Source organism: Strigops habroptila, chromosome 4 (assembly GCF_004027225.2).
Source record: "Strigops habroptila isolate Jane chromosome 4, bStrHab1.2.pri, whole genome shotgun sequence".
Taxonomy (NCBI): domain Eukaryota; kingdom Metazoa; phylum Chordata; class Aves; order Psittaciformes; family Psittacidae; genus Strigops; species Strigops habroptila.
The window spans coordinates 2438549-2580786 of NC_046358.1; the positions used below are offsets into that span (position 1 = coordinate 2438549).

The window sequence follows — 142238 nt, forward strand, 5'->3', positions numbered from 1 at the left end:
ACCTCCATATTTTGTTTTCTTTTTGTTTTTCTCCATTTGTTTTTCCATCTTGTGGCTCTGAAGCTGTCTCCTGGTGCCAGGTGAGCAGTGTCCATAGCATAGAGTGAATGTGCTAGAACCCAGACCTATTTCCAGCTTTGTTCACCTATGTTCTTTGTGTTGCTCAGCAGGGTTTCTTTAGTTTTGTTTTTCCTTTCACCAGCTTTAACAGGATTTGCTGGCCTTTTAAGGAGAAGCCCTGTCAGTCAGGTTGGTGGTTTGGCTAATGATCCATCTGGGGTTTAAATACCAAGTCGCAGAGAGTCTCTCCATCCAGACAGAGATGGAGGGAACAGCCTTCGTGCTGTCCTGGGTCCCATGTTGCTAAGCAGTGATAATGCTTGCAAGCCCAAAGCAATAAGCAGACATTAGAATGAGGGAAGCTGTTCCTGCTCCTTGAGTTCCCTTTGAGAGAGCTCTTTTCCTACACTCAGCTTGCCTCTGCAAGCCCGTGTGGCTTCCCAGTGCTCCCATTACTTCTGCAACTCCCCAAAGACCAGAGTTCTGGGCTTGGAGTGGTCTTTAAAGGGCTGGCATACCCTGTGAGCTCATACTTGGGCTCACCGAATGTAGTCCTGCTGATGGCTGTTTATTCATAGCTTTTTCCAATTCCTTCTTTTCTGTAGCAATCCTTTCCTTACAGAATGGTTCTGCCTCCTGGGTGCCATTGCCACTGTGCTTTGTCATTCAGCTGCTCTCATCATTCCTGCCATGGGCTGAGTGAGCACTTGGTCTGTTTGGTGGTTGTGTCGTGGCTTTCCTGCAGCAGAGCTGCTGCCCTGTCCTGGAGGAAGATGGGATAGAGAGATGCCTGCAGGTTGCTGTCGGAATAAGCCCAGTATGGCTGTGTCAGTCTGGCTGATGGGTGGGAGATGAAAGATCCTTGGAGCAAACCAGCTTCCCTCAGACACTTCTGTAATGTCTGAGCCTTTCTAGCTGCCAAAGCAGATGCTTTGTAATTAGGTTACCTACATAGGAAAAGATACCTTTTGACATGGTATCTCTTCCTCCACTCACCTTTCCTCTTCCTTCTCCTCTTGGACACTTGCTGCAGGTCGACTCCATTTTATTTGCTGAGTTCCAGGCCTGGAAGGAATCTCCAACCTTGGATAAATCCTGCTCCTTCCTGGACAGAATTTATCGAGAAGATGTAGGACCTTGTCTGGACTTCACTAAGCAGGAGGTGAGTGCTAGAAAGGAGGACAAAAACTGCACAATCTGGCAGCATCAAAGTTACACCTTTATGGAGGTGACCTTTGCACATTCCTGTCTGCGTTCTCTTTGCCACAGCTGTCGGAGCTGGTGCGAGTGGCTGTGGAGCAGAATACACTCACCATTGAGCCGGTGGCTTCCCAGACACTGCCTGTGATGAAGGTGTCAGCAGAAGAGTGTGGGGGACCGAAGTAAGGCACTGTGCTTATCCTCTCTTGTCCTCTCCTTGCTACTGATCTTTTTGTACCGTCTAGTGGAGTTTGGCCAGGCTTTGCTCAGTCAGTTTAGATGAACAGTTCAAAGGGCTCAGCTGAGTGTTCTCCTAGCCTATGACCAGTGGTAGTTCAGCTCTACTAGTTCCATGAGAAGGGGAATTAGCTCAGTTGATGTACTGTAGGTGACTGTTTTGGGAGGTAACCTAGTGATGTGTTAGTGACTTTGGCTTGGAAGAGTTGGGGTTTTTTTCCCCTTAAGGTAGCAACTTGTTTAATGTTCTCTGAAGGTGTGTTTGTGCATAACTTAGGGTGAAAAGATTAAGTCAGAGCTGCAGAGCGGTGAGGCACTGGAACAGGCTGCCCAAGGAACCTGTGGCTGCCCCATCCCTGGCAGTGTTCAAGGCTAGGTTGGACACAGGGGCTTGGAGCAACCTGCTCTAGTGGAAGGTGTCCCTGCCCGTGGCAGGGGGTTGGAACTGGATGAGCTTTAAGATCCCTTCCAACCCAAACCCTTCTATGATTATCTCATGGTTTTGCATCTTGTGAGGCTTGAGCTCACCTTGTGCTCCTGACCTTGCTGGTGTACCAGGTGGGTTTGAGCCTAGGTCAGAAGAGATCTTCCCTTGCTGCATACCATCTTCACCACATCATGCTGTCACTTTGCCATCAGAGCCCCCAGAGCCCATAGCAGCTCTGGGGCTATGGGTGCTTCAGAACTTATGTGACTGTATCTGATATGACAGAAAACTTGAGATTGACTCAAAGAGGAGGAGCTTTATGATATTCCAGATGAAGTGACATGAGGAGGACATGTATTCCAGGTGAAGATAGGGGATTCTATTCAGCTATTAAATTTAAGTTCAGTCAGGGCTCTATCTCTTTATTCTTCCCTCCCTTACCTGCAAGCACCTTCTAAGCTAAGGTGTTTCTGTAACAGTAAATGCTGCATGCAGGTTTCCTACCACTCTCCTCTGTGTTTTCTATCATCTTCAGGCAAATTGTTCCATGAGTGTGTGTCAGGCCTGTTCCAAGAACAACCCATCCTGTGTTTATCCTTAGTGGTTTTCTTTGATTTCTTTTTTTATGTCTTCACAGTGGGTTCCGGTCACAAATTGTAACGTAAGTGAAGTATTTATTTTTCAGTCAGTGATCAAAGATCTCTAATCCATTAACAAGTTACTAACTTAGTGCCATTTAGAAGCTTTGAGGCTGGAGCTGAACTAAGCTAACTTTTTAACCCTGTTTAATTCCCACCCAGACACAGGACAGTGAGGAATCTTGCTTTTGGCAATAAAGGACCTGAAAGGAATGTGTTCCCCTTTGTTTCCCAGATGCAAACCACTGATTTTTGTGGCAACTTTGGACATGCTGTGGACCAGCATGAGGATGATAAGGGGGCTGGAGCACCTCCTGTATGAAGACAGGCTGAGAAAGTTGGGGCTGTTCAGCCTGGAGAGGAGAAGCTGCTGGAGACCTCGGAGCAGCTTCCAGTGTCTGAAGGGGGCTACAAGGATGCTGGAGAGGGACTCTTCATCAGGGACTGTAGCGACAGGACAAGGGGTGATGGGTTCAAACTGAAACAGGGGAAGTTCAGGTTGGATATAAGGAAGAAGTTCTTCCCTGTAAGGGTGGTGAGGCACTGGAACAGGTTGCCCAGGGAAGTGGTGAATGCTCCATCCCTGGCAGTGTTCAAGGCCAGGTTGGTCAAAGCCTTGGGTGACATGGTCTGGTGTGAGGTATTCCTGCCCATGGCAGGGGTTTGGAACTAGATCTTAAGGTTCTCTCTAACCCAGACTATTCTGTGATTCTATGACCAGAAAGGAGAAAGTTTGGGTTCCTGCCCAAGCTGGGACCCACCAGACCTACTTTTCTGTACCCTACTGTACTCAGTGCATCAGTTTGAGCAAGTCTAGGCAGGCAGGGACTAAGTTGGCCACTATGTGTCACTGCCTATATAGCATCAGAGCAAAATGCTGGCAAGAAGGTGATGAGGACAACTGGCTTTCATGATGGCATGCCCAGCAAAATGCCATGGGTGTTGTAGAATGCTGAAGGGCAGTGTCCGAATAGTTTAGGTTTATTCTAAAGCTGGTTTAGGTTACTTCTAGCTATGATTGTGATACCTGGGGTTACAGTAAGTAGTATCAACCAAGCCAAGAGTGACCAGCTGGAGTCTCTTTTTCCCTGTATGCTGCAATGCTCAAATTTGGGACCTCTTAAAGGTATCTTGCTTACAAAGGTATCAGTCATCCTGCAACTGCTGTGAATTTGATCCCCTTAAGTTATTATTTGGTCAATGATGACTTCTCTAAAACATTTGCTGCTGTGTGTTGTCCTCTTCCATGGCCCACAGAGCAATTTTTTGCAGCTGGGGAGCAATGTCCCTCTTCTCCCCATAGGACCACTAAGTCTCTGGAGAACATGCTAATGACTGTGCAGCAGAATATTCTGCTTTACTGCTTAAAGTGGTGATGAAGGAAGGACAACTGGCTGGTGCTGGGAACCATTTGACTAGCAAATAAGGGAAGGAAATGGCAAGAAGATAGAGGTGTGCTGCCCCCTTGGTGATTACATCTTTTTGAGGCCTCCCTGGGAGCTGAGCTGTCTGGAAAAGACTCTTTTCTTCACTCAGTCTGAAATCTCCTTACAGTTGTGAAGCCAAACTTCTTCCCTGTCTGCACAAGAAGGGATTGCTTGTTCATAGGAACTACAAGCCTCAACCAAAACCCCCTGAAGTCAATAGAAAGTCACTCCATGTGGCTTCAACTAGAGTAGGTTCGGATCAGGCCCAAATTAATAAAGAGGAGTCTGGCATAAAGCCTGCAGTGTTGCTTTTTTTGAGCTCTCAGCATGTGCAAATTCTGCTCAAATGCTGGATTTACCTGTTTTGGAAGCAGGTTTAGTCCCCAGCCAGCATGTTTGTGTCCCATCAGAAAAGGTGAAGCACCTGAGCAGAACTCCTTCAGCAAAAGCCTTGCCTGGACATAGAGATGTGCAGAGACTGGATGACACTTGTTATGCTCTGCTCCAGCCTCATCTCTTTAATGTTTTCTGTGGTTTTGTCTTGGGCTGTCTGCCAGGGAAAGGGTACAGCCTTTGCTTGGGCAGGGAATAATTCATGATTCCACATATTTAGCCTAAGGTCTCCTAAACTTGCCATTTATGCAATCTTGCTAGGAGCCAAAGGCTTATATCAGCCATGGTTTTTTATTTCTTCAGCTGACTGACACAGGTCTGGCTTCTGAGCTCCCACTTCCACCTCTCGTGGATAGTCTTGAGGTTGTTGAATTGCTGTGCAGTGGATTGGTGAAGGCTGAAGTGTGTGTTTCTTTGCCTGCAGGAAGTGTGCTCTGAGTGGCCTCCCCAGGACCTGCAAGCACCGCATCATGCTGGGGGATTCTGGGAATTACTACTACATTTCACCATCCTGCAGGGCCAGGGTAAGTCCTTTCATATTCCCAGCATGCCTCAGCCTTCCAGAATTGTTCCAAGCCCTGACATGGAGATGCTCTTGAGGGTCAGCCCTAAACTTGCAAAGACCTGTAGGGCTTGAGTTTGTTCCTGAGCCAAGGTGGCTCTTGGTCAATGACAAGGGTGTCATGCTCTGGTGCTCTACCTTATATTCCTTCAGGTAACCTGTCTTCAGTGTGTTCACTTTCCATGGTTTGACTCAATACAGGGCTTTGATTGTTCTGCTTTATTGTTATTTTTTAATTCTCCTTTGTAAAACACAGTAATTTTCTGCTCTTTAAATGCTGGCCCTTGTTACTGTTCCAGTACAGATCAGTGACTCAAATAGTTGTGAGAACAAGCTGTCCTTTCTTTGGAGGGAAGGGAGAAGATGAATGATCTGTTAATGTTACTGCTGAGGCTCTGATTCAATGGAGCGTTTTAGAAGTTTTCTTTCCTGAGTTACATATCAGAGATCCTGCAACATGTGATTATTTCTGAGACAAAAAATTGGGTTTGTGCATGGACTTAAGTTGACTGATTTTTGTCACTTGCATGGAAGTACTCTAATCATAGAATCATAAAATCATGGAATGATTTGGGTTGGAAAGGGTCTTAAAGCTCATACAGTTCCAACCCCCTGCCATGGGCAGGGACACCTTCCACTAGAGCAGGTTGCTCCAAGCCCCATCCAACCTGGCCTTGAACACTGCCAGGTATGGGGCAGCCACAACTTCCTTGGGCAACCTCTTCCAGTGCCTCACATAATGTGTCACAAATGTCCTTATCTCCCTGCACAAACCTTTAATTCCAAAGATTTTCCTTCAGTCAGAGAACAGCGCTCTCTGAAGGAAGATCATGGACTTTGCTGCCACGTTTAGTGATTACTTATGTCTCAAATCTGTAGTAGTTTGAAGTTCTTCCACAGTGTGTCTCATGGATAGTGTAGTATCTTGGCATGGGATTGCAGATGCCCAGAATTTTGATTTTAGTTTGTTTAAAACCAGCTTTCTTCTTATCTCTTTCCATGTGGTGGTATGTAGTACTATTTCTCAGGTGCTCAACACTAAAAGCTCTCCTGCTGGGTGCTGTGCAAGCCTCTTGACAGGTAAATCAGTTCTGTAGCTGACTCTTCTTTCCCTTCTCTCCCTCAGATCACAGCGGTGTGCAACTTCTTCACATACATTCGCTATATCCAGCAGGGCTTGGTGAGGCAAGATGGTAAGAGGGGATAGTAGCTGGCTGTGGTGGGGATGCCTTCTGTGGGCCCTTGGGAGGAGTTAAGAGGTCCTGTTCAGTGTGACAGGAATTGGGGCCAGCTTGGGGTACCCTGAACTCCCTGTGTCTTTAAGAAATGGTTAAATGATAGAAGACAGGCGTGAGCAGGAGGAATAGATGCGCCTATTCCTTGCTCATCAGCTTGCTGGGAGCTTTGCCCTGGAGTGGAGCTGATGAGGGGTGACCTGATGGGTTTGTCCTGCTGAGTGTTTGCCTGCTTCACTCTGGGCATGAGCCTGGCTGGGCTCCAAGCACAGCATAACATGAGCTGGCATCCAGCTGTGCCTTGCTTACTGATGTTTGGTATTGATTTTTCCTTCTCTTCCCCACACCCTTTTTGCTTTGCAGTGGAGCTGATGTACTGGGAGGTCATGCGGCTCCGGAGAGAGATGTCTCTGGCCAAACTTGGGTTTTATCCCAGTGAGATGTAAGCAGAGGCTTGAGCACAGAAGGAAACTGGTCCTGTATGAACAGCTTGTCAAATGTAGTCTGCCAAACAGACGAATGCAGTGCCTCTCCTGCAATGGGCCTTACTTGCTCCCCATTCTTCCTCTGCGTGAAGCTGATCAAGGAGCAAGAAGCACAAGTTCCACCCTCAGCTCTCCCACGTCTCCAGCTGTGACTGGACTGCAGCTGCCAAGCTACCCCCTCAGAGCTAGGCTGGCCCTGACTGCTCTGTGGTGGCCGCCTATAGACTGTCCTCTATGGAGTCTCCTGTATGCAGTGTATATCCATATGTTTTTTTAAAACTTTTGTTTTTATATGCAGTCTGCTTTGGCATAACCTGAGGCCAGCCCTGGGCAAGGCAGGAGTCCTGGACCTTCTTTGTAAGCAAGACTTTCAGGACAGATGCTGGCTGTCTGTCCATCCAATCCACTTATTCTTTGGGGTGGAGGGTGCTGTCCCCAGCCATACACTTAGGTCCTGCTGACCACTTCCCTAATGGCCTTGTAAATGCCAGCAGCACACAATAATCTTATGGAGAGCCATGAACAGCCTGTTTCCAAGTACTTCCTTGTTCCTTTTAAAGGAGCCTGCAAGAGAAGCTTTCTGCCAACTGAATCACAAAGAGGGATTTGTTTCTGGTTTTAGCTTGCGATTTGGCACGGGGTGATCCAGGCTGGGGGAACAGCCAGAGCAGGGGTCAGAGCTGTGCACCTGAGGCCTTCAGCAGAAGAAATGAGCAGGGAAATCCATAACTCTCTGCTGGCTGCAGCTTGGCTGCAGTTGGTTCAGGATGTTTTCTCCTGGTCTAGAACATCTGCAATTGCCCTGTGACAATCCTTGGTGCAGAAGTACCCCCATGGTGCTCTTAGATAAAAACCTCACCCACAAACATGCCTTTGAGGTGTTCCTGCTCTGAGGGAGCTTTGGGCAGTGCTGTTCCCACTGTTCAGATAGGAATCATGGTCCCAGGCTGGGGATGCTCCAGAAGGAGCATGCCTTGAGTCCTGAGGCCTCCCTTATATGACATTGTGCCTAGAAATGCATGTCCACTGGGAATCCCAGCTTCTGCCATTCCCAATGAGGAAATCTGAGACATCTTCGTGTGCACATGAGGGATGTGGCTATGGTTCCTGTCTGCCTCAGAATGTTCTGGGAGGGAATACTAAAGCTGTTGGAATGCAGAGGCCTGCTATAGTTTGAGCTCAGACCCAGGCTTTTATGTACTGGGCTGTGTTAAAGCCATGACAGTGTTTTATAGCCAATTTAGCCTTTTTTTCAGTGACTCTGGAATCTGCTCAGCCACCACCCAATGAAACCCTGGGGTTTTCATCTCGTGGCATTTCTGCACTCTTGACTGGCATGTCACCCTGTCCCTCTGCCATCATCATAACTGTCATCTTAGCAAGTCGGTGTCCAGAACCATATCACCATCCTCAGCTCCATTAAGTTTCATCTTCTCCTGAGAGATGCTACAGTAGGAACTCTTATCTTCAGTGGAAGAAAACTGAGCTGCTGTGTTTCTGTCCAGAGGAGGAAGGAATAAACAGGGAAGGTGAAAGTCATGGTTTGGAATTTGATGTAAGGACAGTTTCACAGCAGAGCTGAGAAAACCTTCCTGTAGGAGACCCCCATGAGCACAATAATCTTTGCAGTCACTGAGCACACTCACAGTATGCTGCTGAGTTGCTTCTCAGGGGACTTCTTTCCTTATAGCTATACTGGCTATATGGAAGGTCTAATAGCCATGTGAAATTTGAATTGACATCCCCAGAGCTGGGAGGACACATTCCTGACAATAGATAGGAGCATTGAATCCACCTCCTTCAGCTCAGAAAGGGCTGACCTCCAAGATTGAGTTCTGAACACCTCAGATCTGCTTTTGCTTGCCATAGCTGAGTGTCTCAACTCATGCTGCTCACCCTAGCTAGATGAGTTTGTTATATCTGCTACTCTTCACCAAAGGAATGTGTCTTAAATGTGAAGTAAAAGCCTGGAAAATACATCTTTGGGTAAGGGTATGGCTGGGTCTTGAGCTAGTGATAAACCTGCATCTCTTGGTAGAGTCTGTGATGATTTAACATCAGCTTTTCCAGAGGAGAAACTAGAAGTATCCTTCCCCAGCTAAAGATTCCAGCTCAGGTAAATCCTACCCCTGGCAGTTTCTCCTTGTATCTGCTCCCCCTGTCATTCTGATCTCTACAGTCCTGTGCCATTCACTGCTACATTGCACAACAGACGTGGCTGCCTTGCAGCACTGGGAATGAGATGATCTTTTTCTGTAGGAGATGTTTTGGTTTGTGGGATATTCCCTCTGCCCCTGGTGTCACTTTGTAAAGCACTTTGAGATGAAAGGAATTGAAGAAAAGCATTGTATAAGGTTGTCTTCCATTTGAAGCAAAAGAGAACAATTTGTAGATTAATATGAAGTCACTCCGTTAACAGCGGGATGGTTGCACCCTGCTCTTTATTACAGGAAAATAAACATTTGCTATTAACCTCTTTAAGAGTCTGGTGCAGTTCTAGGGCTGGGTTGGTTGGGGCATGTGTGTTTGGTGGTAAAAAGAAGAATCGGGTTTGGCTGGTGATGTGTGCTCTGTGCTTCTTATCACTGTGTGTCCTAAGGGACTGGGGTTTTCTTCATCAGTTTGTCTCTCCAGTAGCTGGTTTCTCCCTGACTTCACCTGGGGACTGACAGCATTTTGGTAGCAAGCAGAGTTCTTCCACAGGTATTTCAACACATAATCACAGACTGGTTTGTGTTGGAAGGGATCTTAAAGCTCCTCCAGTTCCAACCCCCTGCCATGGGCAGGGACACCTTCCGCTAGAGCAGGTTGCTCCAAGCCCCTGTGTCCAACCTGGCCTTGAACACTGCCAGGGATGGGGCAGCCAAGTCATCCAGGCATGGAGGAGGAAACCAACTGGTGATTGCAGAGCAGGGGCAGTGCTGGTGGTGTCTGCTCATCCCACCTGTGAGCAGTGGGAAGCTGCCAGGAAAGTCAGGACATATCCCCAGAGGTGGATGGAGGAGACAGGGAGGAGGTAGCAGCCACCAGGACCAGCAGCAGATATGACGGAGTTATTAGAAGGGCTGTCCTCCTGCCACACTCAGAGCTGTGTCTGCACATCCCTGATGGGTCTGGAATGGGCTGCTGCCTGCACTCAGGTAACTGTGAAGTTGCTCTGTGCTTTTTCACACCTGAGCTGTCCTGTGTTAAGCAGCCAGGTTTTGAACTGAGAGCTGTCTCCAGAAAGGGATTTATTTTTATTTTTATTATTTTATTTAGATTATTTTTCTTTTATTACCTTTTTTCTTTTTCTAAATTTTAATTTATTTTTAATTTTTTAATTTTTTACTTTTATCCTGCAGAGACAAAATTTAAAAGTAATACAAGAATCTCCAGGGTAAATTCCCTCACTACTCTGATGAGGAGGAACTGAGGAAAGGTAGGTAACTCCACCTTTGATAGTCATGAATTGATACAGGAGGAGCTATGACGCTTCAAATAGCTGTTGCTGGAGAAACATCCTTCACTGAAAGTAGCGTAGATGCTTAAAGTGCATAAGAAATGATTCATTTGAGGGTGCTGAGGCGCTGGCACGGGGTGCCCAGAGAAGCCGTGGCTGCCCCATCCCTGGCAGTGTCCAAGGCCAGGTTGGACGGGGCTTGGAGCAACGTGGTCCAGTGGAAGGTGTCCCTGCCCGTGGCAGGGGGTTGGAAATGGATGAGCTTTAAGGTCCCTTCCAGCACAAACCATTCTGTGACTCTTCGCAAAGGAGAGCAGCCTCTCCTCTACCTTCGTGTTTGTCCTACCCTGTGCAGCGTGGCCAGGCAGCCACAAGAGGGCACAGGCAGACCACGCAGGGGCCGTTCCTCCCTCCCTATCCACCCTGCTAGAATGGAGCACTACCGTGGTCCTTCCTCGCTTCTGCTGCTGCCTCTGTGGAGGCATCACACTCGCTGACCTGTCTTTTGCAGCCTTCCTCCGCTGCTGGCAATGGGAATTGGTCTTAGATGGGTGCTGTTTTCCTTAGGTAACTGGAGAGTATGTCTGTGATGTGGAAAGGAAGGATTTGGTTTTCTTTAAGGGATTCTTGGATAAGCCAGAGAGACATTGAAAAGCGATAGCCAGGTAACAGACTGTGAACGTTATGCTGTCTGTGTCTTTAGGTGTAATGGCCTCACTGGCGTTAGTAGGGATTGCTGTTGAGAAACTTTCCTGTGGCTGGGAGCTGAACCATGAGGTTGGCTCCTCAGCTTCTATGGTCTGAGCAGACATCACGCTGTCCCATATCCCCATCTGCCCACCTCTTCCACCAGAGCCTTCCTACTGTTTTCCCTCTCAGAAATAAACCATGGTCCAGTTGCCAGACCCTCTCCATGTCCGTTGAACAAAGCCTCTGGGTCCTCTTGTACGTGCTGCTGTATGAACAGCATTTCTCCTTGTGCCTGTTTCCCACACAATGTAGGGCCTGCTAGCCTGTCCTGAGCCAAAAAAGAGCTTCAAAGGGATGGTATTTCAAATATCTTCCTTCACAGATGTGTTTGACTTGCTTGAAAGACAGTAAGCAAAACCATTGGAGAGGATTTTGCTTTCCTTCCCTTCCTAAATTCCTTTTCCCTGCCATAAAGCCTAAAGGTGATTTTACGTCATGTCTGGAGTCCTGTGCCCATAAATCAGCCTTTGTGCAATCCCCCTTGCGTTCTCAGGCTCTGTAAGCAGAAAAGCCTCTGCGTGTGACCTTGACCTCTTCTTGGAGCTGATAAGGGAAAGGGCAAATGGGAGCAGACTGGCTGCTTGTCCTAGAGATGCCCTAGTAACTACTAACTGTAGGACCAGAGAAGGGTGTGCTGTGTAGAACAGTGCTCCTCAGTCATCCCTGTGACAATTCATGCAGAGAGGCTTGACCAACTTGAGAAACGATGGTTTGTAGTAGCATTATAGGTGCACCAGGACAAATGTACATATAGTATATCAATTGTGCCACCAGCATCTTCATCAGCAGCTTCTGCTGCTTGTTAGTATTGTCAGTAACCAAATTTGCAGGATGTGAGGCATTTTGGCTTGGCACCAAAACACAAGTAACCTGGCAGTTATAGCAAAAGGAACCAGCGATCTTCCTGTGGCTTTTTCCTGTGCCAGTTTTAGTGTAGATTATCCTGGTGAGTACCAGTTCAGCTGCCTGTCTTGGCGCTTCAATTCTCCTATCCATTAAACTGGGAGATGACTAGTTTCCACCATGAGATGGATATTTGGGGCCCACCACTTAAGGCAGCTTCTATCTTGAACCTTGAGCTCTAGTAGGACTGATATGGTGTGTGTGTGTACTTGATATATTTGTTCTACCTGTATGTGGGGCTCTGAGCATTTGTGAGTGTATTCATGTCTGTGAGGATAAGGGTCTGCAGGTCCAGGATGAGGCATCTTAACCTGGACTGCAAAGGAGCTTGGGTTTGGAACAGAAAAGGGATGTTTTATATCTCTGATGGAGGTTAGTGTTGCACACAATGAGGTGCTTTTAGTTAATTAGATGCTGATACATGCTTAAGTGGAGAATCTAGGAGAGTTTGAATGGCAACAAGAGAGAAACCACCATAAGGGACCTAAAGATTTGGTTGCTCATGGCAATTCCTGGGTCTGCTGGTCCTGTCCTTTACCCTGCCCTCAAAGTTACTCCAGGTTTGCACAGGGCTGTAAATCAGGCTGTTGTTGCACAGCCAGTCAGGCTGTCCCCACATGCACAGAGAGATGGATGTTTCCAGGAACCAACAAATGAAACATTTCTGTTTGCTTCAGGTGCAGTCAGGGAGAAGGGAGAAAAGAAAAGGTAAGCAGATGGCTTCAAAAGAGTCAGCTATTTCAAAGCTTTCATGATAACTAATAACCTTCGTTTAGGGTGAATCTACCAAACCAGTGAGGATTACTGCAGCTCTGTATCAGCTATGGGGAAATTCCATTCATTTTGGACATTCAGGGAGCATGGCCCTACCAGGAAGAAGTCAGCGTCCTGGCACAGCTTTAAATGTGCACGTGGCACTGAGGGCTGCTCAGCCCTGCCAAAGCAGACATTCCTTATAGGAGCAATCCCTGTGGTGCCACCAGTGCTGGAAGCCAAGAGGTCGGTTTTGCTGTTTATCATGTCAATATGTCCATGTTTGTGCAAGGGTTACGGGGCTAAGATGGAAGGTTGACCTTAGCCAACCTGTTGAGGCAGATGGACTTTGTGCTGGTTTACATAACATCTGCAGGACTGTGAGAAGCCAGAACAGGTCCCCAGTGAGGTAATTCGTATTTGCAAGATAGAAATTGGATAGCAAGATGCCTTCTAGCCCTGCTTGCTCTGGGGCTGAATTTGAACTTGGTTCAGGAGTGTTAGGGGAGAAGCTGCTGCCCAAGCATTCCATTTAGTTCCAGATGTCCCTGCTCATTGCAGGGGGATTGGACTAGATGACCTCTGAAGGTCCCTTCCAACCCAAACTATTCTATGATTCAAGAAAGAAATCCGTGTGTGACTATACTCTTAGGATTTACGAGCCCATCCCTCATGCGTCTTTTTGGCCCAACAGTGATTTTTTGGTCTGGGATCTTCTAACCCCTGCTTGGATTCTTTCTCTGTCTTCATACAGGCAGGCCGTTAACTGTTCTTATCATGTTGAGATGTAGCTTCTGCTGGTGGCTGTAGCCTCCTTATTCTAATTTGTGCTTCTTGTGCGCTAGCTTGTCACCAGAGCATGGGATGCTATAGTCCTAGACCTAGGTTTATCCTAGACCTAAGATAAGCATGACTTAGCAACAACTAAAGCATCAGTGTGTTAACAACATTCTTCTCACACTGAAGACAAAACACAGCACTGCAGCAGCTTATAGGAAAATTACTGTGAAAACTAACTCTATTCCAGCCGAAAGCATGTCTAGGTATAAGTCACAGCTTAGGGCCTAAGGCTTCAGTAAATCTAGCTGCTCATGCTAAGCAAGTAAAGCTGAGCAAACAGCATGTTATACTGTAACTCTAAGTGACACAAACTATTTAAACTTATTTAAGCTAAATAACAACTATCTCTCAACAGACAGTGAAATAGAATCATTTAAGTTGGAAAAGACTTCTAAGAACATCAAGTCCAACCTTAAAGGTAACACTGGCAAGACCATCACTAAACCATGGCCCTAAGTGCCACATCTACATGTCTTTTAAAGACCTCCAGGGACGGTGACTTCACCACTTCCCAGGGCAGCCTGTTACAGTGCTTGACAACCAAGACTACAGTTGCATGCCTGTTGCTGGAGGGACTAGATCAAGCAGAAGGCTTCAGTGTGCCATTATCTACTTTGCGGTGAGGTTAAGCTGACTGGGCTCAGTGGACAGTAAGGTCCCTTCCAGAAGGGCCGATGTGTGCCACAGGGACCTTTGCAGCTGCAAAGCATGTACACCATGGAGCTTGGAAAGCAGCAAAGGATATTCAGCATCCTCTTCACAGCAGGTGTCCAAAGAGATCAACCCCTCCTTACTTGTCAAGTAATAGTATATTCTATGTGTGAAATTATTCCTCTTGTACGTGAAGATACCAGACTGAGCTGCACAGGAAAAGTTGAGTCATTGGTACATGTCTGGTTACTTATGAGTAACTTCAGTTGCTTGTAGGATGTAAAAGTGGTTCACAGCAATTTGTGCAGGAGTAGTAGTAAAACCCTAAAACAGCTCCCTGTGGGACTTCTTCAGGGAGAGGAGCTGTGAAAAGGAAGCTGAAATAGAAGTTGGAGGTGGTCCCTAGAAAGCTTTGCAGTGAAAACTCTAGCACTTGTTCCTGTGCTACTTAGAGAGCTTTTGGTGATCTCCATGTGGGCATGCGGAACCTCATGTACAATACCAGAGACTTTGTTAATCTTCCCTATTTATGTTTCCACTTGAGTTCTGGGCCTGCAGGTTTTCCTCTGGCAGATGTAGACATGGTATTTGCTTAAGGACAGCTCTTTGCCCTTAATTCCCCTGGCTCACTGTGCTAATTCTGCTCTGTTAATCACCTTAGTGGCCATTTGAGGTGCCTCATGCCAACGGACACGTAAGTCAGTCAAGGCTGAAAGACACCTTTGTTCTTTCTGTATCAGAATTGCAGCTAGGGCTGGAAGAGGTGACTTGTCCATTGCCTTTGGTGACCTTCCCGTTTGCCAGGCCATTTGCTAAATGCCAGTGGGTGAAGATGATAAGGAATGAGACATTAATCCAACTTTCAGTGAAACTGATGACGTTGCAGTGAGCTTGACAAATAATGTTTCAGGGGCAATTGAAGCAGTACCTAAATGGTCCCAGGAGCACATGGCAGGAGTGATTTTGGACAGGTAAAGTGTTGAGACTATCCAAAAAGCTTGACAGCTATGGCTTACATTAAGCTTAAAGACTCTTCTACACTAGGAAGACTAACAGAGGGGACATGAGGACCAAATCCTCTTCACCTAGCACTGAAATGATATGCATGGGCCTGAGAGAAGACCTCATGTTTAACCACCTGGTTAGTTCCAGCCCCCTCGTTCTGACCAGACCATTGTATATCCATGGATCTAGTGATACTTTATGCCTGGTTTGCAAAGGAATTCCTGGTGTGACAACTAATTTAGACATATCAGACAATACAACAGGCTCTTTAAATCCTCAGTGACTCTGTGAAGACTTGGAAGTTTTCTTACGGCTCACAGTTCTCCAATTGTTTTGGCTTGGGCTGGTGCTGTTGGGTCCGTGACTGAGTGATGGGATAAAGCTTCCCTCCTTTGCAGCAGACAGTTCTTTCATTTCACATGCAATGCAAACATCACAGGATGTTTGCACAGAGGGAAGAAAACTCTGGAAGTAATTTAGTCCTGCTCGTCGCTGGGTTACATTTGAGTTAGGTCAGGCTGGTCAGTGCTTTATCCAACTGAGGATTAAAAACCTAGGAGTAATTTTGCTGTTGTCAGAAGCAGTGTCACTACCTTCTCTTCATTATGCTCATTTTAAAGGCCTAGCTTTACACATTGAAAATGCACACATATCTTAAACCCTCTTTCTGCAGTATGTGTGCTACCACACTGTGATTTATCTTAACAACACATCTGTGGGAGCCTTTCTGAGGTGCGTTTACAAAATATTTAATAGATACCTTAAAAACTGTTCCTTTCTGTTTAGAGATGGTTCCAGAGGCATTGCAGAAAGGAAATTGCTTCTTAATATCTATCCTCTGTTTTGTGTGTGATTCATTTGTAGATCACAGCGCAGACTGGTGCAACGTCTCTTTGCTTCTTATTTATGGATATTCAGTTATGCAAATGTTCATAGAGCCATAGAATGGTTTGGCTTGGAAGGGTCCTTTAAAGATCATCTAGTTCCTGGCTTGCCCAAGGTGAGAGACAGAATCTCATTCAAGCCCAGACATTTTGTTATTAAGCAAAGTGTTGATTTTTTGCAGGGATGTGGAAGAAGTCATGGAACTGGAATGCTGTGGTGAACACTGGAGCTCTAAAGTCATCCTTGCCCTCTAGTGATGTTGGATTGCATTTCAGTTACACACCATTACCAAATCAGATATTTAATTGTAGCATGTTGTGAGCTTCAGCATTTGTATCATATCTCTCTAATCGTGAGACAAGAATGAGCAAGGGATTGGGATTGGGAGCAGTGCTTTCATTTCTGTTCACGCTTTATTCCCCCATCCCCAGGTGATGGCGAAGAATAGGCTTTGCTGTTTAGGACCATTTGGCATCATGAGTATGGCCTAAAGGTCTGTTGACTTGCAAATAGTGATCATATTAACTCAGAGTGATTTATCTGGAGATGCTTATAGGACCAGGCAGAAGAAACCAACTGAGATGCTGTTGGTTTCTCCAGCTGAGAAACCAATAGCATCTTCTGCAGATTCAGAAAACAAATTTTGAGGTTCATCTTTAAGGCATCTTTAAGCAAGGATTATTATTTTTATATATATAGTTTTCCTAGACTAATTCTAATGGTAATATCAGTCTAATCACTCTGCTAAGCGTGTTTTTCCAGTCTCAGCTGATACTTCTACATCTTCATGAGTAGTGTCTCCCCAGATCACTCACAGGTCTCTTCACTAGAGGTGCTTTCCTGATCTGGGATGATGTTTGGCACAGAAAAGACCTGAAATGATTTCAGAAGCTGCTATATAAGACTTCTGGCAGAACAGCAGTGAAATGGCACAGACAAGGGCAGACATGAAACCCATGGAGACTCCAAGTGAAGTAAATTGATTTGGGCGGGACCCAAGGACTATCAGTCATTCTTTATAATTAGACCCGTGCACATGGGCTCTGGTTTTGTGCTGGTTGCTACAGAAATAAGGGGGGAAAAATCACAGAAGAGAAAGTGCAGTCTGGTTCCTATGTTTTATGTAAAGCGGGTCACTGCTTAATGCAACAAAGCTGAAGATGATTGAAGTGAATTAAATGAATCTGACAAGAAGCCTCACCCATTTCAACTGGGATATGTGCAATCACAAGCAATTACTGAGATTCATCTTCACATTGTCATATACAAATTCAGCACCTGGCCAGAAGTTGCATAGTTGTCTAATTGTGCTAAAGAACTGATGCTTCAGGCAAGGGTGGTTGTTCCATGGGAGGATCCTTCTCACTGACCTTTTCCCACTCATTTCCTGAGAGTCTTGAACTTCTGCTGAGCCTCTTTGGCTTGATCCGAGTAGCCTGTCCTTGACATTCGAACATCAGTTATTAGCAGTGGGTGGAAGAGCTCTGTTACAAAAACCAGCATATTTAGGAAAACAATCATCATTTGCAGCAATAGAGCGCAATTGCAACCAAGCAACTTCCACAGGGGTTAGAAAGCATCTTGAGCACTGGATACCCTCATCTTTTGGTAGCTTAAAGTTAGCCCCAGGCTATAAACCTTCACTTTCCTCCAAACTGACAGGCTAATTCCAATCAAGAAATGCAATAGAAGTTATTGTGAGCTCCTTGCAAGTATTTCTCCAACAAAACTGGGCTTCCCACCAAACAGCTGGAGTCGAGACCATGTTCTAATTCTGCAGCATGATGGATGGTTTGTCTCCCTGGGGTGCTACGAAAGGCATTTTGATAGAGAGAAAAGCTGTAGTCTAGGACTTGTTCAGCAGCTAGAGAAGACTTTGAGTCTAATGCCTGTTTGCCAGTGAGTTCATTCTCTCACAGAGGCTAGAAAAAGCATTGACTGAAGGTAAAAAGTTGGAACATATTACTTTTATGGTTTGATTTTATATAGCTGTCAACACATAGCCCTCATGAAAGTCAATTTACCATTAATAACCCATAACCCACAATCGGTTTACACCATGCTATTTCAGGAAGCAACCTTAACTTTGCATGCATATCACAAGCTGGCCTGCATATCATAGGATAGGATCTCAGATATGAGGCTTTTTCTGCATTTAATCTTGCTGGTCACAGCTGGGTGTTTGTGGTTTGCTTTTGCTGGAATGCATTTTAGGAGCTGTTTCCCTTGCCAACAGGCTTGCTGTCCCTGTTCCCATTGCCAGCAGTTCATTTTACTGCTCAGCACTAGTAGTCCTAACCTTGGTTCTTAGCAAAGGGCTGAATGTTCTTCTGTGTGGAGCTGGAGTGGCTTTATCAAAAGAACTCATTGAAGAAAATGCACTGTTTGATATGAGCTGCTCACAGGCAGATTTATGTTTGTTAATATAATTGATATACCATAGCAATAATAATGGGACTGACACTTTACATTATATTTATAGGGAAAAGAGACATAGATGGTGAATATATTGAAGCTGCTGTTGTGGATCTGTGAACTTTTGGACTGCTATCACTGTATTTACCTACAAACCCCCATCAAAATGGATTTATGCCACTCTCGTGAGACCCATCTTGGAGCACTGTGTGCAGTTCTGGTGTCCTTAACGTAAGAAGGACATGGAGCTGTTGGAGCAAGTCCAGAGGATGCCACGAGGATGATCAGGGGCTGGAGCACCTCCTGTATGAAGACAGGCTGAGAAAGTTGGGGCTGTTCAGCCTGGAGAAGAGAAGCTGCATGGAGACCTCAGAGCAGCTTCCAGTGTCTGAAGGGGGCTACAAGGATGCTGGAGAGGGACTCTTCATCAGGGACTATAGTGACAGGACAAGGGGTGATGGGTTTAAACTGGAACAGGGGAAGTTCAGGTTAGATATAAGGAAGAAGTTCTTCCCTGTGAGGGTGCTAAGGCACTGGAACAGGTTGCCCAGGGAAGTTGTGAATGCTCCATCCCTGGCAGTGTTCAAGGCCAGGCTGGACAGAGCCTTGGGCAACATGGTTTAGCGTGTGCTGTCCCTGACCATGGCAGGGGGGTTGGAACTAGATGATCTTAAGGTCCTTTCCGACCCAAACCATTCTATGATTCTATATCTTTACTCAGGATTACAGAAGACTGGTTTTAGATCAAAACTTTTATATGAATCAGATTGTCAAAGAAACCAGGTGAATTTAGGCAATTCATGGACCAGTCCATAATCTGTGTAGAAAAGATTCCTTTGTAGAAAAGATAAATCCCCTACACTGCAACCTCAGTAGCGTATTTATGCTCAGACTCAGTAGATTTCTCACTCTGAATCAGGAACTAAATGAGTTTATCCTGCAGCTCTCATTGGAGTAATGTTTTTCATGTTGTTTCTAGTCAGTGTTTAGGAAGCAAAGTCCACGCCTGCCCTAATTCTATCAGCAAATGAAATGTGAAAATAATAACTTCTGTCCACAGAAGAGACCTTTTCATAATCAGTCTCCTCCTCCCTGTCTCACTTATCAGCAAAAGGTTGAGCAGCATCATAAACTTCATGCTCTTTGAAAGGCTTCTTACCACCTTTCTGAATAGGCTCTGTAATGTCCTCTCCCTCCCCTTGCTCCCCTCTCTTCTCTTCCTTTTGATAACGGTATAGTCAGAATCCCATAAAACATTCCTCACATGTCTTGTTTGACACTCCTGGCTGAGCTCCTGGCTTTGTGACTCCCTCCAGCTGAATCACTGGATTCTTGTGGTGGGGATGGTGACGCTCCTAAAAAACACACACTTTCAACAGAAAGTGGCTGCAGATTGTCAACCAACTGATGTGTCTGGGGATCATGGAGGATCTTAACATCTTCCTTCCTGGATTTAGACCTTACTATGCTTGAATGGTGAAATTTCCAGGATGCTGGAACTATTGTGCTGTGTTTCTTGCCACCCCTGGGCTATGACAGGAAAATCGTGCCAAATAGATCTGTCCCAGGATAGTGTTAGGGTTGCCCTGGGGGAATGATTCACCTCCTGGCTTGTTTTTGAATTCTGGAATTCTGTATTATTCCCTTTATACTATTTATACCATTGTTTTCAAATAGATGATGATTTTGTGTCTGGATATGTGACTAGAATATTTGCTTTACAAGAGCCTAGCACCTTCACCCCTGCCCTATGCTGTAGAAACTACAGCCAGGAAGGGATAGTAAAACCAGGATGCACTATGGAAATGTTTCTCTATGATATTTGAGGAATTCAGCCTGATTTTTCAAGCTGCTCAACAAAATATATGGTAATAAGAGCACAAATACTGAGCTAAAAACTGAGTTTGCAAGGAGGGAGCTCTGTGATAATGTATTCTTGCACTATCTGGGTAAAAACTGTGTGTGTGATTACCATGAATATGTTTCTTATTACGTTGAGGCCACATACTAGGTGTGCTGTGAAACATACAGTTTCCCAAGACAACTGGAATTGGGCCATTGCAAGGTAAGTAAAACAGATGGAGTTTTTTTAAAGCAGTTTTGCTCACTGATGAAGGCTTCTTTATAGATCTTGCCAATCATAAATCTCTTTTTTTGGCCATTAAGTAGCTTAGAATAAAGTTGGAAATGATGAGCTCAATGCCTGGCATATGAGAATTCAACATAAGAATATTTGGTGTATTTTAAGTTGATTTCATGCCTTAGATTCCTTACCATCTATCCATTTCATGCCTTACATTCCTAGCATCCATGTGCTAATTTCAAGGGAGGGAGGGAATTGAAAAGGCTTAATTTCAACAAGCCCATAGAAAGTTGCTCCTTGCTCCCCTTCAAGCCATGATGACTTGGGATGCTCGGAGATTCTGGGAACAGTTGTACTCCCAGGGAAGGAAGCCAGGCAGTATATTAACTTGTAACAGCTCATTTTTGTATAAGAGCTCTCTGTGTTTGTATTAGGGGAATGTGTTTAGCCTGGAATCAAATGAAAGTCCTCATAACAGGGCAGGGTAGGGTCATTTTCTGCTCTGAGTTCTAAAACTTCTCATTGAGTGCTTTCTGTGCAGGATGAGTTTACTTATGAAGCAATTAATATGTACTCTTGGAAACTGTAGTATTGATTTAAGGTGGCAGACAAGCACAGCCTGGCCTTTCCCTGACTATCATTCTGTGCTTCCTGCTCACAGCCTCACTCCATTGTCGTGTGCTCCCCTGATGATACTGTTCAAATGGGTTTATTTGCAAGAACTAAGAGTCTCCCACTTCTGTTAAAGCCTCTGGGCCGACCTAAAGCCCTCTGGTGTTGTTGACCTAAAGCCCACTGATGCTGTTGACCTGAAGCCAGCTGAAGCATTGGATCAAGTTGTTGGTTAGAAAAGCTGCTGCAAGCTGCTTACCAGACCTCTGGATGAGCCATGAATGGGCAGAAAATTGAGTTTTAGATAAGTTGTAAGAGGTTTCTATGGAAGTTTTCATACCAGTTTTGTTCTCAGTTGCCTCCCCAAATGGCCTGGAGACTGAGTGTGAATGCCCGAGCAGATCTTTCTGCTAGGAAGATCTCCTTTCCTTTGGTGCTTGTTCATGCAAGATAAGGCTAAACAGTGGTATTACTCCCAGACTGTGTGAAGGCTGATGAAGAAATCTATCTATGCTATGAAAGTCAGTGTTATAAAAGTAATATAATTAATTTCGCCCTGTGAAGCGGAAAAAGGACTTTCCACAATCACTAACTAACAGCTCCTCGATAAAAAACCATAGTTAGGAAAACCAAGGGAAGCCATAATCAGCAAGTCTGATCCCAAATCCTTTTCTAGAGATTGCTTCCACAGTGTTCTTATAGTTCTTGGTCTGGGATCTGATTTTGAACTGATAAGAACAGCAACTGTAACACTAAAGCTGAAATTCAGACTTGAATCACCCTTTTTCCCAAATCCTACCCTGATCCTTTAAGAATTCTGAATTTCAACATATTATCTTGATCTCAGAGCCAGATCTGGTGACATTCACACTCTGGAGATGTCCTAGCCAGCTTAGTTGTCTTCTCCTTGCTACCTGCTTGTGGGTTTGTATTGCAGAAGGTGCTCCAAGAAGAAAGTCACTGCAGTGACTCTGGATGTGACTGGAAAAAAACACATAAAGCATTTTTATGGTCAACAAATAGTTATGATTTTATTGAGCAGTAGAATACACAAGAAAAAAAATTGTTCTTTTTGAGTTACTGATTTATTTCCTTTTAAGAATTAAATAATTAGGAGCTGTCCTATAAGGAATGTGGGGTTGATGTTTTAACAACTCATAGAACACATTTGAAAAGTTAGGGCTTTGTTAGGAAGGCTTCCTTAGGAAAGCATCTACTAGAAGAGCCCATGGCTAGGACATTGCAGCTTGTTACAGGAAGAAAACGATGTCTTTGCCCTAATGATGACCTAAAACCCAGTCAGTGTGATCAGCCCTTGTAGCAAGGAGTGATGGTGCCTGGAGATATGTCCTGATGGCTCTGAGCCTCCCAAGCCCTATTTCAGTAAGCAGTTGGGATCTCAGACTCCTCAAATTCATGCATAAAGGAAATAAATCCAGTGCAAGTCCCCTGATTGTCATTGTGCCTCTATCTGGAAACATGGGGCTAGATTTCTAGTTAGTTCACAAAGCTGGCATGGACCCACTGCCGAAAGCCAGGGCCACAGCTTTGACCTACCTCAGTCAGAGTGGAGAAGCACGTGCTTTGCAGAGGACTGAAACACCCTATTGAAGGGCGCTCTGTGTGTTACCCTCATCGAGACTGAGCTCAATGCAAGATCCAGCTCACAACAAGGTGTCTAGTGATGCTGCCAGACTTTGCCAGCTCCTTTGAGCCTGTGCTCTGCCCTTTCTTGCCTTGTCCCTAGCATAAGCGGTTGTCCAGGCAGATACTAGTGATGAATGGGAGTATATGGGACATCTGATTTCAAGTTGCTTTTTCTTCTCTCTCCAACTCCTTGGTATTTTTATTCCCACTCTGTCCTGCATCCCTCCCCAGCCTGTTCCCTTCTGTCATTTCTCCATCTCCGTACTTCTCCCCAAACACATGCTTATTTCTGTGCTTCCCAAAGCTTCTCCTGCCTTTTCTGCACTTGCTTCAGCTAATGCCTTTCTCTTCCAACTCTCTTTGACCATCCCGGTCCTCCAGCTTCTGCTCCAGTCCCCACTAACAAGAAGCAAAGCCAGTTCTTTCCTGCCTATTGTTTTATTATCTATCTGCCCTGAAATAAGCTCTGCGTCTCCAGCTCGTGGCCTCTCTCCATTGCCATGCGCTCCTGTAGCCAATAATGTGGTTAAATAAACCCTGGCAGGCTCCCAGCATGATTTACAGCTTATTAGTTTGTTGTTTGTGTCTCATTACAGTGCAAATGAATGACCTTTATCAAGAGAGAAGGGGTACAAGATTTCACCTCATTATTTTCAGAGAAACTAGTTAGTTATGGTCTTCAGAAAGCTGGGCAAAACTGGACTGAAATAGCTGTGTTTGAACCATTTTGATGGCTAATTGTAACCTGCAAGGGATCCTTGTGTGATGGATTACTGCATATTGCCCAGGTTGGAGACAAAGCCAAGCAAGGTCATGGGAGCTTTATATTCACCTAAGTTTGCAGTTTTACTGACACTTCTGGAACATCTCCTTAAGTCTCATGTCACTTTGGTGCTACTTCAATACAACAAAGCAGATTGTTCCAGACTTCCAGGGCTCTTTGTCAGAGATCTGTTAGTTCTGCTCCAGTTAAAGGATGGAGAACTTGCACATCAAGGCACATAGGAAACAGCTCAAATTCTAAGATAGAGCTGGGATTTCTTGGAGGAAGGGAAGAAACTATCCAAGCCAGAGAGGCTTTGCCTGGAAAAATAACCAGCATCTTCCATTTTCATCAGGCAAACTTTCTGCACATACAAGTTCAATGAGTAAGAAAAACACATGGCTAGTTAAAAAAGGTTGGTGACCTGTTCTTTGCAGAACAGACCTTTTTCCCTTGCAACAGCAAGGACACTGCATGACGCTTGGAAATCAGTTCTGACCATCACATTGCACGCCTTTTATTTCTGGATTTGAGCAACTGAACATTTTTCATGAAAAGGGAATTCTTCAAGACTCTGAAAGAAGCAAATAGCTGGGGAGGAGTTAATATCAAGATCTTTCCTGTCCCCCCTTTCTTCCCTTTAGAACCTTCTGCTACGGTCTTGGGGAAAAAATGCCCATTTAAGAGCTGGTCTTTCCTTCTGCAGATGGTTACTCTCCTTGAAGGTTTCAAGTTCTTCCAGCCATCATCAGTAGCAGTTGCTGTCTTCTTTTGGGCCAGGCTGTTGTGTTGGCGGTTCTTTTGGGTTTATAGCAGAAAACCAGTCCTTCCAGTAGACTGGTCAGTGGCAAGCAGGAAAGTCAAGCTGCTAAAGCAGGACTCTATGCAGGCTGAGCTACTGGTTTCTCTAGGTATTAAAAAACACTTTCTCTTGAAGAAAGGTAAGAGAGAGAAGAGGGGACAGTGCTAAGGAGGAAGAAGCATCTGTATTAAGAAATAAGAACTGGAGGGATGAAAAAGTATGAACTGTCAGAAAAATAAGCTGAATATTTAAAAGATTGCATTGCTGATGCTACTCTGTGCTTGTGGTCATCCTTGCCGGAGCAGAGACAGGGAGATACATTCAAGGAGTCAGAAAGAGATGCACGTATTAAGGCAGTCTTCATGTTAGCCACAATTCCAGGCTAGCTCGTTACTACCTGTCTGGGATATTACAGCATCCAGAAGGATGTTATTGTTTATGCTATTAGAAATCAACTATATAATTTGCTCAAAGTCTGCTTGAGCTTCAGACACCCCAGGGACAGTAGTTTTTCACCCTAAGCATTCCTAGTGACATCCAGGTATTGCCAGCTTGGGGGTGGGTGAGAACACCAGAATAAGCCCTCTACAAACCTTAAGTATTAGTAGCTAGCTTAAGTTGCAGTCCTGCCTATGAATTTCCCATCTATAAGAAAAGATATAATCTCATCTTATCCTCCAAAGAGGGCAGTGGGGAAATCCATTTATTGTTTGAAGTGGCTGGCCCTAGTCCTGTTCAAGAAGCATCTTGCTGATTTTGTGGGACTCAGCATTCAAGGATTTGATAGGGAAGATCCAGTTTCAGAGCTGAGCAAAGCAATGAGGCATGCAAACTCCTAACTTGAGTATCCCTATTGTGTGTTTTGAGTGAGCAATGAGGCAGCTGTTGGAACTGGAGGCTGCTTTTGAAACCATGGCCCTTTATCACACACTAAAGGGTATGTGTCTTCTGTTGTATTACAGCTGAATCTAAAGCCCTTGATTTACTTGGGATCAGGTTGCCTGTTAGAGAAGCACCTGGAAGCTGTTCAACCATATCTCCTGATAAGCCATGAATGAATTTTGGTAATTAGGTGTTGGGCAGAAAATAGAGTTTTAGACAGCGTGTTAGAGGGTTTTCCAGAAGGTTTCATACCACCAGCACAGCCTGCTCAGTTCTGTTTCCAGAAGGGCCATGTCAAAGGGTTGGGCAGCTCCTCCTTTTGAAGGGACAACTCCTTTTATTGGCTGATTGTTCCCAAGAGAGGGGTAAACATGTGCCACTGCTCCTGACCTCTGAGAAGCAGAAACAGGCTTGGTCTGTGCCAGGCATGTGCAGGCAGGCAGAACCATGGGGTTCTGCAGCACGCTGAACTGCTCTGGTGTGAAAAGACCATTTGTGATTACACTGGAGCCATCACCAGCAATTAGTAAGTTTTCCTTACGTGACTTTATGTTGGTCTTTTGTGTAATTTACTGACAACCATAATGCTATGCCAGAGCTGGTGCTCATTAAAGAGACAATGTCTCCTAAAAGAGATATTTTGCTGTTTAAGCCTCAGGATCTTCCACGGACCCTTAGAAATAGGGGCTGGTCATAAAAACACAGTTATATTAACCCCGCTGAGAGGTGGTTAGACATTAGTTTTGCAGGGTCAGTATCACAGCTTTTACTAAAGTGATTAGAGAAAGGAAGGAGGGAGCTGGGCTCTGGGCAGTGCTGGAAGCATTCCTGCAGGCAGGGCTGATGGGCATCACAGCCCACCTGAGCTCCCTGTTGTGATGGTGAGCATGGATCTGGTTATTTTTAACTTGAAAACAAAACGAAACTCTCTGCTGAACAATTCTTATACACAAAAGTGGGAAAGAGGAAAGAGGCAGAAGCTGACTGGGGTGTCCTTGGATTGCAAATGCTCACTGAAGCCCGTCAACTCTTACAAGTGTCTGAATCAGGGGCTTGTGTGGTTTAGGTAGAATTAGAAGGAATCTTATGAACAGAAGGTGAAGGTTGGATATTAATGCCCCTTTTTTAAACACTCTTTCTGTCCATCCTCTCCCAACCTTTCATTTTGTGCAATACTGGCATCGCTTTTCATCCTCTGAAGCATGTTTTTGTTCTGTCTGGATTAAACAGGTTGCCTGAGCCCGTCCCCAGTAGCAGCTGACAAGACAGGAAATTCCCCTCCAACTGTGCAAGTAGATATAGACTGAAATCTGAGAGTAAAAGACACGTGTGTGATTTCCCCCCCGCACACCCCCCATCCCTCCCGGTCACTCACACCTCCCCATTAAGATTCATGTTCATTTGTGGAGGTAAGCATCCAGCCATAGATCTCCAGATTTCTTTAGGGACCTGTGGAAAGAAAATGAAGAGAGGTTTGTTTGGTGTGTGAATCTTGCCTCTGTCCTTTTTTCCCTACAAAGGAGCCTTTTACTGAGCTTGAATATGAATCCTTAGGACACCAAATGTCTTTCCCCAGTATAGCAGATATAGCAAGAAGTGAGCAAGAACTTCAGCTGATGCGCACTGTGTTATTCACAGTCACTCTGGCCCTGAATAAACAGCAGAGCAGAATTGCCTGGGCTTGTTGCACCTCTGAAGGTGTTTCCCTGCTTCCCCCCTGGGAATTCTTATGCAGAATTTCCCATCTGCATCAGCTCTGCATGTATTATGTGACAAATCTGAGCTGGTTTGGGCCCAAAAGTCATAGAATCATAGAACGGTTTGTGTTGGAAGGGACCTTAAAGCTCGTCCAGTTCCAACCCCCTGCCATGGGCAGGGACACCTTCCAGTAGAGCAAGTTACTCCAAGCCCCAGCCAGCCTGGCCTTGAAGGTTTCCACTCTGACAAAAGCCTTCAATCAGGGCAAGTAATTGCTGAGATGGTTTGCAATATCTCGTGTAGCGACATGGGCACTATATGGGGGGATGCTGGGCATCACCCCACTGGGTCCCAGTGTTGCATCCATTGTCCTGTGCTAACTGGATAAGAAGAGCAAAGGAGGTTCTCCACCAGTTTTCAGCTCTTCTACATGGTGGGGCGAATCAGCTTTAATGTGTGTTTGCTCAGAATGGTCTGCAAGTGGAGATCTGGACTGCAGAATACTTTCTCATGTTCACTGTCATGAATTATTCCTCTTGGAGTAACTGAGACAGAAACATTAACACTGAGTCTGCCTGGCAAGGGCTATTAGATTAGTCTTCAGCTGTGCCTATAGGGAAAAGACCATTGCTGCTGGCAGGGCTCAGATGGGGAGCAGCATGGACTGTAACCAGACTCATTCCCCTTTGATTCATCTCACTTTGTAGGCTGAAGATACGCTGCCAGCTCCCAAAAGCAAGAATCACCAGGTGTCAGAAGAGCATTTACAAAGGGTCCCTATTAGATCAGGTTAGTACCCATCTAAACACCAAGTATTTGATACTTTGATAACAGTGCTCTGGTTGCAGAAGCTGCTCTGGGGGACAATTGTTTCTTCCCCATCATCTATTGAAGCAGCTTCCCTTCTGTTGTCACCTGATGTTAGTCCACTAAGCCAGTGGAGCTCTGTCATCTCTGCTGTGATCTACATTGCTGTGGGCAATGATGCAAAATTAGTAACCTCATGACACCAGATTACAACATATCAACATGGTATTTCTGAAGGGTCTATCATGCCCTAAATTGTCTGTTCTAGAAAATACAGGATGTCTATGGAACAGCGAATTACAAGCTGCAGATGATACTAGAAGGACCTTACCCAACGATGTCTACAAATGCTTTTCCAAGAGGCTTCTCTTCGTACTGGACTCCATACTTGGCACATAATGACTTCACCAAAGGTTTCACCTTCCAGAAATTGTGCCGTGGCATTGTTGGGAACAGGCTTGAACAGAGAAAGAGAAAACAAACCTGAGAACACTCAAGAGACCAACCCCAAGGGATGGGCATCTCCAGCTGCCTCCTCACAGGGGCTAATTATTAATGCCTACTCCTTGAGCTGTATAAGCAGACAAAAGAGAGGCACAGAGAGATATCCATGCTTTACACTCATGTGGTTCAAGGAGGCTTTTGAAGACCGAATGAGTTGGTTCCCCTGCCACTCTGCCATGCCTCAAAACAAAGCAGTGCTTGAGAAGGACAATGAAAGGAAGTTTGTGCAGGAGAGGACACTCCCAAGTGCTCTGCAAGGGAAGCGGGAGCAAGGAAACAGCCTCAGGCTGCTAAGATCCTGCCCATTTCCTTTGGGAAGTACTAGATGTTTCTTGCTGAATTGAATTTTCAATGTCCTCCTTTCCCACCTCAGGAAGCTCATGTTGTGGAGAAGCAGGTAAAGAAGGATTTGGGATCACCTTGCCCTATGCTGTTCAATGGAGATTTCCTAAACTGACTTCCAAACCACGCAGATTTACCCTACAGGGTAAAATGTAAAAATTCTTTTACATTTGGTGTTGTCACTGGCAACAGACTGTCCTTACGGCCCTGGGTTTAATATCTCTCCTGGAATCTGGTACCCAGCAGCATATGCACTCCCACACAGCTGTCAGATGCTGTAAAACATTGAAGCGCTTTAGGGGAGAGGAAATTGGATGCCCAAATTCAAGCAGTTAGCTTAGGATTTGAGTCCATAGCCATTGCAACTGGTAGTTATGCATTGCTGACTCCTAATTAAACCCCAAATTAAAAGTGTGAAAGCTGAACTATTTGGTAGCAAGAAAGATGACATGCCTATAGTAGAAGCAGACTATGACCCCCAATAATGTGGGACTCTCTTTCCTTGGCATATGGTAGCTCTCCAAAGATCCTGCCCCATCCCTTTAGCAGGCTTTCTCTCCCCTCATGTCCTGTGTTGTGACAACCTGGTAGTGGCCAAATGATCCTGGGTCCATACTCACTGGTGCTCAATTTGAAAATTCAGGTGCCCAGTGAACCAGTCGTTGAAGAAGGACTGCTCGATATTGCAGGTGGCTGCCATCTGGGAAGGCAAGAAAGCAGCTGTGAAAAGTGGTGAAGTCTCACCCTAAAATCAGAACAAACTCTTCTTTGCCTATGGCAGGGGTTGATCTGGGTTTTACTGCACTACTGAGCTGCCAGAGCACACAAGACTGCTGTTGTCAAATAGCTGGTTGTAGCAAGGAGGGCTTTAATCCTCCTTTAAGGGCTTACTGCTAACTGTTGGGCTGACCATGGTAAAGGGGGCAATATCAGGAGGCACTTTATGGACATTTGGTGACAAGTAATTTAGCAGCCCAAGTATAGACCTCTAAATCTCAGCTTTTCCCATTCAAGATCAGATGGTTAACAACAGTACTAAGACGGAAAACAGGAGGAAAATGCATAGGCACAGAAAGCTGCTTTCCACATCCTATCTACTTATTGCCCAGTTTGCCTTAAGCACAAGATCTGAAAATTCCAGAAATCTTAGCTACTCTTGTTATTAATAATTGTAAAATAGGTAGTCTTGCTTAAAATCCTCTTACACTCAGAGTGGCTAAGCTGTGATTTCTATGTAGTAACCATAGCAGATATACACTCCTCACCCTCCCCAAGATGCATCTTAAAACCACGCCAGTGTCAAAGAGGCTTATCTCCCTCTACCACATACACATTTTAACCCTCTTTCCCCATTTCTCTTTCTTTTATAGGTCCCCTCCCCAAATCTCTCTCTCTCACAAACTCTTTACCTACGAATTCCGGTTGCATAAAGTGCTTGAGCAAAAGCTTAAGGTGAACATCTGAATATTCCCAAGCCTTCAGTGAATCTATTCACATGGTTAATTTAAAACAAATGCGTAGGTGCTTTCCTATAAATAGTGCTTTTAGCACCTTTTTTTTTTTGTGCTTTTGCATATTTAGCACAAGGGAGAGCAATTGGCTTTGAAAGCTCCACCTTCAAGGCCCTACTAACAACTACAAATAGTAATTACATACTAGTTAGGACCGAGATTATTTCTTCTCTCAGCTCAGTAATACCGAATTCATATGGCCAGTGTCAAAGTTGCTCTCATTATCCTTTAGGTCTGAATAACACTTGGAACACTGTAAATAAGAGGTACCCTTTCAGCAGGGTGGATTTATCTGGCTCTGTGGCATTAAAACGATGTAGAAAGCAGCCGGTTTTCATTTCAGTCCTTATTGCTGAAATACAAACTTTAGGAATACACTGAGCTCTCCCTTTAGTTTTGATTTTCGTTTGGGCTCTTCTGTTTGTTCATATGTGTATGCTGAAATACACCACACAGGAATGCCAAGTCATGCTGCTTGAACCTGATACTGCCCCAAATCTGAAGTAACCTTTTGATTATCAAATTAATTTCAGCAGTTTTGACTCCCATGTCTTGACTCAGCATTGCAGGCTCTGAGGAGAACATCTTTCTGGAAGGCATAATGGACAGAGACCATATAATAGTACCTGGGGATAGTGGTAATGCATTTGTTCTCTGAGTGAATCTCTAACCCATTTTGGGGTGAGTCAGAGTATTCTTTCCCTTCCCAGTTACCTGAGAGCTAAGCCAGTCTCTGTGCTTCTCGGAATCAATTTCCATTGGAATGTGATTCATCTGCGTGACCCACACAAACCAGTGACTCTCCAGAAACCTTCCAAAACAAAGAGGCAAGAAAGCAGAACAATTTATATTGCAGGTTGGGATAGGAGGTAAATAGAGTGGGCTTAAGAGGGAGCAGCAGGAGATGCAACCTGGGAGGAAAGTACTTCTTTGAGGTATTGAAGTAGGTGCCTCTCTGTGTGTGCAAACCACAGTGAATCACTTCTGTGATGGATTTCCTGAAACTTGGAATTCTCAGAACTGTTTTCATCTTTCCCTTTGCTTGATGGCTATATAGCCATTTCAAAATCCACCTGCCTGTTGCTGTCAGCTTTCTGGGTGTCGAGCTCAGCACACTGGAGCTCCCAGCTTCCCTTTATGCTCTCAGTACATATAGTGTTAAGTCTCAAATTTGCCTTGGCCTGGGTATCACTTTCGAGCAGCTTGTTTATTGCTTATGGAATATAACTGCATTTTTAGCACCTGTACAGTACTCTACAGAAATGCCCTTTCTTCTCTTTATCCAAGGTAGTTTCTCTATACTGAGAATTAGATGTATGCTGACAAAGTAGTTGTCCAGAAGCATCTTTGTTCTAGTCTTTAGGCTTGTTTCTGAAAGAGCATTTGATTTGAATTTGCAATTTTGCCTTCTTGCACTTTTAACTTAACCAAAATAAGGAAGCTTTGGGAATAAGTTTTTCAGCTTAATTTCAGACTGAAAAGGTTGGCTGGGCACTTTTGTGTCTTTTGAATCTCTTTTCCTTAGTTCCAAAGTGTTTTGAAACTATGAAAACTGAAGCTACAGACATCAAATCTTGTGAAGGCAAAAGTTCCAATATTGTAAATTTTTTTTTTTGTGCATTTGTTGTCATTTATTTTACTCAAAAAAGATATTTTAAATTTTGGTTTTAGAAAATGTTTTTCACTGTGATTAAATGTTTCCCTTAAAACTAGTGCTGACTGTGGGACTAAATGCCATCCCTTGGTACTAGCCAGTGTACAGGCCATGCAGTCTTCCACACTGGGAGAAGCAGAAAGCATTTCATTTACAGGGGAAGCACATGCAGTGCTCAGGAGGGCTCTTGAATCACGTTCCCAGTAAGCTAGGAAGAAAGAGGCACTCTGGAAGGGTCCAGCCTTGGCCAAAGTGGAAAAAAATGCATGCATGTGTTGGGATCAGGCAGCGTGTGAGAACAGGGAACAAGGAAAGAAGGGAAAATCCTGGCTGGACCATCACAAGGGCAGGGGAAGATGCTGAGCACCAGAACCAGCTCTGCTGCAGGGAGGTAGAATTGGGAGATGATAAGAGGAAAGTGAAGCAGTGGGAATAGCCAAGATAACACACAGTGAGGTCAATGACTGCAGAGAATCTAAATAGGGAAGGCCTGTGGGGCCTCGCAGAGCTGAGACTTGGTTCGTCTGGCACTGGAAGGAGGGGAGAGCAGCAGGGATGCCCTTTATCTCCTACCTGACAAAAGTGAGGAGAAACAGGGATCCCAGAACGCCATAGAATGGGATGTATGTGATGAAATAGCGTATGTAGTAGCTGATGGCCCAGGCTAGGTCCTAGGGGAAGAGAGAAGACATTAGGCATCACTGCCTATCTCATATAACATGTCCTTGCTGGTGATGTTAGGGATACTGGGTAATTAATAAAGCAAAGTGTGATCCCTGCCCACTGGCCTCCCTCCCTACTCAAGTGTGATTTCTTATGAGCCAGGCAGACCCCATAAAGAGAAAGGAACATTTCACTCACCGCCCAGAACCTGCGCTTGATCATGGTTGAGATGATTTGCATTTGGAAGTACACAGGGATGAGCAGAGGTGGGAAGACTGCAAAGCAAAGGGAAAGGTTTTGGCCATCAGAGGGATGGAAAGGTGTGTGACCTGAGTGAGCTGGTGCTTTAGGGCTGGGTCTAAGGAAACCTAGGATTTCCTAGAGTTAGCAGCTGGTTCTGGTTCTGTCTAGCACTGATCAGAGCAGTGAGGTGTTGGTGATGGGCGGTGCTTGCCTTTCTGTGAGGAAAGGAGGCTCTGCATTGCATGTCACCTTGTCTTCCCACACGTGAAGTTGTTATTAGTAGCTGAATCATGGAATCATAGAATCATTGAGGTTGGAAAAGACCTTTAAGATTATCAAAGAGCAATTGCAATATGCATTTTCCCATGGAGCCTCTCACACAGAGGTTATTTCCCAGTCTCAGCTGGGAATTGCCATACTGGCAATGTTCAAGATGCTTGGGTATCACTAAAGAATATACTGAACTGATTTTGGGACCTGCACAGGGGATGGTGGTCTTGAGGAAGGGCAGGATGAGTTGAGACTTAAGGAGTTGCTCTGCTAACACAATAGGGGCTGGAAAGGTCAACTGGAATTTAAGGAAAAGGAAGAGTGCAGGGCAGATAGATACTCACTGAGGAAGAAGTATTCATGCTGGTGGTTGTAAGGCAGGTACTTCAGTTTCTTCTTGCCATACTGCAGGACACAGAGAAGAAAGCTCAGGCTTGGATTATGACACATGAAAGAGAAGATTCTCTGCAGCACTTCTTTTTGTTTATTGACTGAAGAGTTTTGCCTAAATTCCCACCAAGTGTTTTGGTATGGTTAAATACATCGACTTTGTAATTGTGATAGATGTAAACCCCTTTTTAAAGACTTTTAGCTTGATATTTGTATAATTTCTGTTGGTTTTTTGCATTCTTTCAGGTTCCCATTTCTTTTCAGCATGCAAACTCCTAACCTCATCTCCATAGCGAAATATCTGGAGCTATACAGAAGTGCCTGCTTTGAGCTCCAGGAGTGTTCATGCAAGAAGCTAAAGCATGGAGAATTTGGATTGCTGTGAACCTGCATTTTTGCCTCAGCTTAGCAACTTCTCCATGAAGGTAAATCTTGTAGCACCAATAAGTCAGGCACATCATTCACTCTGGTCTGGGCTCTGAAAGGCTGTGTTTTTAGCGTTGTCTGGAAAAGGCTTATATGCAAGTATGAAGGAGTATTGGGACTGATGCTGGCCTAATATTTCAGATATTTTGTAGGAGGAAGATCCAGCTTTCCTTGTCATAAATGTTTACATCCTTAGATTTTCCTGTAAGTGCTGCAACCACGGTCCGCTTTTAAACCCTGTTATCAGGCATAAGATTTTCCAGCAGGTTGCACCCATACATTTAAGAGTATGATGCTGACTTTTATCTTCCTGACAATGGGTTTTTTACACCCCAGGAGAAGGCTTTGCTTTTAGTCACATAGAAGAGCCCTTCTGCCTTTTCAATATTCTCTGTGTGCAAGATATTCTCTATATGTGTCCATATACCAGTGTGTCTATTCCCTACAAGTGTCTGGAGTTAGTTTCTCAACAGTACAAAAGCTGGCTGAGAAACCATTAACTTTCTCATGTCGTATTCCCCTGTGTTGTCTTTGCTGCAGATGTTTCTGTGTTTGTGTTCTTTGGTTTGTTTGTTGTTTTTAAAACCAGAGATCCTTGTTCCATTGTAAAAAAGACCAAGGATGATACATGGCTTAAGTGTTTTTTGTGGGTTTTTATACAGTAAACAGTAAATATTTTGGCTTTAGAAAGACAGATTGAGTTAAAATTGCATAACACAGCCTGTTATTCCATGTGCACCATGTCAGTATGTAGTTAATGTAAGCAAGGAAGAAGTTATTGCTTATGCAAGCAGTATGCACTCAACTGCATGTCAAAGGCTTCAGTGGAGAGGACCTTGTACAGATTGTCTGGGGCACAACTGGGCTGACTAATATTGGAAGGTATTTTCTGTGGAAATGGAAGATCAGTTTTGGAATATTCTTGATAAAGTACTGAGGAACACTGTATTTTCCTCTGATGCTGGTATTTCAAGCCAATGGGATGAAGTTGTCTTTAATGGCTTTCTACTTTCTTTCCAATCCCATCTTCACTGCTTTTCCCAAGCTACCCCAAAACACTTTCTCCTGTGGTCAGTACAGAGAATGGATAGGGAATGATACAGTCAGTCTTGCTCTTCAGCCCAAGGTTTGGGAGAGCGTGATGGCCAAACTCCTGTCAGACAACATAGACAGATGAAATCCCTGGATGAAGCATTTCTCTTTTTAGCATTCCTGTAAGTCTTGACTGTAAGTCATGTCTAACAACACTAGCCAACGCCTGGTTTTGCACAAGCATTCTCTGAAGCCCTTTAGGACAATGGTTTCCATGGTTTACCCCCCTTCCCTTACCTCAACAGGCTGTGTATCTCCAAGGACAAAAATATGCAGCATGTTCACATCTGGATCCTTCTTGAATATGTTGGGCTTGGCGTGGTGTTGGAAGTGACGATGGTTCCACCAGTTTGCAGAGGCACCCTGGACAGATAGAAGATCAAGTTGTTCAGCCATGGGAAACTACAGCTCCTCCAATGGTAGGATTACCCATTCTTTTATATAAACTACAATGGCCAAAATGTTATTTGCTTTTAAAAAAGCAATAAACAGTAAGTGGCCAAGGTGTCAGTTGCCGTGATACTGCTGGATTCAGAGGGCTGGTTTGCTCTCACTAGGGATCATCCAGATCAAAAGAACAGGGAATAAATATACTCTGAATTGCATGTCACCATATCTTCCACATGTGAAGTTGTTATTAGTAGCTGATTCATAGAATCATTTAGGTTGGAAAAGACCTTTAAGATCAAGTCTAACCATTAACCTAACACTACCAAGTTCACCACTAAACCCTTGTGGTGTCTTACTGATTATTGTACCAATTTCCCTCTACTGCCTGTGCAGTACCAGGAAAGATGAAGTGGGTTTGAGAGAATGGGCAAAGCTATGTCCCATCCTCTATCAGTTCCTCCTAGAGGCAGATGCTGAAAAGCCTGGACTTGATCTTGCTGAGGATAGAAGTTCTGAAGGCATCTTGGGTGGACGGTGGAGTGCATGGTGAAAACATGACAGGATGTTAAAATAGGGTTTATGCAATATAATAAGCTTTGTCCTCAGCTGCTATAAATTGGTGCAGTTCCAGTGAAGCTTGTGAACTATTGTGTTCTGTAACAGTTATGGTTAGGGTCCCTTATCTATTCTGTACAACAGCTCCATGTGCAGTGGTCACTAACTTCTACCCTGTGCATCTCCTCACTGTAGAAAGGTTTAGAGCTGCTGTTTCCCACTTTAACATAGTCAAAGTGACTGCAGTTCTTTCCACAGTGCCCTGGGTCCATAAAGTCCTTTACCTTCAGGTGTCCAATGACAAACTTGTGGACGATGTGGTTCCAGGAAGACTTCTTAAAGACAGAGAGGTGTCCAAAATCATGTTGCAGCCACCCTGCCTGGGCCTAGGATGAAGAGAAATCGAGTGTTTGAAATCAGAGTTAAGCACAAAAGGAAATTGAGATAGAAGACTAGTTTTGAGTGTAAGGAAGAGAGAGAATTAACTGAAATGAGAAGGTGCAGATCTCTTTTTTCATTCTGGAGGGGAATCATAGAATCATAGAATCATTCAGGTTGGAAAAGACCCTTAAGATCGAGTCCAGCCATAAACCTAACACTACCAAGTCCACCAACATGTGGAAGGAAAAGCCAAAGAGGTGAGAAAAATATGTGAGCCACCATCATCAGTGGGTAGGGGTGGCCAGAAGCCACTGGCACCACAGCGGCAGGTATGTTGTGAATGGTTTTCACTGGTGTGAATGTTCTGCTTTAGTAACTGGCCTTCTCCTGAGTGATTTGGGTAGCCAGTATGCTCGGTGCCCACTATTTCTCACCTGGGAAGTTGTAAGGATGCAGGAGAGGATGAGAGTTGTGATCCAGCCATTGCCAAAGTATGAAACCATTAACCAGGCCAATACTTCCATTACAATAATATGGCCCAAGTAAAGAGAGAAGAACAAAGGATTTGCTCTGAACAAGTCCATGTCCTCTACCGTCTTCCTCAGGGTCCGGAAATCCTCCACCAGCTGGGACTGCAAAACAGACATGCAAGACACAGTATGAAGCTTATAAGTAAGTCTAAATGAGCCTAAGGAAGGCAGGCAAAGTTCCATATTAAGGACCCTGGCTGCTTTTTGCGTTGATTGGCTACTCCAGAAGTAAGGAAGAACCTGCCTCCATATTCACCTTGTATTCTAGTTTTTCGTAGCACTTCCCTATGAATAAACATTCTGGCTGGTCTGAGCCCACATTGTGACCTTTTGTGCCTTGAGCTAGGAGAGTAATTCAAGCCTTCTGCTGTGAATCAGCAGCATTACCTGGCTGTGTTGAGAGTTACATCAGCTGATGACTCTCGTCTGAATGAGCTTTACAAGTACTAAGGAGACTGCTGTAGAAAAAGAGAATGTGGTCCTATTACTTAAGCATAATTCCAGAGCTCTGATGATAAGCACCCAATATCAGAGCACCCATCACCTGTTTAATATGTGGGTGAGGTACTGTGCAATCATTCAAGAAAAGCATTCCTGGGTTAATGCAGGTGAGCATCGTCTCTTCTATTGTAAGTGATACAGATATATCATAATCATGGCCAGTCACAAACAAGAGGACAGGATTGAGTTTCGTGGCAAGAGCTAATCATGCCATGCACTGTGCCTGAATAATGGATGAACAGACTGTCTGGGAGGGATATAGAGCTGCCCTGAGGATGCTGAGTGGGAGGAAAAGGTACCTGCTTGGTTGCTGCTCCTTAAGCACAGCCACCAAAATGAGACATCCAGTTCACCTCACCGATAGGTGCCTACTGCTTGTGCCATGCATGGCTCAAATGTGGCTTTGCTGATACTGGTCTCAGCAGGATAAACCAGTTTAAGTCTCAAAGAGGTATTTCCCCAGGAGCTAATCTGTCAAAGGGAGCTGCAGAGTGAACAGCGAAGAGATTAAAGTCTTGTTGAGGTGATGAGCAACTTGTTTGGAAGTCTTTTCAGACTTCTCTGCCTATTCCTCTCCTTCCCCCGTAACAGGCAAGCCATGATATGTGTTTTAGGGCTTGGTCATCAGAATGGGAACAGCAGAAGGGACACGAGTCACAAGAGATCGTGCACATTTCTCAGTCTACATGTCTCAGTTCCTATTTCCCTTCAGTATGGGATCAATCCAGCCTGGACTCCTGGACTGGGCTGCTAGAAAGGGAAAGGAAAGGCTTGTACAGCCAGTCTGAATGTGCCACTTCCCTTCCACACACTTTTAATCTATACTGGGATGTGCACATTGCTACAAGATGTTCAGTCATGGGCCACTTCTCTCCCTCTCTGGAGCTTTATAATCTGCCTCTGACCTGGAGGATATCCCAAAAGGAACAAAATAGGGAACATGCCATCAGAAACCCCAGCTCAGAAACAAATACTCACGTTTTTGTCTCGGTCCTGGCTAGGTTCTCCTGGAGCAAGCTCTCCAATAAGTAATGGCTTGAGAAACTTCTGCACCAAGGTGGGATTGATGTGGAAAGCCTGGAATGCATCCTGGAGTGCAAATAGGTGTAACTGTGTGAGATTCAGGAGTAAGCTATTGCTTCCTGCTTGTGTCATTCCCATCAATATCCAGTACTGTCCTTCTCTGCAGTCATCCCCACCATGTTACTGTGAAAGAGGAGTGTCAGACTGACTTCCACCTCTGTGATCACTGTCAGTGCAGTGCTTCTACTAGAGACTGATGAATTTGCTGATCTAGTAGCAAGCGAATGGTGAGACCAGGGATGTTACCTAGACATATGGTGAAAGGCACCTCAAGAAATGTTTTCTAAGCAACTAAATACCTAAATCCTGTTAATTCCCTTAGAAGGTAGGAGGCAGAGAGGTATTTGTGCAAATCTCCATGAGGATATAAATACCTTTTGAAAGTCTGCTGCCTGGAGGAGGCAATTCAAGAGAGGAGGTGACTGAACCTGAACATGACTGCAGATACATAAAGTATTGTTGGATGTTTTGGCCAGATCTACAGATCCCAGTACTAACACACTAAGGAAAAAGTGGTGACTCTTCATTTTGGAGACTGCCTTTTTCCTTTTGTTCTGTGAGACGAGTAGCCAAATGCTACCTTAACTCTTCTTTATTCTAGAATCATATTATAGACATATAGGCAATTCTATCTCCATGCAAGTCCAAGTAAAACATCTTAGGAAGGAACCAAACTAAAACTACACTTGTACCCCTTCAAGCAAACTTCAAGCAAAACAATTGCTTTAAAGTGCTTGCTATCTAGCTTTGCAGTGGCTAGGACCCCATTCATAAAGGGATCTACACCAAAAAGCAACTTTACTCATACTGTGAATAATGCTAAGCAGTTTGAAGAGATTACAGTTTCAATATACATGGTAAGACTTGTTGTTTCTACTGTGCTGTGGTATATGGCTGTTTGTCCCTATAAAAGGCTCATTAATCTTTTGCAAGACTGCTTCTATATTTTCTATTCAGTACATGCCTTGAATATTGGGTACATTTTACTGAAGCCCCTCCAACATGTGATAAGAGACGTAAGTAACTTGTTAAGTTTCTGCAACAGAATCTAATTGGGGGATGAAACTCAGTGTTGATGAAACTTGTGAAATAAATCCTGTCCCATATACTCCTGAGGCTGGAAAAGCAGGAAACGTAGCTGGAATACTATTTTCCTTACATATATTCAGGACTTCTAATAGGGAAGGACAATGCCTTGGTTGTAGAGTCTTTTGGATCCTGACATTCATGAGTTTGCCTGGCTCTTCTTTTTCTGTACTTCCTCCCTTTTCCACATGTTTTTTGTCTACCTCTATCCTACAGGTGCCTATGGGAATCATATACTTGATGCATCTGCTGCTAACAGTGAGATCTTGCCCACCCCTTCTTTCATATGGCTTAAATTTTAAGCCCAAAGACAATGATAGGGACAGAAAGTTGACCAAGTTCAGAAACCCTTACTCTGTCCTTTTCTTGACCGCACAGAACTGGAGTTCACTCTAGAAACTCACCTAGGAGAGCTCTAAAGATGTAGTTCCATAATGTGCTGAGACTGGTACATCAAAAAAACAGTCAAAAATAGAAGTCAGGAGTACCATGCTTCAGCCTTGCTACCTTTGTCTCATTGCCTAACAACTGCAGAGACGAACTGAAATCTCATTTCTGACTCTAAACAGAAACTGGACAGAACTCAGTGTGTTCACCTTACCCTTCTGGGAGCTGACCTCCACCAAAAGTCTGGCTCTGGTGTTCAAAAATACCAGTCAACAACCTTGGTCCCAAAGTCCACCAAAATCAACAGGAACTTTCACCTCATTCCAAGACTTTGGGTTGACCTTTGAAATAATACCCTGACCACAGAAGTTTTGCTGTGGGAGGCATATAAGGAAGGTGAGTGAAAGCTGATCTAAGCTATTTAACTTGAAGTTAAAGAAATGATACCTGAGAAGTTAGAGCTGCAGCATTGGCAGCGGGTGAGAGGAGACAAGAGCATCTACAGGTGCAGGAGAGAAATAAAACCCTGTGGAATGGTTTAAAGATTAAAAAAGCCATAAAATGCCAGAGTTTGGGGGAAGAAGGAGGGGGGGGAAGTCATTTCAATGGGAGAGTCAAACTGAGATGCCAGAAATGAAACTGAGGTGCACTTTTTCTGTAAGGCGCCAGATTTTCCTCATGCCAGAACCCAAACTATCCCCTTTGGTAACCAATTTAATGGACAAAGTGGTCCCTGTTGCCACAGGGAAAGGTTTGAATCAATTTGTCCATGTTCTCTCATGAGGACTGCATCACTGGTGAAACTTAGCCTGGCACAAGTGAGACTTCTTGACTGCACTGGATTAGCCTTTGGTGTTGTTTCATTGGTGCCAAAATGAAGGTAAATCTCTAGGACCAGCAAAGCTGTTTCCAGAGCTGCAGACAGCTGAGAGTTTCTCATCCAAAGAAATACTTGTCCCAAGCCATCATCCTCCTTCTCTACTTTGAGGAATTTAATTTTCTTTACCTTAATTTATGCATACCTCATCCTCTGGTGTTACCATCACAGCCCATCTGAGGTTACAGAATACCATCTTCTCCCTTCTACGGAGGGCCTTCTATTACGCTAAAGGCCTGACTTACCCAAGGTTACAACTGGTAGCAGACCAGCCTTAAGCCTGTTTTACTAATACTTCAGTTATTAAAGCATTTTCAGCTCTTGGACCCATAAATGCCACCGAAATGTGTGAGCAGAATGAGTTGGGAAGTGAAGAACTGACTGTACCTGCTGCAAGGTTTTGCAATTTGCGGTAAAAAGGGGGGAAGAAGGGGAAAGAGGGAGAGGCTGAACACATGAGAAGCATTAAATAATGTTAATTCAATATTATTTAAATTAATGAGGAGGGGAGGGAAGTCTTTGGAGGTCTGGCCAGGTACTGCCTGGAGATCTCACTGATTCATGTGGTATTAATTGGGGTTGACTCAGAACAGCAGCTTCTGCCTGACCACCTAGAAGGTATTTTTTTCTACCTGGGGCTTCCTTGCCAATACCCATCTGTTTTCTAAACATGCTTGTAAATGCTCTGACATGACTTTCCCATGAAGAGTTCTGCCTCTGAGCTTAATAGCTTCACTTCTTTCCGGTTGGGATGAAAAGTAAAGGTTGGAACTGGTCAGAAATGCCATTCATGCATGTCAAAACACAGTTGTTACTCAAAACTACTCTACCTATCTTTCACTTCTATCACAAGTTTATGCCATGAAGGAAATGCTGGCAGCAGGGAAGTTTTACCTTCAGTGAGAAGAAATACACATGCATGTCACTGACATATATAGAGAATGGGCTTTTCCAGTATAGCCTCCAAGCAGGAGAATAACATCTCCTGAAGACTCTTACCATCATCAGACAGGATTGTCTTTTATTAGCTGTATCTCATGCATCTCCTACACTAATAGGTCCCTAATATAAGATACTACCTGAATTTTGGAATTGTCCTCAGTTCTATTCTAGAGGAGATAAAAAGCAAAAGGCAAAGGATAGTCTCTGGGAAGTGCCATATGATATTTACACCTGACATCCCAACTTTGTGGACTACTGGCCAATAAGCTTTGTATTATCAAGGTATGAACTGTACCTGAGCATTTGAAGTGCTTAGTGCAGTCAGTACAAGGATGTTCTTTCACATCCTTGAACATGTCTGGATGCACAAGCTAGCCTGGGAACCCCTAACCTAAGCTGAGCATGCAGAACATGACAGCTATCCTGGAAGCTTCTCAGTTAGCTTGTCCTGTGAGCTTTAGTTTGTCCTGTGAGCATCCTGAGATGAATTAGCTCAGGTATCACCAAGCAGGGTATCTTCAGAGTGGCCAGGCATAGATGCAGAGTTCAGTGAGCGTGTCAGTGGGCAGCTGGTAGTAGATGGATACACCTGATCCTCTAGAGGATTGGTAAATGGACAAGATGCTGAGGTTCTGACTTCCAATACCTAAAGGGAGTCTGTAAGAAAGCTGGAGAGAGGCTTTATACAAGGGCATGTAGGGACAGGACAAGGGGGAATGGTTTTAAACTGAATAGATTAGATCTTAGGCAGAAGTTCTTCCCTGTGAGGGTGGTGAGACACTGGCCCAGAGAAGCTGTGGCTGCCCCATCCCTGGCAGTGTTCAAGGCCAGGTTGGACACAGGGCCTTGGAGCAACCTGCTCTAGTGGAAGGTGTCCCTGCCCGTGGCAGGGGTTGGAACTGGATGAGCTTTAAGGTCCCTTCCAACACAAAGCATTCTATGATTCTGATGTTTGCTGTGCTAGAGGTCCTAACTGCATGTGATGCTGAGGAGAATCTGAGAAAGGTGGAAGCCACATACAAACTAGGAACATAAAAATGCTCCACTGAATTCTTATCATTGCTTTTTCCTCCTCCTAAACTCTTCCAGTCGTGATATCTTGCAACACAGAATGAAACTTGTTAGTTAAGCCTTGAGAGGGTCAAGGCCAAGGCTTTCTCACCCTGAATGAGAAGCTTCTTTTGGAAATAAACTGTTACTCACCACAGGGAAGCTGGAAAACAGATGCCAACTCAGAGCTGTGATTAACAATTTCAGAGCATTCTTAAGACCATGCCTTCATGGAGTGTGCTCTGAGTATAGTGGGATGAAACGTACAGTGGGAAGGTGGGTGGGAGCAGGACCAGCAGTAGTAGAATCACAAACCTGTGATCCTTCCCTGGTAAGGATTGAAGACAAATGCAATAGCAGTTGCTTTTTGGTTTCAAGTGGAGATATTGGAGTTAAATTCTTGGGGATAGGAATCAAACTGCTCTGGTTTCAGCAGGGCTGCATTTAAGCAGTTGAAAGTAAAACCTGGCCTATCTTTTTGAGAGAGCAAGCTATTCATTCAGAGGATTTACTGGAAGGGGGACAGGAACACCAAAAGGCATCTCAGTGCTTCAAGGAAACGAATGGAAAATAACCACAGACCACAGGCAAATGGAGATGGATGGAAAGGAAAGGTTAGTAAATCTTGCCAATGATCTGCCACACACAGAGCCTCCTCTTTGCTAAGGTGTTAAGAGCTGTGGGGGATGAACAGTTAATGCTACAGCTTGGCCTCTCCTGCCCTTACACAGGTATTGGAAAAGCTCCGAGGCAGTTGGCATTTTATTAGCTATGGGCTAATAACACCCTGGGGGGAGAAGATGCTCTCGGATGCACTTTTGAACAAGGTGCAGACAACAATCTGAGGTAATTTATTCTTTTTTCAAGGGGGTTGGTTGGTTTGTTGGGGTTTTTAAGTTGCTGAAATATGAGAGGTGGCTGAACCCAGCTATGAAGAGCAGGAGCAAATGGTTAGGTTTTTTGGGTTTTTTTGCCTTTTTCTGTAGAAACTTGTAGCTAAATTCTCCAGAGGATTCTCTCCTGGGGTAAAAAATAAAGCTAAAAAGCTCCTTGTTTTAAAGCCTCAAGCTCACCCTCCTCACAGAAACAACTTTGAAACATAGCCTGGCCTCTCCTTAACCCTTTCTTGTGCTTGGCTGCTGTGCCTCTCCATGTCATAAGCTAGATACTGAAGAAGGGGAGACTTGGGTTGTTCTGCTCATGAATTCAGAGCTGGGCACAGCACAAACAAGAGACAAAGACAAAACAACGAGGCTTAAAGCAGAGCCGAGCAATCTCTACCGACCAGGTCTTGCAGATGCTGCGAATAGCCATGGCTCAAGCCAAGGAGCTGCATCCATTTGGACCAACCTTTGTGCTCCTAAAAGCAGCGAGAGAGATGAGCTGGGTGTACAGCAAGTGTTAGAGAGGTTGGGGGGGGGCAGAGAGGCAGGCGGCTGGCTCGCTCCTTGGGGAGCACTGGGAAGGCGGTGCCCTGGCAGAGGGGATGCTGCTGAGCGCCGGGATGCAGCCGCGGGAATGTCCGTGCGTTGGGTCCTTACCGTGGCATCTTCGCCGGCCCAGTGGCTGATCACTCGTTGACCCCCCGGGTGTCTGTTTGCCCACTTGGTGACATTATAAACCTTTCGATCTATCACCAGCCAGTTGTCCGTCCTCAGGTTGTGCTTCTGGATCTCCTCCCAGGTGTAGAAGCGGAGCTGCGCCTCCGGCTCCCCCGACCCCCCTCCTTTCTCCCCACCTTTCCCCATGGAGCCACTTGCTGCTTTGTCTTCTTGCCCGAAAAGAAAAGGGTGTAAGGGGGGGACACACAACCTGTCCCTGGCTCTCCTCAGGGATGCGTTTCCTGCGTGGTTTAACTCAGCTGATCCCCTGCTCTCTCCCTTCGCTCATGTCCTCCCTCCTCTTTGTCTGTCGCTTCCCGGCCCCCGCCGTCTCCCCGCTCCGCCGCCTGCTCGGAAGTGCCCCCTACGCTGCTCCTCCCGCACTGATGCACTTTCTCCTCGCACATAGCCCCGTTTTGTGGGAAGCTCGGCCCCTTCCCACCCCCCCACCCCCCGGCATTCCCCCCCTGCAGCCCCCCCCCGCTCGGTCCCGCCGGGGTTCCGCCGGGATCAGCAGAGCCCCGCCGCCAATCCCGCCGCTCCCGCCGCCGCGCCCGGCCCGGCCATTGGCCCGGACCGATCTGTCGAAGGGTTCGCACCGGGGAGGGCCGCGGGGCTGGGGCGGGGGGGCGGGAACCCCTCTGCTACTGCTGCTCCTCCTCCTCAGCTTCTGGCCTCGGGATTTTGGCTTCTGCTTTGAAAAGCTCCCCCCCACTACTCCCCCCGGTTGGTTTTTTTTTTTCTTTCTCTCTCTCCCCCCCCCCCCCCCCCCCCCCCCCCGTTTTCCCGGTTTTTTCCTCCCCCTTTTTTTTTTTTTTTATTTTTTTAATTTTCTTCTCTTTTTCTCTCCCGTTTTTCCCCTTTTGCTCTCTTTCTCCTCCTTTTCCCCCCTCTTTCTCCTCCTTTTCCCCCTCTTTCTCCTCCTTTTTCCCCTCTTTCTCCTCCTTTTTCCCCTTTCTGTCCCCCCTTTTTTTCCTTTTCCCTTTTTCCCCCCATTTCCCTCCTTTTCTTCCGTTTTTCTCTGTTTCCCGTTTTTTTCCCTTTTCTCCTCTTCCCCCCCTTTTTCCCACTTTTCCTCCCTTTCGCCCTTTTCCCCACTTTTTCCCCTTTTCTTTTCCCCCTTTCCCTCTTTTTCTGCCTTTTCTTCCTTTTCCCCTCTTCCCCCTTCCTCCTTTTTCTTCCTTTTCTTCCTTTTCTCCTTTTTCCTCTTTTTCCCTTCACCCTTTTTTTCTTATTTCCCTTTTATTCTTATTTTTTTGTTTTCCCTCTTTTTCCCCGTTTCCCCTTTTTATTTTTTCTTCTTTTCCTTTTTAATTTTCTTTTTTAATTTTTTTCTTTTCTCCTTTTTTTTTCTTTTTCCCCTTTTTCTCCCTTCCCCCTTTTCCCTTTTCTCTTCCCCCCTCCCTTTTTTTTTTTTTCTCTCCCAGAACTGTCACCTCACCTCTTGCTATTGACCTTAGAAAGGAGATTCTTGTTACTCCGCCTGGAATTAGCGCTGTTTTGCTCTATTTTGTCATGCTGAATTACCCACCGGATGGCTGTCAGACCTGACAGCTTGCTTTTGCCCCAGGGAGAGCAGTCTGACACCAGGCGCAGCTCGAAAGCTCCTGCTTAGGGCGATGCTCTCATTACCAGGTGGGACGGTACCATCTTTTCTTTGCCTTGGGGCATCTTTATTATAAACCAATCCCTGTCATTAGGTTACCCAAGGTGTTGCAGTGCAAGGGCAGAAACAACGGCATAGGATCTCCACTGCTGCCTTTCTCATGCCTGAGGGTACTCGTGGTTGCTCTCCAGGGCAAAGCAGATGTGACCCACAGGTCTCCTGGCCATAGCTGTCTTTTCTTGTGACCATTTTGCATTAATAAGTGGAATTCTTACTAATCCTTTCTGTAATGCCTCTGGCTGAGTCTAAGCAAATTTAATATACAAGATGTTAAAATGTTTTTGGGTACAGACCGCATTCCCTAAGAGCATTCTGTTGTATGATCAAACCTTAGGATTGGAGCAACACTGCCTTCCGGTAGCTCAGACCTTTATTTATCTCATCTTTCAACAGCACTATGTTCTAACGTGGAATGGAAATGGAGGGGAAGGAATCCACATGGTTAAGCATCAAAGGTTTTAATTCACAATGTTTATTTGCTCTCTAGCCCACTATCATATCCCGCTGCTGAAGGACAGCACAGGATAAGAGACCACCTCCTTCAGTGAACCCAGAAGTGCCTCCCGTCCTGGTGCTGCCGTGCTTCTGTCCAGCCCCAGCCATAAACAGTCTTTTCCTGTGGTGTGGGGGTGACGAAAGCCAGAAATGAAAGGAATGTTTTCCTAAGACTTGCTAGTTTTATTTAGCTTGGTTCAAAATAGACCTCCGACAAGGATAACAATAAATGTCAGCAAGACACTACATTAAGGCGGACCTGAAGCTCGTTGCTTGTGATGTAGGAAAAGTTTACCTTGAAACTTTTTGTCCTGAGTTCTTTGAATTCCAGGATTTTAATCCTGTAGTAGATTCTGCATAGCATGTTGGATGCTTTAAACTTTGTAATGCTAAGGGTGTTCTCCCTGTAGCCTGCCTTTCCCTTGTAACCACACACCTGGACCAAGTTATCCTCAGGGCCTTGCACAGATGCATTTGGATGTTTTTTTCTGTCTGATTTCTCCTAAAGATTGATAACTATGGGTAAGAGAAACAACCTTTCTTACACTGTATTTTTACCCTTTGCCTCATAGCTTTTAGTTTATAACTTTAGAACACGCTGGATAACACAAAGAGAAATATCTTACATATCCAATAAATATCACGTGTAAGTTACATGTGCATGGAGCATGCAATTCCTGCCCCTCATCAAGCGCACTCCAGTCAGTGCTAACATCATCTCAGGCAGGAGCAACCAGTAATGAGTTTAAGTGGGTTTGGACAAAAACTATATTGTTACTACTGGAAAACTGCTCTGTGGACTCCCTGCTCCACTGTAGGGAACATTCAGAAGACAACAGTTGTCTGGAAGACCCCATTGCTTCTGTTCCTGGCTGGCCACTTGGAAGATGGTTTTCCTTCTCTCTCATTTTCTCTCCTTGTTTTGGCTGTGGTTTTGTTTTGTTTCATTTTGGTTTTATTTGTTTGGTTTTTTCATTGTGGCTGGGTTTTTTGGTTGCTCTCCCCTCTCTTAAAATAGCTTTGAGGCCCATGTATGCCATGAATTCTGGATTCAGCTAAATGTGTATATATATAGTTGTCCTAGTGAGAGATCCATGTTTAGTGAATTTAAAAAACTGTGCTGTAGATATATTTCTCAGTCATCTTTGTGGAACCCCTGCAGAGTGGTTCATGGACTCCAAGCAGTCTGCAGACCTCTGTTTGAGAATCAGTGCAGATAAAGATCTATTATTGGCTTTTTCTCAGCTGTAATTTATAGCATATCTATCGAATAATGTGAACTACTTTAATATTTCCACTTCTGGCAGCATTTCGGAACAAAGCAACATCTCTTGATCTGTTGTTCCTGCAAAGCAAAATCATGTACATCTGTAAATTGGTGAATCCTGATGATTTTCCTGTTAAAGGCAGCTGAAGATCTGGTTCTCTGTTTTCTGTGACTACGCTGAGTGGAACCATAGTTCTGCTTTGAGCCAGGAAGTTACACTGGTTGGGTTGCAGAGGTCCTCTGCAAGCTATATGGCTTTATAATTCTATAAAGAAGAAGATTGCAAAGCTGAGGAACACAGGGATGCCTAAGAAGATGGAGAGGACCAGTGGGCAACACAGAGAAAGGAATAAAAAACCATACAATTAATTATTTTAGGCTGCATTTCTTCAAGCTTCACTGTTGGTATTTTACTGTTAGAAAGTATGGGGGATTCACTGCAAAGCCAGATTTTTGGGAAGAAAATGAACTTGCAAATTCATGAACTAGTTTTATTTGTTCAGTGTCCTAATTAAAGGTTGTGTCCTCTATGTCCACAGCTAGATTCAAAGCCATGGTTTCTTTTAGCTTGTAGAGCTAATGATACATATTATTGGTAACTCACAGTGTTATTTGATGGTCATAGTCCACCAGGTGACTGCACTACAAGAGCAATGTAATAGTGTTATTGAAATTGGCACCTATTTTGTATACAACAAGCTTTATCAGTCAGTCCATGGAAGTTCATACTTCAGAGCTGATGACTTTAGCAGTGGATGATCTATGCAGGGCTGGCTGCATATGGAAATGCTGGGTTTGAACAGTATATTTGCCTAAGCAAGTCCTCCCTCCTGAGAAATGAGTATGGAGATGGGTATATTCTGGAATTGGCTCTTATTAGATGGACATAGATGTAAAATCTGTACAGAGAACTCCTCATCTGGACATTTCACATAGATAACTGTGTAATAACTTAATGCCAAGTCATAGAAAGGTGCGTATCAAAACCCCCCAGCGCTATCATCTGCTTGCAGCACAGCCTGTAACACTGTCTCACAGGCTTTCTGCAGCACTTGTTATAGGTTTTGTTTGGCTTCATGGGCACGAACCAGCCACAGCAATGAGAGGAGAACAGACTCTCTTCTGTGGCCAAGTAGGTGAAAGGCTGCATTTGTTGCATGGTGTAGCTTTAGTGGCACAAAGAGCTTGTGTAAGGGACATAAAAGCCCTGAGTTTCATTGAGTAGTCATGAGATGGGGGGAAAGAAGGTGAGAAACATCACAGGAAAGAAAGTGTGGAAAAGGGGATATAGAGAAGTGCAAAGTGGAAGAGTTTTTGTAGGGGGCACACATAGAAGGGGTGTGTCTGCATTTCAGGATAATGTAGAAATACCTAACTAGTAAGTGAAGGACATCTTCCTGGGTTAGGTTGGAATGGGAAAAAACAGAGCAAGTTGATAGTTCAGGTATCTTTACACTGTGTCATGCATTGACTCATTAACGTAAAAGTAACTGAGACCCTGAGGAAAGTGTTTTAAAAATATAGTAGAAATCACAATTGTGTTTGTCATCTCATCCCTTTATTGAGTTTTACATACAAGTTGGTAAGAGCAGATAAGATTCTTTTCAAATACCTTTTAGAAAGGATTAGAGTCTCCATTAATACCTAGAGGATAACTTTGAGAGCAGCACCAGCCCATCACCAGCACATGGAAATGCACTGTAGCTGTGCAGTAATCCTTATGTATACAGGGAAAATCCTCCTTTTTCCCCAGTTTAAAAAACATAAGATCCATCACTGGCCACTTGTTAAGGCCGGATGGTTCCATGGCATGTGGTGGGAAAAGGAGGCAGCAACTAACAGAGAGCAGTGAGCAAGGGGTGCATGGGAGGGACATGGAGCATGTGTGTGAAGAGGAAAAGAAATGGGCTAAGGCAGAAACTGAGGATATTGGGAGAAAAATAGAGCGAAGATCAGATTTAGCTGCATCTTTAGTCTTTTAGCTAGCTTTAGTTACTCTGCCAAGGAAAAATACACGTAAGGAGAGAAAGGACCCCAGCTTTCCCTTCCTTTCACTAGAAGGAAAGGCTGAGGAGCTCTGAACTTGGGTTGAGATGGGTGAATAAAATCAAACTGAGTAGGAGACAACAAAATGACATCCTGACTGGGCTGGAGAAACGAATGATGGAGCACGGAGCCTGAGGTGGGGGAACACAATGGTTAGGAAGGGATGCTGTTTCAGCATCACTTTAACAGAAGTAAACTTCTCTTCCATCCCTTAAGGGCAGACACAAACTCTTCCTTCCTTCTGTCTCTCCCCTGAAGCAGATTTCTAGTGCTTGAGAAGCAATTGGTTAATGGCTCTGAGAGGGAAACATTCTTGCTCATCACCGTATGGAACAGATGGGTGCACGAAGGATGATGTGGTTCTGCATATCATCAGGATATATGATTCTGCGCCAGAGGAAACTGATACAAGTAGAAAGACAGCCAAGGTGCTGAAGTAATGAGCAGTAATTCACCCAAAGATAAGCAATAACTACTGTGTATTTCACCGGATGAAGACTGGCCTGGGCTTTCGGGATGGAGTATTCTTCCCCTGAAGAAAGAAAAACCAATTATCAGTTCCATGAAGATATCACGGCTTTTCAAAAGAAGAAACTGCACCTTCTTGGAGCATCTCAAAACGTATGTGTGCCCACAAGGAAAACTCCATTTGCCTTTTTCAAGCGAAGGCAAAAGCCTTTTTCCTCATGTTAGTATTTAAAACTGGGATCACAGGCTACAATAAAATGTCTTGATCTCTTTTCTATCTGGAAAGTAGTTTGGGAATCATGCTTCCATTTCAAAATTATTTAGGCATCTCAAACTATATTGTTCTCAGGTCAATATGAAGCCCTCAAGAAGGTTGGCTTGTTAATAATACTGTTTCTGAGTGACAGTGCTTCCAGTTTGGAGTTTAAATCATAGAATCATAGAATAGTAAGGGTTGGAAAGGACCTTAAGATCATCTAGTTCCAAATGTCCCATAGTAATACATCTGACTGCTATTGTCTCCTCGTTGCCTTTTGTTCTTCTGCCAGCCAGCAAGAAAGGTTCTTAAGAGCAGATATACAAAACTTGGTAAAACAGGGCTGTGACCAAGACTTTTAGGTATTAAAATATGAAATTAATAATTAGATAGCAGAGTGATAGTTTCATATCAAACACCTTTGGAGTGCTGCTGCATTTCCATGTCAGTCCTGGTAAGATCATTTTATTGCCATTCAAGTCCTTGAGGTTCCTTATTGGACAAAGCATCATTCCTGTGAACAGATTCTGACTGTTTATTAACATGTTCTGAGTCTATCTGCAATTTTTAGGATACAGAAAGAAAATCAGGAAATCAATTGTTTCAGGACAACAAGTACTCCTGCAGAGAGGAAATACCAGAACTGAGTGATTTTTAATCTAGGAGAGACCTGTAAAACAAAACCCAGTAAATATTTTCTAAGTCAAAACCAAACAAAATTAAACTTTAAGAGTCAAAATTTCAATAGTTAAGCAGAATATATGCTAAGATTAATGCAGAGCCTTGGGTGATGTGGTCTAGTGTGAGGCGTCCCTGCCCATGGGAGGGGGCTTGGAACTAGACGGTCTTAAGGTCCCTTCCAATCCAAATCATTCTATGATTTTATGATTATGTTCAAGCCAAGGCTACATGCTTTTCTGAAGCACATGTTTCAATCAAATGCTGCTTACCATGGTAAATGATTATTTTCTGTTCCTTATCTTATAAAACATTAGACCATTAAAAGCTCCCTGACCTTTATAAATCTGTGAAAAAGGAAGAAATATTAGTATCTTAGAGTTACCATTCAATCTTCTTTACATTTCCATTGCATTTGAGTGTAAATTTAATTGGAAAAAATACTATTGAAAAACATAGGTTTTGATATAATTGTTTTTTCATATATTCTGTGCAGTATTGGTTATTTTTCTTCCTCTGCTTTGTTACACAGCTCATGATTATGTGCTACTAGAGTTGGCTAATGAAGCCGATATATTTAAAACAAAGACAAAATGCTATCAAGGATGTGTTTGATGTTGTTTTACTCAGACATATTCTATGATTTTGAGTTGGCAACACTTTTTCTAGTCATGGGAGAGTGGCTGAGAGTTGGCTTAACTTCCCAAGGCAGCCAACCAACAAACAAACAGAAATTCCCATTGTACTGTCATCGCTTGCATGAGTTTCACATTCTGCAGTGGATCTTGTGTTAGCTGTGTGGGATTACTAGGCTCAAGGCACATACTGGTCTGGATGCCAAGGAAGCAGAGTACATAATGACACTTGTTTAGTATAGAAAGCAGCAGACATTGCAAGTAACCATCAGGACAACAAGGAGAGAAGTGCTCTGTTCTTAATGCTGCCTTGTCAGTATAATCTCATTTATAAAGAAAAGAGCATCCTACTGATGTTCTCCTGTTATCATCAGCTTCTTTCCTTTTCTCTTTACTCAGATTTTGCTTTCAAACATGAAAAACTCTAAACAGTTACTGATTTACTCCCTCAGTTACTGATCTGAATTTACACCTTTTAGAGGACAAAAAACATATTTATCTCAGCAACCCCATCCCTCATATATAGTGATTCTTGGTTGCTTTTTGTGGCAAGATGTAAACTCCTCCCAAATCACAATCTTCCTCTGGTTTTCCACACTGCAATATATTCATTCTTTCCCTCTATAATGTATAATTTTTGCAGCTAAATTTTAACAGTCAGTTGTCAGGGCAGAGTACCAGAGCAGTTAATACGGGCTGAAGAAACACAGTTTATATCCCAAACCTATAATTTATTGCAGTATAAAGTGTTAGTAATCCAAACCAATAGTTCCAAGTACAACACTAACTCATTTAGTCCAAATTATTCAACTATTACAGCACATTCCCAAGAATGCAACAGTGGACAAGAAGAAAGGAAATATTTCTAGTATCTACCCCTTTTTTGGTGTTAAGCTAATCCTTCCAATGCATGTGTGGATCTTAAAACTGGTGCTGGACTGGTGTTACTGTTTCCAGCTCTTTCCTGTGAGGAGTATGATGCTAAAATTGGTGTTTTCCTCCTGCATTTGCTTCATCAGTGTTGTTTTAATTGCACTGGGCACAGCCTGCATCTTGTAAATCTTCACACTGTAATTCCCATGCACCCTGCATCTTAAGCTTTTCTTAGGCTGGGCAAAAGCCAAGAACTAATTCTTCTTTTAGACTTTGCTATTTCAAACTGGTTTTCAGCATTTGCTGGTTTTCCTTTAATATATACTATTTTCTATGGGTTCAGACCTCACCCTCCATTATTCTAACTCGTTTCTCCCTGCTTCAAAATGGTAAAATAAAGGCTGCCATCCTTATAGTCCACCTCTTCTATTTCCCTGTATTACTGGTTTGGTTCCCACATGCCTGGGGATTTAGTGATCCCTCATCCCCTAGATCATTTAGATATTTTACAGTATGTTACAGCCAAATCGTGGTAGTGACATAAGGAGCTTTAATATATTTTCATTGTCCTTTGGTGATCCTCAGTCATCTATGATGCTAAGAATGAATTGCAGCCAGATCTGAAGACTGAATCAAAGAGCATCTCTTATCCCCCCTCGGATTTTCGGTGATCTTTGATAGCTTAGGAAGCTGGGTCACAGCTGGATGGCAGTAAGGAGAAATTGAGATGGGAGTAGTGGAGGTAAAACAAGGAGTGAGAACGCTGAAAAGAAGAAATGGTGTTGGAAGAACAAAGATTGACTCTCTGTTAATTCCCAGAGTCGCAGCTGGAGGCAGGATGCTGGTGAGTGTATAATGGCAGCTGGTTTTCCCTTGCTGTCTTTATTACAAAGATCTCATTCTTGCCTCTGTGAGACCCATTGAGATCCTGAACATGGCAAGTGCAGGAGAACCAACCAGTGTTGTCAACTGGCAGCTTGGAGCAGGACATGAAAACTTTCCTGCTTAGAGCTGGATTATTCAAGTAGTCTCCATGACGTCTTCTCTTGGGCTGAATCATCTGCTGAGGGGAAAAGAAACAGAGCCACAGATTTTATGTCAGAAGAAGCTTTGAAGGTACTTCCAAGGGTTATTGTATAATTTAAGGGAAGATCTGTTCATAAGGTGTTAACAACCCTTCTACCTTCTGGTCCTGCTGAAATCAGAAGAGGTATATGAGGAAAACAAGACTGCAGTTTGTTCTTGTTTGTACTAGTTTGGAACAAGGCTTGCAGACAAAACTCAATGATGCTTTTGGCTATTGTTGAGATCCCCTAAAACAAGTTTCCAAAGGTTTAACTTGTGCAGGAAGAAAGAGTTTGGTAGTTTTTAACGTGGTGTATAAGAAAAAGAAAACTGACCAGTGCCCCCTTTATTCATGATGAAAAGTCAAAGTGAAAATATCAACTAGATTTAGGACAATGATTTTTTTTGTGTGATAGATAACAAAAAAATCCTAGAAATTGAAATAATTACTGCACCATTCTGAATATAACGGTTAAATTTTAAATGATGCTAAATATTAACGTTTTTCATAGTGATGTTTGTGAGATGGTCAGCAGTCAACGTACGAAGCAAATCAATTTTTGCTGAGATGGAGAGAGAACCTTTTCTTTCATGGACAACAGTGCAAGTGTGTAGAAGCAGGGAAGCCTTATTGGATTCATTAGCTGTGCCATTGCCGAAGGCAGGGAAATAAAAGATGTTTTGCAGACAGAGAATTCCAAGCTAGAAAGAGGTGATGTAGCGATCAGGTTATGTTCAGAACAAGAAGGGATGCAGTGTGGTGGTTCTTTGTTTCTATGGTTACATTCAACTGGAATTGCTGTAACTAGGTCAGATCGGAAGGTGTGAATGAAAACAAAGACATTTGGAATCAGTAATGAGAGTTCAGAGAGAAGGCTGTGGCTACTAAGGAAAGCAAGAAGGGAGCAGAACGTGGAGGGAGGCATTTTAATGTACATTTGTAATATATATGGATGAAGTCTCACACAGATGGATCTATTTTAGCACCATTCACTCTTCTAGGATTATTCAGTAGCCTGTTGTATGAAAAATCAGCTGCAGAGCACCACCAAGCAAGTGTATTATATGATATACCTGTGGTGACACCTTTCCTCCCTCTGGCTGCAAATGGAGCTGTAGGAGCAGAAGCAGCCCTGGAAGCTGAAAGGGAGAGGCAGAACAGATGGAAGAGTGTGTGTGTGTGATTTACTCTAAAGAGGAGATGAAACCAAGGGCAGGGAAGATGAGGCATCTTCAGCCCAGAAGTAAGGAGAAACAGGTTGTGAAAGTGATCTAAAAAGAAGCAAACTGAGCATGAATTGTGCTGCAGAGTCTATGCATTGCTCCTCTGTTGATGGCTCCAGTCCTTGGCTTTTCTTCTTTCTCCAAATCCTATATTGAGTTCATGATAGAGTTTTCCAGGCTGTGTCTTTACCTGGCACATAACACTGACCACCAAGCCTCTGTCCATTCCAACTGCCAAGTCATCTAGGACCAGCCACTCGTTATTTTGATCCCTTTTCCATGTTTCTTACCTCCTTATTTCTTACGTGAAACTACCTGATGTTCTTGCCAGCCTGCCCATCTTTCTTACCCTCCAGCACTCCCCCACCCCGTTTGATACAATCAGTAAATGGATATAAAGGTGCATTTATCCCATTTCCCTGGTTGGAAGTGAAGGCATTGTAACAGCCCTGGCACCAGCACCGACACCGTTAGGAATGCACCTTGTAATGGGCTACTTTTTGAGGAAGAGAAGATGATGAGGTCTATAGGATGCCCTCAGGTTCAAATCATTCCCTCCAGTACCTATGGCTGCATCAACACTATATTACAGCCTGTAATTATAGAATCATAGAATGGTTTGGGTTGGAAAGGACCTTAAGTCCAGTTCCAACCCCCTGCCCCGGGCAGGGACACCTTCCACTAGAGCAGGTTGCTCCAAGCCCATGTCCAACCTGACCTTGAACACTGCCAGGGATGGGGCAGCCACAGCTTCTCTGGGCACCCTGTGCCAGCGCCTCAGCACCCTCACAGGGAACAACTTCTTCCTTATATCTAACCTAAATCCCCCCTGTTTCAGTTTGAACCCATCACCCCTTGTCCTAAACCTCCAGTCCCTAATAAATAGTCCCTCTCCACCATCCTTGTAGACACCCGTCAGACACTGGAAAGCTGCAGACTGGCAGCCGGGCAGCTGCCTGTTGCGGGGGACCGAAGTTTCCCCCTTTTCCATGGTTTCCATCACCAAGCTCCCCGCTCCCTCCATCTCCGGTCGCTGCAACCTCGCAGCACCGCGGGGCTAACTGTGAGCCCTGCCTCAACCCTCAGCCGGCCGCTGCCAGAGCCCTCCTCAGCCAGGGGGGCGGGCACAAGGCAGGCGGGGTCCAATGGGATCGGGCGAATCAAGGGGAGGCGGGGATTGAGGGCGTGGGGGGCCAATGGGAGGCGGGCCAGCGGGCCGGTGTTCAAGAGGAGGTTGGGAGGGAGCGCGGAGGGGGGACCTGGGTGGCGTTGGCGGGGCCGGGCCGAGCGGAGCCGAACCGGCCCGAGCGGGGCCGAGCCCACCAGAAGCATGGAGGACCCCGCGGCGGCCCCGGCGTTGCGGCGCTTCACCTGGGAGGAGATCGGGGAGCGCAACGGCCGCGGGCAGGCGCCGCAGGAGCGATGGCTGGTGATCGAGAGGAAGGTGTACGACATCAGCCACTTCTGCCGGAGGCACCCGGGTGGCTCCCGGGTCATCAGTCACTACGCTGGGCAGGACGCCACGGTGAGGGCCGGGAGGGGGGGGGAGCGGCGGCGGGGCGTCCGTGCCCTGGCTCTTGCAGGGCATCCCGGGGAGGGAAGAGGAGGAGGAAGAGGAAGGGGCAAAAGTGCCTCCGCCGTGCTGCAGGCAGCGGGGGACACGCGTGGCGGAGGGTCCCCGGGATCGAAACCCGGCGGCGGAACGGGGCGAGCCGGGCAGTGGCCGTGATCGCCACCCATAGCTTCGGTGTGCGGAGCTCCATACCGAGCCGTTTCTGGCTGGTTTTACACGGTAACATTGATGAAGAGAGTAACTAAACCCTGCGCGAATAGGCTGTCTGCAACCAGGTGTAAATCTGGGGGAAAACCTAATAATTTTTGCATACTTAGAGTAAATAACACTACTCTTGTTTTATATACGTCCAGCCACAGACCAGGGCGGCAGAAAAATACTCGAGGTGTCACTTATGGTGTCACTCATGGTCACACTGTGCTGTGCATGGATGGAGTTGTTGTTTGCAAGTGTACGAGCGTGTTCAGCCTCCCCTTAACTTAAAAAACCCAGCATAGTGTCTCCAAGAGATGGCACTAGTGCAAAATGTTACTGAAAGTCGTATTTTAGTCTTTAAAACAAATCATTCATGTCTGAACACCAGTGAGTGCTGCAAAGGGGAGGAAACGGTGGTGGAATTGGCAGTGCTAATTTGTCAGTGTATTTCCTTCCTTTGTCTGCTTATCTCTTTCACAAAAGAAAATGCCTTTCTCCAACTAGTATTCGGACCCTAAGGCAGGTATGGGATGTGAAGCTACCTCAGAAGTGGTTTTGGTGGTCTGTGTTTCAGTCTAGTGTTGTTGCTGACCAGAAAAGATGGAACTTGAAATGTAGTGGTTTCCTTTGCTGTGTATCGTTTAAAGCCAAGGATGATATGGGAATTATGAGTATACTTCATGAGGTCACGATGGGCCACGGTGGCCAGCACACGGGGCTGAATGAACACAGTTAGATGGTTGGATTGCAGCCAGCTGCATTCTTTAGGCGTTATGGTCTGTGTCACTGCTGGGTGCAATTGAACTGCTGACCACTGAGGAACCCGAGCCAAGTAAATTCCAAATTTTCCAATAGCTTTGTCCTGGAAATAAAATCAGCCTGAATAAAATCCAGCTTCTCAAAAACAGAAAAAAAAAAAAGAAAGTAAACAAAGCCCAAAGCACACTTTTAGTTTGCTAAATGCCACTGGGGTGTTCTGATTTCTGGAAGGTGCAATCGGGTCCCTAACCTCCCGTTAGGAATGCGCTGCCAGGTTTTACAGCCTGTGTGGAAAGGATTGGTCTAAACATGTGGTGCCATCCTCCTCTGATCTGCCCACATACTCCTCCCCATTTTTTTTCACTCTTCCATTGAGAAAATGCAAATGTAGTTCCCCTCTCCTCTTTCCCTCCTTTATTCACATAAGCCTGAGCAGAGAGGATGCTACGTCTGAAATGCAACAGGGCTGACCCAGAGCTGGCAATATCAGCCACTTTTTTAACCTCTTTCTTGACTAGAAATCTTTTAAAAGGACAATTTATTTTAGGATCATGCAATGACAACATAGTAATTAATAATGCTGAACGGTGCATGGTGCAGGAAGCTTACAAACTGATGCACAGTGGGCAAATATTGCCTTAGGGAAGAAAAAACATCCATTAGACTGAGAGAGATTGTGAAATATATGCTAGTTTGGACACTGGGAGAGGAATATGCAAAAGGAGGTGAATGGGAGATCTTCAGTAGGAAGTAGATGTCAAACTGCCATGTGTGCTTAGGGGATTTGTAATCTAAATACAGTGATAGAATCTATAGTGGTAACAATCACTAGTGATTTTTTCTTCACCTGGCTGCCTGATTGAGATTGACATCACATTTAAATGATAGTAGTAACTGCTTTCCCTAAGAGGGATCTTTTGAGTGGTAAGGATGAGAACTCCTTTTCACAGGACATTTCAGAAAAGTGAAGGGAACCAGATGAGGAAGAGGAGGCAGCTAGCAAGAAAACAAATATTTTCTAGGAAGATGTGGCAGGGTGGGCATTGGAGATTGCCAAGGAAGCATGTTTGGAATAACATGAGGCTTTTGAGAGATTGGTGTGGGTCACCATCACCTGCCTGAGTCCTGCTTGTCCCATTATTTTTCCCTGTTCAGCTACCTGATCCAGGTTTTGTGCCAGCATCTTGCCCTTCTCTCTGGTCAGACTTCTATTTCAGGTTATGGGGCTTGAGGGAAAATAAGACGGAAGCTAAAGACAAAATAGAGGTAGAGGAGTATGTGGTTGAGATGATCTGTCCCAAGGTTCAACAGGATATGAAATTTTCAGATTCAGAAAAGGGGTGTGAGCCTGTATTTCTTGGTGACCTGTACTTAACAGCACCCAGTTAGAAAATGATACAGAGAATTCAGCTTCAAATGATCATTTATGGTGTGGGAAGGCAGTAAGATTTGTGGCAGTAAAACCTGGTTCAGCCAACTTCGTTAGTTGGGTTGCTTTCTGCTGAATCCAGGATATCTTTTGCTGCCACTGGAGCAATTGTTTGTCTTCACCTTTTTCCTATATCTATATTTCAGGATCCTTTCATAGCTTTTCATCTTGACAAGACACTAGTAAGAAAGTACATGCGCCCACTCTTGATTGGGGAACTGGCACCAGATCAACCCAGCTTTGAGCCCAGCAAGAATGTAAGTATCTTAAAAACTTAGTATTTGGGTTGAAATGGTGCTATTTAACTTCTCTTAGTGGCAGCCAGAATTCCCTGTACATAAACCAATAGTATTTCCTGGAATCATGTGCTGCTCCAAGGCTTCCCTTTTATGTCACTATTAGTAGACTTAAAGGGTTGTCTCCAGGCAACCCTCAGCTTTTCCCTGTTGTCACAGTAACATCTTGAGAGGGGAAACTGAGCCCCTCTTTGAGTTCCTGAGGCATTTTCAGGTCAGCAGGTACTCTTGGATCTCCCCACAGAAACAGCTGGTAGAAGATTTCCGTGAACTCCGTGCAACTGTTGAGAAGATGGGGCTTCTCAAACCCAACCACATGTTTTTCATCCTGTATCTCTGCCACATTTTGGCATTGGATGTTGCAGCCTGGCTCACCATCTGGTATTTTGGAGCATCCACAGTGCCTTTCCTCTTCTCTGCAGTGCTTCTAGGCACTGTCCAGGTAAGCAGCTAGGCAAAAAGAAGCCCCAGAAGCAGCAAAAGCCAACCCTTTGAGACTTCAGTGCTCATTGCCATAAGCACAGGAGAAATCTTTGTGGACTTCCCAAAATCCTGCTTCTCCCTGAAGGGGCAAAATTATAGTGTCACAACATGCTTCTTCAGTAGAGCAGGCTTTGCCCTGCTTTTTCCTTCCTGTAGTCCATCAAAGCCCTCCTTATTCCCAGCCTTCTTCATACAATGAAAGCCATGCTACGCTTCTGAGGTCTCTTGTGCCCAGAACTCCAAAGCACTATGCTGCAGCCAAGCCACAGTGTTCCCATGGGAACTTAGAGTGACTTAGAGGAGAGGGCAGAGCAGCGCTCAAAGCCCCAGCTATTTCTCCAGTGGCCAGCTGATCCCCTTGGAATTACAAGTACTCGGAGGAGGCAGCAGCAAACTGCTCCTTAAAGGAGACTTTGTTGCTGATTTCAGTGCAGTTTTGTAAGAGAATAAATGCTGTTTCTGAGCTCCATGGCTTTTTATTTTGTTGTTTTTCCATGATTTTTCCCTTCCTCATGAAAACAACTATCTGTGACTAAAAGTCATTAGGCAAAGTTTGGACTGCACTGGTATATAATAAAAGAGAAGTGTTTGGATTGGGTCCTAGAAGTGGAAATGCTCTTGCTATCCAGGGGTATGTTGCAAGGAGCGTGGGAGCAGGAGAAGAGAAAGCCCTTTTCAGATGCAGAGCCTTCTGACTCTTCTTTTCCTCCCGCAGCACTGTTTGTTTTGTTGTTGTTTTTAAATTCCAGGCCCAAGCTGGCTGGCTGCAGCATGATTTTGGACACCTTTCAGTCTTTAGCAAGTCCAGATGGAATCACTGGGTGCACAAGTTTGTGATCGGCCATCTGAAGGTGGGTATTCAGTGCTGAGAGGGATTGTTAGAGTCTTGCCTGGGATGCTCTGCAGTCAAAACTAATCTCAGTATAAGAAGAAAGCAAATGCAAATGCGGAGGGAGGACTAAGGGCAGAAGATACAACTTCTTCACAGCACTCTCTTCTCACTTCCTACAGGGAGCACCAGCCAGCTGGTGGAATCACCTCCACTTCCAACACCACGCAAAACCCAACTGCTTCCGAAAGGACCCTGATGTTAACATGCACCCCTTATTTTTTGCTTTGGGAAAAACACTCTCTGTAGAGGTGAGACCTGATGAAAGCTGGGAGGTTGCAGGGTTAGGATTCCAATTTGGAAAGCTGCAGAGAGCTTGGAGATTAGTGACCAGTTGGTTTGGTCAATGAGCTGTCTGTAATTCAGGAATTTAGAGAAGACTCACCTTGGTTCAATACCTCTGAGATATTTATACTCTTAAAAATAGAAGTTATTTTTGCTATGTTTTAAAATAAGAATGAAATATTTGTCACAATTATGAGTTCATACTTCTCTGATGAGAGACTTGCAGCTGTATGAAGATAAGGTTGCAAATAGTTCTCTTTATCAAGATCAGCTTGACATTGTAGTGGTTTGGGAGATGAAACAAGGGATGACAAGCAACGACTAGTCTCAGTCTGACAGTGGGTGTCAGACTGGATCCCATGTGGAGTCCAGCTCTATTTGTGGTACAACTCTGAAGTTAACTGAATGGCTTTAGTGTTTGCCAGTCCTTTTAAAAATTGGTTACATGAATTCATGGTGTCACCTGGCTTAAATGCTCTGATTTGCATTGAAATTAAGGGTGGGCTGCTGTTTGGAGTTGGTTTGGACATGTACAGGGATACAATGGAATTCCTCAAGGAAGTCAGTGACATGATCTGTTCTGTTTATACAATGAACACTGACAAATCAGCAGTCTCAGAGGGAGGATAATGTATCCACCCCTGTTCCTTTGGACACAGTTTAATGTCTAGATGCTCATTTCTGTTCTTTGGAGACTAATTGCAAGTAGGTGTGAGTTCTGCACATGGTCACAGTTCATCTTTATTAATAGTATCATAGATTTTTCTTCTTTTCAGAAGCTCTGTATTGGCAGCCAACTGTTCCCACGGCCTCATGTGGGTTTTGATTTAAGTGTTGTTAGACAACTGTGCCCTCTGTAGGGAAAGAGCTTCCAGTGCACGTTACTGTCTGTGGTGCAAGGGGGCTACCCAGCCTCTTGTGCATCCGAGGCAGGGATGGAAAATCATCACAGACTGAAGTTCCAGGGGATGATGAAGACAGTGGCATGGTTTGATAGGACATCTCTTTTAAAGCTTAGGAGGTATCTAAGTACGCATTGCTTCAAAAGCATAGGTAGGAGTGTGTGCACGGATGTCTTTAGCTGTCTTCACAGTCTGATTTGCTTATTTTAACAGCTTGGTGTACAAAAGAAGAAATTCATGCCTTATAACCACCAGCACAAGTACTTCTTCTTCAGTGAGTAACCCTACCCTTTCACAGTTCTATGGACAGCATTTATTCAGCCCTTTCCATTTCCAGTCCATTTCACTGGGATAAAAGGGCACAGTTAATGTCTCTGCAATCTATTTCTCCACTCTAGTTGGTCCTCCAGCTCTGGTGCCTCTCTACTTCCAGTGGTACATATTCTACTTTGTGGTACAGCGGAAACAGTGGGTGGTAAGTCAGCTCCATGTTGCAAATGGTGCCTTCTCCTTGTTTTATGGATACATTTCAGTGCAAGAAATTGGCCATTCTTTTTCTTTGTTTTCCCAAACCAATACAATAAAAACTTATGGGCACAGAAAAAAGGGAAAAGTAGCAGAAATCAGGGATGGGATGGAGGAGGATTCAGTGCCATTTTGCAAAATTACTTATTAAAAATCAAGTAGCCTTCAGGTAGCCTAAAACTGAATCCTCACAGTTCAATGTGAAGTGGAATACAGGATGTGTAGTAGACTTTCAGAGTTGTTAGGAAGATAGTTTGTTAGGGGAAAATCTGGGGCTTTGAGGAATAGCATGATTTTTAGAGACTTTAGAAAAAAGGCAGAGAAAAGGTGTCTCTTCTCTGAGATGTGGGGGTTAGAGACAAGGCATCTTGCAGTTTTATTCTTACCTGGGAGGTGGGATAGTTAGGAGAAAATGAATATGAGGGAAATAAGAGATTGCAAGACATGTGAAGAGGAACAAGAAAGGATGAGATGAAGGTAAACCAGAGCTCTTTAGTCTTTTAATTGGCTAGGGTTTTGGTTTTCTCACTGTTTGCTTTCTCTTTAGATCTAGAGGAAAATATGTTGTTTTAGAGCATGACCTCTATAGTATTTGCCCTGACCAGGATAATTCCCAAGCATGGGGATGGCAGGAGGTGGCTGTGTGTCAGATTGTTTTGTGATGGGGTTGGTGGGGGGAAATCTATCAGTAGAAGATATCCTGGAAGGTTTTAAAGGAAGCCAGTAGGTCTTCCTCTTAATGAAGTTTTATCTGTTCCCTATGCTACAGGACCTGGCCTGGATGCTGACTTTCTACATCCGATTCTTTCTCACCTACTTTCCCTTGCTGGGGGTGAAGGGTATCCTGGGGCTTCATCTATTAGTCAGGTATCATTCAACTTCTAATTCCTCCATTTTCTTTATCTGATTTATATCGATCCTTGGTGTCAGCTTTTCTTCAGCCTCCTGCTTATCTTGTCTCATCGGCTCTCTTCTGTCTCTTTATGCCTTTTAGCAAGACAGAGGTTATTGTCTGTCAAGCATTGTCTGTCTTCAGAAGGTGTGTGCAGGGTTCCTGCTGTTCATCTTGTCAAGTGTTGACTAGCTTGTATGTGTACAAGTGTTTTGTACTGACTTGTTACAGCATAAGTGTGAGATCAGTAATGGTTTTGTGTGTGTTTGTATGCACAGGTTTATAGAGAGCAACTGGTTTGTCTGGATTACACAAATGAATCACATCCCAATGCACATTGATTATGATAAGAACGTGGACTGGTTCTCTACCCAGGTAAGACTTTCTTTCCAGAGACCTGTGACTTCAAAGTTAAGAAGTTACAGTTTTGGGTATGTAATGCCCAAGAGAGCTGATCACAGAAGTGATGGGAACTGAGAGAGGAAAACGTAAGTAGCTTATGCTCACCATGTGGAGTGGGTGATTAGTGCAAAGAGAGAAGGTGCAGAGGTGGGAGGGAGGCTTCAAATGCCCCAATGAAAATAATTAGAGATGCTACAATGCTCTTCAAATAGAGATCTTTCCATGCATGAAGAATCCACATCGCTCTGTGTACTCTGTTTTATTATAGTTCTGAAGTCATTACACAAGTTTTTTTAAGTGAAAAGGGTGAATAGTGGTTGTTGTGGCTTATCTCACTGGGGAAGTCAAGGCTGTTCTCCTAAATTATGTCCCTAACAATCGTATATCACAGCATGGCCATCTCGTGTTGACTGGAGATAGCTTTTTGAGTTTCTGTATTCAGCCAGAAGGCATGTGATAATGAGGAACTTGTGCCTGTTTACCGTTGTTTGGCATATGTAAGAGAAAAGATATTCCCAAAACAACTTAAATGTTACTGTATTTTTTCCTTTCAGCTCCAGGCAACCTGTAATGTTCAACAGTCCCTATTCAATGACTGGTTTAGTGGACATCTGAACTTCCAAATCGAGCATCAGTGAGTTGAAGCATGGGTTGGGGATGTGAGGGAATTTCAAGGAGTGCTAGTTCCACTAGGTCTGAAAAGCCTACAAGGTTCCTGTGTCTCTATCAGCTAATACAAGAACAAAAGATAATGTGGGTAAATACTGTGCTTTTTATGTGGGGATGGAATGGGAACTCCAAGTGATGGGTCAGAATATTTTTGGAGCACTGCTTAGCACCGACACCACTTCACATATGAGTAGCATGGCACAGGAGTGAAAATTACCAGCCTCCCAGGCAGGATAGGTCCTGACTGCATTGGCATGAGAGGGACCACTGCAGAGCACTGATGGCTTTGGGTACAAGGGGAGGTTGAGGCACTCCCAGGCTTAGGCACAGAAGAAGAACAGGAATTCTATGGGATGTTGATGGATGCCATTGGATCACCATATTCTTTTCCCACAGCCTTTTTCCTACAATGCCTCGACACAACTACTGGAAGGTGGCTCCTCTGGTGAAGTCCCTGTGTGCCAAACATGGAATTGAGTACAAATGCAAGCCATTGCTCACCGCCTTTGCAGACATAGTGTAGTATGTATCAACCCACTGCATTCCCTAAGGGAAGGGTTTTCCGGTATTCCAGAGTGAATAAGTGAGGGTCATGGGAAGAGGAGGGGCAGATAGCTTGGATCACAGAAGCTCTGTAAAGAGCTGTAGACAGTGTAAGATGACTGTGAAAGAGCTGGAAAACTGTTCAGCCATGCTGCTGGTTCCAGTAGCAGCAGATGGAAGGTGTCAGTAGGAATGACCTAACGGAGAGCTCCTTTTCTTCAGCTCTGAAGAGTCAGAGGTCAGTAGGATGCCAGGTCTGGTGCCTCTGTCTCCAAGCATGCTCCAGGAAAAAGAGGTGTTTTCATAAAGTTTGAACTGTCATTCATTCATTCATTCATTCATTCTTTTTTATTCCTTTCTTCCCCTCCTTGCCCCCTAGATATTTCTTACTCCTTTGGAAAGTCGTGCACCTCTCTTCTGTCATGCTCATTCCTTTTATTTTCATTCTAATTGTTTGCTTCAGCCTTCCAGTCTTTGATGTAGCCCCAGTGCTTTAGTTCTTCATCTTTCCAAGGAGCTGTAGGCTACATTGCCTTGCTCTGAAAATCTCTGAGCAACGTGATCTGAAAATATCCCTGCTCATCACAAGAGGGTTGGATTAGATGACCTTTAAAGATCCCTTCCAACCCAAACTATTCTGTGATTCTCTGAACTCCTTTCCTTATCTGTAGATGGGAATTCTTTCCATAAAGCTCTGTTCTCTGGATGCTGTATTATATTACCTTGTTTCTAAGGAAGTGTGCTTCTCTCTTGGCAGCTCTTTGAAAGATTCAGGGGAGCTCTGGCTTGATGCCTATCTACATAAATAAGAAGCAGTGTATCCCTGCAGAGGAATTCCCCTGCCCTGTTGCCTCCTATGGTGGTCACCATGAAGATAATGCACAGAGGAGAGAGAACTGGCTAAGCCAGAGGTGGGGAGGTGGCACTGCTTAATTCCATTGATGAATGTGATTAATATGATTTTTTAAAATATGTGTTTTTAATTCTTCTTGTGCTTCTTTCATTCCTCTTCTCTGGTGCTGAATTAGGGGGGAAAAGCTGAATGGAGGAGGTTATGTTCCACTAAGCTGGAGGCAGCTTTGGGACTGGGAACAGATTCCTTTTTGTCTGCTGATACTTCATTTGCTGAGTATATAGGAGGGATGTTTCTTATCTAACATAGGCTTTTGTGAGGTGGTTCTCATTATGATTGTAGTAAGAAAGTTGAGAGTATAAAATCAAAGAACATGGGAGTTAGTGAAGTGTGGAAGCCATAAGGAATTGTGTAGGTACAGTGTTTTCAAATACCTGGATGTAATTTAATGATGGCAAGAGAAGTGGCCAAACCAAGGGGCAATGGGGAACATATGAGAGGCCAAACCAATTTGTATGTGTGTGGGTGAGGAGGAGAAGGTGCAGGCAGCAGTTCTCTAGGAATAAGCATGAGGAAAAAGAGCTAATTAAAGCCCAAATTGAGGTAGAGAAACGGGAAAGTGGAGGTTATTCCACAGGCACGTTGATGTGAGAGCTCAGCATGCCACATCCTGTGGGAATGCTGCCCTCCACATCTCTTCTGTGGTGAAAGCCTCTGGGTTATTTGCTCATTGGTGACTTCCCGTAGTGTCTTTGCAACTGGTTTCCACGGTGCCATACTTCTGAGTGATATTGAACTCATTACTAAAAGTCAGAAGAGACAGAAATATGGCATGTCCCTACAAGGGTGACTGAGGAATTAAAAAGGTAATCAGTGTGTGGTCATCTGAAGCTTCACTCTTTTTTGAACCTCTGAACTGATGAGTAATTTAAGTGGAGAGAACACATGACTTCTGGCCCATGGAGCACGAGGTGTTCCTGCCTGAGCTGCAGGCAAATGTAATGAACTTGTGAAAGTATTGGGGCTTGGGGTAGTGTTTGAATGTGTTTTTTCAATCACAGAAGTCAGTGGGCTGCATACCTATAGGCACACAACAGCCAATACATGGCTGGTCTTTTTCTGTTGGATGATGTGCCATCAAAACACACCCCAAGAGGGAATGTGCTGTGTGATTTATTGAAATGTGAATTAGCCTTACCTCATTTCCTAGTGTCTTCTCATTTACCACACCAATGTTACAGATGCTAAACCAGGATACAGCACTAGTGAAGGCAGGTCCATCACCCTGTTGCCTCAGTGATAGGTGGCTTAGACTCCAGAAGGGATGGGTTGATTTTGAGGAAGATATGGTCCTTTTTCTGATTGTCATGGTTTCAACATCTTTAAAAAGAGGATGGCTTGTGAGGAAATGGAAGAAATGCATTTTCCCAGGCCTACAGTGTTAAGCACAGAATGAAATTGTAATGGAAATAGTAAAATAATCATTAAATCATTGATAACTGTTGATAAAGACCATATTGAAAATGGACCTTAGTTACTATTTTACCTTGTTTTTCCTGCTCTGTTTCTTTCCCACTTCTTATTAGAACTGTTGATGGAGGAAAAGTCTAATAATAAAATTCATTATCTTACCAATTATTGCTGTCATCAGAGTGAAATATGTCTGTGCAAGAGTCTGCACTCTCTAAAACATGGAACAAATGCCTGTGCACAGCTGCAGAGAGAGAACAGTTAGAAACCTCATGTTTGGTGAGGTCAAGAGCTGTTCTGTAAGGTCTTAAATTCAACAGGCAGTCAGCTCTCAGATGAACTTTCAGTGGATTGCCAAGAGTTCCCTCTAAACTTGGAGTGTTGCCCCTCAGCCACAAAGAAGTCTTGTTATGCTAGTCAGGAGAGCTGTTTAACGTCTCAAGCTCGATCGGGAGCTCCAATCCCCCAGGCTAGGCTCTGTAGGTGTATGGAGAAAGCTGAGCAAGGGGGCAGCTGTCTAAGCTAGGCAAGAGAAAACACTGAAGACAAGAAGATCTTCAAAAATCCTGTAGAGACATTCCATTTCCCTAACCCAAGTTTCACAACTCTGGATAAAACCGTGCTTCCAACGTGTTTTGAAGGAAGACAACTAGACTTCAGCTCAGTTCATGAAGCTTTGAAAGTACTTAACAGATGGACTGTGGCAAATAAGGTGAGTAGAAAAAGCACTGCTTGTAGGTCAAGTGGGCCATGAGTGTTCAGCAGTGTTGAAGTGTTTGTTGTTCCCCAGCAAGTGGCTTTGGTTTGAATGCCCAGAGTCAGAACATTCAATATCTGGATGTTTAATTTTGAAAATTCAAATAAATTTGAGGTACCTCCAGGACTAGGATGATGTACAGTTAAGTTTTGAAGAATAATGTGTCTTAAGTTCTTACTGCCTAAGACTTTAGAGACTCTTGTGTCTTCTCTGCTGCAATAAAGAGGAAAGAAGCATCCACAATACAGAAACCAATTGCATGACTAACCAGGAAAGGTTACACATATGAGCTGATCCACAGTCCTAAAGGGCAAGACCAAAATGGGACCTGAATCAACATAAGCATTCCTGCATATGCTGAGGGTGCCAGAAGTTCTCCAGGTATATGACAGCTCGAGAGGAGAAATAAGCTGTACGCCAGCTTCAGACTCTGTGAGTACTCTGGGCTGTTTGTGGTCTGTGGTGGCAGATTACCCTGAGGCTTCTAATACTGAAATTTTACAACAATATTCAAGGTAAATCCCAAACCCCTTTCTGCTTCTCTGAACGTGCATTGAGATACATCTTTCTGGAACACCAGCCCCAAATCTGGCATTTGGTGGAAGCCGTTTGGCTTCACAGTTCAGCCTTAAAACGTGGGACCTGAACCTTGAAATAGCCACAGGGTGGCAGTCAGGCGTTGGAAGGGAAGGAGGACCAAAGAAGTGATAAATGGTCCATCCCTGGCAGTGCTCAAGGCCAGGTTGGACAGAACCTTGGGCGACATGGTCTAGTGCGAGGTGTTCCTGCCCATGGCAGGGGGCTTGGAATTAAATGGTCTTAAGGTCCTTTCTAACCCAAACCATTCTGTGATTCTATATCTAGTACAGATCTAATAAACATAAAAATTTCTTCTCTCTGAAGAGCTCTGTGGTGGATCAGATCATGAGGTAGGTGAGACTCATTTATCTTCTGCTGTTGGTAACTGTACAAAGCCAAGTATCCACTAAGGTGGTAGTTCTGAGGTTTTGTGTGTTGTGTTCACATATCCTGTGCTTACATGCTCTTTCTCTGCCACAGTTGTGGCAGGTTAGGCAATGAAGTGTTTGAATTACATGGCGTAATGAGAGACGTAATGAATAGGATAATTATTATAATACCAAAACCAGCTGGCACTGTAGCAAAGCTTATTTAGGGATGAAGACAGAGCATTTACACCCAGGCTGAAGCCTGTTAGTCTTCAGCATCTCCATGAGATTTGGATGTTGGGAGAGGATATAGTCCCCAATGATGGTCAAAGGAGAACAAATTCATTAGGCATTTGCATGGGGTCTTAAAAATGCAGTTTGAGGTTCATAAGGCTTTGAAGATTATCCAGTTGGGTGGAATATCATTGGCTCCAACCCAGAATAAATGACTTTTTTTCAAATCAGAGAGGAACATTTTCAACAATGGAGTAGCTGGAATCATAAAAACGTTAGGATGATGTTACAAGTGAAGTTTGATGGGCAACTGGAACAGGAAAATGCTGTATTTTTCTCCTTCCCAAAACCTGCTCATGTGTTGTTAATGATCTTGCAATCATTGCCCAATCCATGTGTGTGTTTTCTTCCATTATCCTGAATTTCCAAAGAAGTGAACTGTGCTGTTTACAGAATTTTCTCCTTATTTAGAAAATTGAGAAATTAAGATGATTGTAGATCCATACAGGATAGATAATGGATGCAGCTGAGCCGCTCAGAAACAGGATGATTTGTTGCTTCCCAAGATAAGTTCTTTTATAAGGAATACAAAGAGATTTCTTAACAGGTCAGGTATAGAAGACTGATGTATTAATGCAACACTACTGATGGGTGGGGAAAGAAAGAGGATTGCATTACACTGGAAGAGAGTTCATTGGCATGAACGTGGTTTCTATGTGATTTATATCTGTCCCTGCCCACGGCAGGGTGGTTGGAACTAGATGATCTTAAGGTCCTTTCCAACCCAAACCATTCTATGATTCTATGCTCCAGAGATTAACATTAAGTATTCAGAAAATGGGGAGGAATTTCTATGCGGGAAGTTCTGAAACAGCAATAACATAGAATGCACCAATGACTGCTTATATGAAAGGCTGATTATGGTGGTGTCCTTTGGACAAAATAATTTGCTTCCGTGAGAAGTAGCTGTTTTGTAGAGTTGGAGGATCAAATGATACAATGCATTTTTCAGGAAAAATACCTTATAAATATACCACAATAAATAAAATATCTAATGGTGCAAACTTAATAATTCTAATGCTTGTCTAAGGACAAAAGAGTCTCTAGGATATCAAATCTACAGCATTTGATCCCCAAAGGTAAAGAAAGGTGAAGTGAATCACTATATAGAGGAAGCTGTTTGTTAGGCCATTTCCAAAGGTCTGGCTGATCCATAGTTGTCTGCCTCATCTTTGATCAGAAGAACTAGCTTGGCTTTTTGATGTTTTTGGATTTAAGTATATTTGTAACTTGTCCAGTGCTCCAAAACCTACTTGAAGCATTTGGCTCCTTCTAACGTCACTGAAAGTAAAAGGGGCCATTCCAGATGCTCTTTTAATTAAAAATCTAAGAGAAATACAGTGAATTGCCTCTGGAGATTCTTGCTGCTCTTCAGGCTCTGTAGGAAGAACATATACAATGAGTTCAGATAAGATGCCTCACTTCATATTAAACTGCAAAGTTTAGATGACCATTACTGTCAGAACTCAGTTCTGTGGGAGGAAGATTGTTTTCACTAATATATGTTTCTTGGTGTATAAGAAACTCCTACAGCCACTGAAGGTGATCTCTGGACAGCCCAAATATGTCCTGTATGGATGCCAAAGGCAGTGTCTTTCTGGGCAGACAACAGGGCCTCAGGACCTCTGAATCACAGGATCATTCAGGTTAAAAGGGTTTTCATATATTTATACATCATATATCATATCAGAGTCATATGTTCTGACCTGCATATACAAAGGTTAAAAAGGGACAGGAATAAAGAAGAGTTCCTATGTTCCACATGGATATGTCTGGTATCAGGTTGTTTTATTCAGGTGTGGTGTCTGGAATACAACACCACTCTTGAAGAACTTAAAAGGATACAGGGCAGAGATGCAGGAAAAGCTAAAGGTTTAGGAAAGTTCCTTACTGTAGAAGAATAAAATTGTCAGAGCTCCTTGAGCCCAATAAAAGAAGAGGCAGAGACTTGATTATAAAATGAGAAATTTTATAGCAAAGAGTACTTCAATCTGCCAATGATAAACACTCAGTAGCCGAAATGTGAATCAATACCAGTTAAATCTATACAGAAGGTACAGATTCTTAGTACCAAGGTTCATTAATGTTCAATAGAACATAGATAGATTGTGATAGTGATAGATAGTGACAGCTTGTACGTTAAGGGAAATAACAAAATTCAAGGATAACTTAATTTTCTAGAAGACAATCCCTTGTAAACTATAGCTGTTGTTTGCTTTGACTCAGAAAGAGATCAGGACAGTCCTGTGGGCAGTATTAACATAATTAGGTCACCTCCTGCATAATAGACTTTTGGGATGAACATGAGTGCTTCTAAAACACCCATTTAGATACACAGCCAGATAGAATGATAACTTCTGCTGGCAAAAAAACCCCAACAAAACAAATGACCTAACAAGTGAGTCTGAATTCCTTTTCAGCATCATCTCACAATCAATTATGAAAATGAAACAAGATGAAATAATAAATGCTGGGTGTAGCCTAAGTAAAAGAAGAGGTGAATGAAGATGCTGCCAGTGAGCTCAGGTTATGTCTTGGTCATTTTGAAGTTCTGTTTATTTTATTCCCTCTTCTTCCCTCATTCAAGAGGAATATCAGAAACATTTGAAGCTACTGTGTACAGTTCTGGTGTCCTCAACACAAGAAGGACATGGAGCTGTTGGAGCAAGTCCAGAGGAGGCCACGAAGATGATCAGGGGCTGGAGCACCTCCTGTATGAAGACAGGCTGAGAACAGGCTGGAGAAGAGAAGCTGCGTGGAGGCACCTGAGCAGCTTCCAGTATCTGAAGGGGGCTACAAGGATGCTGCAGAGGATCTCTTCTTCGGGGACTGTAGTGATAGGACAAGGGGTGATGGTTTTAAACTTAAACAGGGGAAGTTCAGGTTAGGCCCTTTACTAGGAGGGTGGTGAGGCACTGGCACAGGTTGCCCAAAGAAGTGGTAAATGCTCCATCCCCGGCAGTGTTCAAGGCCAGGTTGGACAGAGTCTTGGGTGGCATGGTCTAGTGTGAGGTGTCCTGCCCATGGCAGGAGGGTTGGAACTAGATGATCTTAAGGTCCTTTCCAACCCTAACTATTCTATGATTCTATGAAGTATTTCTGTCTTGAGCAAATATTCCAAAATTACCAAAATAGAGGAATAAATAAAGGGAAAAGGCCTGCTGGTATCTAATTCAGATTCCAGACCGGACATTAGCTGGTTCATGTTATGGTCTCTGTCTTATAGACAACTTAATTATGAGTTGTGTGTATATATACATATAAAATAATAATAATTCTTGAAGAAACCTTTTCTTCTGAAAGAACAACATCACTTTCGCAAAGACAGTCACCACCCATAACTGCTGTGAGGCAGAACATGTCAAGGCAGGGATAGACTCGGATAGATTCCTAAACTTGGTGTCATCAGATGCAAGACTAGAGGCATAATGTGAAAAATTCTTTTTCTCGAAAATAAAAAAAGAATTTGCAAAATTGCCAAAGTCAGAGCAATAGAACTCATCAGGATTAGCTGCTGTCTTAGTTTGTTCAAGAACTGAAGCCATGGTGTACTCCAGCCTGTTGTACCTGGCAATGAAGAACCTGTTAGACGGAACCAGGATGATTGGCCCAAAAGTAGGAGTTGGGACTTCCTGTATCATGAGTTGGAACTAAATGATCTTAAGGTCCTTTCCAACCCTAACTATTCTATGGGAGGAAAGCAGGATTGCCTTGGCAATACCTGTCCTCAAAGGCTATCTGAGTTGTGTAAAACTTTTACTCAGGCTCTTGAAGCATGAATAAGACTCATGCTGGCTCAGACCATTTGTAGAATTAACTGTACGTGGGAAGTTGACTACCTGGCAGATGGATGTTCTAGTCTCAGAGTTAAAATGAGATCTAGCATGATACCTTCTTGATTAAAACGGATAGTGGCTGAACTTCTTATCATAAGACAGATCTACATGTCCCTACATGTAGATCTACATATTTTAGATGAGAATCTAAAAAGCCACACACCTACTCCATGCTACCTCAGATTTTAGGGTAGTGATAAAGCCTTAGTTATTCCGGGGATGAAGAGGTCTGCACAGTTATGTGGCATGCTACCCCAGGAGACTGCATACTTAATGGGAAACCTGGATGGAGCAACTGGAAATAGATTGACATTGGACATGATCTGCCATCAGAGATAAAGGAACTGGCAGTTAGGAGTGTGTGTGCATCCAAATCAGAGCTACGTGTCCCAGCTTAGCTACACTGGACTCAAGCCTCTGCTGCTTTTGTTTAAGAGCAAGGTTTGGCAAATGAAAGAAGCTGATCATTGCAGTCAGTGAGAGTAAAGAGCTCTGTCATGATCTGGAGGAGTCTTAGACTATAAGAACTTTATAAGACTTAAGCTAATAGTGAGAAACAAACTGGAGATCATTTTGGATTGGTAAGAAACTATTTGTGAGGCAGATTGGGAATGCAAAGAGTAGGGAAAGGTCATGGAAGTGCAAGTAGGAACTGCTAGTGTCTTCAGCCATATAAATAAAAAATGTCATCCTGGACTCTTGTAATAGGACAAGGGACAATGTGTTTAAACTCAAACAGGGGAGATTTGGGTTGGATATTAGGAAGAAATTCATCACTGTGAGAGTGGTGAGGCACTGGCACAGGCTGCCCAAGGAAGTTGTGAATGCTCCATCCCTGGCAGTGTTCAAGGCCAGGTTGGACACAGGGGCTTGGAGCAACCTGCTCTAGTGGAAGGCGTCCCTGCCCGTGGCAGGGATTGGAACTGGGAGCTTTAAGGGAGCTTTAAGATCCCTTCCAACCCAAACCAGTCTGTGATTCTGTGAATATGACTGACCTGGTGGAGAGGGGAAAATAGAAATTTAAGGTTGATGCATATCTCAAAATGCATATGTTGCCCTGCTAAGAGTTTACATCACAATATGTACCTGAGGAAAGACAGTGTAGAAGGGACGTGGTGAAGGCCAGAGAACTAAATGATGGTTGAACAGTGCAGAGGGCAAGTTGTTGCAGGATTTCTACCTCATATGTTGCAGAAGCTGGGAGGTTACCCAAGACCCAGAGGAAGGATAGGCGAAGGAGAGTGCGCTGTGTGTAGGCTGTAGAACCATTGTGGGTGTTTTAATCCTCCTTATGCCACGTCATTCCTAGTCGGTGTTGCACAAGCCATGTATTAAAAGAACCCTTTCAAGCATGGCCACCTTTTGTAGAGTTCTTCTTTTGTGGATGCAAGATTTCAGACAGCAAGAACATTCAGAAGGGTGTCTGTGTTGGTTGATGAGAAACTGAACATGAGCTAGCTTCAGTGTGTGCTCGCAGCCCAGAAACCAACTGTATCCTGGGCTGCATCAAAAGAAGCATGACCAGCAGGGTGGAGGAGGTGATCCTGCCCCTCTACTCTGCTCTCATGAGACCTCACTTGGAGTATTGTGTACAGCTCTGGTGTCCTCAACATAAGAAGGACATGGAGCTGTTGGAGCAAGTCCAGAGGAGGCCACGAAGATGATCAGGGGCTGGAGCACCTCCTGTATGAAGACAGGCTGAGAACAGGCTGGAGAAGAGAAGCTGCGTGGAGGCACCTGAGCAGCTTCCAGTATCTGAAGGGGGCTACAAGGATGCTGCAGAGGATCTCTTCTTCGGGGACTGTAGTGATAGGACAAGGGGTGATGGTTTTAAACTTAAACAGGGGAAGTTCAGGTTAGGCCCTTTACTAGGAGGGTGGTGAGGCACTGGCACAGGTTGCCCAAAGAAGTGGTAAATGCTCCATCCCCGGCAGTGTTCAAGGCCAGGTTGGACAGAGTCTTGGGTGGCATGGTCTAGTGTGAGGTGTCCTGCCCATGGCAGGAGGGTTGGAACTAGATGATCTTAAGGTCCTTTCCAACCCTAACTATTCTATGATTCTATGAAGTATTTCTGTCTTGAGCAAATATTCCAAAATTACCAAAATAGAGGAATAAATAAAGGGAAAAGGCCTGCTGGTATCTAATTCAGATTCCAGACCGGACATTAGCTGGTTCATGTTATGGTCTCTGTCTTATAGACAACTTAATTATGAGTTGTGTGTATATATACATATAAAATAATAATAATTCTTGAAGAAACCTTTTCTTCTGAAAGAACAACATCACTTTCGCAAAGACAGTCACCACCCATAACTGCTGTGAGGCAGAACATGTCAAGGCAGGGATAGACTCGGATAGATTCCTAAACTTGGTGTCATCAGATGCAAGACTAGAGGCATAATGTGAAAAATTCTTTTTCTCGAAAATAAAAAAAGAATTTGCAAAATTGCCAAAGTCAGAGCAATAGAACTCATCAGGATTAGCTGCTGTCTTAGTTTGTTCAAGAACTGAAGCCATGGTGTACTCCAGCCTGTTGTACCTGGCAATGAAGAACCTGTTAGACGGAACCAGGATGATTGGCCCAAAAGTAGGAGTTGGGACTTCCTGTATCATGAGTTGGAACTAAATGATCTTAAGGTCCTTTCCAACCCTAACTATTCTATGGGAGGAAAGCAGGATTGCCTTGGCAATACCTGTCCTCAAAGGCTATCTGAGTTGTGTAAAACTTTTACTCAGGCTCTTGAAGCATGAATAAGACTCATGCTGGCTCAGACCATTTGTAGAATTAACTGTACGTGGGAAGTTGACTACCTGGCAGATGGATGTTCTAGTCTCAGAGTTAAAATGAGATCTAGCATGATACCTTCTTGATTAAAACGGATAGTGGCTGAACTTCTTATCATAAGACAGATCTACATGTCCCTACATGTAGATCTACATATTTTAGATGAGAATCTAAAAAGCCACACACCTACTCCATGCTACCTCAGATTTTAGGGTAGTGATAAAGCCTTAGTTATTCCGGGGATGAAGAGGTCTGCACAGTTATGTGGCATGCTACCCCAGGAGACTGCATACTTAATGGGAAACCTGGATGGAGCAACTGGAAATAGATTGACATTGGACATGATCTGCCATCAGAGATAAAGGAACTGGCAGTTAGGAGTGTGTGTGCATCCAAATCAGAGCTACGTGTCCCAGCTTAGCTACACTGGACTCAAGCCTCTGCTGCTTTTGTTTAAGAGCAAGGTTTGGCAAATGAAAGAAGCTGATCATTGCAGTCAGTGAGAGTAAAGAGCTCTGTCATGATCTGGAGGAGTCTTAGACTATAAGAACTTTATAAGACTTAAGCTAATAGTGAGAAACAAACTGGAGATCATTTTGGATTGGTAAGAAACTATTTGTGAGGCAGATTGGGAATGCAAAGAGTAGGGAAAGGTCATGGAAGTGCAAGTAGGAACTGCTAGTGTCTTCAGCCATATAAATAAAAAATGTCATCCTGGACTCTTGTAATAGGACAAGGGACAATGTGTTTAAACTCAAACAGGGGAGATTTGGGTTGGATATTAGGAAGAAATTCATCACTGTGAGAGTGGTGAGGCACTGGCACAGGCTGCCCAAGGAAGTTGTGAATGCTCCATCCCTGGCAGTGTTCAAGGCCAGGTTGGACACAGGGGCTTGGAGCAACCTGCTCTAGTGGAAGGCGTCCCTGCCCGTGGCAGGGATTGGAACTGGGAGCTTTAAGGGAGCTTTAAGATCCCTTCCAACCCAAACCAGTCTGTGATTCTGTGAATATGACTGACCTGGTGGAGAGGGGAAAATAGAAATTTAAGGTTGATGCATATCTCAAAATGCATATGTTGCCCTGCTAAGAGTTTACATCACAATATGTACCTGAGGAAAGACAGTGTAGAAGGGACGTGGTGAAGGCCAGAGAACTAAATGATGGTTGAACAGTGCAGAGGGCAAGTTGTTGCAGGATTTCTACCTCATATGTTGCAGAAGCTGGGAGGTTACCCAAGACCCAGAGGAAGGATAGGCGAAGGAGAGTGCGCTGTGTGTAGGCTGTAGAACCATTGTGGGTGTTTTAATCCTCCTTATGCCACGTCATTCCTAGTCGGTGTTGCACAAGCCATGTATTAAAAGAACCCTTTCAAGCATGGCCACCTTTTGTAGAGTTCTTCTTTTGTGGATGCAAGATTTCAGACAGCAAGAACATTCAGAAGGGTGTCTGTGTTGGTTGATGAGAAACTGAACATGAGCTAGCTTCAGTGTGTGCTCGCAGCCCAGAAACCAACTGTATCCTGGGCTGCATCAAAAGAAGCATGACCAGCAGGGTGGAGGAGGTGATCCTGCCCCTCTACTCTGCTCTCATGAGACCTCACTTGGAGTATTGTGTACAGCTCTGGTGTCCTCAACATAAGAAGGACATGGAGCTGTTGGAGCAAGTCCAGAGGAGGCCACAAGGATGATCAGAGACTGGAGCACCTCCCGTATGGAGACAGGCTGAGAAAGTTGGGGCTGTTCAGCCTGGAGAAGAGAAGCTGCGTGGAGACCTCAGAGCAGCTTCCGGTATCTGAAGGGGCTACAAGGATGCTGGAGAGGGACTCTTCATCAGGGACTGTAGTGATAGGACAAGGGGTGATGGGTTCAAACTTAAACAGGGGAAGTTCAGGTTAGGCCCTTTACTAGGAGGGTGGTGAGGCCCTGGCACAGGTTGCCCAAAGAAGTGGTAAATGCCCCATCCCTGGCAGTGTTCAAGGCCAGGTTGGACGGAGTCTTGGGTGGCATGGTCTAGTGTGAGGTGTCTCTGCCCATGGCAGGGGGGTTGGAACTAGATGATCTTAAGGTCCTTTCCAACCCAAACCATTCTATGATTCTATGAATCAGTGGGTGCTCTGCACCAAGCATAAAAAAAGTTATTAAAATGCTGACTCCTCTAAAAAAAAAACCAACCCCAAACAAAATGGGTTTGTTTTCCTTGTTAAATTGGCATTTACCTTGAATCACTCTGTGTCATATTTTCTCTTTGTAACAATATATAATGCTACCTGTGTGCTTGAGAGAGGGACATTGTAACAGTTGTTAGAATTTATCACTTTAGATCCACTAAATTTAGATCTTAAGCCACAGAAGAGCCCCTGGGGTTCTCACTTCTGGGAGTTAGAGAATGTGAAGGGTATATTTGATAGGAATTGCTTAAATTCATAGGAATTATCTTAACTGAGATACACAAAACAGAAAACTACATGATGATTGCTGAAGAGATTAATACTGACCCTGTTATGAAAGAATCTGGGGTGTGCAATTACAGATGATGTGTGCACATGAGAAGGCCTCGTCAGAACTGCGATAGCAAAGCACAGCAAATTTTAAAGCTTCAGTGTGCAGCGTTGCAGCGTTTTCTGTGTAGAGGTTTTAGTAACTTAGGAGCACAAAAAAATTATATACATGTAAGTTTATATAGTTCAGTGTCTTAATGCAACTTATTGTTCCTTGGAGAGTTACAGATGAGAAGGTCTGCAGTGCTTATTCAAGAACCTAATTCTACACCTCATTATAATTAACATATAATAAATCCATCTTGGTTTTTTATTGTTTCCTCATAAAATAAAACCAGAAGCTAGGAGTGGAAGCAAAGTTTGCCACCACCTAAATGGTGGTATTTCACAAGTGTTTTTTTCTCTTTTGCAAAGGGTATAAAGATTGCTTTCACAGAGGAAACAAAATCCCATGTGTTACCTTACTTCTGCTATCTGGATTAAGTTGTGAAACAAAGTTAATCAAGACTTTGAGTATCTGAGCAAACCGAAGCCCTCAAGGCAATGAGAGAAGAGGGCCTCCATTGTAAATTTGTCTCTCTGTCCTTGGTTTTACCTTTGGTTTTGCTTCTCTTTCCTCAAGTACATGAGGTTCCTGAAGAACAGCCCCATCTGAGATACGTGGAGGTGTCTCATTAATTCACAATATCTAAAACCAGGAAAACCTGTTCTTTCCACCTCCTGACTGACATGGTGTCTTTTAATGTTCTAATCAAGTAAGTAATTGATGGATATTTTCATTTCCTCCAAAACATTTCTTCAAAACAATGTTTTGCAGTCTTCAAAAGTGATTGTCTCTTGAAATGACTGAGGAGATGTTTTAGAATGTTGCCTTGTCCTGAATTATGGATTCCCAATAAGGTTCTGTGCTGGTGAGAAAAAAAATTTCAACTATTTCAGTTTCCTTGCTGTGTTTGGAAAGAGACATGTCATAATCACAGAAGAGCGTCTTGAATGAGAGTCCACGAAATCCATGAAAGAACACAGGCTCTACCTGCAGGAGTAGGAGCAGATGGGTGCCGGTCATCTCCCTGCCAGAGCACAGAGCATCCATGAGCCCTCCACAAAGGTAAGGTGCTATTCCAGCATGCATTCAGACCAGCCAGAGCAGGGCAGAGAGACTCAGGTCTGCCTACACAGATAAATGCAGCTGTAATTATAGATGCTTACCTCCAAGGTCATGCTTTTCAAACTCTTTGTACTGTTGACATCTAACTCTGGAGACACATACAAGCCATAACTGTCTGTCTTTCTGACATCTAAGTTCTCCTGGGTGAGACTGTACAGCTCGTAAAGTTCTTCATCCAGTCTTGCCAAGGAGCCTTACTTGGTAGGTATTCTGACAGCATGTGTAACAGGCTCCATGGTAAATTTAGTTTCTGTAGAAAAGGTGGTCAAAAGATGATGATCTTTAAGGTCCCTTACAACTCAAACCTTTCTATGATTCTAAAAGAACCATAGGTGTCATCCTGTATGACAAAATTACTCAGAACTTCAAGGACTTGCCTGAAGCATAAGATTTTCTTAGAAACAAGCTCCAGTGTATCTTAGTACCAGTGGATTAAGTGTAAACGTGATGGGGGATAAAAATATTGTTGTAATAACTATGAGCTCAGTAGTCACGTCACTGGCATACTGGAAAGCTGGGGGAGCAATGTCAACTGTCTGGGGAAGGAGACTCTTAGTCACAAAAGCAGTGATGTAGAATAGCTCTGTGCACATGTACTTGCTCCCAGATGCATGTGACATGGATTTTGACAGGTGTGTGAGTAGCTGTTGCAGAACACTGTCTATGTTGTAAATTCACTTGAACTGATTTCTCAATAGTTTCTCTGGGTGAGCATGACTGTGACTTTCTCTACCTACGTGGGCTTTTCAAAGTGACTTTGACATTTGTTTGGTGACCTGGATAATACCGACAGAGACAGCTTCTGCTTTCAAACTGGGAAAGGACTTGTTTGGTTTGATTCTAATGTAATGGGCATTACAGGACCCTCTGGATGGGATTTGATGCTAAAGAAATTCAGACATGAAATACTATGCACACTGCTAATATGGAAGATAACTATCTTAGAGTTCCTAAACTTAATTCACCTGAGTAACAACACTGTTTTGGTGGACAGTGGCACCCACAGTGTGTGTTAGCTGTGAAAGTCATGACATGACTGTGTGTGTATAGGCAGAGACATCCCATACTTGATAGGACAAGGGGTAACGCCTTCGAGCTAGAAGAAGTGAGATTTAGATGAGATATTAGGAAGAAATTGTTCCCTGTGAGGGTGCTGAGGTACTGGCACAGGATGCCCAGAGAAGCTGTGGCTGCCCCATCCCTGGCAGTGTCCAAAGCCAGGTTGGAGCAACCTGCTGTAGTGGAAGGTGTCCCTGCCTGTGGTAGGGGGTTGGAACTGGATGAACTTTAAGATCTCTTCCAACCCAAACCTGTCTGTGATTCTGTGATTTGACTGGCTACAAAACTGAATCTAGTAACAGATGCTCTGAAGAAAGCTGTTCTCCCTAGAAGGATCTGCATTCATTCTTGGAAGTATCAATTACCATTTGCAAACACACTAGATATGTGTCAAAGTGTCCAGTGTGAACGTGGAAGAGGAGGGAGCTATGGAAGGGTGTGTTTGGGCAAGGGGAGCCAACCAGCCTAGAAGCACAGGGAGTGGCTTGGAGAGGACTTTATAACGGGCAGGCTGAGATGGTTCACTCTCTGCCCGGACACAGTGCTGCAAAGCTTAGAGCAGTGCATCTCAGCGCCACCTGCACATCTACCAGGACAGATGGCTCCACAGACTGGCCCCGCTGGAAAGGAGACGCGACCCATTTCAGCCTTCCTGCAGCTTTTCACTTGGGAAGAGATCAGAATCCACAATGGCCGTGGGCAAGGGCAGGAGCAATGGCTGGTGATTGATAGGAAAGTGTATGATGTTGGCAGGTTTTCCAAACGACACCCTGGAGGCAGCTGAGTTCTAAGCCACTATGCTGGGCAAGATGCTACGGTAAGGTCTAGGAGGGCAGAGGAGCAAGGCTGTGCCGTTGTCAGGGCAGGAGGGCATGATGGGATGCCAGTGGAGAGTGCTCATGCTAGTTGGCACTGTGCTTGGGGCATGGCTTTGCCTAAAGCCAGGATCCAGGATTTTTTTCCAAGTTCTCTTGACTACTGTAGAGCTCATAATTGTGTCTATATGATGAGAATTGTGTGTATATGGTGAGAATTATCTTCCTCTGTGGATTACTTTGTATATGTAGACGATATGCATTGCAGAACATTATGCTGGTATCACATGTTGAAGGATAGATGAGTTGCAGATGATAGTCCTTAAAGTTAATCTCTCATAAGATAGGAATCAGGGCTTAAGAGCAGGGAGGAGAAAGGACAGGTTGCAGGACTGAAAGGCTTACGTTTCTGTGATACAAACCTGTGGTACTGGTGTTGTGGATAGGAAATTCTGCTTGAAAGGTTCTGGCCCCTGTTTCTAAGGTGCAGTATCGATACTTACAGCTTGACTCAGTTCTAGAATTCCGGGCAAAAGGGAGCTACATAGAAAATATTTAAAATCCTGGAGAATAAGGGGGACAGAGAACATAAAGGAAAGATTTCCCCAGTCCTCTGGGTCTGAACTCATTTGTCACTGTGACAAAGGGCTGCAAGATATTTATAGAAAGCTCATCAGTCCAAAACGTCACCTTGCTCTGACTTCTTCTGGACTAACATACTCAAAGATAGACTGTCTCTAAACAAGAGACCCCAGAAGCATGGGAAAAAAGTTCGCTGAGAATATGAAGTAAAGAAGAGTTTAGGTTTTTCTGGAATTTCATCCTTTATTCCATAGTTTGTGTTTGATTTTGAAGCTGGTATTTCAAACGGTTCTTGGACAGACCTGTTTTTATGTCACTGGTGCTAGTCAGTTCCTCAAAACACCGAACTTAAGGGAACCAGTAAGAGATACCCAGATAGTCCTGCTGTGTAGGGAGCTTCACTGTATATCTCTCACGGTCCTAGAGTAATTAAGACAAGACTTTAAAAGCATCATTCTAAGCATGGCAAAGACACACTTTCATGTTTATTACCAGCCTCAAACAAGTAGAATCATAGAATCATAGAACAGTTAGGGTTGGAAAGGACCTTAAGATCATCTAGTTCCAACCCCCCGCCATGTGCAGGGACACCTCACACTAAACCATGTCACCCAAGACTCTGTCCAACCTGGTCATGAACACCGCCAGGGATGGAGCATTCACAACTTCCTTGGGCAACCTATTCCAGTGCCTCACGACCCTCACTGTAAAGAGCTTCTTCCTTATACCCAATCTAAACTTCGCCTGTTTAAGTTTGAACCCATTACCCCTTGTCCTACCACTACAGTCCCTAAGGAAGAGTCCCTCCCCAGCATCCTTATAGGCCCCCTTCAGATACTGGAAGGCTGCTATGAGGTCTCCACGCAGCCTTCTCTTCTCCAGGCTGAACAGCCCCAAATTTCTCAGCCTGTCTTCATACGGGAGGTGCTCCAGCCCTCTTATCATCCTCATGGCCCTCCTCTGGGCTTGCTCCAACAGCTCCGTGTCCTTTTTATGTTGAGGACACCAGAACTGTACACAATACTCCAAGTGAGGTCTCACAAGAGCAGAGTAGAGGGGCAGGATCACCTCCTTTGACCTGCTGGTCACGCTTCTTTTGATGCAGCCCAGGTATTTTTATGAAATTTAGTTTCTTGAAACTTCTCCAGCTTCCTTGGGCCAAGCTCCAGTTGATGGCAAAGAACTACAGGAGCAACCAAAGAGACAAAAATGGACAAAAGGAACTGGATTGTATATTCTTAGGGACTGTAGTGGTAGGACAAGAGGTAATGGCTTCAAACTTAAACAGGAGAAGTTTAGATTAGATATAAGGGAAAAGTTCTTTACAGTGAGGGTGGTGAAGCACTGGAATGGGTTGCCCAGGGAGGTCGTGGGTGCTCCATCCCTGGCGGTGTTCAAGGCCAGGTTGGACAGAGCCTTGGGCGACATGGTTTAGTGTGAGGTGTCCCTGCGCATGGCAGGGGGGTTGGAACTAGATGATCTTAAGGTCCTTTCCAACCCTTACTATTCTATGATTCTATGATTCTATATTATATACGAAAGACCGGTAAAAAGGAGAGGCTCAGCATCTGGCGTTTAGTCCCATATCCTTTCTGAACCCTGTCCTTTGTGTCTTTCTCAGGATGCCTTTATAGCATTTCACAATGATAAGTCCCTGGTGGAGAGATACTTGAAATCACTGCTGATTGGGGAGCTGGCACCAGATCAACCCAGCTTTGAGTCTAATAAAAAAGTGAGTGTCCTGGAATCCAGCTGTGGGAATGGCTTGGGGTTTGGTATGGGAGGAGAAGGAAAATAAGAGAAATAGCAGCGTGCCTGACACTGTGCCGTAGGCATGGAAACTTGCAGTGTCCCAGAATCACTAAATCCACACCTGGGTGTGAGGAACAAACCCAAAGCCCCAAATTCTGCTCAGTTTTTACCATTTCAATGTGTCACTACCAAAGCTTGTCGGCAAATTGTTCTCCATTGTGAAAGCAAATCCAAGATCTGTTTATTTGATGCTCATTTTTGCACAGAGAACCCTCTGAGAGAATATTTCCTCTCACTTCCATGTCCACTTTGGGATCCTTGGGTCTGCCGTGTTTCATTTTCAATGTAGACAGTGCATTAATACTCACTTTTCCCACAGAAAGCACTTTTAGAGGATTTTCGTGAGCTGCGCTGCTCAGTTGAGAAGATGGGACTTCTGAGGCCAAATTACAGCTTTTTCTTCCTGATTTTCCTTCACCTCCTGGTACTGGACGTTGCATCCTGGCTCGTGGTCTGGCACTTTGGAATATCCTTTGTGCCTTTCGTGCTTGGCATGGTATTCTTTACTGTTGCTCAGGTAAACTGCTGACACTCGTTCAACACTGAAGACCTGTTTGGTTCTCCCAGGCGGAGACAATAATGAATGTTGATATCACAGTTGTTGCTTTACTTCCTTGTCTTAGATCCTGTTCTCTGGCTGAAGACAACAAGCATGTTCTACGGCACAGTTTTTATTGCATCCGCAAATCTCATTTTGCTGACAAGCTGCTCGCCAGGGTTGGTGGGGTGGTGTGAAGTTGGCATTTCATAAGATGGGATGAGCTGATCTCATCACTTACCCCAAGCAAAAGGGGGAATATTTCATTCTCAACTCCATTGTTGAATGTCTGATAGCTCTGGTGCTCGTTGAGTCCTTTATGAGCCAGTTACATTCACTAGTCCTGAATAATAGAAGGGTATGATACATGTCAGGGTTGGTGGAGGGAAGGAGGGAATAGGACTTTGTGATCCATAGATGGAAGACACTGGAGAGTGAAGGGAGGTAGAAAGCAAGAGTTTCTTAGTGGCGCCGAAACCTTTGGTTTGCTCAGACATCTGTGGACAGGGTGTGAAGTAACTCGTGTTTTTTAAACAATCTGTTCTCTTTGCCCAGTATCTGCTAAGGCAGATACTCCTCAAAGAGCATTCTTGTATTTCCATAGGAATATGTAATGTAATCAAGTTGTGGATTTGGAAATTCTTACATTTTCTAGCTAATTGCTAGGAAATTATATATTTGCAATGGGGGCAAAAGACTTTCATGCTGTAACAAATTAATTACATTACAAATTAATTTTAATGGTACTTTGTTACTTTCCCTTCAGCTGCTACAATGAAATCAGTATCTTGTATCTGAAAAGTTGGACCAGATGATCTTTGAAGTCTCTTCAACCTGGTACTCTATGATTTCATAGCATTCTATGATACTGAGCAGCTTTAGGACAGTAGTCTGGAAGGAAGTTCTCAGCATCTAAGATAGCTGGTGAGGTTTCTTCCCCAAACCAGGAGGAAGATGCGCTCACACTCTGACATTACGGAGACTCCTGAGACAAATGAATGCAATGCTGCTGTGACTCTTCTTCCTCAGTGACTCTTTTGTCTTCCAGATCCAGATGGGCTGGTTCCAACATGATCTGGGGCACTGCTCTGTCCTCAGGAAGCCTAAATGGAATCGACTTCTGCATTTTGTTGTGATGAATATTCTGAAGGTAGTTGCCTCATGGAGGGAATATCGTCTGGGGCTAATATGGACTAAAAAATGAATGGGAGTGTCCCTACATTCAGGCAATATGGCCTGTGAGGGAAGTGTAGTGCAGCCATCAATAAGAGGTGGATAAATAGTAGTTGTTGATATTGTTCTAGTTTGAATCCCTGGTCTTCATGTTTTCCTGGGGTTACCAGCCAGCTGGTGGACTCACCTACATAACCAGCACCATGCCAAACCCAACTGCTTCCGCAAAGACCCTGACCTCAACATGCACCCTCTCCTCTTCAGCTTGGGAAAGACGCTCTCCGTGGAGGTGAGCATGGGCATGTTTGGAGAAACAAAGATTTTACTGACAGAAAGCTATACCCAGCCCAACCCGAGCAGCAATCTGGGCTTTCCGGGTAACTCCCCCCGGTTTCTATATTGGGCACCACATGCTTTGGTATGGAATAGCCCTTTGGCTAGTTTGGGTCAGGTGTCCTGTCTCCGCTCCCTTCCGGCTTCCCGTGCCCCTCCTCACTGGCAGAGCATGAGACTGAAAAGTCCTTGATCAAAGTAAACATTATTTAGCAAGAACTAAAACCATCGGTGTGTTACCAGAGTTGTTCTCAGATTAAAGCCGAAACATAGCACTGTACCAGCAACTAGGAAGGAGAAAAATAGCTGTTATAGCTGAAGCCAGGACAGGCACCAGCTTCTGAGTAGCAACATCTTCAAATCAGTGCTTAAGTTCTCTGTGTTGCTAGAAGAGCAGGGTAAGCACCTTGCAGGCAGCGCAAATAATGAGTCAGTCCACTTGCATTAGTGTTATATGTTGTTAGTGATCCTGTAGATAGTGAGTCAGATGTTCCCTCTGGATCCTTTTGACTGTGGGAACTGTTTGGCACCTAAATCCTTCAGGACCAATAGAGCTGCTATGCACAAAACACAAGCATAGGAAATGATTTCTTAATCATAAATTTTATGGCTTTCATAAAAATAAAAACCATGAACAGGCCCTCTCTGCATTCTTATGATTTCTGATATCATCAGGATAGGCAAAGTCTCTTTTGCTTCTTTTTTCCCTGGCAATTCTGTTTACCCATGGGATGATGAAATGGTCTCTTTGCTAAATAACCAGCTCTCAAACTAACATCTTTTTCTCCTTTAGCTGGTGGTAAGAAAAGATCTTATAGCTCTCCAAGGCATGAGGAAAATTCCAGCTCCACTGTCTCCAAAAGACTCCAGTAAATAGAGTTTGCACAAAATACTTATCCACTGTTAGCTGCAAGTGGGAAGGAATTTGTCCACGATCTTCTGAAAGATCTCTCACAGTTGTATATGAGCATAAGCATCTCGAGTGGCTGTGCTAGATTGGGTTGGATGGAAGTGACAATGTAGGAAATCAGTTCTCATGTCTTCCTGCTTTTTAAGAGAGAAGAATCAGGCACATTGTGGATGGGCAAAGTGGATTTCATTTAGTCCAGTTCATTTAGTCCAGTTCATTTGTTTTGTTTCAGTTTTGATCCAGTGAAGACATCTTTGAAATGTTCTTGGGGGTTTTTTTCTCACTAATAGGGAAGCTCTGAAATAGTTTGCTTTGCTTTCTTGTTATTTTGTCGTTTGAAGAATTAAAAGCACAAGATTTGCAGATGATGTTAAGAATCCTTTTGTGTAAATAGTGAAAAGATACACTGCGAAGAAAGGAACTTCTTGTGCTTTTTGTAAATATTTCATCTCTTTGCTGTTTTGTGTAGTTGAAAGCAAAGTATTCAAGGAACTAAAAAGGTCGATGTCTTTATAGAGTGCTGGCTGCCTTGACCTTGCAGAAATTATTGTACAGTCATTATAGGATAGCATCTAAATGCTTATGTCATTTCTGACCACTATCTCCTTTATTACTCCAAAATTTGGAATGTCTGCATCCTATCTCACCTGATACAGCAATTCAGATGTAGCTTTCACAGCAAACACATCCTGCATTCATCACCCTCCAAGATTCCTGTCTTAGTCTTCCTGTTACTAACTTGTTCCTCCCCGAGCACTGGTAGTCTCAGCAATCTGCGGTGAATACGTGGTTAGATGGGACTTTCATTACTAGCACTAGAAACTTCTACAAAATTAAAATAACCTGTGAGCATATTTTGTGATTTTTGAGCATTTTTGTATCCTGCCACGAGTTTTGGAGCCACCCTAAAAAATGGCTCTGTTCTGACATTGACATAAAGTTGATATCTAGATATAGAGGCTCAAATGAAATCTGCTTCTCTCTATTGCTTTGGAACTTCAGTACCTGCTTTTCAAGAGGAGGGGTTGAATTAGAGAGATTAAGAGATAGTTCTCAGTGCATTCATTAGACAGGACTAAGAAATACCTTATAAAGGATCTCAGGTCTCCAACTGGCGCATTGCAATGTCTTTTCATCTTTCAGCTTGGAAAAAAGAAGAAGAAGTTCATGCCTTACAATTATCAGCATAAGTATTTCATCTGTGAGTATCCCTACATACTTCCTTGCAGTGCTGTGGGAACTTCACCTAAATATCATGACTGCATCTCTTCCACAAAATAAAAGTTTTTAAGATACTCCCATTGAAGTCACAGCTTCAGGAAGCCTCCTTCACACCAAAGTAGTTTCACATGAGAAGGAATTGCCCCTTATGTCGCTGTTAGGATTATGTGGTGTTAGGTGCTATATAGGGGTGAATCAAGTTTAAGTATGAAAGGGATGGGAAAGAATTAAAGACTGGTGACATGAAAAGAGGAAGAGAATATGCTGACATGTGAAAGTTGGTGTAAATGGAAGACAGCATTTTTATTTCCACTGGAAAGACGGTCTTACAGAAGAATATTCTGTAAGATTTATGATGCAGTGAATTGATAAATGTCTCTCTGTTCTTTCCTTCAGTATTGGCCCCACTTGCACTTGTACCCTTCTTCCAGCTGTCTACATTCTACTTTGCAATCAAGAGGAAAAAGTGGTTGGTAAGCACTGCTTACACTGTCTATACAGACCATTCAAAAACTGTCTCCACTCTGTGGCTATGTCAACCTTCCCTTCAAGTGATTGAGGGTTTAAGCCAGAAAAGGCTGATTCTAGGCTTGCTGCAGCAGGAATGCAGTCAATGGGTCTGGGAAGAATTTTCTAGAAGCTTTTTAGCCTTTTAGCAGCTGAGTAAAAGTTAACAGAAAACTATCAATCAGACCTAGTCCCAAAACAGGGCTGTTTGCTGTCTTTTTGTTACTGAAGGTGAGTGCTATGGGGATGTTTCAGGGAAACACTCATTGTGGGGCAGAATGATGGTGTGGAGCCTCCTCTTGATAAATAAGAGATCAATAACTAAAAACATTTTTAATGCTGGAGTTCAAGTAAAAGGAGGAGGAGGGAGTGGAGGAGGTTCATCAACGAAGCCATATTTTCATCTTGTTTTGTTTCGTTGTACAGGACCTCTTCTTGATTGTGTCTTTCAACATTCGAGTCTGCCTCATGTATATTCCTTTAATGGGATTTAACAACTTCATGGTCTACTACTGGCTGTCCAGGTAACACGCAACATACCCAGAGTTCCCATGACTAATATTTGGAAACAATGTCGAGTTTCAGTGGAAATAAATGAAAAATAATAATACTCATTACAATTTTCTGATGTTTATTTTCTAACAGACAGTCAGCTAAGAAAAAACAGGGTATTTCAGGGGAGGGGTGGTGGCTGCTCAGCAACATCTGCAACTACAAATTGAGTGGTTCTCAAAAGAAATTTCAAAATTTAGGAGGCAAATGGATGATACAGAAAATCCTGAATTATGTAAAAGTGCTCTTTCACTAAAGATGAGATTCAGGAAGGTGCTTTAATGGTAAATTTGGATGGGATTAGAGATATGAGAAGTGTTTCTGTGTTTATCTGTGCAGGTACCTGGAGAGTACCTGGTTTATTTGGGTGTCTCAAATGAATCACATTCCAATGGACATCGATTACGATAAGAACGAAGACTGGGTATCTACTCAGGTGAGAATCTCTTTTTTTCTGGAGGAATGGGTCTGCAGTTCTGAATTGTAGGACAATGTTGTTATTGTCTCAGCTATAATGCTGTGTTAATGAGGTTTGTCCTTGCTTTTTGTTAAATAGGCATTTCTGGAACAGTAAAAACATTAGTTGTAACAAAGGACATCTAGGGTAAAAAAATCCTACCCTTTCACTGAAATGTTTTGATGTATTTTTCACAATGCTTTTCCCTTCCTATTACGAAAAAGTACTGATGATCTAAAAGTCAATCTCCTTTTTAGGCCAACTAAAGAGAAACAAAATGGGACTGGATACCTTTAATTTTTACCCTACATGTTACAGCTATAGTACAGATAAATCTTTAGGTCTGATAAAGTGAGTATGTTAATACAACTTTACTCACATCTCTGTTGCCTCCAGCAGTATAGTCCCATTCATTGGAGAGAAAGAGCCATTCCTAGAGCATGATTCACCTTACTCTAAAATTGACACCTAAAGCAGGTCAGAAGAATAGCACCTGGTTTTCTCCAATGAGTGTAAGGTGATGAGCTCAGATGCAGATTTCAGACCAAAGGTGCCCAAATCAGGTGAGATGAAGCCTGGGTACACAAACCTTTCCCTCATACATTTGCATCTGACTCCACTTGTACTTGTTGGAGGAGACTAGAAGATTGGGTTTTTTTTCTTTACTGGGTATATTTCTTTCTGTCCAAGTGAAAAATGTGAGAACCTCTTAAAAGAATGGCAGTTGAGGTTGCGTGCGTGCCAGTGAAGTCGTTCTTTCTGAACAAAGAGCTATTTAAATTGACCTATATCCTAACAACCCGTTTAGACTTTGTTAAATTCTTCAGGGCAATCATGGCTATAATCCCTGAATCTAACTTGCCACTTATGGTAGAGAGGGGTGGATAATGGTTGCTGGGGTTCAGTTATCAGACTTGCAGAAAAATTTAATCTAAATCATGTATTTCTTTGGTGTCTTTTGCTCCCAGCTCCATGCAACATGCAACGTGAACCAATCTTTGTTCAATGACTGGTTCACTGGGCACCTGAACTTCCAAATTGAACACCAGTAAGTACGATTATGGGGAGAAGAGTGGGAATGATATGGGCACTTAAGAGACAGAAAGACCATGTCATCTCACATTAAACCATCTCAGGACACCCTTTGCTCTCCTTCCGGGGGAGGGCAGGGAAATACTTCGGACAGAGGGACCAGAGAGTGGTGCAAGTCGAGTCTTACAATAATTCCCTCTCTTTCAATTCTGCAGCCTTTTCCCCACAATGCCTCGACACAACTACTGCAAAGTAGCTCCGCTGGTGAGAGCCCTTTGTGATAAGCATGGCATTGAGTATAAAAGCAAGAGTTTACTGACAGCATTTTCGGATATTTTGCAGTAAGTATCACTTAACAAGATAGTTTTGCACTCTAATTGCGTGCAAGCAAGGGACATAGGCAACCATTTCAAATCTGTATCAACGGGGAGATCAAACCTGGAGTTTATTTCGGTTTTTCTAAAGGCACTTTCATTTTCAGAAATTTCCAAAGTTTCAAAGATTTGTTTTCTCTTATTAAATCCTCTCAACTCATTCCCTCTACACAGACTTTGCAATGAGATGTCCATCCAGCTTTTAATCCATTTTTTCCATTTACTTCATTTTAATGCTAAATTGCTTCCCATGAAGTTGAATATTGCCTCCCCATAAGTGATGTTTTACTTTCTGTTCCTGCAGTTCACTGAAGGATTCTGGGGAGCACTGGCTTGAAGCTTATCTGCATGGATAGAAACTGGCAACTCTCAAAGGGAACCTCTTCACCAGGCAACTGCTGCAAAGAGTCTGCACAGACCAGCAGTGTTTGTGTGTGTGTTCTGGCATAGAAACTTGGGAGCTGGGCAAAGCTAATTTCAGTAAGAATGGGTGGGAAAGTGGCTTCAGGAGACATTTTTTTCTTGTTCTCAACCATGGACCTCTCTTTTTCCTGCTCTCAATCTCAGACCTTAGAGCCATGATGAACTGTGCCTTTAAACTGGGAAGAAGTAGCTCTGGAATCGGCTTGATCGGTTTACTTCATTGGAAGTGTCGGCTCATTTCATATGGAAATGTTTGAAAGGAAATCCTTCCTAGAATCATAGTACAGTTTGCGTTGAAGGGACTTTTAAAAATCATCTTGTCCAAAGCCCTGGCATGGGCAGGGACACCTTCCACTAGAGCAGGTTGCTCCAAGCCCCTGTGTGCAACCTGGCCTTGAACACTGCCAGGAATAGGGCAGCCACAGCTTCTCTGGGCAGCCTGTGCCAGTGCCTCAGCACCCTCATAGGGATGAACTTCTGCCTAAGATCTCATCTCAATCTCTCCTCTGGCAGTTTAAAGCCATTCACCTTGTCCTATCATTACAAGCCCTGGTAAAAAGTTTCTCTCCAACATTCTTACAAGCCTTCTTTCAGTATTGAAAGGCTGCAATAAGGTCTCCTTAGTGTTTTTGGCTCAGCGGATCAGTGAAAATGGGATAGTACAAAGCAAAGTGCAGGAAGTCAGGACACATTAGGACAGGGGGAGGTTCTTTAAGGAATATTCTAGAACAGATAAATAAGTATGCAAAGAACAATATGAGCTGGTGGATGTCCCCATAGCTACTGATCATATGTACACTACTTGCTTTAACTACTTAGGAGCTATAACTAGTACTGGTCATGGATTGAATAGGGAGGCAGATAATTAGATGCTAAGTTTTACACCTGTAATGCTGGGTTTGAATACAGTCCAAAGAGTCTGTATAGCATATATTATTTATATGCATAAATACATATATACAGTTTAATTGCATGGTGATGGTGCTGTCTGATTAGCTTTTTGATGTAGACCTGCTTTGAATAAGCCTGAGAAGCCTAGGCACTGAGGCATACGTCCAGGTTGCAAGGCCATTTAGACTACTCTTGCTTTCATTAAGTTTTATATATAAATAAATGCTTACTTCCTGGTGAATCCAAATGCTTACTTCCTGATGAATCCAAGGCCCTGTGGGCATCTACATTTCTGCTCTGTTCCTAGATCCAGAAAAAGAATGAAATTATACCTAATTCTGTCATCTCATACGGGTCTCTTTGGGCCTTGCAAACTTTTCTCCTCTCCAAGGATCAGATTAGATATTAGATTAGATATTAGGTAGAAGTTCTTCCCTTTGAGGATGGAGAGACACTGGAACTCACTCTTAGCAGTTTTGTACCTGGTACTTAGTTGTTTGGCTCCGAGAAGGACCTGGCCTCTCCATGCTTATGGTCAAGGACAGCTTTTTCTAGTGGAAAGTGTCATGATCACCTCTGTAGAGGCACAGTAGCTCTCCAAGAATGTTACTGGTTTCTGAGAGAGCCCACAAAATGAAGAAACTAGGAATAGGAAAGGTAAACTGTAAATGAGGAGAGGCGAACATTGAATTACACACAAAAAAGATGGAGGATGTATGAAAGAACAAGGAGATGTACGGGTATCAGTTAATAGCAGGGAAAACAGAAAGAGGTGGTAACATGGATACAGGACAAACAGAAATGACAAGAATATCAATAAAGCTCCTTTTCCTGGTTTTTAGATTAAAAGTCAATACCTGTTTTAGAAAGAGTGTATGACCTCTGATGAATCTTCCTGATTTTGCAGAGGCCCACATACTGCCGTAGGTTAGTACCCTTTTTGGTTCTGTCATGAGGAAAGATCATCTCTGAGTATTTCTCCCTCCCAAACAGGGTTTTGAAAGCTGAATATTTCTCCATATGAAAACCAGAGAATTCAAGCATACAGGAATCTTCTAAAATGCAAGCAGTGACTATTCATTCACCTTTAGTTTAGCAATACTTGTTGGTTTCCTTGCCATGCAAAATCCCAGTGCTGAAAGTAGGTTTTCATTTGCAAGGGCCAAAAAGATTCATTTACTTTTTATTGCTATTTAAATAATTTTCCAAGTTCACACCAAAGTGTGGAGGAAATAAAAGCTTCCTACACTTGCAGGTCTTAAAGAGAGCATATCACTTTATCTTTAGTTCTAGTTGTAGTCACATACATTAAACACAGAAATTACACTGTTCTCATTGAAGTGCATTTAGCAACATCCCTGTACACATTGTCAATACAATAGCAACGCCAGTCCTAAAGGAGTGCCTACATTGCATGACATAGCATGTTAACATAGAATCACTACACTGGCCTCTTTCCCACTTTATCTCGTGTGCAGGCAATCACTACACTCCATTAAAGAGCCCATTCCTGGCTCTTGGAGATGCTGCAAGGCAAAGTTGGCACATTCAACACCAAACACCTCATTGAGAAGTAAGGAATTGGCATGTTGGCTTCACTCAGAGTCTAACTTGTACCTGCAGAGCCTAACTTGTAGTTGGCTCTACCAGCACTTTACTCTACCAGTAACTGAGAACATCCTATACCATAACAAATGCTTCCAACTAGCTCTTGCAACAGCATTATAAAAGTTACCACTTCAAATTGCACACAACTTGTATTCAAGGCACATTGTTGTTTTATTCTCTGTGCAGTAATGAGTGCAGAAGTAAGGACAGGAGAGGCACTATCCTGATTTTAAACTGCTTCTTCCTCATACTGGAGAGCCATCATGGTGCTTCTCAGTGTAAAGCGTGTGCCTGGGGCATGTCCCTTGTTAGAAATTCCTCAAAAAGGATACTGAAAAGCAGCATTTGAACAACTGGTTCAGTTCTGGCACACCATTTTCTAGTCCCTTGAGGAGTTAGAGCAACAACAGGATGAGAAGTAGAAGTGAAGAACCCAGGCTGCCTAAGATAACAACTTAGGTACCATGTCATTGTTATGGAGCCAACTACAAAGGATGGAAATTGCTGTTGCAATTGTTGGTAGCCATTGAATCCAAGGTGTAGAAAGCATCTAAAATGGGGATTGAATTCCTGCCCAAAAAGTATTCCACGAACCACAGAAGAAATGCCATAAATGAGAGGCCGGTTCTGCCAGTCTTGAATTCTTGTTGCACAGCCACAAAACCTAAACTTGCTTTTCCTTAAATAAAAACCCTTAGGTGGGTGGCAAGATGAACATTGTGTAGATCCAGGCAGTTTGGTACATGCACAGGACCATAGCTCAGGATTTAAACGCACCTACTGAGCCAGCTGTAGGCAACACCAGAAGAAAAGGCATTTCAAGTGGTGAGTTAGAGTACGGTCACCTATATCATCAGACTTCATTGTAGATATTACTTCTATTTCTGGTTGACTGCTCCTTAGTGGATATACATTATATATATATAAAGTTCTTTCAAGTCATGTAACAAACACCTTGGCCACCAAGTAAGAATTTAAGAGTTATGCAGTAACACTGAAGGACTCCAGCAGTTTTTTGCAGGGGTGAGTGGTAAGAGGAATCATTCAACAAGTCCTTTATGGGAATCATTCTACCCTTTGGTGGCAGGAGAGAGGGCAGGTGCTAAGCTGAGGTCCTGCCACACAGAGCAAGGAATCCACGGAAAAGTGAGTTGTTCTTTCCATTTCCAAATTCTTTCAGTCAGATTCCACCCAAACCATCTTATCCAACTGCATCCCTAAATCTAGAGCCTGAGTGAAGAGCAAAAGCAAAGATCCAGTTTAGGAGAGGGATTGTAAGCATATAGGCCTCCCTTCATGAAATTAGCCTTGTTAAGCCAAGGAGATGGAGTGTCCATTACCAATTAGAGAGAGAATCTTGTAGCGAGAAGTGACTGCTGAGTCAGTTACAAGAGATGAAGGGAACAGTGACTTGAAGAATCTTCTTAGTCTCTGTCATGTAAGTTTTCTGTCCAACAAGCCATCACTGAGCAGTTTATTCTCCTTCTATACCGTGGTATAGCTGGGGGAGTCTCCAATTATTACTCTTTAAGATCAGATTATTGAGGCCTCAGTATTAGTGCAAGTGCAAAAGTGGCTTACCAACTTCCACCAAGACCTACCCTGACCCCCGGAAGTTTGTGAACCACCTTAGAATTTGGTAAAGGTAAACCACCTCAATTGTTAATAACCTTTATGAGATAGATAAAGAAATGAATATTCACACAGAGCCTGTTGAACCAGTTACAGGGACAGAAACCTTTGAATTCAAATGAGGTTCCAAAAAGACAGACTCAATAAATTACTACGTTCACATGAGTAGAATGACATGTAAATGCAACAAATAATCAGTTTGGTTTGTGAGACTGACACCAGAAAGAACCATTTTGTTCTTGTACAGTCTTGTATTTAGAGGATTCCAGTGGGACTCAGGATCTAATAGCACAGCTTTTGAGTCTCACCAAGTAAAAAAGGTAGGAATCCTTACTAGTTATAGTACCTTCACCAAGACTTCCATTTGGGAATGTCTTTGTGTATTCCCAAATACAGCATGCAGTGAAATCCATGCATTCATCTTAAGACAGTACTATCACTCAAACACTCATAAAATGTTAGTGCTGTAGCACATAACAGTGGCTATCACCATTCCAACCACCTTTGGATTTGGGAACACAGAATTGTTCCAGGTACAGGTTAGAAGGGATTTTCAAATTGCATTCAAAGCACTTTTTTAGTAACTACTTTTAAAATCAGGATGCTTTTCAAGGACATCTGTGAGCTGTTATTAGGAAATAACCAGAACAGTGTTATAAGTACCTGCACCTACACACAAACCAATATAAATAGAAAGGATAAATGGAGGTGTTCTTAAAAAACAAGGGCAAAAATAAGAAGTCCAAATTCCTCCTGCTTTGTGCATTGGGCTTGATAGAAGGCAGCTGCTGTTGTCTATAGTGCATAATATATCTAATTTTCTCAACAGGTTGTAGATGGTCTTGTTCACTTTTTCAAACTCTTTTTTGTTGTTCAAACACTTCCACAAGCAATGACCCGACAGCTCCAATGAAGTAAACTGACCAAGCCGATTCCAGAGCTACTTCTTCCCAGTTTAAAGGCACAGTTCATCATGGCTCTAAGGTCTGAGATTGAGAGCAGGAAAAAGAGAGGTCCATGGTTGAGAACAAGAAAAAAATGTCTCCTGAAGCCACTTTCCCACCCATTCTTACTGAAATTAGCTTTGCCCAGCTCCCAAGTTTCTATGCCAGAACACACACACAAACACTGCTGGTCTGTGCAGACTCTTTGCAGCAGTTGCCTGGTGAAGAGGTTCCCTTTGAGAGTTGCCAGTTTCTATCCATGCAGATAAGCTTCAAGCCAGTGCTCCCCAGAATCCTTCAGTGAACTGCAGGAACAGAAAGTAAAACATCACTTATGGGGAGGCAATATTCAACTTCATGGGAAGCAATTTAGCATTAAAATGAAGTAAATGGAAAAAATGGATTAAAAGCTGGATGGACATCTCATTGCAAAGTCTGTGTAGAGGGAATGAGTTGAGAGGATTTAATAAGAGAAAACAAATCTTTGAAACTTTGGAAATTTCTGAAAATGAAAGTGCCTTTAGAAAAACCGAAATAAACTCCAGGTTTGATCTCCCCGTTGATACAGATTTGAAATGGTTGCCTATGTCCCTTGCTTGCACGCAATTAGAGTGCAAAACTATCTTGTTAAGTGATACTTACTGCAAAATATCCGAAAATGCTGTCAGTAAACTCTTGCTTTTATACTCAATGCCATGCTTATCACAAAGGGCTCTCACCAGCGGAGCTACTTTGCAGTAGTTGTGTCGAGGCATTGTGGGGAAAAGGCTGCAGAATTGAAAGAGAGGGAATTATTGTAAGACTCGACTTGCACCACTCTCTGGTCCCTCTGTCCGAAGTATTTCCCTGCCCTCCCCCGGAAGGAGAGCAAAGGGTGTCCTGAGATGGTTTAATGTGAGATGACATGGTCTTTCTGTCTCTTAAGTGCCCATATCATTCCCACTCTTCTCCCCATAATCGTACTTACTGGTGTTCAATTTGGAAGTTCAGGTGCCCAGTGAACCAGTCATTGAACAAAGATTGGTTCACGTTGCATGTTGCATGGAGCTGGGAGCAAAAGACACCAAAGAAATACATGATTTAGATTAAATTTTTCTGCAAGTCTGATAACTGAACCCCAGCAACCATTATCCACCCCTCTCTACCATAAGTGGCAAGTTAGATTCAGGGATTATAGCCATGATTGCCCTGAAGAATTTAACAAAGTCTAAACGGGTTGTTAGGATATAGGTCAATTTAAATAGCTCTTTGTTCAGAAAGAACGACTTCACTGGCATGCACACAACCCCAACTGTGATGCTTTTAAGAGGTTCTCACATCTTCAGCTTGGACAGAAAGAAAAGATGCCCAGTAAGCTAACAAAACCCAATCTTCTAGTCTCCTCCAACTAATACGAGTGGAGCCAAATGCAAAAGTATGAGGGCAAAGGTTCGTGTACAGGCTTCATCTCACCTGATTTGGGCACCTTTGGTCTGAAATCTGCATCTGAGCTCATCACCTTACAGTCAGTGGAGAAAACCAGAAATTTTTATGCTGCCATTCCTCTGACCTGCTTCAGATGTCTGTTTTAGAGTAAGGTGAATCATGGTGTTTAAATGGTTCTTTCTCTCCAATGAATATAGTAGGTGTTCACATGCAGACATCCAGATGTAGTCAGAAGAATACCAAGCTCCTTTGTTTTTTCTCCTTACCGTAAGCAAAAATGCTTAAAACCACTATGTGGGATTATACTGCTGGAGACAGCAGAGCCGTGAGTAAAGTTGCATTTTTGTACTAATTTTAATCAGACAAATATTGTCAGTTTATCTCATCTGCAGTAAACCTGTAATGTGTAGGGTAAAAACTAAAAGTATCCAGTCCCATTTTGCTTCTCTTTAGTTGGTCTAAAAAGGAGATTGGCTGTTATATCATCAGTGCTTTTTCATAATAAGGAGGGAAAAGCATTGTGAAAAACACATAAAAGCAGTTCAGTGAAAAAGTAGGATTTTTTTTTACTCTAGATGTCCTTTTTTCCAACTAAAGTTTTAAATGTTTTGACTACTACAGAAATGCCTATTTAATAAAAAGCAAGGACAAACCTCATTAATACAGCATTACGGATAACAGAATAACAACATTGTCCTACAATTCAGAACTGCAGACCCATTCCTCCAGAAAAAAGAGATTCTTACCTGAGTAGATACCCAGTCTTTGTTCTTATCATAATCAATGTGCATGGGAATGTGATTCATCTGGGACACCCAAATAAACCAGGTACTCTCCAGGTACCTGCACAGATAAACACAGAAACACTTCTCATATCTCTAATCCCATCCAAATTTACCATTAAAGCACCTTCCTGAATCTCATCTTTAGTGAAAGAGCACTTTTACGTAATTCAGGATTTTCTATGTCATGCCTTTGCCTCCTACATTTTGGATTTTTTTCTGAGAACCACTCAATTTGTAGTTGCAGATGTTGCTGAGCAGCCATCACCCCTCCCCTGAATTACACTGTTTCTTCTTGGCTGACTAACTATTATGCTGTGTGTTACCTGGACAGCCAGTAGTAGACCATGAAGTTGTTAAATCCCATTAAAGGAATATACATAAGGCAGACTCGGATGTTGAAAGACACAATCAAGAAGAGGTCCTGTACAATGAAACAAAACAAGATGAAAATAAGGCTTCATTGATGAACCTCCTCCACTCCCTCCTCCTCCTTTTACTTGAACTCCAGCATTAAAAATGTTTTTAGTTATTGATCTCTTATTTATCAAGAGGAGGCTCCACACCATCATTCTGCCCCACATTGAGTGTTTCCCTGAAATATTCCACAGCACCCACTTTACCTTCAGTAACTAACGGCCTGCAAACAAACAGCCCTGTTTTGGGATTAGGTCTGATAGTTTTCTGTTAACTTTAACTCAGCTGCTAAAAGGCTAAAAACCTTCTAGAAAATTCTTCCCAGACCCATTGACTGCATTCCTGCTGCAGCAAGCCTAGAATCAGCCTTTTCTGGCTTAAACCCTCAATCACTTGAAGGGAAGGTTAACATAGCCACAGAGTGGAGACAGTTTTTGAATGGTCTGTATAGACAGTGTAAGCAGTGCTTACCAACCACTTTTTCCTCTTGATTGCAAAGTAGAATATAGACAGCTGGAAGAAGGGTACAAGTGCAAGTGGGGCCAATACTGAAGGAAAGAATGAAAAAAACAGAGAGACATTTATCAATTCACTGCATCATAAATCTTACAGAATATTCTTCTGTAAGAAGACTGTCTTTCCAGTGGAAATAAAAATGCTGTCTTCCATTTACACCAACTTTCACATGTCAGCATATTCTATTCCTCTTTTCATGTCACCAGTCTTTATTTCTTTCCCATCCCTTTCATCCTTACACTTGATTCACCCCTATATAGCACCTAACACCACATAATCCCAACGGCGACATAAGGGGCAATTCCTTCTCATGTGAAACTACTTTGGTGTGAAGGAGGCTTCCTGAAGCTGTGACTTCAATGGGAATATCTTAAAAACTTTTATTTTGTGGAAGAGATGCAGTCATGATATTTAGGTGAAGTTCCCACAGCACTGCAAGGAAGTATGTAGGGATACTCACAGATGAAATACTTATGCTGATAATTGTAAGGCATGAACTTCTTCTTCTTTTTTCCAAGCTGAAAGATGAAAAGACATTGCAATGGGCCAGTTGGAGACCTGAGATCCTTTATAAGGTATTTCTTAGTCCTGTCTAATGAATGCACCGAGAACTATCTCTTAATCTTTCTAATTCAACCCCTCCTCTTGAAAAGCAGGTACTGAAGTTCCAAAGCAATAGAGAGAAGCAGATTTCATTTGAGCCTCTGTATCTAGATATCAACTTTATGTCAATGTCAGAACAGAGCCATTTTTTAGGGTGGCTCCAAAACTCGTGGCAGGATACAAAAATGCTCAAAAATCACAAAATATGCTCACAGGTTATTTTAATTTTGTAGAAGTTTCTAGTGCTAGTAATGAAAGTCCCATCTAACCACGTATTCACCGCAGATTGCTGAGACTACCAGTGCTCGGGGAGGAACAGGTTAGTAACAGGAAGACTAAGACAGGAATCTTGGAGGGTGATGAATGCAGGATGTGTTTGCTGTGAAAGCTACATCTGAATTGCTGTATCAGGTGAGATAGGATGCAGACATTCCAAATTTTGGAGTAATAAAGGAGATAGTGGTCAGAAATGACATAAGCATTTAGATGCTATCCTATAATGACTGTACAATAATTTCTGCAAGGTCAAGGCAGCCAGCACTCTATAAAGACATCGACCTTTTTAGTTCCTTGAATACTTTGCTTTCAACTACACAAAACAGCAAAGAGATGAAATATTTACAAAAAGCACAAGAAGTTCCTTTCTTCGCAGTGTATCTTTTCACTATTTACACAAAAGGATTCTTATCATCTGCAATCTTGTGCTTATAATTCTTCAAATGACAAAATAACAAGAAAGCAAAGCAAACTATTTCAGAGCTTCCCTATTAGTGAGAAAAAAACCCCCATGAACATTTCAAAGATGTCTTCACTGGATCAAAACTGAGACAAAACCAACCTGACTAAATGAACTGGGCTAAATGAAATCCACTTTGCCCATCCACAATGTGCCTGATCCTTCTCTCTTAAAAAGCAGGAAGACATGAGAACTGATTTCCTACATTGTCACTTCCATCCAACCCAATCTAGCACAGCCACTCGAGTTGCTTATGCGCATATATAACCGTGAGAGCTCTTTCAGAAGATCGTAGACAAAATCCTTCCCACTTGCAGCTAACAGTGGATAAGTACTTTGTGCAAACTCTATTTACAGGAGTCTTTTGGAGACAGTGGAGCTGGAATTTTCCTCATGCCTTGGAGAGCTATAAGATCTTTTCTTACCACCAGCTAAAGGAGAAAAAGATGTTAGTTTGAGAGGCTGGTTATTTAGCAAAGAGACCATTTCATCATCCCATGGGTAAACAGAATTGCCAGGGAAAAAAGAAGCAAAAGAGACTTTGCCTATCCTGATGATATCAGAAATCATAAGAATGCAGAGAGGGCCTGTTCATGGTTTTTATTTTTATGAAAGCCATAAAATTTATGATTAAGAAATCATTTCCTATGCTTGTGTTTTGTGCATAGCAGCTCTATTGGTCCTGAAGGATTTAGGTGCCAAACAGTTCCCACAGTCAAAAGGATCCAGGGGGAACATCTGACTCACTATCTACAGGATCACTAACAACATATAACACTAATGCAAGTGGACTGACTCATTCTTTGCGCTGCCTGCAAGGTGCTTACCCTGCTCTTCTAGCAACACAGAGAACTTAAGCACTGATTTGAAGATGTTGCTACTCAGAAGCTGGTGCCTGTCCTGGCTTCAGCTATAACAGCTATTTTTCTCCTTCCTAGTTGCTGGTACAGTGCTATGTTAATCTGAGAACAACTCTGGTAACACACCGATGTTTTTAGCTCTTGCTAAATAATGTTTACTCTGATCAAGGACTTTTCAGTCTCATGCTCTGCCAGTGAGGAGGGGCACGGGAAGCTGGGAGGGAGCGGAGACAGGACACCTGACCCAAACTAGCCAAAGGGCTATTCCATACCAAAGCATGTGGTGCCCAATATAGAAACCGGGGGGAGTTACCCGGAAAGCCCAGATTGCTGCTCGGGTTGGGCTGGGTATAGCTTTCTGTCAGTAAAATCTTTGTTTCTCCAAACATGCCCATGCTCACCTCCACGGAGAGCGTCTTTCCCAAGCTGAAGAGGAGAGGGTGCATGTTGAGGTCAGGGTCTTTGCGGAAGCAGTTGGGTTTGGCATGGTGCTGGTTGTGTAGGTGAGTCCACCAGCTGGCTGGTAACCCCTGCAGGAAAACATGAAGACCAGGGATTCAAACTAGAACAATATCAACAACTACTATTTATCCACCTCTTATTGATGGCTGCACTACACTTCCCTCACAGGCCATATTGCCTGAATGTAGGGACACTCCCATTCATTTTTTAGTCCATATTAGCCCCAGACGATATTCCCTCCATGAGGCAACTACCTTCAGAATATTCATCACAACAATATGCAGAAGTCGATTCCATTTAGGCTTCCTGAGGACAGAGCAGTGCCCCAGATCATGTTGGAACCAGCCCATCTGGATCTGGAAGACAAAAGAGTCACTGAGGAAGAAGAGTCACAGCAGCATTGCATTCATTTGTCTCAGGAGTCTCCGTAATGTCAGAGTGTGAGCGCATCTTCCTCCTGGTTTGGGGAAGAAACCTCACCAGCTATCTTAGATGCTGAGAACTTCCTTCCAGACTACTGTCCTAAAGCTGCTCAGTATCATAGAATGCTATGAAATCATAGAGTACCAGGTTGAAGAGACTTCAAAGATCATCTGGTCCAACTTTTCAGATACAAGATACTGATTTCATTGTAGCAGCTGAAGGGAAAGTAACAAAGTACCATTAAAATTAATTTGTAATGTAATTAATTTGTTACAGCATGAAAGTCTTTTGCCCCCATTGCAAATATATAATTTCCTAGCAATTAGCTAGAAAATGTAAGAATTTCCAAATCCACAACTTGATTACATTACATATTCCTATGGAAATACAAGAATGCTCTTTGAGGAGTATCTGCCTTAACAGATACTGGGCAAAGAGAACAGATGATTGTTTAAAAAACACGAGTTACTTCACACCCTGTCCACAGATGTCCGAGCAAACCAAAGGTTTCGGCGCCACTAAGAAACTCTTGCTTTCTACCTCCCTTCACTCTCCAGTGTCTTCCATCTATGGATCACAAAGTCCTATTCCCTCCTTCCCTCCACCAACCCTGACATGTATCATACCCTTCTATTATTCAGGACTAGTGAATGTAACTGGCTCATAAAGGACCCAACGAGCACCAGAGCTATCAGACGTTCAACAGTGGAGTTGAGAATGAAATAGTCCCCCTTTTGCTTGGGGTAAGTGATGAGATCAGCTCATCCCATCTTATGAAATGCCAACTTCACACCACCCCACCAACCCTGGCGAGCAGCTTGTCAGCAAAATGAGATTTGCGGATGCAATAAAAACTGTGCCGTAGAACGTGCTTGTTGTCTTCAGCCAGAGAACAGGATCTAAGACAAGGAAGTAAAGCAACAACTGTGATATCAACATTCATTATTGTCTCCGCCTGGGAGAACCAAACAGGTCTCCAGTGTTGAACGAGTGTCAGCAGTTTACCTGAGCAACAGTAAAGAATACCATGCCAAGCACGAAAGGCACAAAGGATATTCCAAAGTGCCAGACCACGAGCCAGGATGCAACGTCCAGTACCAGGAGGTGAAGGAAAATCAGGAAGAAAAAGCTGTAATTTGGCCTCAGAAGTCCCATCTTCTCAACTGAGCAGCGCAGCTCACGAAAATCCTCTAAAAGTGCTTTCTGTGGGAAAAGTGAGTATTAATGCACTGTCTACATTGAAAATGAAACACGGCGGACCCAAGAATCCCAAAGTAGACATGGAAGTGAGAGGAGATATTCTCTCAGAGGGTTCTCTGTGCAAAAATGAGCATCAAATAAACAGATCTTGGATTTGCTTCGACACTGGAAAACAAGTTGCCCACAAGCTTCGTTACTGAGACATTGAAGTCGGCAGAACCGAGCAGAATTTGGGGCTTTGGGTTTGTTCCTCACACCCAGGTGTGGATTTAGTGATTCTGGGACACTGCAAGTTTCCATGCCTACGGCACAGTGTCAGGCATGCTGCTAGCTTCTCCTCCCATACCAAACCCCAAGCCATTCCCACAGCTGGATTCCAGGACACTCACTTTTTTATTAGACTCAAAGCTGGGTTGATCTGGTGCCAGCTCCCCAATCAGCAGTGATTTCAAGTATCTTTCCACCAGGGACTTATCATTGTGAAATGCTATAAAGGCATCCTGAGAAAGACACAAAGGACAGGGTTCAGAAAGGATATGGGACTAAACGCCAGATGCTGAGCCTCTCCTCTTTCCAGGTCTTTGGTATATAATGTGCAATTCAGTTTCCTTTGTCCATTTTTGTCTCTTTGATTGCTCCTGTAGTTCTTTGCCATCAACTGGAGCTTGGCCAAAGGAAGCTGGAGAAGTTTCAAGAAACCAGATTTCATAAGAATACCTGGGAGAGGCTGGTAATAAACATGAAAGTGTTTGATGAAAAACCCTTTGCAGAGGAAAACATGCTCTTTCATCTGCTTGTTTCAGCACAATCCTTCCCTAGAAGGCTCCAGCCAGCAGCCCTGCCCTATGGATGGGACCCAGAAGGAGGAAAACATGGCAGTGAATAAGGTGTGCCTTTGCCGTGCTTAGGATGATGTTTATAAAATCCTTATTATATTAGGACCATGGGAGATATACAGTGAAGCTCCCTACACAGCAGGACTATGTGGGTATCTCTTACCATTCCTTGTAAGTTTTCAGACTGATTGATATTTTGGAGAATTGGGTAACACCAGTGACACAAAAATGGGTCTGTCCAAGAACCATTTCAAATACCATCTTCAAAATCAGACACGAACTATGGAATAAAGAATGAAATTCCAGATAAAAAAAACCTCTTCTTTAGCTCATGTTCTCAGTGAAATTTTCCAGAAGAAGGTTAAAGAGACTGATTATACTCCAGAAAGAGTAGATGTAACAGAATCCTCAGTGTCTGAGCAGCCAAATACTGGCTGATTTTGGCTTTGAAAATCAATGTGGGTGACCATGACGCAAACAAATTTTGCACATGTCTGGTAGGGATTAAGTCTCTGGAAGAGATCAGAGGATTTCTACAGTCTGACATTCTTCTGGGGTCTCTTGTTTAGAGACAGTCTATCTTTGAGTATGTTAGTCCAGAAGAAGTCAGAGCAAGGTGACGTTTTGGGCTGATGAGCTTTCTATAGATATCTTGCAGCCCTTTGTCACAGTGACAAATGAGTTCAGACCCAGAAGACTGGGGAAATCTTTCCTTTATGTTCTCTGTCCCCCTTATTCTCTAGGATTTTAAATATTTTCTATGTAGCTCCCTTTTGCCAGGAATTCTAGAACTGAGTCAAGCTGTAAGTATCGATACTGCACCTTAGAAACAGGGGCCAGAACCTTTCAAGCAGAATTTCCTATCCACAACACCAGTACCGCAGGTTTGTAACACAGAACATAAGCCTTTCAGTCCTGCAACCTGTCCTTTCTCCTCCCTGCTCTTAAGCCCTGATTCCTATCTTATGAGAGATTAACTTTAAGGACTATCATCTGCAACACATCTATCCTTCAGCATTTGATACCAGCATAATGTTCTGCAATGCATATCGTTGACATATACAAAGTAATCCACAGAGGAAGATAATTCTCACCATATACACACAATTCTCACCATATAGACACAATTATGAGCTCTACAATAGTCAAGAGAACTTGGAAAAAAATCCTGGATCCTGGCTTTAGGCAAAGCCATGCCCCAAGCACAGTGCCAACTAGCATGAGCACTCTCCACTGGCATCCCATCATGCCCTCCTGCCCTGACAACGGCACAGCCTTGCTCCTCTGCCCTCCTAGACCTTACCGTAGCATCTTGCCCAGCATAGTGGCTTAGAACTCGGCTGCCTCCAGGGTGTCGTTTGGAAAACCTGCCAACATCATACACTTTCCTATCAATCACCAGCCATTGCTCCTGCCCTTGCCCACGGCCATTGTGGATTCTGATCTCTTCCCAAGTGAAAAGCTGCAGAAAGGCTGAAACGGGTCGCGTCTCCTTTCCAGCGGAGCCAGTCTGTGGAGCCATCTGTCCTGGTAGATGTGCAGGTGGTGCTGAGATGCACTGCTCTAAGCTTTGCAGCACTGTGTCCGGGCAGAGAGTGAACCATCTCAGCCTGCCCGTTATAAAGTTCTCTCCAAGCCACTCCCTGTGCTTCTAGGCTGGTTGGCTCCCCTTGCCCAAACACACGCTTCCATAGCTCCCTCCCTTTCCACGTTCACAACAGACACTTCGACACACCCTTGAATAAAAGCCCTGTTCCTTCTTGCCCTTTGTGAGTTGCCTTTGGAAGGTCTGATTACTCATGAGAGCTGTAGACTACTTCACTGAATACAAATATGCATAAAAAGAAAAACTTCAGAGGATTATCTATTAGAGATGGCAAAAAACCAGAAAGGACTATTAAGTGAGCACCTCTATAGAGCATTAGGAACTGGATAAGGTAAGCTGTTAACTTACATCCATACTGCTGAGTCAATACTAGGGATTAACCAGAAGAGAAAGCTGAGGAAGTCTGTGAGCAGCTCCTCTGCAGCAAATATCCAGTGACTGTCATAGCAAACTGAAGCACTGTCAGCATCCTGTAATTCTTTAATCAGTCATTAACATTAGGAAATCCTGCATTTGCCATAGAGAGGAGCTTCATAATGTCGTCCAACACCAAAATGTAAACCTGTACAGGAGCCTGTGTGAAGAGCCAAAAGCTGCTATTAAATGTATTTGCTAACATCTCTCATTCAACTGTAATTTCTGCCTTCAAGGCATAGAGCCAACTTGTGCACTAGCATAGGGAAAAGAGCAGAATGTTCCAGTCTCTCCATGAGGTCTCTCTTAACAATCTTGTCACTACCCAAAACCTTCAGGTTGTCCTTGATCTTTGAAATGCTAAATTTATGTCTCATTTTTAACTGAAAGCATTGTTATGTACTGTTATTAAGGAAACATTATTCTCTCCAGTTAATTTAGTTTGCACATTGACAACTCTTTGCATACAGTTGCTTTCAGTTTCCTGCATATACTCCAGTCATTCAGTCATCTCATTGTTCAACAAATTCCTTCACAAGTCAACAACAAACATCAAAAGATTTTGGGAATAATAATAATTACAATAATAACAACAACAACAACTATTAACACCAAGTGTGGCTGTCAATTAAATTATGTCTAATGGCACTATGTACGTAATTAACCTTACTTACATCTTAGACCTGTAGAGCCGAAGTCTAAATATCTCTGATGTTCAGAGAGGATCTGCTATGCAGTAAAAAAATGAGAGTTCTCAGCTGTAATAAATAGCAAAGAGAAGGGAATGCCATGTTCCTAGAAAGTCACATCAATTTTGCGGGTGACCCAGAAAAAACTAAGCCTGCATATGTGAAATATTCATCTACTTGAGATTTAGAATTCTCTCATTCTTATGCAATAGAATCCTAGAATCAACTAGGTTGGAAAAGACCGCTAAGATCATCAAGTCCAACCTTTGCCCCAGGACTGCCAAGTCCACCAGTAAACCATGTCAGATATTGAGTTAAATACTGAATAATGAGTTTTCCACCTTACTCCAAACTTCTTCTTTATGTTTATAAGTTTAGTATGTTTATAAGCATAAATATTATCTACAGAAATGACTAGTCCCTGCATGAAGCCTAAGTTCTAGGTCTCGACTATCTTGTGACAGTGAGTTTCACAGACTATTCACATACCGTGATTCAAAGAACAGTGGTTGTTAGGATGAGCACCCAGTTCTGAGAAGGACTGAGAAAACCCAGCTGAAGCTGCAAGCTTCAGGAAGGACAGAAAGATAAGAAACCCAAACTTCATTCTTGACCAAGGTTCCTCCACAGGGTGAGGTGAAATTACAGCTGTGTTCCCTGTTTCCCAAGCAGATGGCATGCAGGAAGCCTAGGCAAGGGCTGATCAAAGCAGAGATGATCTGATAGGCCTCTGAATCAGGAAAAAGCAACCATTTAATTTATATAAAAAAACTTTATTTTGAAGAGTTTGTCCTTAAAGGACTCTGGAATGGAGTTTACAGGAGATTTGTGCTATAATGTGATGACGAAGCTTTGCAGCTTACAGTTATTTTTCTTAGCACACTACAAATCTCAGATGGCAAACACAGTGGCAAGTGTGAAGACTTGGGCTTTGTCTTCCTTGTTTCCCAGTGAAGTAACAGTAGCCCGAAAACAGTTGGATGAAGACAGATGAAATCTCACATAGCAGAGTCTCACATAGTCCTGCATGGAATGGGCAGTCTTTCTGGTTGACACAGAACTGTAAATGATGCAATTCTAATTCTTTAAATCATGTAGCATCTTGCAAATAAATCAGTCAAGCCTAAACCAGCTCTTTAAGAGTTTCTGACATGTGGCAATGATTGAACCATTGAGAAAGAGAGATGTGACTATTGGTATGCATTGGAAGGCAGTGCGAAAAGAATGGGAGGAACAATTTCTACTGTGCTGTCACATTGCATTTTGTAACCGTTTATCTTGCTCTAAATAAAAGTTAAGAGTGTCCAAATAAATAATGTGTTTATGTTCTAGCATGGAATATGTGTAAAGTCTTACACAAATCATGTTCAGTAGGTGGTGATAAAATGCGCAATAGTTGTTGCAAATTTCTGCATCTGGAGAGTTTCTATATACAGGCAAACCCCCCCAAGTTACTCCATATCAGTACACAATTTTTTTTGGCACAAGAATTGTGCAGAGATAAATAGGTAACTCTAAAATACATTACATTTTTTACATTGGAGACTTACACCAAACCAGAGAGAAGCTGCTGCCACAAATGGGCACTTACAGAATCAATCTGAGCAACCCTCTGATACCACATGACATAAGAAACAAAGTTCCCGATGCTGCTTTTCCTTACACAAGGATTTCCATGTCTCTTGTGCTCAGTTGACACTTCCCACACACCTTTAAGACAGTAATTCTTGACTGCTGTTCTTCTGTCAAATTTGATGCAGAAGAGCAAGCATGATCCTGTATGTGAAAGAACCCAACAACCAGCAGTCAGCATACAGGGATGGCTTCCATAGGAAACTAGGCTTATAAAACACATCTAAGATTGATTCACACTGGAGTCTGATGTTGGAGATTCTAGAAATTCACGGTAGGTTTGTTGTGTATCATATACAAGAAAAAGAACAAAAACCAAAACAACAAAAGAAAAGAAATATTGCTTTAAAAAATTGCCCTTATTTTCACTTCACTAATATATGTAGACTGAATCTCTTCTCACCCAATGTAGGTCAGAATGTCAGCTCTAGTGGACACCCTTGTGTCAACACCCTTGAATCAATAAACTTGATTCATTGGCCCAAAAAGATAGTATGAATCAAAGTACATATTTCCAACATTCAACATATCGCAAAAGCAAAACCTCAAATACCAGCATATTTGCTTATGCTAAGCAAAACCACCCTGCTGATAAAATATACAGCTAGTGCAACTGTTACTTGAGTGGTAAATATATGTAAGAATAGGGCAGTTCTGCTGGTTAAGGTTCAATTTGAGTCTAAAACTATAGAACAAACTCTTCTTTGATAGTAACTGCTGTGTGATTTCTTATCAAGTTGCCAACATTTATGTTTTAGTTATTGCTGTATTTATTATACTGTTGCTAGTACGGTATTACTGACAGAATGCTGAAAATTTATCTTTCCATCATCTTACCCTCTTGATCATCCTACTTGGTTTCCCTGACTCTCTGCCTCAGCTTTCTGTGGACAAACCACCCAAAGGAGGAAAACATGAAAGATCTTAAGTTGAGATACCACCATGAACAACATGACCCATCTGCAACCTGTTGAGCAGCTTACATGTATTACGAACTTAGGGACAACAACAGCCTTCTTCTAGGTAACAGATAGTATCAAGCCCAATGCACAAAGCAGGAGGAATTTGGACTTCTTTTTTTTGCCCTTATTTTTTAAGAACACCTCCATTTATTCTTTCTATTTATATTGGTTTGTGTGTAGGTGCAGGTACTTATAACACTGTTCTGGTTATCTCCTAATAACAGCTCACAGATGTCCTTGAAAAGCATCCTGATTTTAAAAGTAGTTACTAAAAAAGTGCTTTGAATGCAATTTGAACATCCCTTCCTACCTGTACCTGGAACAATTCTGTGCTCCCAAATCCAAAGGTGGTTGGAATGGTGATAGCCACAATTATGTGCTACAGCACTAACATTTTATGAGTGTTTGGGTGATAGCACTGTCTTAAGATGAACACATGGATTTCATTGCATGCTGTATTTGGGAATACACAAAGACATTCCCAAATGGAAGTCTTGGTGAAGGTACTATAACTAGTAAGGATTCCTACTTTTTTTACTTGGTGAGACTTCAAAGCTGTGCTATTAGATCCTGAGTCCCACTGGAATCCTCTAAATACAAGACTGTACAAGAACAAAATGGTTCTTTCTGGTGTCAGTCTCACAAACCAAACTGATTATTTGTTGCATTTACATGTCATTCTACTCATGTGAACGTAGTAATTTATTGAGTCTGTCTTTTTGGAACCTCATTTGAATTCAAAGGTTTCTGTCCCTGTAACTGGTTCAACAGGCTCTGCGTGAATATTCATTTCTTAATCTATTTCATAAAGGTTATTAACAATTGAGGTGGTTTACCTTTACCAAATTCTAAGGTGGTTCACAAACTTCCGGGGGTCGGGGTAGGTCTTGGTGGAAGTTGGTAAGCCACTTTTGCACCTGCACTAATACTGAGGCCTCAATAGTCTGATCTTTAAGAGCAATAATGGGAAACTACAGACCAGTCAGTCTCACCTATGTGGAGACCTCATAGCAGCCTTCCAGTATCTGAAGGGGGCCTACAAGGATGCTGGAAAAGGACTCTTCATCAGGGACTGTAGAGATAGAACAAGGGGTGATGGGTTCAAACTTAAACAGGAGGAGTCCAGGTTAGATATAAGGAAGAAGTTCTTCCCTGTGAGAGTGGTGAGGCCCTGGAACAGGTTGCCCAGAGAAGTGGTAAATGCTCCATCCCTGGCAGAGTTCAAGGCCAGGCTGCACAGAGCCTTGGGCAACACGGTCTAGTGTGAGGAATCTCTGCCCATGGCAGGGGGTTGGAATTAAATGATCTTAAGGTCCTTTCTAACCCAAACCATTCTATGAGTCTATGATTCCTCTTACCACCCACCCCTGCAAAAAATTGCTAGAGTCTTTCAGTGTTGCTGCATAAACTCTTAAATAATGGACTGGTGGCCAATGTGTTTGTCACCTCACCTGAAGGAAATTTATATATGCACATATATAAATACATATATATATACTGTATATCCAGTAAGGAACAGCCAACCAGAAATAGAGTTGATATCTACAATGAAGTCCGATGATACAAGTGACTATATTCCAGCTTATAAACTAAAATGCCCTTTGTTCTGGTGTTGCCTACAGCTGGCTCAGTAGATGCGTTCTGCTATCACTCTAAAGGTCTTTAAATGCTGAGCTGTGCTTCTGTGCGTGTACAGAACTGCCTGAGTCTACGCAATGTTCATCTTGTCACCCACCTAAGGGTGGGGCATGTTCAATTTTCCTTTCTGCCATATCCCCTGAGGGGCCTGGTCCCATAGGCATGCTCAGAACATGCTTGACATGCTGGCAGGACTGTGCTCTTCAGAGAACATTGGTGTTTTCTTTCTAAAATGGAGCTGGAAGAGGTAATCCTCTACTTTGCTTTCATAATATGGTGGTCATACACTTGTTATGGTGGTGTAATCACCTATGTTTTATTCTCTCACTAGCAAAAGTGATTCAAAGCCATAATTCCCGCATGTGGACTGGAGGTGTACCACAGCACAAGAAAGAGTTCAGGACTGGCAGAACTGGCCTCACACAGGATTTCTTGTCTGGTTCTCAGAATCCCTTTGAGGCAGGAATTCAATCCCCATTTATATGCTTTCTACATCTTGGATTCCATGGCTACCGACAATTGCAACAGAAAGTTCTATCATTTTTAATTCGCTTCCTAAGAGTGATACAGTAGTGAAGTTGTTATCTTAGGCAGCCTGGCTCCTTCAGTTGTATTACTGATCCTGTCGTTGCTCAGACTCCTAAAGACACTACAAAATGGTGTGCCAGGACTGCATCAATTGTTCAAATGCTGGTTTCCAGTATCTTTTTTGAGGAATTGCGATTAAAGGACGTGCCCAAGGCACACACTTTACACTGAGAAGCACCACGAGGGGTCTCCAGTATGAGGAAGAAGCAGTTTAAAATCAGGATAGTGCATCTCTTGTCTCCAGTCCTGCACTCATTACTGCACAGAGAATAAAACAACAATGTGCCTTTAATATGACAGGATGAACAGTTGTGTGCAATATGAAGTGGTAACTTTTATAATGCTGTTGCAAGAGCTAGTTGGAAGCATCTGCTATGGTGTATGATGTCCTCTGTTACACAGTGCTGGTAGAGTCAACTACAAGTTAGGCTCTGCAGATACAAGTTAGAGTCTGAATGAAGCCAGCGTGCTAATTCCCTGTTTCTCAATGACGTGTTTGGTGCTGAATGTGCCAACTTTGCCCTATAGCATCTCCAAGAGCCAGGAATGGGCTCTTTCATGGAATGTTGTGGTTTCCTGCACACAGAGGATAAAGTGGGAAAGAGGCCAGTGTAGTGATTCTATGTTAACATGCTATGTCATGCAACATAGGCACTCTTAGGACTAGCGTTGCTATTGTATTGACAATGTGTACAGAGGTATTGCTAAATGCATTTCAATGAGAACAGTGTAATCTCTGTGTTTAATGTATGTAACTAGAATAAGAACTACAGATAAAGTGATATGCTTTCTTTAAGATCTGCAAGTGTAGGAAGCTTTTATTTCCTCAACACTTTAGTGTGAACTTGCAAAATTATCTAAACAGCCATAAGAAGTAAATGAATTTGGCCCTTGCAAATGAAAACCTACTTTCAGCACTGGGATTTTGCATGGCAAGAAAACCAACAAGTATTGCTAAACTAAAGGTGAATAAATAGTCGCTGCTTGCATTTTCTAAGATTCCTATATGCTTGAACCCTCTGGTTTTCACATGGAGAAATATTCAGCTTTCAAAACCCTGTTTGGGAGGGAGAAATACTCAGAGATGATCTTTCCTCATGACAGAACCAAAAAGGTTACTAACCTACAGCAGTATGTGGGCCTTTATGAAGCCTTAATCAGCAGAACATTTCCAGGTGGTAACCAGCCTAATGAACTTCTGCTGCTTCCATTTACACAGAGGGGGATGTTTCTCAGTATATTCTTCATCTTCTCTATGGATTGGAGATTTCTCTTGTGGCAGCTTTGTATCAGAATATGAATTATGTCACTTTGCTTCAAGTATTCTTTTTTGATGAGTTGTGAAGATTTTCCTCATTTACATCCTTGGTCCCTTAAGGGTATTTAGATCTCATCAGAAAGATGGCATGGCTGTAATGGCTGAGGATACCTGAGGAAAAATGAGAATCAAGTGAAATAATCTTGACACAGGGGAGATTTAGGTTGGATATTAGGAGGAAATTCTTCCCTGTGAGGGTGGTGAGGCCCTGGCACAGAGAAGCTGTTGCTGCCCCCATCCCTGGCAGTGTTCAAGGTCAGGCTGGACAGGGCTTGGAGCAACCTGCTCTAGTGGAAAGTGTACCTGCCTGTGGCAGGGGGTTGGAATTGGATGAGCTTTAAGGTACCTTCCAACCCAAACCATCCTGTGATTCTATGATTTGACTGTCTACTAAACCGAATCTAATAACATATGCTCTGAGGAAACTTTTTGGTTTTTTGTTTTGTTTTTATTACATATAATACCTGAGAAATCTAACATGAATATCCAGAATCTCCAGTTCAAACTCCAGTGTGAATTAATCTGAGATGTGTTTTATAAGCCTAGTTTCCTATGGAAGCCATCCCTGTATGCTGACTGCTGATTGTTGGGTTCTTTCACATACAGGATCATGCTTGCTCGTCTGTATCAAATTTGACAGAAAAACAACAACGTCAAGAATTACTGCCTTAAAAGGTGTGTGGGAAGTGTCAACTGAGCACAAGAGACATGGAAATCCTTGTGTAAGGAAAAGCAGCATTGGGAACTTTGTTTCTTATGTCATGTGGTTTCAGAGGGTTGCTCAGATTGATTCTGTAAGTGCCCATTTGTGGCAGCAGCTTCACTCTGGATTTGTGTAAGTCTCCAATGTAAAAAATGTAATGTATTTTAGAGTTACCTATTTATCTCTGCACAATTCTTGTGCCAAAAAAATGGTGTGCTGATACACACAGTTTTGTACCAGCACAGTGTGGAGAACGTTGAGTAAGAGCAAGCTAATTATGCAAAGCCTATGTACTCTACCAGGATTGCTGCATACACAATCCACATGACCTTAATTTTCACTCTGACTCATAATTCCATTTTAGCACACAGAACTGTGCATAGCAGTTGCATACCATTTGGTATGTAACTGGGGACTGCTTACATGGGCATTTCTACCCATTTACAACCTCTTGTATCAGTGTTACACAGATAGATTAAGGCTTCAATTATCAGTGTCTATGGGCTATCTGGAACATAGGCATGAGTTGGCAGAAGAGAAACCATGTTAGGTCAGAGCAATAGTCCAGCCAGCCCAGTGTCCAAAAGTGGATGCCTAAAGAAGGATATAAAACCAGATTCAATAGGGATTAATTACAATATCTATTTATTATCATATATTCAGTGACTTATCCAATGTGGGAAGGAAAATAATGGCAGCGCTGGCTATTGAGACTGTTGCTGGTCGTGATTTAAAGGGTAGTTCTCAGTAATTACTCATTCCACTTCCACTGACGTAGTAGGACCGTTGAAATCCCACCCTCATGCTAGATGTCTGGTGTATTAGTCTAACCACCTTCTATTCCTTTTGAATTATAAAATAGCCTAAGACACTTTGACTAATTGCAATAGAAGTGGATTTACCGGGCTGCGTCTCCTCATGGACCTGAAAAAAGATTTGTCTTCATTTTTTAGCATTTGTTGAAGTGGGAATTAGAGCTACACACACCATCAGATACAATCACAATAATAATACACAGGAAAATATCATCACTGCTTTGGTTTTGTGTGATTTTTCCTTCCTAAGTATTTGGAGAATGCACACTCTTAGCTATAACATCACAGTAGGAGCTTACCTGAAACCAGAGAGGTATGCCATAGAAATAAGTTGTTTCAAACTAAGATTCCCTATATTATTCCTGTTATGTCTGGGTGAGCAGTCAACTAATTTTGGAATGTTTTATCTTGCTTTGTCTCAGGGCCTGCTGCGATTTCTGATGCCCTGTTTCAACACCCCATTATGAAGCTCCAATCTGCTGAATCAGAAATGCTTTTGATTCATCAGCCATGCACCAATGAGCAAAGCAAAGCAGTCATGTACTACCCATAAAAATACTCATTATAATAGCTTTAAACATCAGCTGTGAGGCATGAGCTAAAAGTTTGATATTGCAGCATACAGAATTTGCTCAATGTATGGGGTGATGATGTAAGCTTCATAACCCTATGAATAAATATGAAAGCTGTGGGTATGTGAAAATGAAAAAGAGGTTCTCAGGGCACTTTCTAATCTTTTTTCTTAACTCACTTCTTCTTTGTACTGCTCTTACCAACTTTTAAATTAAAAAGTACCTCCATAAGAAGCTGTGGCATGCTGAGAGCCAGTGAGACAAAACTCAACCTTCAACCATCATGCGACCATCCAGCCAATTCCTTATCCACCAAATAGCCCATCCCTCAAATCCACATCTCTCCAGTTTAGACCTAGAGATAATATGAGATAATAGAGATAAAATATACCTAGACATAATGGAGATACAATATGACCTAGAGAGAAGGATGTTGTAGAGGACCATGTCAAATGCCTTACAGAAGTCCAGACAAAGTAAGTAAGGTTTCATGGGATGCAGTCCTAGAGGGCAGGGGGGCCCAAGACTGCTGGTTGGTATTCAAGGATCACCTGCTATGTGCTCAAGAGTGTTGCATCCCGACTAGAAGAAAGTGCAGCAGGAGGGCCAGGAGACCTCCATGGATGGACAAGGAGCTGCTGAGGAAACTTAGAGGGAAAAAAGAAGCTTATAGAAGGTGGAAGCAAGGACAGGCGGCCTGGGAAGAATACAGGAGCATTGCCCGAGAAGCTAGGGACCAGGTTAGGAAAGCTAAGGCCCAGCTAGAATTAAGTTTGGCAAGGGATGTAAAAGATAACAGGAAAGGATTCTATAGATACGTAGCAAATAAAAGACAGGCTAGGGACAATGTAGGCCCTCTCCAGAAGCTATCAGGAGAACTGGCTACCATGGATTTGGAGAAGGCTGAGGTTCTTAATGACTTCTTTGCCTCAGACTTCACCAGCAAATGCTCTGACCACGCAACCCAAGTCTTGGAAAGCAAATGCAGGGACTGTGAGAATGAAGACCTTAGGCCCACTGTAGGAGAGGATCAGGTTCGAGACCATCTTAAGAACCTGAACGTGCACAAGTCCATGGGACCTGATGAAATCCATCCACGGGTCCTGAAGGAACTGGTGAATGAAGTTGCTAAACCACTGTCCATCATATTCGAAAAATCCTGGCAGTCAGGTGAAGTTCCCGATGACTGGAAGAAGGGTAATATAACCCCCATTTTCAAGAAGGGGAAGGTGGAAGACCCGGGGAACTACAGACCAGTCAGTCTCACCTCTGTGCCTGGCAAAATCTTGGAACAGTTTCTCCTGGAAAACATGCTAAGGCACATGAAAAACAACGAGGTGGTTGGTGACAGCCAACATGGCTTCACTAAGGGGAAATCCTGCCTGACCAATTTGGTGGCCTTCTATGATGGAGCCACGGAACTGATGGACAGCGGCAGAGCAGTTGATGTCATCTACCTGGACTTGTGCAAAGCATTCGACACTGTCCCACATGACATCCTTGTCTCTAAATTGGAGAGACATCAATTTGATAGATGGACCACTCAGTGGATAAAAAACTGGCTCGATGGCCGCACGCAAAGAGTTGTGGTAAATGGCTCGATGTCCAGTTGGAAACCTGTAACGAGTGGTGTCCCTCAGGGATCGGTGTTGGGACCGGTCCTGTTCGACATCTTTGTCGGTGACATGGACAGTGGGATTGAGTGTGCCCTCAGCAAGTTTGCCGATGACACCAAGCTGTGTGGTTCGGTTGATATGCTGGAGGGAAGGGATGCCATCCAGAGGGACCTTGACACGCTTGTGAGGTGGGCTGATGCCAACCTTATGAAGTTTAACCAAGCCAAGTGCAAGGTCCTACACCTGGGTCGGGGCAACCCCAGGCACTGCTACAGGCTGGGCAGAGAAGAGATTCAGAGCAGCCCTGCAGAAAAGGACTTGGGGGTGTTGGTTGACGAGAAGCTTAACATGAGCCGGCAATGTACGCTGGCAGCCCAGAAAGCCAACCGTATCCTGGGCTGCATCAAAAGAAGCGTGACCAGCAGGTCGAAGGAGGTGATCCTGCCCCTCTACTCTGCTCTTGTGAGACCTCACTTGGAGTACTGCGTACAGTTCTGGTGTCCTCAACATAAAAAGGACATGGAGCTGTTGGAGCGAGTCCAGAGGAGGGCCACGAGGATGATAAGAGGGCTGGAGCACCTCCCATATGAAGACAGGCTGAGAAAGTTGGGGCTGTTCAGCCTGGAGAAGAGAAGGCTGCGTGGTGACCTCATAGCAGCCTTCCAGTATCTGAAGGGGGTCTACAAGGATGCTGGGGAGGGACTCTTCCTTAGGGACTGTAGTGGTAGGACAAGGGGTAATGGGTTCAAACTTAAACAGAGGAAGTTTAGATTAGATATAAGGAAGAAGTTCTTTACAGTGAGGGTGGTGAAGCACTGGAATGGGTTGCCCGGGGAGGTTGTGGATGCTCCATCCCTGGCGGTGTTCAAGGCCAGGTTGGACAGAGCCTTGAGCCACATGGTTTAGGGCAAGGTGTCCCTGCCCATGGCAGGGGGGTTGGAACTAGATGATCTTAAGGTCCTTTCCAACCCTTACAATTCTATGATTCTATGATTCTATGAAATGACATCCTTAACACTTCCCTTGTCCACTAGTGTAGTCACTCCATCATGATTTATTCATTTCTGACTTGCCAACCTTATACATTACAAATTAGTATTTTTGGTTTATCACTTACAGTAAAAAGCTACTATTGACACAAGTGAGACAAAAAACTTCAAATAGCAGCCTGGATTGTAGTGGGAAAACACATTCCAAAGTGTAACTTCTTTTACAGCTTTCTTAAGACGAGTTTGCTTGGGTGGTTTTGCAACAGCTGGGTTGTCCCAGCTATATGCTGGCAGGTTCAAACTTGCAGAACTCATGTTTATCTATCTGATGAATTAATTGTGTCCTACATTTATTTTAGATTCATTAAATAAAATGAAATATTAAAAGCTTCCAATTTAATTGGGTTTATTCCCCTGCTTTTTAATCCTTCAGAGTGCATGGAAAGCCTTCACTTCCAGTTAGTAGTCTCTTATTTATGTTATGTCGCATGAAGAATGAAAGAGAAGATGGGTATGTGGACTTCAAGTCCAGCTCTGAGCGTCAAAGGTGCTGCATGAAGTTTGCATTTTATAGCAATATCTATAGATTGCAAACCTAAGCCATGTATTTTATTTACTGTGTAGAAAGACTTGTAAGCAGGGTTGTGTGCAAGTTAGCAATTATTTATCATCTAATGTATGTAGTAAATGACTGGTGTTGGAAAAGGGTTCTTCCATTGCCTCTCTCTGGTTGTAGCTAAAACTCTGCAGTATTCCTTGCCCAAATCTTCCTTTGCTAGATTTCTTCTGCAACAAACTACTTATGTTGAGAGCAAGCTCCAAGTGCTGTTTTCCATCTTGGACAGGCTTTGTGGGCAGGTAAAAAGGAGTGGTTTGAGTTGGAAGGTGAAATATGGACCACTTCTAAGTAGAAGCAGTTTGTGATTTTATCCAGAGAATGTTAAGGTGGCAGCAGGCTAGTGCTACATCTCGACTTCTGTGCTGTCTGGCATAGAGATGAACTTTAGCAGTGCATAATAATGTAGTAGAAAAAGTACTGAGGAAGCTTTTCCCTGACTCAAATACTGTGTTCTTGGGACTGTGATTTACAATTTGACCATCCCTCTAAAATGCGCCATCCAATGAACCGAGGGACTGTGTTTCATGAAAAATCTCACCTCCTTCTCATCCCTTTAATCCTTTTAATTCTCTCTATCACAACCATGAGTTCCTCATTTCAACTACTTACATTTAAAAGTATTTGATGACTAAAGGCACTGTGTTTTATCTTAAACTAGTGCCCCCTTTTTTCCCGTATACACTGTTAATTTGCACCCTTGCTACAATACAAAATCTGAACATCCCTAGACAGTTTCATTGTAGTAGTAAATAGGATCTGTGTAAGTTATCTTGCCACCTTCATCTCTTGCTAATAACAGCTAATGAAGGGATTTACCTCTGGGCCACTATCTCCAGTTTTGTTACTCCTGGTATTTTGCCAGTCTTTCTTCCCATTCTAAGTTCATTTGATATAAATACTGGTAGGATATCAAGTATAATGGCTGGATTTAGGCCGTTGGACTGTTCCTGTGCAAGCTGTCCTTCCTTGTAAAAGTCTACTGTTACTTCTTACAAGTACAGCCAAGGTCTTACGTGCAGCAGCAATCACAGCTGATTTCTTATAAATTTATTAAAAGTATACCAAACATAACAGAGACAATGGCAACAAATCAAGCAATTGGCTCTTCCAGGGAGCTGCACAAAAGCCCTGTTCCCTATCCTTTTATTACGATGCCTTTCAGGCCTCGATCAGCATCAGATGCAGTCTTTTTATGCTGCCGTCTTCATTCAACTCAAGTGGCTCTTCACTTACCAACTTGTTGCAGCAAGAGAGAGAAACCCAGGTTTGGTTCTACATGCTGCCTCTTCTTCAGAACTGCAATTCTTATGGAGCCGAAGATTCCTGGAAAAGGAATACTCTTTTGATAGCAAGTTTGTAAATATGTCCTGAGATATTATAAGCAAGGCTGAGGCATTTCTGCCTTGGTTATACAGACTATTTTGTTGCCTTCCATGAGTGTGTTTCACTGTTTAGTTGCGTGAACCAGGGTGTGTCTTGCATTCTTCTGGCTGTAGTGTCTGAACCTGCTGACAGCAATATAATCACACTTGTCTCTACAAAAAATAGCTCTTAACATGTTTCCCACTGGTAGAACTACCCTGGGGACAAGGCAAGGTTGCATGGGTTTTAAATAAAATCTATGGCAAGGCAATCAGGGGTTGTCTCTGGTCATAGAATTGTTTGGGTTGGTTGGATGATCTTTAAAGGTCATCTAGTACAACCCCCCTGCAAAGAGCAGGGACATTTTTCACTAGATCAGGTTGCTCAAAGCCCCATCCAACCTGACCTGAATACTTCCAATGATGGGGCATCCAGAAGACTGTTATTCATTTTTGTGTCTAGACTATAGACTTTGGTTTGTTAATATGAGGGGATTTCAGGTAAGAGCTCTACAGGTGAAGAGAAAATTTAAGCAGTGTCTAGAAGCTTCTGTAACTCCACAATGGCAGTGTCTGATCATCCCTTGTGTCTTTCTCATGCATTGATCTTCAAACTCCTTTTGGGAGCTGGGAAAATGCTATGTCCATTATAGAGAGAGAAGTCTCAACGTCTATTGATGGTCATCAGTAGCTGGTGGCCTCTAAATGGTCATTTATTTTTATAAGACAACTGTTGTGGAGAAGGTAAGTAAGTCCAAATTTCCTCCATCACTGGACCATTTGGGAAAGCAAATGGCCATATAGATGTTTGTTAATATGAAGGGAAGAGATATGGAAAGAGATATGGATGTAAAAAAGATGATAAATAAACACAAAATGGCAAGTTAGAAACAGGTTGGACACCTTTGAAGATGAATGTTTCCACTAGTAAGAGAAGTGGTCTTAGACCCTTCTTGCCTGGCTCTGTCTTTGTTTTGTGTCTCATGTCTTGTGCCTACCGTATGGTACATCTATCATCTCTTTCTCTGTATGCATTCCAGCAGCCTTTCACATTTCATTGTGATATTAATGCTGATGAAAAAGTACATGAACTTGGTGCTAAGTGGTGAACTGGCATTTGATAAGCCCGGTGCTCAGCCACCCTAAATTCTACATTTGTCTTTGTGAGTGCTTGCATGGTGCAAGTGCTTGCATGGTGCAAGTGCTTGCATCTCTCTGCCAGGAGAAGATGGTAAGACCTTCTACTTACTGGCAACTAGATCTTCCCATTTACACTGCACTATAGCTTGGAATCACTCCCCACTGAACTCATCTCCAAGCTGAACTTGCCCTTTGGGTCCCTGCTTGACACTTTTGGTGTCGTTCCCATCCGGAACTGGAAGCAAAACTTACCTGCTCCGTGACCTTTAGTAGCTCATGTGCTTACTAAAGTCAAATAGTAGGCACGGCACTGTGCACCCCCCAGTGGCAAATGAATCAAAATGAAGGTTAAATACATGCTAGCATTCAACTTATAGAATCATAGAATCGTAAGGGTTGGAAAGGACCTTAAGATCATCTAGTTCCAACCCCCCTGCCATGGGCAGGGACACCTTGCCCTAAACCATGTGGCTCAAGGCTCTGTCCAACCTGGCCTTGAACACCGCCAGGGATGGAGCATCCACAACCTCCCCGGGCAACCCATTCCAGTGCTTCACCACCCTCACTGTAAAGAACTTCTTCCTTATATCTAATCTAAACTTCCTCTGTTTAAGTTTGAACCCATTACCCCTTGTCCTACCACTACAGTCCCTAAGGAAGAGTCCCTCCCCAGCATCCTTGTAGACCCCCTTCAGATACTGGAAGGCTGCTATGAGGTCACCACGCAGCCTTCTCTTCTCCAGGCTGAACAGCCCCAACTTTCTCAGCCTGTCTTCATATGGGAGGTGCTCCAGCCCTCTTATCATCCTCGTGGCCCTCCTCTGGACTCGCTCCAACAGCTCCATGTCCTTTTTATGTTGAGGACACCAGAACTGTACGCAGTACTCCAAGTGGGGTCTCACAAGAGCAGAGTAGAGGGGCAGGATCACCTCCTTCGACCTGCTGGCCACGCTTCTTTTGATGCAGCCCAGGATACGGTTGGCTTTCTGGGCTGCAAGCGCACACTGCCGGCTCATGTTAAGCTTCTCGTCAACCAACACCCCCAAGTCCTTTTCTGCAGGGCTGCTCTGAATCTCTTCTCTGCCCAGCCTGTAGCAGTGCCTGGGGTTGCCCCGACCCAGGTGTAGGACCTTGCACTTGGCTTGGTTAAACTTCATAAGGTTGGCATCGGCCCACCTCACAAGCGTGTCAAGGTCCCTCTGGATGGCATCCCTTCCCTCCAGCGTATCAACCGAACCACACAGCTTGGTGTCATCGGCAAACTTGCTGAGGGCGCACTCAATCCCACTGTCCATGTCACCGACAAAGATGTCGAACAGGACCGGTCCCAACACCGATCCCTGAGGGACACCACTCGTTACAGGTTTCCAACTGGACATCGAGCCATTTACCACAACTCTTTGCGTGCGGCCATCGAGCCAGTTTTTTATCCACTGAGTGGTCCATCTATCAAATTGATGTCTCTCCAATTTAGAGACAAGGATGTCATGTGGGACAGTGTCGAATGCTTTGCACAAGTCCAGGTAGATGACATCAACTGCTCTGCCGCTGTCCATCAGTTCCGTGGCTCCATCATAGAAGGCCACCAAATTGGTCAGGCAGGATTTCCCCTTAGTGAAGCCATGTTGGCTGTCACCAACCACCTCGTTGTTTTTCATGTGCCTTAGCATGTTTTCCAGGAGAAACTGTTCCAAGATTTTGCCAGGCACAGAGGTGAGACTGACTGGTCTGTAGTTTCCCGAGTCTTCCACCTTCCCCTTTATGTTTTCTAACACCAAAAAGGCAATCCTTAGCTACAGAAAAAGCGGTCAGGGTGCTTAATAATTTTAATACAGTTGTCCATGTGATCTCATTTGCTTTGTAGAGAGAAACATTTAATGCATGCCTGGGAAAAAGTTTTCCATGTGAAATTACCTTATTTTGGAGTGCGCTTCTCAGCTACTAGGTGCGTTTTACCTCAATTCAGCACTCAGCAGTTCCCCTTAGGACCTGAAGTCAAATCAAAGCTTTTTTCTTATTTATGAAGTGCTTTCAAAGGAGTGTTTGACTAGATCCAGATCTGGAGAAAACTATTGTGTCTTTTTTCACTCACTAGGAAGAAACATCTGAGTTTACAATTGATTGACATGGGGACAATTAATGGGTGGAAGGGTAGAGAGCCTCAAGAATTCTCTACCCTCAAGGGTAGACAGCCTCAAGAATGGAGGGGTTGAGAAAGTCAGAGCAGTATGCACATCATTTAACTTGAATACATTTTGGTAGCACAGGCTTACCACAAATAACATGAAGAGGGATGCAGTTTGGTGCTTTGAAGCACCCTTGCCTCCTGAGAGGTAAGGTGTATATTGATACAGTCATCAGGACTGATTATGGTCTTTGCATTGGATCAAATCTTGGTCACTGGATCAAATCCTTAATTGGTGGCCTACAGTATTCTGTACTGGTTTGGTCTTTCTCTGGCTCAATTCTCTTGCACCTCTTGATGCACAATGGCAGTCTTACTAGTAGAGAATAACGGACTTAAGGAAGGGAGTGGGCTGAAAAGGGGGCAGACACAGCTTTAAGTGAGTTGTTGGAAGGGACCTTAAAGCTCATCTAGTTCCAACCCCCTGCAACAAGCAGGAACATCTTCAACTATATCAGGTTGCTCAGAGCCCTGTCCAACCTGGCCTTGAATGTTTCCAGGGGTGGAGCTCCTTGAATTCTGACAGGCTTGATGCCATGACCACCTAACTTGGTGGAATATCCTGGCATGATTTCCACAGGAGGAAATTTATTTGCAATTTGAACAGTTTAGAGGTATAGCCTCTCAAAGAGAAAAGTAGAAAAGGATAAGGAAAACTAATCCAGGTTTTCCTCCTTGTGGTACTGTCCTGCTGTTACACCTAGAAATGGATCGCTTTTTCCTTTCCTTTGTGTGAATTCCTCCGTTTGTCACTGAGATTGGAATCATCATGTTCATAACATATTGCTTATAGCATCACTGGACTTTCAGCACTTCAGTTCCGATTTTGGAGACTCTTAATGCCAGCCGGAACTGTTCAGGTAGAACAAAGACAGATAATATCCAACACTACAATGCAGTGCTCCTGCATTGAAGTCCTGTGTGCATAACACTGAAATGTTCTCCAAAGAAGCGTAATGACCGTATAAAAAACTGTAATATCTGTCTCCTGGATTATTACTATTGTCGTTTGTATTAGGTGCATTTGAAAACAAGAAAGCAGTGAAATTGTATCACGTAATTAATAGCACACAGTTATGCAGTGGAGCTATTCAATCAAAGCACTGTTCTGTGGGTAAAAGAACCCAAATTGTATTCAGCAAGAGTCTGGTAGTATTTGAGAGAGAGCAGGAAGCCAACAAACATTAAACATATAAGGACTTGCAGGGAAATATAAGGAATTACAGGAAAAGGCTCAGCCAATGGTAAAGGGCTTTTCTCCTTCAGCAGCTCCCTTCCACGGATGAAAGAACCTCATCCTCTGGCAGGTTTATGAAACATCTTATGTCCAGGGAGGACTGGAACACCATTTTTGAGTCAGGTGGATTGGTGAATGACAAAGGATCACTAACCAAGGTGAGTATTTAGTTATTCCATGCATTTTCAAATTCAAATAAATCTACAAGCAAGGATATTGCTACTCCACTTTAACATGCAAAGTCAGTTAACAAATGTCTCAAGAGAGAGCACAGTGCTTGGAGTATGGAGATTGAGTCTAAATATCAGAGCCTAGTTTCTCATAACTTTGTTTTCCTTAACCTCAAGTTCCAGTTGAAAGGTTTATTTCTTTTTATTTTGTTAACAGTTGTTAGATTCTCTGTTTCATAATAGCTGAGCCCTCAATGGAGACACTTGAACAAGGTTTCAGAACCAACTGCCAGTTTACACAGACTTGTAAAAACTTATTCTCGGCTTATTTTAAGCAAGTTCAAAATGGTGTAGAGGTCTGGGCTGGGAGGAGAAGTGAGCTGAGAAACAGGCAGGCTCCTGTTAAATCTCATTTTCTTAGAAAACTAAGCTAAAAAAGCTCAAGGAGATGTTTGTGACATAAGCTGTGATTCATTTTTCGCATGAAACAGGAAAGAAAAGGCCAAAGAAACTTCTTTTGACCTATTGCTTCTTCAGGACACTCCCCACTCACCCTGTATTAGTGCCCCTACGGGACATGGAGCTGTTGGAGCAAGTCTAGAGGAGGCCACGAGGATGATCAGGGGGCTCGAGCACCTCTTATATGAAGACAGGCTGAGAAAGTTGGGGCTGTTCAGCCTGGAGAAGGGAAGCTGCATAGAGACATCTGAGCAGCTTCCAGTGTCTGAAGGGGGCCTATAAGGATGCTGGAGAGGGACTCTTCATCAGGGACTGGAGCGACAGGACAAGGGGCGATGGGTTCAAACTGAAACAGGGGAAGTTCAGGTTAGATATAAGGAAGAAGTTCTTTCCTGTGACAGTGGTGAGGCACTGGAACAGGCTGCCTAAAGAAGTGATAAATGTCCCATCCCTGGCGGAGTTCAAGGGCAGGTTGGACAGAGTCTTGGGTGACATGGTCTAGCGTCCCTGCCTGTGGCAGGGGGGTTGGAACTAGATGATCTTAAGATCCTCTCCACCCTAAACCATTCTATAATTTTATGATATCTGAGATGCAGCCTACCTGAAGGCTCCGTCTGGTTGATGAGTTCATGCAGTAAATACAGAAGCAGCATGAGTAACTGGTGTGAATTCTTTAGGGTCCATGATCATTTTCCATCCACTTTCCACAGCTAATTGTTATGTGTAAGCTTTGCACCTGTGGTGGGAAAAAAGACGTGTGTATTTTAAAAGCTCTGAATAGAAATTCTGCACTTAGATCAAGGTCTTGCTTGAGGAGAGGAGAATAGAAAGTAAAGGAGGAGGTGACATGGGGCTGGGCCATATTTGGATCCATAGATTCCCTAAGGTGGGATGCTGGCAGAGCATCAAAACCTGGTCCACTGCAGAAAACTATTGGCAACATCACAGTGACTGCAGTAGGTGTTTGCTTTCAGGGCTGATGTGGTAAAAACTGTTAACTGTTCTTAACCTGTTTCAAGTTGGCTCATGAATGTTGTGGAAACCCAGGGGTGTTCCTATCAAAAGTGGTTCCCACTTCCTTATGCAGGACAGATGGACCTTTTCTGGAATATATCTAAAATCAGATTGTAACCCCAAGCTACAGAGTTAAAGTAACGATATAGGGCTTTTTTAAGGCTACAAATACCAACAATATTTTGAGCATTAAACATTTTAACAACTTAAGAGGAAATGCTTTTCCCCCCTTTTCCTACCTCTGCCCCAAGAAACCTCCCACCACTTCTGAGTTCTTATTATGCACAGAGGTCAATGTTGCATGCTTTTCTGAGCAAGTGTAAGGCATCTTTTCCCCTTCTTCACTCCATGAATACAGGATTTATTTATTGATTTGTTAATTTTGGGACTTCCAGGAAAGGAGCTATTAAGAAAAATATCCAGAACTGACTGTGGGACTCACAATAGAAGAGCAAGTGTTGATGCCACCACTGAAAGCGCATCCCAAAAGGAAACAACAGAGGTCAGTGTCTTGGGATAAACAAGAATGCATTAGGAATAGCACAAGTTTTTCAGCTTTCTCCTGATTAGGCCATGTCTAAGAGCAGTTTATGGAGAAATGTGGTGTCATGGACTGGGATTAAGTTTGCAGCTCCTTCGCTTGCTCCATATAATGTCTACAACACACTGCTAGTGACTGGGACTGATTCCAGCAGCCTAGCTTAATGAAGCTCAAGATTATTCCTTTGCCTCAATCTGCAGCTCACAAAGCCCTTTTATGCCTCTTCCAAGGGGAAATGAAATTGCATTATGCCCCTGATACAATCCCTTTAGTTTCAAACTAATTTAATTATGTTGCCTTCCGCCTTTTGTCCCAGAAATCTAGCACATCCTGCTATGTAGAAGGTCATATTTCAATATCCAGACCTCCCATGTATAATCCCAGCTGCCGTAAATCTTTATGCTTCATGCACAGAAGACAGTGCTTGCAGCCAGTATATCATGGGGTGGTTTGTGTGTCTGGCATTGCCACCTCCTTAGGTTTACAATCAGTGAGCAGTCAGTATATAAGCAATTAGTAGCTGCCCAGGGCTAAGATTAAACAATTAGTACTCCAACTGCACTTTCAGAAGCATCCCACAGGCCTCTGTTCATCTAATCAAGGATTAGGAGCAATTAAGAGAAGTAAAATGCGATACTTGCATGATGCCCACTAATACCCATCATGCTGGGCTGGCACAAAACATTTTGGAAATGTGTTTTTTAAATGCAATCCATTTCCTCCCAAGGTTAGTCCTCCAGTCATATCATAGTACATCGAAAGAAAACACCATACTAGGACCTGGTGTCTATAGGCACAGAAGAAAAAAGCATTCCAACTAGTTAATAACCTATGTAACAGTAATCCAGAAATCTGAAGAAAGATCCAGGCTCTGTGCCTCAAGGAGCTAGTTTCAGCGAGAAGAGGAGAGCTCTTGATCCATCAGTTCAAGGATGTGGAACTGAAAAGCAATGGACTGTGGTCCCTTCCCTGGGCACCCTGTGCCAGCGCCTCAGCACCCTCACAGGGAAGAACTTCTGCCTAAGAGCTCATCTCAGTCTTCCCTCTGGCAGGTTAAAGCCATTCTCCCTTGTCTTGTCACTACAGGTCCTTGTCCAAAGCCCCCCCCCAGGTTTCCTGTTGGCCCCTTTAGGCACTGGGAGCTGCTCTAAGGTCTTCTCAGACACTTAAAAGTTCTGTTTGAAAAATAAGAAACTTTTATTAGAGGGAAGTTGGACACAGAAACTTTGAGCTTAACTGAACAATGTGCAACTGCTTGTTTTGTCCCTGAGCACGAACAACAACATGACCATTTCCTGCACTCAGATGAAGCTGTTTATTGTTTATAATATGGTAACCCTCTTAAAGGAGGTACCACAATGCAACATTCACTTATCTGTGGTTAACTACCTAACACCACCTACACTGGTTGGTTGAATTATATTATCTGTTCTTTGTAAGTTGGACCCCTATACTTCTACTGTGAAGGAATTATATTATTATGGTTCCTTATCAACATTTAAGAAGCTTTCAGCAGATATTGATTATTGCTATACATATTCAAAAGCACAGAGGAAGGTGACTTATCTGTGATTTGCATGGCATAGATTGTTTGAACTGAAGCCTGTGTTTTATAACACTGAAGTTGTGGTTAATAAATCCATCTAGTTTCCAGAGCTCAATACACTTGTGGGCCCAGGAATGTGAAGTAAAGTTGGTGTGTATCCTATAGCTATGCCGTCTATACAGATTCACATTTCCAAACTCAACTGCAAGCCAAAGCCTCTGTTAACCTGATAAATGTTGTTTGGGAAGCAAGAATTATTTGGCTAGTTTGGTTAACACAATACCTAGCATCAACTTCCCATTTCTGCTTCTTTCCCCTCAGCAGGGAAGCAGAAGGAAGAAGATCCTAAAAAAAGGGATAAGTAGTGATGAAATGTGGGCCCAGTCACTCCAGGTGAAACAAGACAATCAGGTAACCCGGTTGGTGGTAGGCACTGGTTGTGCAAGGAACCAGTCCATCTAAAAAATATAGCTCCTCCCTTTTAATCTTGATAACGGTTCCCAAGTGACAGAATTAATTATATTGCCCTGCTTTGCTCCCCCTCCTTTCCCTCAAATAAAAAAGACTAAATTCTTCTCACAGAGTGAGTGGGTGTCTAGGATTTTGTAAGGCAATTCTAAGTGTGCAACACGCCAATTCTCGGTTGAGACTGGTTGAATGACTTGATCTTGATTTTAATATTCTCTCTCCCTTGGAGAGAATAAAGAAGAATCACATAGCTCATTACTTAAGGTGAGGGACGGGGAGTGCACATTGGTGATTGTAAGATAATCGTAAGAGAGTAATTCTGCAAAAGCGTATTGTAATTGTTGCATTTTCTATTTCAGTACTGCTCAGGCTCTTTCTGAAATTTGTTTAACTCATTTAAAAAGAAAAGAAAAGATGGTCATTAGAGCTGAAAGTAAGATTCCTTGAACTCTTATTTCATATATGAAAGAGAAGATGAAGGGGAAGCTGGTTGCTTAACGATGGACATTGGTCATACTAACAAATGGAAGGAATGACAAGAAATCTGAGTAGAACTTAAGTGCTTTGGCTTTCTTCACATCTTAAACTTCTGCTACCTCCAGCAATGACTGTTTAGAAAAAGAACATTATCAACCCTAACACTGAAGGATTCATTAAATAGGATTTATCTTGGCTAACTTTATAAAGTTAAGCATCTAGTCTGAGCTAGTGTCTAGATTCTCTTCTCAATGAAGCGAGATAGTCATCTCCAGAAGTAATTTATGCTGTCCACTTTTCCCAAATTATAATAGAGCAAGAATAAATAAATCATTTAGATTGTGAATTTTTAGGCAGCTAAAGCTAAGTGAATGAATTCATTCACTGTATCTGAACTATTCTGATGCTCGTATCATCCTTCTCTGAGACAGAGATGCCACGGAGTGCTTTCTATATCCATACCATCAAACAGCATAATCCTTAAACCTGTAGAGGATAAAAAGAGGTTAGTTTGTTAAAGGAAATTGTCTACTTGAAACAAAGATGAGTTAAAAATACTTCTGTTTACCTACTACTATTGTTAACTCTTCCTATTTTGTTATGATTTCATAGTCATATATTTCTGTCCTTCATTTTCAGGTCATTCTGTTTCTGTGTTAGTTACAAACACAGCAAAGGAAGCTGCTCAAATTAAAAGTACTTTTTAATACAGTCTGCATATTCTATATCCTGTATACATTGCTTGAACACTTTAGTGTAAGTAGATATTAATATGCCTTTTAAAAAGTTGTATTTGCAGTGCTGTCGTATTGGCTATATTAGCCCAGGAAAATGTCATATGGCTATTCTTTTTCCAATGCCTGAATTACCTGAAAGAGTTAAGACTAGAGCCATATGAGCTCAGCCTCACTCAAGATAACTCATTCTTGTCCATTTAGAGTCTCTAGAGTATATATTCATGGGCACTGAGATTTTCTCTGTCGGTAGAGAGGAGCTGGACTCGATGATCCTCATGAGTCTCTTCCAACTTGAGATATTCTATGGTTTTAACATGATCTGGCTGGGAACACATGGGAAGTCAAAGGCTGAGAAAGAACACTGTAAATTTCCAACTCCTGGAATAAAATCCCAAGTGGTGTTTTTACTAGTAACGTCTTGAGTGGGCCAGTGCCACTGTCTGATAACCACCTACACGCAACAAGGTGGGGAAAAAGCCATGGGAGAGCAATGATGTCTACAAGCCAATGTTGTTGTGCAAAGAGGAAAAAGCAAACTTACATCCATCAAGGAATTATCAGTAGTGAAAGAATACATTTAGTGCACAAGACTGGGGAAATCTCTTCTAGATGATTGTACAAGATGTTGGTTGCCCATTCCAGAAGGATTAATTCAAACCTAAAGAGGGAAGGCTACTTGGTAGATCAGAGAAATGCTGTGTTGATCATATGATAGAAGCTAAAAGAACCTTTTAGCAAATTCTCAGGTGATGTTTCCAGTATTTTTCTCTAAATGAAAAGAACCACTACAACTATAATGTGTGTATGTATGTATTTAGATTTTCTAGAACAATATGATTTTCAGCTGTTCTTTGTAGGGGCCTAATAGGTGTGAAGAAATACTATGTTTATTCTTGCTGATGTTATGCTTAGACAGATGAAATACTTTTCATGAGATCCAGTTAAAGAAGCACACGTTATGCCCATATTATTATAGAAGCAACTTCTCAGGAAGATAATTTATAGTGTTGTGCAATGTGTTTTCACCTACTTCTTGCTGTGACTTGTCTTCACTTGTTGACATACCTCAGATGGGAAGGCTGGGTTGATCTTTATCTTATGAGGCAAGTTGTAATAACCAGTTTTCTCCAAATACTAGCATAGACCAAGCTTTCTACAAACGATATCTGTGAGTCTATGCAGAGTGTGGACACAGTCTATAAGCTCCATGCACAGGAAATCATTGCTGGCTTACTAGCATTGTGCTGCTTCATGTCTTGGAATTCAGAGTTCCTGTCCTGTATAGGAAAAAGAGGGAGTGCAGTGGCATATACATAGAGAATCATAGAATGGTTAAGGTTGGAAAGGACCTTAAGATCATCTAATTCCAACATCCCTGCTCCTCCCTTTGTCTTCCTTCCCAGGAGAATACATGCGGTTACTGTGGACACTGTCACAAGTTTCTCTCCAGATTTATTTACGAATATTAGGTTTATTTCCAACCAAAATGATGATGATATGATTCTGATTCCAGGGTTTCTGCACTTCCTCGTCCTTGCCACTAATGTGATGGCAACATAATTACTACCCTTACACGGTCTCTCTGCTGACTTCCCATGCCCAGTGAGAAAGAACCATGTTTCACCTTCTATACCATATAAATTGAAATTGGTTTTGTTCCTTTCCTTTCATAACTCCAATGCCTTTTGTTGCTTTTGCTAAAACCTATTTAGAGGTGCTAGGCAATTTCTTCGGCCTTCTCCAAATACCATCTTCATCAGAACATCACTCTGAAGCTGAGGAAAGGAAGTAATTATAATTATGACATATTTCTGAAAACCGAGGATTAAGAAATTAAGATTTATGCAATATTAATCCCTGTATCCCCCACAGATTGGCAATGTGAAGCTGAAATCAGCCAAGAATATTTCACATACGCCTAACGTAAGCAGTTAATGAACTGGATGGTGAGAGGTCACTTCAGCGGCACTGTGATACAGGATTATCTGAAAGAGACAAGAACTTCTAAGGGATTTCAGCTTCTCTCTGACCCTTTTGTGTACAGAGAACAGTGTTCCACTTGAACTCTCAAATGCTCAGCCATAACTCATATCTGTGCTAGTTTGCATAGATTAGAACAAGCAGTAGGAAATAGGGATTTTCTTGCTGTGAAGATTACCCAAAGTAAAGCAGCTGTTATTTGATCTATGTATTTGATGATAGGGAGGTGAAAGTGTAGTGCCAGAATCCTGACCAAGAGACTAAAGAGGATCCACATTTTGAGACAGTGTGGTAGTTTGAGGCAGTGCGGTAGTCTGAGACAGTGCAGTAAGGGGTGGGGGCTACAAGAAACCTGGAGAGGGGCTTTTGACAAGGGCCTGTAGTGATAAGACAAGGGGGAATGGCTTTAACCTGCCAGAGGGGAGATTGAGATGAGATCTTGGGCAGAAGTTCTTCCCTGTGAGGGTGGTGAGGCGCTGGCACAGGGTGCCCAGAGAAGCTGTGGCTGCCCCATCCCTGGCAGTGTTCAAGGCCAGGTTGGACACAGGGGCTTGGATCAACCTGCTCTAGTGGAAGGTGTTCCTGCCTGTGGCAGGGGGTTGGGACTGGATGAACTTTAAGGTCCCTTCCAACCCAAACCAGTCTGGGATTCTATGATAATCTGTACGGGGTGAGCTATGGCCGCATAGAATTGAATCATCCATCCAAAGTGTATATCTCACTGCACTGGCAAGGGAGAGTCTAACTGGCCTCCTAATGCAAGCGGTCAACTGAAGTTAGACACTTAAAGTTAAGTATAAAGTGTGTGTGTACATGCATATCTAAAGTTAAGTATAATGAGCCCAGACCTGTAGGGAAAGTAGACCCTGTAGGGAAAATGTAGATAAAATCTGTTCACTGCAATTCTAAAGTAAAGTAAGAGCATCTGCCCATGCAGGGCGAGACGGAGGAAGAGAGAGGCTGGTGGATCAGGACATCATTCAACTAAAGTAAAGATCTGGACAGAAACTTAACTCTGTTTTCAATCCTTCATATGGCTGAGTTTGAAATACTTTAGCTGCTTCCTGATTTTCAGGTGTTTGGGTTTGCAGAACAGCTACTCTCTAAAAGGAACAGGATAACAGGAGGGAAGTTTATGTGGACTGATAAAGCTTTCAGTTGCTGAAGTTCATACTTGTTCTAATAAGAAAGTGATGCTTCCTGTGGAAGTAACTGATCATGCATGTAATTTTGTGTGTAGATTTCATGAAGAGGTGGTGTGTGATTCTTTATGATGTCTTCCCTTTTTGTCCTCTGTTGTAGTAGCAGGTTAACTGCTGCCATGCATTGTAAAGTTTGAGGTGTGAGAAACAAGGCTGATGACAGAAATAACTTTCCTTTTAATGTTACAAAATCTCTTCTATTATGCAGCATTTTAAAGCATGTGAGTACAGACATCTCCATAGCTTTTGTAACCAGCATCTTTCTCATCTTATCTTCCATTTATCCTATTAATAGTACTAGAAGTTATTCCATATTAACTTACTCCAGGAAGCAGAGTGTTAGGTGAATGCCTCTTTTCTTTGCTGTGTTGCCTGAGTTGGAGAGAAATTTGATTGTTTGGGTCTGAATGAGTTATCCTTCTCCACTTACAGCATGTAGTAATAGTTCCCACAAACTACCATGCCACAAAGAATATACATTCTTTGTATATTTTGCTCAAGTTCTCTTCCCTATTCTTGTGATATAGTATTCATAGCTTGGCTCAACTGACTCTCAAATATGTTTTGTGTTTCCATGGCTCTGGGAAGCTTCTCCTTCATCTTGACATTCTTACCTGCCTTGTTCAGACATGCAGAGACACATATTTAGTGCCTCTTCAGCACTGAATTTGTGGCAGGGAACTTCTGGTCTGATTTAGATGGAAGTATGGTCATCTGGTGCTTTGGAAAGCAAGTTGGAATGAAGTAAACAGGAATAATGCAAGGTTTTCTTAAGAGTTCAAGTGGTTGGAAGTAAGGAAAAGTTAGTGGGAGAATGCTTCCATGTGTTTCCATACTTTCTTCACGGGGTTAAGGCATCCATGATTGCGGGTAAAGTTATCACCAAAACAGGGCATAATCAGCTGTACTAGCCAGAAAGGGTGTAACGTGGTAGGGCAGAAAAGAGATTATATCACTCTTCTATTCAGCAAGTCTGTGCTGCAGATCTTGAGTCATACGCTGGTGCTGTTTGGGGAGCAGTAGATAAGATCTGCTCTTAGGAAAGAACGTGTTACATCATATGAAGATGCAAGGATACCATTCTGTCAATGCCACCCTTCCATTCATCCTGTAAAAGCTTTTATCTATGTTTCAGCAGAGATATCTCATGCAAACACAGCAGCCATAGCACAACTGCTTATGTGACCATCCTGAGCGGTGTGCAGCAGCAAGTTACTAGCTAAGACCATAAGGGATCTTTCAGTCAGAATGCAATGGGCTTTTCCCTCTGAATTTCCAGCTTTTTCACACATTCTTTGCCTCTTTACTGACCTCCACTAGGTTACATGACTCCACCTTTCAGAAGTTCTTGCAAAGCAGCACAAACAGAAACCACTTCTGCTGCCTCATTGTCAAGAAAACCTCTCAACACAGTGCTAGGTAACTAGTGGAGCACACCCAAAGACTGGGGAACATCTGGAAAGAGTATGGTTAACATCAGCTCTGTGCCACGTCAGCTGCTCCACTAAAACACTATTTATCAGAGACTTGCTCACCTGAGTCTTTTCTAGACCAATGCTCAGGACCATGAACCAAGTGCAGTGAAGAATTCCTAAAGGTTTACTAAAGGTTGTTATTGCTCTAACAATGTAACTTTGCTGTGTGGCTCTAGAGGAAGTGTTTGGATTCAGCTATATGCCATTGGTGATCTCTTCCCTAGACCACGATCTTCAGTTCCTAGCAGAAAAGCAAGAGTTCATGGTCATCAAGTAGTCCCAGGAAACAACAACAGTTGGTCTGTTTAACTGGAGAGGAATACGGATCAGTGTGCTTAGGATTCATTTTTTATGCTTATGGTGTGCCACCTCTAAGGATTTTTGCAGTGATTTTGTAATCAAATTTTGTGAGAGCTATAGAGAGTTTAAGAGATGTTCTGTTATACTTTTACACAAGTCCATTGCCGTTTAAGTCCATTTGTCAACCAGTGAAAATAATGGTGCATTCACAATTTCTGTTAGCAAGTTTGCTGATGATACTAAACTGGGAAGTGCTGTTGACACCCTTGAGGGACAAGAGGCTTTGCAGTGGGATTTAGATAGACTGGAGATTTGGGCAACCATCAGTGGCATGGAATTTGACTGGAATGCCTTCAGAGGAGGGCAACAAAGCTGGTGAAAGGGCTGGAAGGAACGTGGAGAAAACACAAACCTGGTTTGGAGAAAAGGAGGCTGAGGGGCAACCTCATCACTCTTGACAACTTTCTAAGGAGGGGAATTGGAGAGGGAGGTACTGTTCTCTTCTCCCTGGGATCCAGGGACAGAACACGTGGGAATAGTTCAAAGCTGTGCCAGAGGAGGTTTAGACTGGACATTAGGAATGATTTCTTTACCGAGAGGGCGACCAAACACTAGAACAGGCCTCGTAGAGAGGTGGTCAATGCCCCAAGCCTCCCAGCATTTAAGAGGCATTTGGTCAACGCTCTTAATAACATGTTTTAACTTTTGGTCAGCCCTGAAGTGGTCAGGCAGTTGGACTAGACGATAGCTGTAGGTCCCTTCCAATTCAACTCAAATATTCCTACTCTGTTCTGTTCTGTTCTATTGTATTCTATTGTATCTCACCACCATGAGAGAGAAATTACCTTCTTGTACAAATATGAAGGTGTGTGACCTCCCCATGCCTTTCTTGTCATTCATCTAGCTAATGTTTCTCTGGTGTTCAGGAATCTGCCATGTTCATGGCATGCAGAAAGGGAACTAACAGAGTTCCTTTGAAAGTCAGCAAATATATTAACCACCTAAGAGATGCTCAGTTTGGGAATAGTCAGATTTTAACCTGCATGCAGGATCCCTGTAGTCCTGCTCCAAACCATTATGATTATTGTTATTATTATTACCATTATTATATTTTCATTTAGGCTTCATGACATATATTATCACAAGAGTTCCAGAAAGAACCATAATGCAGGTTTGGTCCACTTCACACTAATGCAAGGAAAGGAAGAATAGACTACAGAGAATAACAATGTAGGATATGTAACTGAAGAAGTGGGTATCAGAGAAATATCAAATCATAATTTGATGTTTATCTTTTTAGCAGTTAAGATCTTGTATTGTGAAAAGGCAGATTGCAAAACACGAAAGCAGAGAGGTGCAATACTTGCAATGCACAAGATTATCTTAAAGGGGGGTTCCAGCAAAAAACTGAGCAGCTGGCAACTTGATGTGCTAGCTGTGGTTCAGATTAATGAAGTGGTTTATACCAAATGTATTATTTCATTGTGAGCACTGGCTGATAAAATAGAAATTATCACTATTATCAGCATTTCTATCAGAGTAATGTCTACAGGCTGATAGAATAGTAACGCCACGTGTGCCACACAACCCATGTAACAGGCAGTTCCTTCTCTGAAGGGGTTATGTGGCTCATTCTTGAGTGATTAAAGCTTCAGTTATCCAAGGGGTTGACATACATCTATTAACAGCCTGGCCACCGTTTTAGGTGCTTGAGGGTAGTTCTTCAAACCTAAAGCTCCAGTTAAGCTGTTGCCTATCTCCTGAAATCACCAGGTTCCCTGTGCTGTGTAATAGCTCTCACTAACATTCCCAAACACCAGTTCCCGAATCATGTACAAAAGTTGTTTTGGGGTTGTTTTTAACCTCACCTGTGGCAGTTTAAGGGCATACATGTCTTTAACCCAGTCAAGAAGCAAACTGGGGGCAGTTGAGTAGCTGAGTGCTTTAATGTACTAAAAACCTCAGGGGAAAATGCTTTTCTTGTACTGATCCAGTGGTAGCTGCAGCTTTACACCAAAGATGACAAGAAAAGAAGGTCATTTTATATACAGGACAATGGGAAATGGCTTTAAGCTGACAGAGGGGAGATTGAGATGAGATCTTTGGCAGTCCTTCCTTGTGAGGGTGGTGACAGAGTGGCACAGGGTGTCCAGAGAAGCTGTGGCTGCCCCATCCCTGGCAGTGTTCAAGGCCAGGTTGGATGGGGCTTGGAGCAATCTGGTCTAGCGGAAGGTGTCCCTGCCTGTGGCAGGGGGTTGGGACTGGTTGAACTTTAAGGACACTTCCACCCCAAACCAGTCTGTAGTTCTGTGATGTTGTCGAAGCTATTTAACTTTGTGCAGGATTTTAGTGTCAGAGAAAGCAGCTAAGGAGGTATGAATATAGGAAAAGGAAGGGCTGGATTCTTCCTCCTTTTCTGCTGAATATTCAGTGTTGAGTATTCAGTGTGGAGGGAAGATAAATGGAACAAGTTCTGCTGTTGTCCTGAAGGTGTGTACTGGAGATGGCTTATCTCGAGTGTTATAAAAACGTATTCTGTCAGAAGAACCAAACATGAGCCTAAGGGACAGCAAAGCCCAGGAACAAGAAGGAAAAGCTGTTTTCTGACTGCCTGCTGTGACAGGGGAGAAGCAAAGAAGCAGATCAATGATAATGGCTATTGAACTTCTTTTTAAGGCATCTTATTGCATTGAGTGTCATTGAGACCTGAGCTGAGAAACCAACTTTAGCCTTTTCACACCTTCTTATAAAGGAAAAGAGCCATAAACTATTTAAACAACTTAACTGTGCTAATGATGTGAGATTTCTCCTGGTTCTTTGGATCAGCATTTCTAATGTAAAATACAGACTGCAGAAGTAGCAGCAGGTAAGACCTTTACTATCCCAAGCAGACTCAAAAGCAAATGAGCACCAGAAAAAAGATGCAAGTAGATGCGTGAGAAATGTTACAAATATATAGGAATAAATTCAAAAGAAATACTGCAAACCATCACAAAATAGTCACTCAGGCAAATTAATCTCAGCTTTGATTATATGCTTTGAAAACTCTCTCTTAACTGCGTGCTCCTCCATTTGGGTTGATGCTGATGGGGGCTTTAATGTGTAGTTTTCTATGGAATAAAAAAGTCATTGAATTGTAGGATGGATTGGGTTGGAAAGGACCTTAAAATCATCTAGGTCCAACCCCCTGCCATTGTTGCCCAAGACTCTGTCCAACCTGGCCTTGAACACCTCCAGGGATGGAGCATTTATCACTTCTTTAGGCAACCTGTTCCAGTGCCTCACCACTGTCACAGGAAAGAACTTCTTCCTTATGTCTGACCTGAACTTCCCCTGTTTCAGTTTGAACCCATCACCCCTTGTCCTATCACTCTTGTCCCTGATGAAGGTCCCTCTCCAGCATCCTTGTAGCCCCCTTCAGACACTGGAAGCTGCTCTGAGGTCTCCACGCAGCTTCTCTTCTCCAGGCTGAACAGCCCCAATGTTCTCAGCCTGCCTCCACATGGGAGGTGCTCCAGCCTCTGGTCATCCTCACGGCCTCCTCTGGACTTTCTCCAACAGCTCCATGTCCTTCTTATGTTGATGACACCAGATGTGCACACAGTGCTGCAAGTAGCATCTTTATGAGCTCAGAGTATCATTGACTTAGTCATGGTTTTATAATATTTTCAAGACTCTCTGGTCCATTTTGACAAGAGGAAATGGTGTGAATGCTATGGCTATTTAGAAAGATAAGAAAAGCTGACACAAGGGTTGTTTTGCAATTAATACTGATTTCCCTGAGGCCCAAGTCAATAGTTTACTTAATAATGCTACAACCAAGAAGAAGGCATGGGGTGGGGAAGAAAAAGCAGTTTCACAACCTGCCATCAGAACCTGGCATCACATATTGTGTGCGCATCCCAGGCTTAGCCAAGGCAACAGAAGCATCAAGCGCAGAGCTTTGGGAAGAGGATTATTACTGTAAAGGGCACCAAGGAGGCCTCCTCCTCCCTGACCTGTTCCTGCTGTGAGTGCTGGAGAACTGGAAATACAGGAATATGGGTTTTAATCAGGTTCTAAATACAATGTTGAGATCTTAGGTGACTTGTCCACCAGGTCAAGGGAGGGGATTCTCCCCCTCTACTTTGCTCTCCGAGACACACTCCTCCCCCCCCCCGCCCCGTAGTCCTGCTTCCAGCTCTGGGGCCCCCAATACAAGAAGGGCATGGAGCTGTTGGAGCGAGGCCAGAGGAGGCCACAGAGATGCTGTGAGGGCTGGAGCAGCTCTGCTCTGGAGCCAGGCTGAGAGAGCTGGGCTGGTTCAGCCTGAAGAAGAGAAGGCTCCTGAAGGGGAGACCTTAGAGCAGCTCCCAGTGCCTAAAGGGGCTATAAGAAATCTGGAGAGGGGCTTTGGACAAGGGCCTGTAGGGACAGGACAAGGAGGAATGGCTTTAACCTGCCAGAGGGGAGATTGAGATTCAGCGATTTGCATAGGGTTTGTTTGTTTGTTTTTTCAATTGGGCATAAGACTGTGCATAATTCGTGTTTCTTTCCAAAGGGGCTCATGGACTGTAACACCTAAACTAAGCTGCAGTATGATATTACTTTAGTGGTTGACTACAGGTTAATCAGAGGTGTACTTTAAGCAAGTTTTTCCCTGTCAAGAGCCCGGTAACCGTGTGCTGGGGACAGAATGAGCAACCCCTCAGCAGTCAGATACACCTTACCTGTAGTAGCTGTTACTCTTTGCAACCTGGGGTTGCGCTGAAGCAGTGAAGGAGCAGTTTGGTGGCGGGGGGGAGGCAGGGATGCTGCGGGGGCTCTGCCCGCAGCCCTTCACTTTTCCCGGAATCCCGGGATGGGGCGGAAAAAGGGCGGGGGCCGGGCGTGTCCCACCATTATATGGATGTGGTGCGGGAGAGGAGGAGGAAGAGGAGCAAGGGAGGAGGATGGCGCTGCCCGGGGACCCCGCGGCGGCCCCGGCGTTGCGGCGCTTCACCTGGGAGGAGATCGGGGAGCGCAACGGCCGCGGGCAGGCGCCGCAGGAGCGATGGCTGGTGATCGAGAGGAAGGTGTACGACATCAGCCACTTCTGCCGGAGGCACCCAGGAGGGGCCCGTCTCATCTCTAGCCACGCCGGGCAGGACGCCACGGTGAGGGCCGCGCTCGGCGATGCGGGGCGGAGGGCGCCGGGACCCAGCCAGCACCGTGGGAGGTGACTCCGGTGGGATTTGGGGCATGGAGCAGGGTCTATGGGTATGCAGTGTCACTTCGTACCCCTAGCCTTCGAAGTGCAAGCTTCCCAGCCTCCTCCTATGGGAACTGGCAAATGAAGAGGCTTTGCCCGTGGGACTGTAGCTGCTTATCCAGCTCAAGCCTTCAGGATTACTCTTTATCTCCTGATCTTGCTTCTGCACCTACTGTAACTCCAGGGATTGCTTACGGCCAGGGCAAAGCTGCCACAAGCAGAGCATCAGCCCTGTGGCAAAAGTAGCTGCTGCCAGAAACATTCCTTTAGGGAAAGCATCCCTCTGAAATGTCACTCAGCATAACTTGGAGGGGAAACGAAGACAGTATGCTTTCCCAAGCAGAATTCCAGAGAAGTTTCTGTAGGCATGGCTCCTCCTGAGCCTGGAGATGAACAAAATCAAAAGGATCAGCCAGTTACAAGTGCCCAACTGCTGGGGAGTTAGTTCATGGGCAAAAGGACTTCTGCTCATTGTGTTTCCTTGCCTGACTGGTGTTTTAATGCCGTGGAAGTTTGTGGTAAACTCACACCGAAATGTTCAGCTGATTCCCTGGAGTTCTTGTCTTCTGGTGTATGCAGGGAGGGTGGAAAACAGTGGTAAATTAACATCCACACAAAGATGTGACAAATGTTATTGCTGCCTTGCTGTGTATTGTGAAAGAAAAACGCCAAGACAAATAGTTCCCTGACCTTCCATATATAAGGGATCTTTGAGGCTTATGGACATAATAATCAGTGCACTAAGTTTAAATTTCAGACTCTGTATTAGAATCACAGACTGGTTTGGGTTGGAAGGGACCTTAAAGATCATCCAGTTCCAACCCCCTGCCATGGGCAGGGACACTTTTAGCTGCACTTTGCATTCTTTATTTTCCATCATTCATTTCTCTTGTCAGTACTATCAGACTTCTTCCACCCTGGAACACCCCAGGCAATGGAAACTTGGAAAATGCAGATATTTTTTTTCTGGGATCTGAGCTGGTCCTGATAAGTTAGTTCCATATTCAAATCATTAAGCCCTGCAAGGCTTCAGCCGCTCTTGTTTGACACCAGGTCAATTGCCTTCACACACAAGTTTGAGGCACATTAAGCTGTGCACCACAGTGGAAAAATGCTGGGATATTTCCTCTTCTTTCTTATTAAACATATACAATACAATTCCAGCTCAAGGACTGTAAGTGGAATTAAACAGGAGAGGGTTTACTTTGCTCCAAGATGGTTATGTGCTGAGTTGCTGCAGGAATATATCCAGCATGGTCTAGTGTGAGGTGTCCCTGTCTATGGCAGGGGGATTGGAACCGAATGATCTTAAGGTCCTTTCCAATGCAAACTATTCTATGATTCTACGAAGTAAGGAACTCCTCTTCATTACTAAAATTCATGAGACAGTGTGAACCCAACAGGCTCTTTAGTCAGTCTGTGGGGCAGAAGACAAAAAGAAGTGGAAAAAGCATTGAATAAGAAAATCTGTAAGACTTCATTAAGATCTGTACACCTTGGGACAGGCCAATTGCTTGATCTTTTGGATGTGTATTATAAAAAATTAAGAAATTAGCTTACCTTTGACTAGTAAATTTTACCAAGAGCACATATCATTGAAAGATTACAAGTTAGGAGAGGGTGTGGAATACACAGAAAGCTTGCAGTAAGAAGAATGTGAGGAATGGAAAACTGAGTATAATTAATGCCACAATATCAGTAATACTAATTGTAACAAAACTGTGCAGAGGAGTCCTTTTATTGCTGCTTTTTGTTGTGGTGTTTTATCACAAAGGATAGAAGAGCAGAGTTAGTTGTGGAATGAGGTCTGAGGTGACTTAGAAAACAAGAGCAACAATCTTGAGACTGGAATTTTGGGCTGAATTTGGCAAAATTTGGTTGAATTTTTGAGCCTGTAAAAACATCTGGTGTTGCCACATCATGAAATAACCAGGTACTTGCAGTAGACCATTTTGCAGAGAAACTGCTTGCTGGTTCTTTAGATTCATTAGTGTTGTGTTTGTGTGTTCAGTATTCAAATGCACTGTATGTTACATATATGCTTCAGGGTTAGCCATGGAGTTGTCCGTCCAAACCTGAGTCCTTTTGGAGCAGAGGACAGAAATTCTGCAGCCATTTGCTCAGAGAGATTAGAGAAATGGCTCCATTTTGTCACACAACAGTCCTTAACAGACATTTGGCAGAGTAACTCTGGGGCTGGAATGAAGTGAAACACTGATTCTGGTCTGTT

The 142238-nt window shown here is 43.4% G+C and overlaps 6 protein-coding genes and 1 long non-coding RNA gene across 17 annotated transcripts in view; 5 read left to right on the forward strand and 2 right to left on the reverse strand.

Annotated features, from left to right (window-relative positions):
* Positions 1-9142, forward strand: part of RAB3IL1 (RAB3A interacting protein like 1) — a 20153-nt gene extending 11011 nt beyond the window's left edge. For 6 of the 10 annotated variants that reach the window (XM_030481531.1, XM_030481529.1, XM_030481532.1 and 3 more), the window contains 6 exons: positions 1094-1222; positions 1330-1442; positions 2562-2585; positions 4807-4906; positions 6071-6137; positions 6543-9142. In XM_030481531.1, the coding sequence (XP_030337391.1) occupies positions 1094-1222; positions 1330-1442; positions 2562-2585; positions 4807-4906; positions 6071-6137; positions 6543-6625 (516 nt within the window). In that variant the 3' untranslated portion in view covers positions 6626-9142. The other 4 variants (XM_030481535.1, XM_030481536.1, XM_030481534.1 and 1 more) reach the window with 2 other exon arrangements.
* Positions 9143-22013: 12871 nt separating this feature from the next.
* On the reverse strand, positions 22014-44561 carry LOC115606141 (acyl-CoA 6-desaturase-like). Its single transcript, XM_030481522.1, has 12 exons — positions 44021-44561; positions 38033-38143; positions 36458-36655; positions 35927-36028; positions 34935-35060; positions 33134-33194; positions 32475-32551; positions 32187-32284; positions 30674-30770; positions 29069-29148; positions 27934-28059; positions 22014-26546 (listed from the first exon to the last, which is right to left on the reverse strand). Exons 1-12 carry the CDS (start codon positions 44225-44227, stop codon positions 26495-26497), a joined length of 1335 nt encoding a protein of 444 aa, XP_030337382.1. The 5' UTR covers positions 44228-44561; the 3' UTR covers positions 22014-26494.
* LOC115606147 lies at positions 30736-49021 on the forward strand. Its single transcript, XR_003990825.1, has 5 exons — positions 30736-30828; positions 33426-33604; positions 42985-43093; positions 43211-43325; positions 46234-49021. It is a non-coding gene; the product is annotated as an uncharacterized LOC115606147 (long non-coding RNA).
* A 6910-nt stretch (positions 49022-55931) lies between these two features.
* On the forward strand, positions 55932-67095 carry LOC115606142 (acyl-CoA (8-3)-desaturase-like). Of its 2 annotated transcripts, none has more exons than XM_030481525.1 (12): positions 55932-56278; positions 58856-58966; positions 59250-59447; positions 60238-60339; positions 60500-60628; positions 61778-61838; positions 61963-62039; positions 62859-62956; positions 63260-63356; positions 63938-64017; positions 64449-64574; positions 65353-67095. In XM_030481525.1, exons 1-12 carry the CDS (start codon positions 56084-56086, stop codon positions 65402-65404), a joined length of 1326 nt encoding a protein of 441 aa, XP_030337385.1. In that variant the 5' UTR covers positions 55932-56083; the 3' UTR covers positions 65405-67095. The 2 variants fall into 2 exon arrangements, with proteins under 2 accessions (XP_030337385.1, XP_032775738.1); XM_032919847.1 differs by lacking the exon at positions 55932-56278 and adding an exon at positions 56414-56545 and having other exon boundaries at positions 65353-67080.
* A 13764-nt stretch (positions 67096-80859) lies between these two features.
* On the forward strand, positions 80860-91115 carry LOC115606144 (acyl-CoA (8-3)-desaturase-like). Its single transcript, XM_030481527.1, is given in 12 exon segments — positions 80860-81078; positions 83280-83390; positions 83790-83987; positions 85057-85157; positions 85341-85470; positions 87568-87625; positions 88042-88118; positions 88579-88676; positions 89044-89140; positions 90130-90209; positions 90409-90534; positions 90872-91115. Coding segments are annotated over 12 exon segments (1347 nt in total). The 3' UTR covers positions 90924-91115.
* Positions 91116-96104: 4989 nt separating this feature from the next.
* On the reverse strand, positions 96105-105905 carry LOC115606143 (acyl-CoA (8-3)-desaturase-like). The gene is made up of 12 exons (XM_030481526.1): positions 105629-105905; positions 103879-103989; positions 103295-103492; positions 102121-102222; positions 101806-101934; positions 99666-99723; positions 99161-99237; positions 98599-98696; positions 98237-98333; positions 97033-97112; positions 96708-96833; positions 96105-96370 (listed from the first exon to the last, which is right to left on the reverse strand). Exons 1-12 carry the CDS (start codon positions 105845-105847, stop codon positions 96319-96321), a joined length of 1347 nt encoding a protein of 448 aa, XP_030337386.1. The 5' UTR covers positions 105848-105905; the 3' UTR covers positions 96105-96318.
* A 33804-nt stretch (positions 105906-139709) lies between these two features.
* The window catches only part of LOC115607758 (acyl-CoA (8-3)-desaturase-like), a 13013-nt gene continuing 10484 nt past the window's right edge, over positions 139710-142238 (forward strand). The window contains exon 1 of the mRNA XM_030485400.1: positions 139710-139913. Coding sequence (XP_030341260.1) covers positions 139710-139913 — 204 coding nt within the window. The remainder of the gene's footprint in view (positions 139914-142238) is intronic.

Bases quoted from the DNA above. Each gene is read 5' to 3' on its own strand.
- LOC115606141 (XM_030481522.1), bottom strand. From the start codon at position 44,227: ATGGGGAAAGGTGGGGAGAAAGGAGGGGGGTCGGGGGAGCCGGAGGCG. The intron at 32,552-33,133 runs GTGAGTATCTAT...TTTGCTTTGCAG, and splicing joins GCATGAATACTTCTTCCTCA to TCTTCCCACCTCTGCTCATC. The intron at 29,149-30,673 runs GTAACTGGGAAG...TTGCCTTCCCAG, and splicing joins GAGACTGGCTTAGCTCTCAG to ATGGCAGCCACCTGCAATAT.
- LOC115606142 (XM_030481525.1), top strand. From the start codon at position 56,084: ATGGAGGACCCCGCGGCGGCCCCGGCGTTGCGGCGCTTCACCTGGGAG. The intron at 59,448-60,237 runs GTAAGCAGCTAG...TTTAAATTCCAG, and splicing joins TGCTTCTAGGCACTGTCCAG to GCCCAAGCTGGCTGGCTGCA. The intron at 63,357-63,937 runs GTAAGACTTTCT...TTTTCCTTTCAG, and splicing joins TGGACTGGTTCTCTACCCAG to CTCCAGGCAACCTGTAATGT.
- LOC115606143 (XM_030481526.1), bottom strand. From the start codon at position 105,847: ATGGCTCCACAGACTGGCTCCGCTGGAAAGGAGACGCGACCCGTTTCA. The intron at 103,493-103,878 runs GTGAGTGTCCTG...CTTTTCCCACAG, and splicing joins GCTTTGAGTCTAATAAAAAA to AAAGCACTTTTAGAGGATTT. The intron at 97,113-98,236 runs GTAAGAATCTCT...TTTTGCTCCCAG, and splicing joins AAGACTGGGTATCTACTCAG to CTCCATGCAACATGCAACGT.